The sequence below is a fragment of the Agelaius phoeniceus genome, chromosome 4 (genome assembly GCF_051311805.1).
Source record: "Agelaius phoeniceus isolate bAgePho1 chromosome 4, bAgePho1.hap1, whole genome shotgun sequence".
Classification (NCBI taxonomy): Eukaryota; Metazoa; Chordata; class Aves; order Passeriformes; family Icteridae; genus Agelaius; species Agelaius phoeniceus.
Genome location: NC_135268.1, coordinates 64,823,279 through 64,945,174, shown reverse-complemented (window position 1 = coordinate 64,945,174; position 121,896 = coordinate 64,823,279). Strand labels below are relative to the sequence as shown.

General features: G+C 40.0%; 3 protein-coding genes across 5 annotated transcripts in view; 2 read left to right on the top strand and 1 right to left on the bottom strand.

Annotated features, from left to right (window-relative positions):
* The first annotated feature begins 235 nt into the window (after positions 1-235).
* On the top strand, positions 236-41,362 carry HGFAC (HGF activator). The gene is made up of 15 exons (XM_077176639.1): positions 236-303; positions 2,673-2,727; positions 3,260-3,374; positions 4,536-4,632; positions 9,728-9,801; positions 14,186-14,299; positions 14,940-15,071; positions 16,443-16,553; positions 28,095-28,269; positions 30,580-30,665; positions 31,116-31,356; positions 33,856-33,995; positions 36,106-36,246; positions 37,249-37,397; positions 39,777-41,362. The coding sequence occupies exons 1-15, from the start codon at positions 236-238 to the stop codon at positions 39,945-39,947; spliced, it is 1,869 nt and encodes a 622-aa protein (XP_077032754.1). The 3' UTR covers positions 39,948-41,362.
* Positions 41,363-43,260: 1,898 nt separating this feature from the next.
* Positions 43,261-103,193, top strand: DOK7 (docking protein 7). Of its 3 annotated transcripts, XM_077177765.1 has the most exons (12): positions 43,261-43,720; positions 43,847-43,892; positions 46,036-46,266; positions 50,063-50,263; positions 56,720-56,839; positions 64,445-64,552; positions 66,041-66,915; positions 86,004-86,046; positions 95,238-95,303; positions 96,371-96,442; positions 99,292-99,444; positions 101,438-103,193. In XM_077177765.1, the coding sequence occupies exons 1-12, from the start codon at positions 43,667-43,669 to the stop codon at positions 101,572-101,574; spliced, it is 2,106 nt and encodes a 701-aa protein (XP_077033880.1). In that variant the 5' UTR covers positions 43,261-43,666; the 3' UTR covers positions 101,575-103,193. The 3 variants fall into 3 exon arrangements, with proteins under 3 accessions (XP_077033880.1, XP_077033881.1, XP_054489691.2); XM_077177766.1 differs by lacking the exon at positions 46,036-46,266; XM_054633716.2 differs by having other exon boundaries at positions 43,261-43,892.
* A 9,392-nt stretch (positions 103,194-112,585) lies between these two features.
* The window catches only part of LRPAP1 (LDL receptor related protein associated protein 1), a 10,216-nt gene continuing 905 nt past the window's right edge, over positions 112,586-121,896 (bottom strand). The window contains exons 2-8 of the mRNA XM_054632702.2: positions 117,874-118,018; positions 117,409-117,533; positions 115,972-116,092; positions 115,327-115,485; positions 114,711-114,793; positions 113,634-113,810; positions 112,586-113,311 (exon numbers count right to left, since the gene is read on the bottom strand). Of these exons, the coding sequence (XP_054488677.1) occupies positions 113,246-113,311; positions 113,634-113,810; positions 114,711-114,793; positions 115,327-115,485; positions 115,972-116,092; positions 117,409-117,533; positions 117,874-118,018 (876 nt within the window). The 3' untranslated portion in view covers positions 112,586-113,245. The remainder of the gene's footprint in view (positions 113,312-113,633; positions 113,811-114,710; positions 114,794-115,326; positions 115,486-115,971; positions 116,093-117,408; positions 117,534-117,873; positions 118,019-121,896) is intronic.

Genomic DNA, 121,896 nt, shown 5'->3' with positions numbered 1-121,896 from the left:
CATGATAAACCATCATGTCAAAATTGTGCAGGGATAGCTCTGCTTCACCACTGGGCCCTACTGCCATGGCTTTGTTGGGTCAAAAAATTTTAAAAGAATCATATCCCTTCCATAGCTGTGCTGGTGAAACTTCAAAGGGCAGCACACAACTTAAGCAAGGACTATGGTATTCCTTCTGTTGTTGTGGCTCTGGGGATTTTGGGTGTGAGAAGGTGTGGTCCCTGATTGACAGGACATGGCAAAAGCCTCGAGCACAGACACTGTTGTACCAGACAAACCTGTGGATTTTGGTTGTGGGGCAAGGTGGGGCTGAAATAGACTGCTCTGGTGAAATCTCAGTTTTAGCAATACCCTCTGCATCTGTAGGAGAAATGATTCTGCAGTGCAGCTATCTCAGACAGACACAAAACAGAGATGGCTTTGCTCAGGTGGTGGCAGAAGGGAGCTTTTTAGTACACAAAATGTGTTATCAGAGTAATGTGCATTTCTTTTTTAAACTTTCCCAGTCTGTTGCTGGATGGCTGCTGTTACAAGTCACAGCTGGGCAGGTAACCATCTGTTAATGAGTAATCCTTGGTATTGGCATTGATCTGGTCCATATTTTGCAATGTGATGCCATCTCCTGAGTGGGCTTGCTTGGAGCTCCTTGCTGTTTCTGTACCATGCTTTTAATCAGCTCCTGAAGAGAAAGAAGGGAAACATTCAGCTCTAGTTATAAGCAACATTGGATCAGCTTCTCTGGAGCTGCTCTTCAGTGCTTGCTGATTACAGCAGGGACCATCGCCAAGGGTCAGGCACTTTGTGAACTCTTCACTCCTGGTGGTGTAGGGACAGTCTCTCCCTATGGGGCATTCCCTTTTACTCACAAAGACATTAATGATTAACAATGATAACAGCTCTGCTTACTTAGAAAACTAAAATACCTTAAAGTCAAGTAAATCACAGTCCCTTGTGAAAGCTTGTTCCTGATTCACCCTCCTGCTTCAGCCCAGCCCTGGAAGTTTTCCTCTGCCAGGCAAAACCTTCATGAGAGGAGAGCAAGGATGAAAGTCTGTGCTCCCCTCACTGTTGTCTTGGCTCTGAGTCTGAGCAGTGACTGTGCAAGGATGGTAAGTGATTCTTCTCTTTCTGAGTGATGGATCAGCTGTGGGATACCTGGCAGGACCAGGCTGCCCTGGGGCTGGATGAGTGAAGCCACTGAACAGACCCAGAGAAAGGGAGATCCAAAGGGAACACAACAGGGATGAGCCAGATGAAGGCTGACAGTTTGTGAGGAGTTTATAAGCTCTTTAGACAGTTTATAAGTGCTCATTTGTGGGGGGGACTGTGGGACAGCTGGTGCTACACCTTTCTCTGTTTGAAGCATTTGCTTACATCCATGCCTTGCTATGGAGGAGGAATGGGAAGTGAGGAAGGACCACAAAAATGGAAATCCTTAAAAAACATATCTCAGAAAAGTGTTGACACAAGCAGGTACCTGCAGTAGCATGGAGGGAGAGTGCTCCACTGCCAGACAGTACTGCAGTCTGTAACTGAGCAGGCCAGCTTAGGTGGCTATCTTCTTCTTTTCAGACTTGTTTCCATGCCAAACCCCTTGGTGGTTTGCATTATGTGTCTTGTCTTTTCTGGGGCTATGTCTGCCAAGCACATGAAGCACTGCTGAACAGGCTGTGGTTTGAATTTGCTAGTTTGCTTAAAGCCCACCACAGCCTGGCATCTACCATGGGCTAGCAGGGCAGGTAGTTCACTGCTGCCTTATGGTCAGCGCTGGGGCCTTGAGATCAGCCTTATTTCTCTAGCTGGGTTAAAACTAGCTCAGATATACTTAGATGGTGCTAATCTCAACTATCTCAGTGAATTACAAAAGTATGTCCTCAGATATTGCATGAGGGAGCAGAGAGGAATGCCCATGCTCAAGGTAAAGATCATTCCTGGCTGGAGCCCTTGCTTGGTGGTGGCAGAATCTGTGTAGAGTGCAAAAACTGTTATTTCCTCAGAATTGTTCAAGCCTTCTCTATATATCTTAGCAACAGCTTTTTCTTAACCCTCACTTTTATGTCTCCTGTCCAGTTCTATGTTCATGATATGTGCTTTTTGACTGCTTTTGTGATATTTTTTTTGCTATAGTTCAATTGCCAGCACCTTTGGTGGCAGCAGCACTTTATGTGTATTATTCTCTTTTTATTATTTCCTGTGGCTTAAAATCAGCTCAGCTAGTGCTCTTTGCTTGCTGATTGGCAAACCCAAATACAGTTAGAAGTTGCTTTTGTAACTAATGCCCTGGGGGCATTCAGTTAAATAGCAGGAAAAGGCAAATGTTGGGATATTATTTGTAACTGTGAGCTGGCCCCAGAATGCATGTATTCTTCCTGCTGAGAGAAATAGGAGATGTGTCCCTTGGCAATAGAAAGATAAAATGGAGCAGAGCTTTGGCCTTTGTTGTGTTGTGCTGGGTTTTCCTGGTTTAGCTGGCACTTTCAAGAGTCAACGTGTATCTACCCTCCTTCACCAGCCTGTGCCCCACCAAAAATCAGAAGCAAATAATAAGATTTTCTCAGAAGCATTGGGAGAAACACAAGTTCAGGGCAGCCTGGAAAGTAGCTTTGTACCAGTAGTATGGTTCTCAGAGTGAATTTGTGTCTCCAATCCACATTCTCTTTTTCTCTTTGTAGCACTACAGATCTGGGGCAGGAAGAGGCTCAAGGCATGGGTTCCCTCACGCACAAGGTACCAAGTCAAATGCAGTAGTTTTCATGACAGTAAGAATGGTCTGCCTGTCTGTATCTGTGCTGTGCAAGCTGGTAGGAAGCCTTTCCTTGTTTCAACATGAATAAGGATTATAGAATGGTTATGCCAATATTAATTTCTGTTTAAAGGGGAATTTGAGATTAGCTCAGGAATCTCAGGTAATTTTCCTTCAGGTGCAAGATTAATGGGAAGGTGCTGATGGGATTTGAGTTGTCTGAGCTGGCATGGCTTTATATTATTTCACAAGGTGGTGTGGCTGAAGATGTGCAACAACCTTTAATCAGAGCTGCAGCTGCCCTGTAACTTTCAAGCACATTAACTCTTTGTATGTACGGGTTCAGTTTCTACCCTGGCCCTTGATCTCTCTGTGGGAGGAAGGTTTGAGTTGCATGCAGCTTTCTGGTTTGCATTTGTTCTAGTGGCACCCCAATGATCAGACATCCTGGCTGTGGGAGAGTGTTGCAGTTTCTATTTTTAAAGCTTTTCTTGTCCTGTGCTTTTGTTGTTAAAGATTACATGCATTGGGCCATTGGGCTTTATAGGTTATAACAGTGGCCTTTGGGATGCAATGTATCTTCTGAATGGGGATGTATTCTCACAACTCTCCTGCCTGCTTGTACTGGGAGGTATGAGACAGAGAAAGTTGCCATTTGCAACATTTGCTTAATTAGTTCAGAGAATGAAAATAGGGTTGACAAGGGGATGGCAGAGGCTATTTCATATTGCTAGAGAAGGAGGCAGTTAGGGCAGATGGAGTGACAACAATCCCAACTGATTAAGAAGAGGTTGGACCACAGGGATAAGTTATTTTTTCTGTAATGCCAATAACTGACCTCAGCAGCTCTTTGAGATGATGGGAGTTAACAGACATTGTAAGAGTGTGCAGGAGCCCCAGCCATCATGGGAGGGGTAAGCTCAGGACAAGGAGCAGTCACACATTGTCTCTGAGAAATGAAAATGTGCTGTGCTGCCAGTTGGGTTGAATGCCCCATTTCTCTCTTACGGCACTGGTTGGCTTCCCATTCAGACTTTGGGATTTCAAAACAGATTACTTTTAGTTTAATGGTTAAATAAGCTCTGACAGTTTTTCATTGTCTTTTGTGTCTTCAGGCTCTCTCATTATCAAGACTCATCTTGAAGGATTTTTTCCTGATAGACTCCCACTAGCCTTCCTTAAACTCCCACCACCCTTCCTTAGATTGCCATCACTGATGTGGCAAATATAAAACTTGCCCTTTTTAGATACTGGTCCCATCAGTTTCTCCCCTCTTGTAAGGAATTTGCTTATCCCAAAGGGAAGGTTTTATGATCAAATTTCTCTCTACCCTCAAGCTTTAAAACTTCTTCCTCCTGATTCTTTCTATTTCAGTTTGTACTGTCTGGTTCCTTAATTATTTTAAACAGATATTACAATATGATATAGAGCCTGAAAGGATACAACTTCAGAAATTACTTTAATATGCCATTACAATACTCCATAATTAGAAATTATAATTGCAATTAATGGATATAATTGGCATTTGCTGTACCAGAAGTGGCAGTATATTTTGAACTGAAATGATCTGAGATCTTTGTTCCACTGCAGAGTCCATTAATCTTTGTTGATTCAGTCATTATGTAAGATTTTAAGCTTCTTCTTATGCACTAGACATTGCAGAGACACAGAGTCCAGAGTACAACTGAAAAACTTGCAGATATCTATCTTCATAATTTCATATAATAGTATATAATATAATTCGTGGTTTGGTTTTCAGCTGCATTATGAGTTTTTTATATTTGTGTTTCAGTGTTTACAGAGGATGGACATTTATGCAGATTTCCTTTCCGGTTTGGCGGAAGGTTTTATCACACGTGTTTATCAAATTTATTTTCCAGAAAGAAATGGTGAGTTGACATTGCTCATAAATGAAAACAGCATTCAAATGAAATGTCATCCTTTTAGTGCTTTAATCGTGCTTTTGGAGTCATTAACACGGGCTGGATGTTGTGCCCAAGGTGCAGTTCTGCTGCTGATGGCCGTGGCCCTCGGGTCAGGATGTGCTCAGGGGGAGGGGAGCCCTGGCCCTGGGTGTCCACAGCACAGGAGGCTCAGGAACTGCAGAAATGCCTCCTTGCTGCCCTGCCCATTGGAACTGCAATTTACATGGCTGACAAGAGCTCGTACAGAAAAAGCAGGACTGATAGAATGACCCTGGGAGAACTTCTCTGCTGAGGGAGAAAGGAGACACAGACTCCTCCAGGAGAGGACTCTTGGTTAGGGGGCTGTTGGATTTGTATAGGCTGTACTTGTACTGCAGCAGAGACCATCTGATTTTTGGGGAAAGCTGTTTTCTCCCCACCCCCATCTCTCTAATTTCTATCCAGATTGGCACCAGAACCCCTTTGGGCAGTGCAGTACTAAGAAGTGAGGTATTACTCCTGTTTGTTGGTTAATGATTTATTCTACTACTGTGTTTAAGGCCATTTTGCCTTCTTTTGGGCAAAGGTTACTCTTTTACTTTTGCAGAAAGTATTAGAAGTATTCATGATCCATTTTTGGGGTAGGAGCAGTCAGGGGGGAACCCTACTGAATTAAAGCACTGAATAAAAAAGATAAACTTTGCAGACAAACTCATATGATAGGCATATATTAACTGAAATCAAAGGCAACAAACAGAGAATATGTGGGTACCAGTAATGTGAAAATTATGCCCAGATGAGCCAAGTGAAAAGCAAACACTTGCCTGTTTTCAGGGCAGAGATAGTATTTTAGAGTTTACTTTACTTGCCCAGGCAGGGCAGAACTCTCATTTTTTATACTGGACTGTCTCATTTTTTCATGATCTGTTGGTGCCTTTCTGATGACACATCTGTTTCAAGTGTAAGTGCTGGTGTAATGTAAACAACACAAAACAAACCTGTTTGCACAAATAGACACCCAGCTTCAGGCTAGGAAACCACTTCAGAATTTCCCCAATAACCACTGATAAAACCCAGCTAATAAAAGCCTCCAGGAAACAAGAATTTGAGACTATCTTAACTGAAGAAAGGGAACTGGAATAATTTACCAGTTTGAATCCTGTCTTTGAACTTTAGTCACAAAGAGTTTGACCTTAGTACCCACTTAATTTCATGCAATGCTTAAGAGGGATCCTGTTAATACATGACACTGTGTATTTGTTTTTAGCCAGTTAGGGCACAGAAATGGAAAAACTTGTCAATGGATGTGGTCCAAGGTTAAAGCACACTTTAGAGCTGACCTTGAACAACTTGCTCTCATGCTTCTGACTTTTTAAAAGCCATTTACAAGCAGGGAGACAAGGAAGAGGACAGCTGGAGTTATTTGGATTTGACAGACCATTTCACCCTATGGGTGACCTTCTGACCAGTGTTTGCTCATCACTCATAAGCTAAAAGCAACTTAATGTGTGACTTCAGGCACAGAGATGCCAGGAAAAGAGCCCTGAGTAGCAGTTGGGAAACCTGCTCTGTGCACTTTTTGTGTGACTTGGCACCAGCCCAGGCTGGCCTTACGCTGAATAACTGATCCCAGGGACCTGGAGGGCTCCAGGTGAGGGCAAGGCTCGTGCCCTTCCTGCTCCTGCCTCCTGCAAGCTGCTAGGAAGGGATGATGGGAGGCTGGGTCCAAACTGCTGCTGAATTCTGAACTCCAGGAAACCCAACCAGGAGAGCCCTGACTTATGTGTTAAATTCATGTCCTCAGTCTTCAAGTCACACTTTGGGTCAGGACTACAGGCAGGACTTTACAGTGCGGGCTAAATCCCACTCAAATTTGCTTTAGATTTATGTTTTCTCATACTGCATATGACACAGATACTGTGTTTCAACATAAATCTGTTCCTGACCACAGAAAGCTCTCCCTACTTTGAGAGCAACAAACAAGTTGTATTTTCAATAAATATTTATAAAGATACAGGAAAGAAGACAAAATGATTGCACTATTTAAATAACAGACTTCCTTTAGCAGCATTCTCTATTGCTTTTCCCCTTAATTATAATCTGTTTATAAGATCAATAGATCAGATATTTATCATTTAAATTTCCATTTAGTGGCCTATTACTACATCTTGCGTGATATCTTGCTAAAGATGTAAATTTTCCTTTTGTGCTGAGGAGAAAAAAAAAAGGCTGAAATTGCTACTGAGTTTCATTGGTACCTCCAGACAGACAAAGCAGTGTAGGGACAGACGGAATGGGGGTGCAGTGAACACTGGTGAGAGCAAAAGGGGAGGATGGTCTGAACTGGACCAAGCTGTGGCTGCAGGGAAGCTGCAGCACCCTGTCCTGTGTCCCAGCGTGGGATGGGTTCCTCAGATTCTGCTCCAGGGGAATGGCAGGAGCAGACCTTGCCTGAGATTTTGGCTATAGATGGGAAGGTGTTGACTCATGCCCTGCAGGAGCCTTATCCTGTGCTTGAGTTCTGGAGGGGCAGGGCCCCTGTGCCAGGGTGAGCTGAGGTCTGTGTAGGAAGGACATGATCTTATCTTCCTTGGAAACAAGAAGATAACTTTTGATGTGTTGGCCACAGACTGAAAACAGTGCAGAGGAAGCTTTTTGGCCAGCTGGATTACAGGATGGGGAGTTTGTGACAGCCCTGGGAAGGAGAAGTACCTGTGGGCTGAGCTGGGAGATGGCAGGCATCAGGTTCTGAATTTTCCTGGAGCTGGTAGTGGTTGGTCTGGTGTTGTCAGACCAAGTCTGTCAAGCCATGTTTCATGGTCAGGACAACACCTAAAAAAGTCTCAGGCAACCTCCAAGTCTCCAACACAGTGACAACACCAGGTGTGATGGCAAAGCTCTTTGCTTACACCTGCCTGCCTTGGGCCTGGGGCTTTGCTTGTTCTCCAAACATCCCATTGTTTGGGCTCCCTATGCTCCTGGTGGGAAAAACAGCCTACTTTCCATTGACCCTGCTTGCCAGTTAGGCCTCATCTTTTGTTTGCCCATTCCCATGCTGTTTACCATCTATGGATTTAAAATGTTATTTAAATCAATCCCGTGTAGTGGACTTTTCTGATATAATTAGTTCAGTATCTCTGTCCTTATGTTTTCACTTTCATATTAGCAATTTTATATGACAAGCTGATGTAAAGATATTTGCTATCCCATAAATTTTGAGTGTGGGTGCATTTGCAAATAGCATAAAGATATAAAGCCACTGGGTTGGTTTGGCTGCTGGAGGTAACATTCCAGAAGACTGAAACGTCATCATTTCATTTTTGGTAAGCTCCAATCAGACAAAACATTTTTGAAAGAGAAGGAGGGAGACAAGTGAAATAGCTTTGAGGATGAGCTGAGATTCTCACAGAGAGTGAGATCTGTGGTGGAAAATATAAAAGGATTATGTCACTGTGCAAGGAGCTTGGGACTGAGGAGGCAGCTTGGCATCACAAGGGGGGACCAATCTCACTGTAGTCACTGCAAGGCAATAGGGAAGGACTGGCCAGGGAGAGCATCAAGTGGGAGGACCAGTGGTTTGTGGAGAGCTGGTAGGAGAAGCCTCTATCAGGGTCTCTGACAACAAAAAAACCTTTTAAGATGGAAAATTTTGAGATTCCTCTTTGATTAGAACTTGGCTGCTGCTGGACAGTGACACAAGCACTGCTGAGGACACTTTGAACTCATTTCTCATCTTCATTCTTGTGCATACTAGACCACCCTTTAAAGAAAGCACAATCCACTTCCCACAGAAGGATCTTTGAGGAATTTCCATCAGCTCCCAGCAGTTGCATCAGCCTTAATTCCTGTGAGAGAAGAGCCTCTTTAAGCATGTGCCATGTTAATCTGCACCAGACTACCAAGCACCTCTTTTAGTGCACCTTTTATAATTGAGGTCACCCAACTTAATATACATGGCCTATTCAGATGCTCCATAGGAATTATGCATTTTAAATACCACATAGCATCTAATTAAAAAGGAAAATAGGGCAGTTAAAATGTAGACATGTGCTACAATAAAATTTCAGTCTAGCTTGTGACGTCCTGGGGTGAAAAATTTGATCACACAACTGCTCAAGGAATTATAAAACCAGGCATAATGGAAATAGATCATCAGGCACATTAAATAAACTCCAGTGCCTTCTAATGTCATGTGGCTGATATCTATTATTCTGCATTATAACTGGCTAGGGAGGATGTTTTGGTGGATGGTGCACTGGGACAGGGCATGGACCTTCAAGGTGCAGCCTTAGTTCAGCCATGTGCTCCCTGTGTGTCCTCAGAAAAGCCTCCAAATCTGCTCCTGCAGAAGAGGAATAGCAGCTCTGTGCTGCTTGGGGTGCTCTGAGCCTGAGATAGCAGACTGAGATAAGAGACCACCAGAGAGGGGGTGCAGGACTCTGTCCCCTGCTCTCAAAAAAGGAGAGGTCTTATCTGTGCCTTTGGAAATCACCACCATGTCAGTTATTTCCTCATTTCATCTTGCAAGTTCCAAAATAAGAATGCTTTAAAGGAACTGAGTCTGAAAAGGGTGAAATATGCTTGTCACTGAAAGTCAGAGAGAAGTCCTTTTGTAGACAGTCTCCTGCCTCCACAGATTATTACAGTAACTGTCAGGCATCAAAAATGGTCTGGGTCCTGTTTTGCTTGTTTTGTAATAAGTAAAGAAGACATTATTTGTTTGCTTTGGTTTTGTTTTTTATTTCTGTCTTTCATTTTCTAACCCCAGAAATAGGAAGAATGTTGGGTTTTTCTGAAGGATTCATTGAAAATCCCAGGTCCTGCATTTACATCTTATTTTTAATGTTTTTAATGTGAGACAAGTGGAGCAGAGCAACTTTAACAAAAGGAAGCATATTTTTTCCTCTGCTCTTACAACAATTTGAATGAAACTGATGCTAATTAGAAAAAAAACCAAGCATGAATTTCCCTGTCACCAGAGTGTGAAGGCCCTGTAGTTTCAGTGCAGACATCCAGGGTGTTTAAATGTGAACTAAGGCTATTTAAAGATGCACTAAGCTGCACCTTTGATTCTTTTCAGGTGTTCCACAACACATAACTTTGACCGGGACAGGAAGTGGGGACACTGTGATTTGCTGCCCAGAGACCACTCAGGTAAGGCCCTGGCTGAGCTGCTCCAGGTACCTGATTCCTACTTTGCCACCTGCAGGAAGGAGGGGCAGTGCCTTCAGTGCAACTTTTATTTGAGTATTTATTTTGAAGCAAGCCTCCACATCAGCTGTTTCCATAATCTCTTTGTGACGCTGCACAGCCATAGCATTAGACTGTGAATATCACACAGCCTTTAATTCACTCTCTGCTGACTAACTCAAAGCCATGGAGGGAAATTATGGTAATGCCAGCATGGAAATCTAAACTCCTTCTGGAGCCAAACACAAAGGTGATCATCTTCTCCTCCCTCATGGCTTGGATGTACCTTTTAGCTTTCCCTAAATTACACAGCTGCATTTTCTGTCTGTTTGACCAGTTAATTTCTTTAGAAGGCACAGAAACATTTGACACCCTGTACAACACACAGCCATCACTTCCAGCTTTCCTTTCTTGAGATCTCATGGGAAAGAGCAGTTTTCAAACCCAGACTTCCTTGAGCTTTGGGCTGTGTCAGAGAAGACAAGAGGCCAGACATGTTCATTGCAGGAGTCCTGAGGGATAATGAAAGGATTACTTGGCTGAACAGCTCTGTGGCTTCCTGTGGTCACCACACTCCAGTGTTACAATTACCTCATTGCGAGAGTCTGTCTAAAAGGGGAAGTCAAGGTCTGTGGCAAAGAAGTCACCTTTACATATAAAAGTCACTTAAATTGACACATGGGGTGAAAGTTCACCTGGGAATATGCATCCCTGTCCTCAGCTCTCTCCCAGTGACTGGCTTTTGCTTATCTCTGTATCCCTGGCTCCATGAGGTGGGTGCTGGGGAAACCCATTTTATAAAGAATGTATATGTATGTGTGTGTATATACATATATGTATGTGTGTGTGTATATATATATATATATGTATATATATATATATATAAATTCTAATTTCATACAGACAAGCTTGAAAAATCAGGTGTTGAACTAGTAAAACTTGATGCCCCTGAGGCGTTTTTTGGATCTGTGTCTAGTTCTGTTCATGTTCCTCTTTTTGCTGTCTCACTATTTTCAAATGAGACACATGTAGTCTGCAGGATATGACCAATAGCCTTAGATATTCACTTCCCACTTTCAAATGAAGGGCTTTTTCCACCAAGCCCTTTCAGGAAGTTCTCCACAGTGTCAGGAGTCTCATTGCCAAGCTGATTGCAATCTACCAGAGCACTTGAAAAGCCAAATTAGCTGAATCACGCTGACAGTCTAGAATTAAGCAGTGCACAGCATCACCTTTTTAAATGTAGCTACGTTAAATTATTTTCCAGCCTGGCTTTAAAACAGATTAACAGTAGATCAGAGGCCAGTGACCTAGCCCCAAACTAAGCAGCAATGTATACAAATTTGTAATGCAAGTGTGCCAGACATGAACATAGACTTTATGGGCAGTTCATGCTTACAAGAGTCAGGTTATGAGGGCTGCACTTAGTTATTCATCAGTGGCTTTCCAGAGCTTAAAATACAAATTAAAAAAAAACAAAACAAACAAACTTATATGTGTGAGAAAGGAAAGAGAAAAAAGGATGGGGTAGCTGGAAGAGATCACCACTGGCTGTTGCAAAATAAAAATAACCCCTTTATTTCTGGAAGCATTTAGAATTTGAAAAAAATACATGAAAATTTTTTGGCTGTTATTTTATTTATAAACATAAGTCTACTTAGGTGGTTTTTTTTTAGGAACAGTTTTTTGATTTGGGAAATGTTTAACAGATCATTAACCATAGCTTAAAGTGATCAGGTTTATGATGAGGTTGAAAGGAAAAGCAACATAATGGATGAAGGGAATTTGAAGCAAAAGAAGGAAAGTTTGCCTGCTGTGGAAGAAATAAGCAGTCAAACTGAACACTGCTGACCTCTAAAATGTGTAAAATAATACTTTTTAAAAATATCCACTAAAATATGAAATCTTTTGGTGTTTTTTCTTGAATAATAAGAAAACATTGAATTTCAGGGAGAGAGTATCCTTTGGCCATAAGAGGTTGGTGAGCAGTGTATCCATTGGCATGGAGAAGGAGCTTCTTTAGAGCAAAGGCTGAAGCACAAACTCTCTCCAGGCCAAGAATACCACATGTATGTGATAAGTCAGCTTCAAAATGTTGGAGGTGCTTACAAATCAGTGTTAAGCAAGCACTTTTTTGATTCAGAAAAATACATCTGCCAAATTCAAGGGGGAGTTTTAATCAAGAAGCCTTTATCTCTAGGATGAAGTGAAGCCTGGGTGGGAAGTTTCTGCTGGAGGGAGCTGTTAGTACTGCACACACGTGGGCTGTGCACATGTAGCTTGCATATATGTACAAATGTCCATAAATGTGAAATGCCCCTATAGATGGGACTTCCAGGTTTTGGGCAGTCTGGTAGGACTGCTTCTCTGAACGTCTGGAAATCTTGGACAAGTGGCCAAACCCCCAGGGAGACCCAAACATGGGGGAGAAAATTGCCAGGCAGTATTTTTAAGATCCCTCTGGACTGATATGGAAAGAAATAGAAGAGTGATTTGGGGTGGCAAGAGGAAGAGACATCATCCCAGGAGGAGCTCTGAGGAAGGTGGGTGACAGAAACAAAGTTTTTGTTGGAAAATATGGACAGAAAGGTGAGACAAGGCTGCTGCTCAATCAGCAGAGACTTGGAGAGGTGAAGCTGCAGTCAAGATGAGAGCTAGCAAGCATGGAGTGTTTCATCCATGAGGATGCTTTAGACAGTGCTGAGAAAGTGTGGACTTGGCACTCCCCAGTTAAAGGACAGTTAATAGTGGGCAGGATTCCCCACTGGGAACTGAGATGTGTCCATCTGCTTATGAGCAGAAGTTGTTCCTGGACTCCAGGAAAGAGGTGGAGCAACACAGAACATGCCTGGAAGGTCAGACTGGAGTGGTGGGCGGGATGTAGTGACGAACAGATTGAGAAAGAAATAAATGAGTGGAAGTGCTTTTTCCAGATTTAACAAGGGTACAAAGAAATTTCTTGAACATTTGTTACAGTAGAAGATGGCTTGGAGATCAGGTCATGGTTTGGATGTAGTGGGAATAGGAAATACAGGATTTTCCTTTGAGGAAACATTACAGCACTAGAAGTTTCATAACCTTCAAGAGCAGGAAGAGTAGGAATGTCACTGACTTAACTTGCTTTCCCTTGATGTTATCCTGGATTGAAACTCCCAGTGAATACACCCAGACCTGCTATCTGATAGGAATTACATCACTCTCTTCTGAAGTAAATATTTTGATCCCTGCAGGGGAAGCTCAGATTTACCCTGCTGTAGCAAACTTCAGGATGCAGCCTTTGTGCTCCACCTCAGCCCTGCTCGTGTGTGCCTGTGCATGTTGCATCTCATGCTCAGGACACACTGTCTAGCTGAAGGAGCACCTGGACTGAGTCACCCTGGAGATGGTGTAGCAGAGTTTGACTAGCATTGAAAAGGAAGATTTGAATGCAGACAAGCTGTTGGGCCAACTCTGGAGCAGATGTAATCATGCTGTTGGTTAACTTCAGGGGAGATACGTCCCTTGGCACTGCTTGAAATCAGAAACCAGCAAGACCCTTACTACTTTTACATTGCACATTGCCAAGTAAAGCTTCTATTGCATGAGTTGTCCTGGCACCCAACTCCTCTCCCACCACATTTTCCCATCATTCAGAAAATTCCCCAGTGAATGGAGATATGCTAGACTGGTCCATTTTTCATCTTTCTTGGTGTGATTTCCTTGGATGTTTAAATGGGGATACAAGCATCATCATGTCACCCCAGGACAATGTGCTTTGTGGTTTGCTTTATAATTTTTCCCTTGGTTCCAGCTGTCCATTCGTTTTAGACATAATCCAAAATCCCATGGCAGATCCTTCTGTCCAGGGCTGTCCTCTGTGCAGTTTGAAAGTGATGCATGATCCCGGCAGTGGCAGAGGCTGGGCAGTGCTGCGGCCTTCCTCCCCGCGGCCTTCCTCCCCGCGGCCTTCCTCCCCGCGGCCTTCCTCCCCGCGGCCTTCCTCCCCGCCCAGTGTAAAGGCACAGCTCCATCTTGTGGGCACCTGGCCCGTCTTCTTCCTCACCACAGAGCCAGCTCTGGGGACTCCAGGTGTGCCTGGACCTGTCCCCTTCAGACAACTTAGTCTTGGGGCATGAAGGTTCAGCTCAGAACCACGTGGTTCAGATCTACTACATGGGTTTTAAAAGCTGGATAAATATGTTTCTATATTCCACAAACCCGCTGTCAATTGGTTGGACAAACTTAGTTTTACGTTAGTAGATGGTATTAAACCCACTGAGCACGGAACCAAAATGGTTCATGGAGCCAAAAGGAGAAAGCATGACTTATACCATACTTATTAACAACAATTTCTTAGTGGCTCCTCCAGATCCCTGTGCAGACAACCCCTGCCAAAATGGAGGGACCTGTTCTCTCACTCACAGCCACAGGATGTACCACTGTACCTGTCCTGAGGAATTCACAGGCGAGGACTGTCAGCTGAGTAAGTATCTTCTACCACCAGAGTTACAACATGAAATATGAATAGTAAGTAGAGCTCATTAATGTTTGCTTAATGAAAAGGTGGTGCTGTTGTGATGGGAGAGACCACTGCAGCATGAATGTTTGTGTAGGTGGATTTCTAAATGGTTATGACAGACAATCCATTCCTGACAGGACAACTGAAAATAGCTTGACTGTGCAATTATAAATCCAAGTATGCTCTGAGCATGGGAAACACAAAAAGCCTCTTCCTTTGCTGTTTTTAAGATTTAAATATCCCTTACATGTTTGGGAATTACTAATATTTGGTAGGCAATGCACAGAGACATGAAAAAACAGCACAATTTCAGGTGATGCCTTGTTCCTTATGTACATGCACGTGCTGGGGACAGTGATGCTGTCCTGTTCATAGGGCTTTAGGAGAAAGCCACCTCTGTCTTGAGGTTCCTGGAGCTGCTGCTCTACTGGCTCAGTGCCTCCACACTCTGGAGGCTGGCTAGCTTGAGAAGAACTGTCAACAAACATGGATCTGCTCAACAGGAAAAAAGGGATGAGCAGGGAATGATAATAGAGATTGTGATGCCATTTCTTGCATGAAATAACATCTGAAAGCTTGTGTTGTTTGTAAAACTTCATTTCAGAGAAATGTTTTGACACCAGCCTCTACGAATTCTTTGATGTGGGTGTGAGCTGGTCAAGAGTCCAACAAGGAGCAGTGGAGCAGTGCACGTGTGTGCATGGCCAGATGGAGTGTGGCCGTGTGGAACACAAAAGTAAGGCACTGTTTTGTACCACAGCTGTAACTCTGCATGGAGTGATGATAAAGGACAGTGAGGGTATCAAAGCCTGAGAGGTGTTACACACCCCAGTGCTGCCCTTGAAGCTCACGTACCCTCTCTAAAAGACAGTATTTTAGATTTAGATTTAGATTTCCTTTCCAAGAGTTATAGATATGAACAGTTATACTGACCCAGGAAATCCCTTCAATGTGTCCATCCTTATTTGAGGAAGCAACTATTTTAGGAGGAATTTTAGGGACACACAGTGTTTTCTTAGAGAGGGATGAAACCCCGATCTGCAGCATGTAAGAATATACAACAGATTATATAGGAGAAGTGGTAGAATTCTTTCTCCAAAACTATAACCTGCCTGAGAGGCACACCCTGCACACCAACAATCACTTCATATTGCTGCTTTGCCTCTGTGTTTCTTCCCAAGTCCATCCCACTCTTGAATTACCAGCATGTAAATTTTACCTGCCTCCAAGATCCCATAAGGCCTGCATTGGCTCCAGAGTCCCCATGATTTTTGGCCCATTCCTGGCAGGGGTAATGCTTACATTATGAAGCCTCCTCCTTTTTTAAGGGGGTGCCAGGAGCCCAAGACCCTTGCCAGCCTGCACAGGAAACACACTTTGGGTTGTCACTCATATGAAGAAGCTCCTTTCATTTGGAGGAGAGATGTTGGGAAGCAAACTATGTGCTTCACCTACACATGTGCTCTGGTATGGCTATTCTGCTACTCAGTCTGGCTAACTTCTACCCTGCCCAGATTCACAAGTAAGTCACACTATGAATTAGTTTCATAAAAGCCCTTTGAAATACATAGGTGTTTTTATTCCCACCTTATGTAATTGGAAACTAAAGTATGGAGAGTCAGTGGCTTTCTAGGACATTGAGAGTCCGTGCGAGAGTTGGGAAATTTGATAGGACTTAATACTTCCCAATCACAGATCTTAAATATTTAACTGAGCTCCCTACTAGATATGTTATTGTAAATTCTAATAGAGCTCAGTGGCAAGTCTGGAATTGGCAGAACCCTCTATAGAGGAAGAAATGTTAATACCATCTCCACTAGTAATAATAATCACCACCCCCATTTTACCTATTGTTCACTGATAATATCTTTCAATAGCTGACATTATCCAATAGCAGTGAAAACAATAGACAGACCTTAGTGGGCAGAAATCAGTCGAGTTTCCTTCTCTTTAATTTATCACAAGTGTAGTTCTGACATAAACAAAGAAGAAAAACTTCCCCCAAATGCATATGCACAGAGGAGATGCACTAGAGCAAGTTAAAATGGACTGATTCTCTTGAATAATTTGTACCTTTGGTTTGATCATTGGTTGTGTTTCCTTGTAGGCTGTGCTCATAATCCTTGCATGAATGGTGGAGAGTGCAAGATGGTTGCCTCCACTGGGAAAATAGTATGTGATTGCAAAGAAAATTATGCAGGAAAGTATTGCAATATTGGTAAGTATAACAACCTACAGGCAGACAGAATTAGGAGTTTCATCTGGGTGTAAGGCTGCTGGGTTTGGCTCTGTTGTATTCTGCATTCGAGGACATTTCTTGTAACAACTGAAGAGTCACACAGAACAAAGGTTTAATGTATTTCTCCAGTGTAAAATATAACACATACTTCACCACTGAGACTCTGCTTCTAAAAATATTTTTTCTCGCCCTTTACTTTATAGAAAATCAAACAGAAATTTTAATCCAATTACACATGCCTATAAAATAAGTGCATGCTTCCCTTTTGCAGTATCAGTCACAGGGTTGTACTCTAGAGCTACTGCCTCCCTACACATCCACACATCCCCTATAAAGCAGAGAATAACATCTGACAAAATCTAGCAGCTGTTCTTTGGTAGCACTCAATGACTGTGGGATAGAGAAAATGCTCACCCTTTGGGTTACCATGCACTTTAAGCACATTTAGCCCAGCACAGGTTATACAAAACCCCTTCCTTTCTCTGATGGGTCAGGGCTCAGAAATCTGCTTATTGGTATCTATGTGTAAGTCCTGTCTTGTATTTTAGATGCTACATAGTTTTGATACAACTTTCCTCCAGAAGACTTAACACTTACCCCAGAAGGGGTTAAATCTTGCTTGCATGCTATATCTGCAAATCATGCCAGTGGCTACTTTTTCAATAAATGCATGTTTTAGGCATAAATTTTAATAGACCTTCAGTCAACACCATCCTGTGACCCCATCAATTCCCTTGCTCTGTCTTTCTGGGTGCATAAATCCCATGGCTCATCAAAACTGAGGACATGACTCCCAGTAGCTCTGGTGGGCACTTTCTTAATCCAAATGGGTGGTGGGGTAAAAAAAACCTGTTAAGGAACACTGCAATTTATATCTAGTGTTCTTTTTGTTACTTTGATAGTTAACAAATGGTGTAGGCAACTATTCTAGCTGGGGAAAAAAAATCCATTTGGGAGACCAGCAGTACAGCTGGAATAGCAAATAGCAGGAGTGAGTGGGTAAATTGGACAGTGAATGAGTCGGTCCTGAACTCACCAGGTACCTGATGAATCATGAGAAATGGGTTTGGGACTCTTTTAAGTCCTTCACAAGGAGCACTATTTTAGCTCAGTTGTTCTGTCCTTTAGTTACCCTGGGGAGGTTGTCCCAGGCTTTGGGAATGCTGCTGCAGGGATCTGGCTGAGGGGCTGCACAGCACATGTGTGACCTGGAGCTCAGGCCAGGGCTGCACTCTGCTCATTTTTACATTAAACTGCTTTTCCAATTCCTGTTTTATTATCAGCTTCCCCTGCCCCAAGCAGCAATGGTGCACAGAGACATGCACCCAGCAGGGCCTGATCATAAATACCAGGAAGGCAGTGTTACAGATGTCATACAGGTTTCTGACTAGATTAGGACACGAAATAAGCAGGTGCTCTTTGATTACTTGAAAATAATAAAGCAAACATTTGGTTTGCTAAACAAGTGACTTTGGATGCTTACAATCCATCTGTGTTCAGATGCCTAACACCCCTACACAGAATGGGAACTGAAGGCTTGTGTTTGTGTGTCAGGGCCTTGCAAAAAGTCTTAAAAAAGAAAAAAACTCTTTTTCAAGATGCAGTTATTCTAAATGAATGCAAATAAATGAGTCTTCAGGTCTATAGACCGGTACTATCACCACAGTAGGGCAATGGCATTCTGGTGAAAGTGCTACAGCCTTGTGTTCTCTGAGCACTCAGAAATGATTTTTAAATATTTGTTGGATTAATTTTTTCTTTGACCCTTCAATTTGATGCAGTGAACAGAAATGGCTTTTTCTCTTTGTTTCTGTTTTACTGTCTTGTATAGTTTCCCCTGTCTAACAGGATCTACTTGTGAGGTTACCCTTTAGTTGGAATAGCTGGTGGCTATAAAGCTTGATTCAGAGAAAGTGTTACACTATTTCCTCTCCAAAGTGTACTTTATTCTGAATTATCAGTTAAAGAGGCAACCTTAAAGCCAAGGTGTGATGCAAAAATGTGTTCTTAGATTTTTTCTTAAAGCAGAAATCAATCAATTCAATAAACAGAAAGTCTCCCAGACTGTTATAGAGCTGTAATGAGTTTGAGGGATCCTCTGCCCTTGACTTACACAAAGAATTACCAGCCTTCATCTGTGTCTAATGGAAAACCAGCAAATTTGTCTTAACATTAATAAATGAGGTACCATCCTTCATCCATCAGATCACAAGCTTCAGTACTGCTGTGCCTCAAGCATTGGTACAATAGACTGAGGAGCAAAACCAGCAGGTTTTGAAAGTACTGAAAACAGTTCTCTTGCTTGAGGATTTATTTAGCAGATGCTTGGACCATCATATCTGTCAGACCTTTACCTGTTTTCCATGAATTTGTCTAACTTCTTTAGTATTCCTTTATGCTTTTCCCTTTCACAGCATTCCATGTCAAGAAGTCCCAGAATATAAATAGATGTGATGAAAAGAACTATTTTCAATTGTTAACAAAAAACCCACTGCATGGTAATTTTATTCTTCCCCTTTGAACAGTGAGTAACAGAATAATCATAACTTTTGTGATTTTGAATGTACCTATTTATCTGTCCATTACTTTTTGGACTACAAAAGTAGTGTCCCTGCCAGTTCTCAAAACTCATCTTTGATCTTAAAATTCTCTTGCAAACAATCATCATATATGTATGTGTGTGTATATATGTGTATGTGTATATATTTCTAGGCTATTATCATAAATGACCATATAGCTACTGGAAAATCATGAGCTGACTTAAAAAAGAGAGATGATAAAAGTAACAGAGGAGATATCCATCACAAAGGAGATTGATATACAAAAGACAGTTTTTAATATAGATTTCTATTCTTTGTGGTAATACATTATTTTCTTCTTAAAGAAGAAACTTGCAGTACTAAAGAAAGAACTGCCATTTAAAAAAATGTTCTGAGACAGTTTATATGCATAGGATTTCAGGGAAGTTTAATTAGTTTAATTTTGAAGGAAATTAGATGCATTACCAACAAATCTCTCTCCAAAGAGATGCTGTTTAAAATTGTTCAAGGACTCATGTTTAATTAAGTTCAATTCATAATAACTGTCTTTAAATATGCACCTATTTCCAGAAATAAGGCTTTTGTGCTAAAAAAGTGGCTGCATTCTCTTTGGAAACAGCTCTTGCTGGGACAGCTCTGAATCCAGGCTCTAGGTGAAGATTCAGAATCAATTGTCCAATCATGAGTAGCAGTGGTTGTCTCATTGAACACAGAAATTTATCAAAATGGCCCAAATCCAACCCTTCAGCAGTGGTAAATGTGGGCAAGAAGTGAAACCTGAGAGAGATGTCAGTGGAATATTTTATCTCAAGCTCAGGTTGGCATTGGGAATGAAGAACAAATTTATTTGGTAGATAATTAACTTCATAAATATTTAGCTTCACTGGAGGTGATAATTGATGAAAAACACTTATAAATACGTAATTGTAAAATTACTTTGACATTTTGTTTCTTTGAAATGATAGGAGCCATGGTGGAGATGTTGGATACAGAGGAGGAGTTATCTGGACAGAGGACAGATAATTCATTTTAATATGCATTTATGGAGAAGTTAAAGGGGGTTAAAGGGAAAAGGAAGGAGATGTATAATTTTTTTTTCAGGGGGTTAGTGCCCTTAGGTTTCTGTGGTTGACACCCCACCATTGCATTCACAGTTTTTGCTTTAGGTGAATGGAATGTGAATGGAAATGAATAGATATTTTGCCAGATTTCCATGTAAAAGCACTTAGTTTTTCTTACCACAGCTTTGTTACTGTTGGTTGGATGTCAGTTGTTAGTAAATTTGGGGTACTTATTTGTATTTTAAATTTATTCTTGATGTATTCTTATTTATTCTTTATTTATATTCTGATATGTTAGTGGGGTATATTTATTCTCTTAGTCACCAAGTCTTTTCCTGAAGCATTTGCTCACTGTGGTTGTGGGTTGCACTGGGTTTGAGTACATTGGGAGCACTGCACAGAGGATTAAATATTTTGAGTTTTCTTTGGATTAAGGCTTAGGTAGACATAATGGTTTTGACAATATTTTGGTCATGATGAAATGTGAAGTTGGTGACGGTAATTTTGAAAACTCTGCTTTGTAGTGTTGGGGGTATTTACATCATTAGGCTGTGGATAATGGAATTAGAGGGGTGCCATATCTTTAAAGAAAGCATGGGTTGGAATGCTAATTGTGGAAACCTTCTGGTTATGTAAGGAGATGTGGTGTATGTCAGAAGTAGGCTGAGGATTTTCAGAAAAGGAAGATGATAGAATAGCTGAATGTATAATGACCTACAGGAAAAAAAACCCCAAAACTTCTTGGCCACATCTTTAGGGGTTAAACTGGAGGAGTTTGAGGTAATAGAATTAGCAAAAAATGACAGCAAACCCACCTTTTTAGTGGTTCATTTACTGAAATAGTGTGTTGGCAATTTTCTACTAAAAAAGCTACTTTAGTAAAGGAAATTCAGCTCTGGAGGCTGGCAGGAAAATTTAAAATATTTTTTGTTTTCTGAAGAAGACATAAGATAATGAATTTTAACTTTCTGGTTTATATTTACCCTGAACTAGAATGCTTTTAGTGTTTAATTTTTTACTTTCTAGAAATGCAGGGGGAAACAGGATGAAGTACAGCAACAAGGTCACTTGGCTGACAATGATAAATGGGCATTTAAGTGGTCAGTCAGTCCCCCCCTGAGCTTGGACAAGGGGGTCTGTAAGTAAGACTTGAAAAAGGTTCCTAAGTGAGGCTGAGATGATGCTTGTTGCTTGCATTTGTGAAGCACTGGGCTGAGTAGTGAAACTAGGAGGAAAAGAATAAAGTCATTATTTCTCCACAGTTGTGGGAAAATAGAGGGAACAGCAGATAAAAAAGCAACATCATGTATTAATATGGCTTGAAGAGGTGATTATGTTATTTGCACAGGACAAGTTTTATAAGTCACCATGGAATTTGAATGAGGGGAAGGCATGGGTTAATAATGCAAGGATAATGAAGAGAAAGCCTAGAGCACCACTGCAGAAATAATAATGGTGGGTTGGATTTTTATCAGGCTTTGAATTATCAAAAGAAAATTCTACAATGCTGGGGTTACATGGATAAAAACTATGCCCAGTAGACTGTTGCCTGCAATGATCAGTGGAAGGAGGCACTGGAAGATGAAGAAATGGCTGAGCATGGCATTGTCCACTAAGTGCCCACCTGTGATTCATTGCACTGAGACAGTGCCACTCCAGGGGATGGTGAACAGGAGACCAGAGGCAGCTGTGGCTTTGCAAAACCATTCCATGTCATTTATGGAGGTGGCAGATGTGAGCAATGATAGACAGGCTCTTCTTATCTCCCAGACTTCTTTATAATATGAGCACCATAATAAAGCTTTTGGCTAATATGGAGAAAAACAAAAATGAAGAAGGAAATACAGCTTGCATGGAGGTTATGGATTAGAAATTTATGTTTGACACCTTGGCAAATGTGGCCTAGAGAGGAGAGCTAATGAGCTGTGCTGGTGGCAGCATGGCATACAGCAAGGACTGCCTCTGTAAGGATTGAGAGATAAGGCAGATACCAAAGAAGAGGAAAACATTTCTCCGGTCAGAGAGAGGAGTAGGTTCAAGATCCAGAAATGACTTCTTTATTTTTACATAGATGTGCATTTTCCAGATGCTGGTGGGCACAAGTTTTCTGTGTTTTGCTCTCTATTCCTACAGTGTTGCCTTTTTAGATGACAAGTCTTTGTTATAATCCTAGTATAAATAATATGATTAATATTAGCAGCCTCTAATATGAAGCAGCTGCTTAGTCCTAAGTCTTGTGAGAGTGCCTGACTTGGCAGCAGTGCTGCTGGGTGCTGGTTAATTGAAAGCCATTAGGGTGTTTTTAGTCCTATTTGTGATTTATTTGGGACATGACAGTCCTTTCAGTTCATTATGTTACAGAGTGCACATCTTCTCTTGAATCCAAGGGGACTGACATCTCTTAATTCATGCAGTCTGTTGTCCTGTGTAATTTCAAGAAGGTGGTTGAAAGGAAGATGTGGAAGATGCAGCTCATCCTTGGATTACTGCATTGTTTGTTTCTTCCATCTTCTGCTTTCTCAGCCTACTCTGGATGTTTTGGGGGCTCAAGAGACCCCCATCTCTCATTAAAATCTCTCTACAGAGCAGCTGCTCCTCTGCTGACCATCATTTACTGCTACACTGTCTGTTCCTTCTCCTGCTCAGAGAGTTATTTTGGCTCATTCTCTAAGCACATAAGAACCTGCAGGTATATTCAGAAGAATGAAAGCTTTCACTATGAATTAGGCACTCACACATTCTTCAAAATCCTGTATAGCAGTCTGTGTAACTCTCAAAGTAATTTAGCACTGGTATTGGCTTCTTGTTGCCAGAATTTCTTTTCCCTAGCTCTTGACAGCCTTTTTCCTAAATATATTGCTCCTATTAGCTTTATATACCTACCTATTGGATTGCATTTATGACTCTGTAAATCATAACTATTGTACTAGAACTGAAGATAATAAATAGAAAAATGAAATGGAATAAGATCCACTCCTTCCTCTTATCTAGGATATTACTTTTCTAAACTGTAAGAAAGTACTGGCAGAGTTTATAGATTTCTGGATTTAAACTTTTGTATTTAAGAATTCAGCTTATTCAGAAGGTAGCTTTGTACATTAGCTTTTATAATAGATATAAATCTCTTCAATTTTACCTCAGACGATCTAAACATTGGCAAGTATGAAGGTACAAAGACACTTTAAAGAAGAAACATATTCAAAAATAAGTCTAATTTTAGTAAATGTAATGTGCCATCCTCATGTCAGGATGCAACTTTAAGAGGTTTTGTGCAGGTAAATCACTTTTTTCTTTTTCCCCACAGTCTTAAATCCATCCTTGTTTTACATGTTAATTTTCTGCTAGATTTATTGATTACAAAAAGATGCCAATTTTTCCACTTTTCTGCCTAGCTTTTAGCTCAGACAGATTGGTTGTGTCATAATCAGGCTGCAGTTTCAGCAGGCATTCATTCCTGTGTTAGGTGCTGTCAGTCCAGAGATTTTACTGCTATTCAACAACTAGAAAGTGACACAATTATTTGAATCAGTTATTTGTTATGTATATGTGCAATCTGCTGTTCATGACCCCAAACAGCAATATTGAAATATAGGTAAATATTGTATCAGTATGATTGAATTATATTGAAATATAGATACATAGGTCCCCTTATATTTCACTTGTGGTATGTGTTCATTAATTTTTAAACTTGGAAAGCCACAGTGGGTGCTATTACTGCTCACATTGACAGACTGGCAGGAAAAATGTGAAGCAATTTGCTTCAAGCCAGGAACAGTCCCGTCCTGGTGCTACTGCCACGCAATCCTACCTATGCCTCATGTCATCAGAATTCACATTCTCATCATCAATGAGTGAAAAAAGTGGTCTCTTCAGTGGAGTCTGCTCCTTAGATACTTACAGAGATTTTCAGTGGCATGGGGACACACTGGAAGTCAGATCTTCCTTTGGGAGCAGTACTGGGTGGATGTCTTCCAAAGCTCTCTTCATGGTGTTTGTTTCATTTAGCACAGGAATATTTGCCTCATTGCTCTCAGAACACCTGGCAGGGTGTGTGTGTCTGTGTGTGCTGTGTTTCACACAATTTGATGGAACGAGATGCCGGTAGGAGCAATCTCCACGAGTACCAGAGACTCCTCTCTCTCACACATTTCCTGCCAGCCTGGAGTAGTCATGGTCTGCCTGTACAGCAGGGGAAGTGCAGCTCCCTCAGATCAAAGGCTTTCACACCTTTCATCTCTGAGGGCATCTCACAGCTACCCAGGAAGGGAGATCAGGGAACTTCTGGTGGAATGAAGAAAGGACAAACCCTTCTGCAGGCAGCCCATGAGTCTGAACTCATGCAGAAAGGAAATTTGGCTTATGCCCTGGTAAAGGATGGCTTGAAGGGCAACTCATCCTGCAATGCTCAGGCCATGTAAGCAACAAATTAATGCAGAGGTGTAGAAAATCATTGTTCATTGCTGTTCATCTTGAGGAAACAGCATCAAGCTGAGTCAGGGGAGGTTTAGGTTGGATATGTCCTTTTCCTCTTCCCCCCTCTCTGTTCCTGCCATCAGCTTTACATACAAATAAAATTAATCTAACATTGTACTTCATAAACGCATCACATGTTGGTCAGGGATAAATCAAAGCATTGCTGAAAGAAAGGGTTACTTTAAACCATCCTGTCCCAGAATCAGAACCATTGATGGAAAACCATATTTTTATAAATAGAATGAAACAGCTTATGTGTATCTGGAAAAGAAAATACATTCCAAGCTCAAAAACATCAGGAAAATTGATGGTGAGGTGTTTTGGGGAAAAGAAAAGGTGAAAGATTCATTGTTTTCTGCAGAGAGTTTCAAAACAAACTCCTGAAAATGTTCAGGTATATAACTACAGGACTTGAAACAATATCTGGAGACAAAAAGTCTTGTGAAATGCTTTCAGAAAGTTAGTAATTAGAACTGGTTGGATAACTGCTATTTCAGGCTGCTGTTAATTTTAAGACCCAAACCTGTTTTTTTGGAAAAGGCAGAGATTTGCTGTGACTTGCTTATAAAATACAAAATTTTAACACGTGTAATGTTTTATGTGAGCTATTGAAATACCTTAGATTGAAAAAATAAAACACAACAAGAAATTATTTATAATTTTAAATTTTAGTATTATTTTTTCTGAAAATAAACTAACAGGGGTGATAGTGGCATAGGACTGTAGAGTAACTTGAATCTGCATTTGTATCAAAACTTTCATAATCTGAAAATTTAGGCCATTTCTATTCTTAGCAGTGATTTGTGGTAGTACAGGGAAATGAATGAACAAGAAAACACATATTACATCCTCCATGACTTTCTTCCACATAAGAAAATAAGCATGTTTCAGAGTTGTGAGACATTGTGGAAGCTATGTGGATTTGGGACTGAACAGTTCCCAGTCAGAGCAATCCATTAAGAACTGCTGAAAGCAGACCACCTACACACTATTTCTGACAAAGGGGGAAAAAGAGAGTTTTTCAGTGCTGTAACAGTTCAAAAAAAGAGAATTAGAGGCAAAAGGTCTATATGACTGCAATAATTGCAGAGATATTTTTTAAAACTGTTTTTCCTGAATTATAGGTGATAAAATGTATAAAGCATTGCAGATACTTCTCATGGCCTTAGTGGGTACCATGGTGCTGCTGCCAACCAGTCAGGTAAAGGCTTCTGGAGTGGAGCACAGACCAATGGAAAGCTGCTAATGAATGTTAATTTTTCACCTCAGAAGCCTTTCCACAGGTTGCAAATTAACTCAAGTTATGCCTGTTTCCAAAATACTCCTCATAAAACAAAAAAGAAACAAAAAACTTCATCAGAGATATCCCTGTTCCCCTCAACAAGTGCAAGATGCAATCTAAACTTCTTAGCTACAGAAGGAGAACGTGAGGGATGATATAGAAAGAGGCCAAATTCTTCCAGTTAAAATATGCTGGCAGCTTTAGCAATGACTGGCAGACCTGATGAAACAGAGATCTGTTGGATTTTGAGCCTGACAAGGATAAGCACAAATTGTAAACACCATCTGCAAGACATCCAAACCACAGGTAATGCAGAATATGGCCCTGGGTCTGTGCTGAAATTCAATCCCTTGTTTCATTCTCATAAACGTAGCTACTCTAAATTGTTTCTGAATGCAGTAAATACAGCACAAGTAAACACAGCACCTGCAAAAATGAAAAAACGTAGCATGCAGCATGATTGTGGTATTTTCATGACACTGTTTCAGGCAAACAAAGCAGGGTAACGTGCAACTTGCTCAAAAATTAAATGGCAGGTTTTCCAAGACATGGTTACTCTTTCTAGCAGTACAAATGATAGACAAATTATTTTCTGTGAGGTCCTAGATTATGGTTTTTAAAATATGAGTTTGATATAATGTTATTTTTATAGTAATTGAATAAAGTCAATTTGAATCAGGTTTTGGGTGGGAGAAAAAGTGATCTCAGCATGTCAGAAGTGTCTGCCAGGCCAAGCTAGAAAGTGGATTTAGCTAAGTGTTTGTATACCAACTAATGTTCTTCCACCTAACTTCTTGACCTTCATCTCCCAGATTTATGCCATATGCTTGCTTGTGGTTTTGAGTTCTGTCACTACACTGATGACTTGGCAGGGTAATTAACAGCAGCAGTTCAGCACTGTGGTTCATTATTTCAGTCCTGGTTATGTGCCCTGGTTCATGTGTCACCTTATTCTGTCAAAACAAACAGGTCTTTGGCAATAGCTGTCTGCACTGTGTGGTGTGATGGATCATCCTCAGAGGGTGTTTTTCAACAGTTGGCCAATGATGTTATATCTTTAAGTATGCCTATAAGTTTAGAAGAAGATTCCACCAGTCTTGTGACATGTCAAGGACATGTCACGTTGACATGGCTGGGACAAGAAACCCTCTGAGGCTCGCTCACAATTAATCCTTTTTGTGCATTAGATGGTTTTGTGTTTCCTTTGGGATGCTCTTAGCTGTGTTTTGAGGTGTAGGCTTTCTGTTCAGTGTAGCTATTTGTATACAAATGCATCCCCATATGTTTTTCAGCCATAATGCTGGTATGTGCTGTTGATAGATCTTGGCAGCTGAGTATACAGGTCATGGAATATGTATGTGTCAGACCTAGCTGAAGAAATAGCCCTTATGCAGGTGACAAAGATGTGGGTTTCGAAGAAGAAAATTCAACCTACTAGTTAGAATTTTGCAAAATTGATGTATCTGGAACATGTAGCTACACATTTGTAATATACATGAGTATAGTGTCTGTATATATATATATGGGTACATATGAGGCCATTAAAAGAAGTATTTTCAAAAATCAGTCCCTTGAAGCACTTGCAGAGCAGTGATATGTTATTTTCAGTACTGTTTCTGTTTGAGCTGGTTGCCTTAAGCACCCTATATTTTCAATGGAGATTCATTCAATGTGGAGAGGAGTTTATGGGGTCTACCTCACTTTAAGAAAGTTACCTCAAACAGGCTGCATCGATTTGGCACTAGAAATCTCTGTTTCTCTTAATTAACTAAAAAGGGAGCCTCCAGAGATGAGCTCAGTTGTGTCTAAAATTAGACCAGAGGAATCCCAGCCATATTGCTGACTCTGCTGCAGATTGCTGACTGAAATCTTCCATACACAGTACAAATTTTAGGTCTAATTTTCTGCCATTCTGTCTCTTGATTAGTTACTTGCTCCTGTGTAAAATGAGCTTAACTTACTACTAATTTTAAGCAGAGGTTTTAACTTCTTGGGTTCCTTTTTTCTTTATTAAAAAAAATTCTCGTTCAGTGCATTCAGGTCCTGTTTAAGGAAAAAGGCATTACAAAGTTGGGCTCTCATTTCAAACCTCAGCTGTGAAGTGAGTACTTACCATGCAGTTAGCATTGATTCCTGATTCCTGACCAGTCTCTTCCTCTGCCAGTCCCGAGCCAACGGTGCTACATCGGCAATGGCACAGATTACAGAGGGACAGCCAAGACAACCATCTCTGGACACAGCTGCTTGCCTTGGAATTCTGACCTGCTTTACCAAGAGCTTCATGTTGACAGCATTAGGAAAGCAGTGGAGCTTGGTGTGGGACCCTTTCCTTACTGCAGGTGAGGAAAGTTCTTGTTTGTCCTGCGTTTGTACATCCAGAGATGGACGTGATGTGGAAATGAGAAGGGCCAGGGATCTCAAAGCAGGGTTCCCCTGTCTGAGGAAAGCCAGACTGACCTCAGTAATCAGCCAGCCTGACTGAGTGATTTACAGAAGACAAGATCTGGTAGAAAGGCTCAATCAATACCTGGGTCTGCTGAGAGAAGCTCAGACACAAAATAACATTGGAAATTCCAGGTCCTTTTCTTTTCCCCTAGGTAATGAGGTTTTTTTCCCAAATAAGACCATAATGCAAAACTTTTGATGTTGTTCATTAATGCTTATCCAAAAGGAGAAATCAATGCACTAGCTAAATTGAAATGGCTAAATTTAACATTTTATTCTTTGGTTGTGAAAGACATACCATAAAGAAATATTTTTAAAAGGGACAAGTTATTTGAAAATGAAAAATCAAAGCACTATATTTAAATAAGATTGAAATGGGATGTCAAATTTATTTTTTTGGATTTCTTACAAAGGAAAACTATTGCCAAAGATGTCCCAGTGTTTAAATTTCGATTGCACCAAATATTGATAAACTACATTTTTGCTGAAGTTTTCTATATGCAGTTAAGCTATAATGAAAATAGCTTGTGCTATGTAGGTTTGTGCCTTTTCCTCAGTCACCTTATGTTCTTCCCCCTGTTTCTGAGGTATCCATGAGCTCAATGGATATCCACAAATAAAGGAAATGTTTTTATTTAGAGAGAATATTTCTCATCTTGGAGATGAAAAAATGCTAAACCTGCCAAACTATAGATGATTCTCCATAAATTACTGGTTGATGCCTTTTGTTTGCTTGATTGCTTGATTGAAGATTTTGTTTGTTTGCTTGATTGCTAATTTATGTGTGTGTGTGTGTGTTTTTTTTTTTTTAATGGAACTTAGACCAGTAGTTCAGGAAAATCAGAATCTACTGCACTTCTTAATTTGTTTGGTGATAAAAAGTGTACATGAATGCTGAAAGTAGCCCTTCTCTATCTAACACAAACTAACAATAAACAATTCCTACCCCGTCCTTTAAACCCTCCCACCTTGATTTCCAGGGCTTGCTCCTCATGCAAACATTTCAGTATTTGATTTATGGTGTCCCAGCACAGTGTGGCAATTTACCTGGCACATATTTTGTGCTTTGATGAAACTTGAGCCCTTTGATTTACATCATTTATGCCCAATATTCACTTCCAGATTTGAAATGCAGAGAACAAAATGGTGTAGGAGCTGATGTTTCATGTTCTGTAGAGCTGAGAAAAAAGCTTTTCACTTTTTTGTCAGCTTGTTACAATTTCTGGGGATATCTCTGCTGTACTATATAATCCTGCAGATATCTTCTTCTTCAAATAGTCTAATTTAGAAACATTGTTGGCGGAAGATGACTCAACCTGTGTTGCTTCTTCAGTTCTGAGAATTTGAAAGTGCTCTTATCTTTTTCTGAAGAGCAGTCAGATTGAAAAAGAAAAAATAACCGAAGATAGTGCTTGTGATAAATCCAACTGAAATTAGAATTACTGCTTATCTGGAGCTCTGAACTACCTTGTCTATTCTTCTTAGTCTAATAAGTCTCCCTATATTCTTGGAGGTGTAAACTGGGCAGATTTCTGGTCACTTATAATGCACAGATAAAGACAGGTGTACCAGAGAGAAACCCCAATGGAATCAAACCAAAATCTGTTTAACACCAAGGTAATAAAGGGAAAAATGGTTTCCATTACTCCTTTTTCTTTTCCCAACCTTTCTGAGGAATACAATATTTTCTTGAAATAGTCTTTCATTTCCTCAGACTCTCCAGGGAATGTGAACCTGAGATTTGCAAATTCATTTTTGCTAGCTATTCTTGTTATGGATTCTCTATGATTCTACCTGTGTTGGAATCTCCTCGCCTAAAAAATAACCTAAAACACGAATCTCTCCGATAGGATTTAGTTCTGAAAATAGCTGAGCTGATACCTGTGAAAGCACTTCAGTGTGGGCTGTAGTTAAATGCTGTGAACGTGCTCATGCATCCAAATACTTGTAGGGAAGTTTTACAGGTGTTCATTCAGTCGTGTCAGTATTTCATGTCCTAGAGAACCATAGTCTTGGTTAGTTTTAAGATGAATAATTATATTGAAAAGCTGCTCACCCTTGTAGGTGAGTCCTTTGTCACATGGCTCAAAATCTGAGAGCCCTCAGTGCTCTGCATGGTGCAAGAGGAAAAAGAAAACCTTTGGGAAGCTTGGAACAACACTGTGGTTAATGCTTGTAATTCCCTCTTCCCCTGAATTCACCAGAAATCCAGATGATGATGATAAGCCCTGGTGTTACATCATGAAGGACAGCAGTTTGTCTTGGGAGTATTGTGACATTCCAAACTGTGGTATGTAAAGGCTTTCTTAAAATCCATGCTATGAATGAATGAAGATTTATTGATACTACAACAAGGTTTCACTGTGTCATTTTGAATGCTCTACTGCTCCCAGAAGTGTCGAATATTTTACTGTTTCCAGTAAACAACAGGCTTCTTTTGCATTTTTGGAGTTGTGATACAGTCTGTGATTCTTGTCCTGAAACAGAAGCAGTGTCATACTACTGTTTTGGTCACAACCATCCCAATATCACCAAATTTTCTGCTAGAACATGCAAGGTGCCAGAAATTACTGATACTTTGGTAAAACTTGTCATCACTCTGGGAATTACAGGCCCAGAAAAGGGAGTGGACCTCTGTGAACAATGAGAGGTCTACATCCTGAAGATTTATGAGACATGGTGTTTAATTCTAAAACAGAAAGATTCTGGTAGTCTGAAGCCATATCCCTTTTTATCTTAGCAAGCAGGGAAAGGAGGCCAGTAGTTCCAGCCAAAGTAGATAATTCTGCAAGCACCAAAAGACCATGTGGAAGAAGACATAAAAAAAGAAGTTTTGTGAGACCTAGGATTGTTGGGGGATCTTCATCTCTGCCTGGATCTCACCCCTGGACTGCAGCTATATATATTGGAGAGAGTTTCTGTGGTGGCAGCCTGGTTCAGACATGCTGGGTTGTGTCAGCAGCACACTGCTTTGCTCACAGGTAAGCTCACCCCTTAGTGTGGCAGTGGGTCCTCACAACAAACCTGAACTGAAACAAGAAAGAAGATGAGATTATGAAAGAACAGTGTGTCAAAAGGAATTTCTGGCAATTTGAATACTCTTCATGATCTGAAAAATGGCTTGGACTACTACAATCTCATAAGCCCTTATCTTGTTCCTTAGGGAGTCTCAAAGAGTCTAAACACCCTGACTAAAGGAATAAGGTAGGGTGAAGCAGCACATAGAATGGGGCATTGCATGTGCAAGAACCTGCAGGGGAACAGAAGTATTTCTCTTCTTCTTGGTTACCTTTCTGAATGTTTATGCCTGTTTTGAGATATAACAGAGATGACTGTGCTCTCTGCTGTGTTTTGTTCAGAAAGGCTGAGACAGCCAAGCAATGATTTATTGGAGACGATAAATTACTGTTGGTTGACACAAATAGAGTGGGCTGAGCTTTACAAGAAGCCACATGGAAGAACTTAAACTGTCAAACTTCTGAAGCTGATTTTCTTGAGAGATTTTTTTGTTTTCTCCTGTGGGACACTGGAGAAAATATTGATTATAGGATGCTCTTACTTTATTCTAAATACTTAATTTTCTACAAATGTTCAACACTTTCCCTGATTTCAGTTTGATCACGTTGAAGGGAAAAATATTACATCATTTGATACCCATTGTTCCTTTGCATAGTAAAGAAGCCAAGAGAAACAGAAAACCTTTTGCCAGAATATAGACACTGATAGCTTTTAGAGCTAATAATACCACTGTGAATGCTGTACTGAAGCATTTGGAGCTCAAGCCACAATGCATTTGTTTTTCAAATGTTGTGAAATAGCTACTAACTTTGGCAGCTGTTCAGGACATTTCCACCCACTTCCAGCTGGTCGTTTGGTATGTACAGATTTTCCATAATTACTGCATTGTAATCTGTGCTCTTCTGTTTGTTTAGTACCTCTGGTAGTCACAATTCCAACTGTTTTCCACTAGGCGACAATAGATACCTGTGCAGTTCAATTATTTCTTTTTTCTTTTCTGTAACCCCTCCTGTTTTACTTCTTTTCCTGAATGAACCATCTGTAAGTCCTAGCAGAACCATTCAGTGCTTCTAAAATTATTTTAAATACTGTTCCAGAAAGTGAACTTCCACTGTATACAGGCCCAAAATTTGATTTTCAAGGAGGTTGATTTACTGCTGCAAAAATACTGAGAAAATCATGGCCTTACATATTGATTGAAGAACATTTTATTGCCTTCTTGTATGTCAGTAATACAGAATACCCTTTGCCCTTTCCTTTGTTAATCTTTAGCATAGTTCTTGTAGCAGGGTGGCTTCTATCTCTCTGCATTGTAATTGCCCAGAATCTCCACTGAGTCCATGGCTGCTGGTCACTGCTGTGCACTCAGTACTGGGGGAGGTTCTGTGGTGCTTTTGTACCTGCTGGGCACAGAAATGCAACCAGGGAAACTGCAATGATGCAAACCACTCTGTGTCTGTGCATGACGTGTGACACCAGATATTTCCTTCTCCTGCCCTGGGTAACAAAACACAGGAGTGCTCCAATGTTGAAGAAACTTGCTAACTTAATCCATTGTAGACTTATGCAGTTTGAATTAGTTTTAGAACAAGAGTGAAATGTGAATTCTTTTGCTTTCAAAGCTAGAGACTATATTGCCTTCCTAAACACTTCCTGATTATTCCAAAATGTCCCTTACTTCCCAGTTTCTATACTTGTTCTTATTAATTTACTTTCCTAGGACACTGGATATCAGAGGACTGTGGCCTTCTTAGAGTGAAAAACTGATAGCTGGAAAAGATGGTGTGAATTGCAAATACTGTGTTCTCCTCTGGCTGTGAAGTTTCCCATTAAATCCATGTGCTTTTGGGACTTCACCAGGTTGCTTTTGATTCTGGACAACAGATTTAACATAGATAAGCAAATCTCAGAACTGGTGATATCTTTTCAGTTGAAGCTTCCCGGATGTTCCTGAATTGTCAATGTGCCAGCACCTTTAAATCTTGGCCCATGCCTGTAATTTTTTTCAGTAGACTGTTTTCCTGGAGAAACGAGATATCCACCACTGACTCATCTTTTGATCCTTCCTTTCTTTCTGAGCAGTTTTTGTAATCATTGGCAAAGCCGAGTTTAAGTTGACTCAGTTGAGTTTCTAGAAGAGGTGTTAGCACCCCCAAAGATGCTTGTTAGCCAAGCAGCAGCTGGGCACAGTGCCTGTGCTGGCCTTTTCCTTCTTTCAAGAAGCAGCAGCCTTTAATTAGGCTGATCAGGACCCACAGAGCATGGGTCTCACTGTAACATCTTTTTCCTTGCCCTCTGTATGCAGGAAGCCTGGGGAACAGGTAAAGGCATCATGAGAGGGTAAATAATGGACATGGTGGGAGGCTGAGGTTATAATGGTTCATAGGATACCCAGCCACTGGAAAATCAGCTGCATTTGTCCTGCTAATCACAGAACTGCTTGTCTCTCTTTTGCATTACAGTCCACTAAAATCTACCATTCGAGTAGTTCTGGGTCAACAAATATTTAATAAAACAACTGATGTAACACAGACATTTGAGATAGAGAAATACATCTTGCATCCTCAGTATTCCGTGTTCAATCCTACTGAACATGATATTGGTGAGTATTTGTCTTCAGACAGTTTTATTTTCCATTTACTCAACCTAGTTTCAAGTTTAGATGGTCTGTTAGAAACTGCCTTTAGAGTGGAAAAATCATAGATACTAGGAGAGGTTTTTGAATGCAGAGGATTCTTAGTTCTACCAGAGTTATAACAGCATCTGAAGGCTAGACAAATTCAGATGAAAAATAAATTGCAAATTTTAAATAATTATGATAATTAGCCTTTGGAGCAATTTACCTAGATGTGTGGCAGATTGATCATCACTTCAAGTCTTTGTGAGATTAGGCATTTTTTCAACTGAACCAGAAGCTGTAGGCTTGATGCAGGAATTACTTGGTAAAATTCTATTGTCTGTATTGTATAAAGGATCTGACTAGATGAATGTAATAACCCCATCTGCTCTGAAAACCTGTGGCACTAAGAATCATTTTTTACACTGAGATAGATTTAAAAATCAGCTGTCTTATCAGTCAGAAGTTAAATGCCCTTCTGATTGACCTTATAGTATTAGTCAGAATGACAATGGAGCAGCAACTTATTTCTTATTTTCTGATCTGCTCTTATGAAAGTTGTCACGTCACCCCAGGGCATCAAGCTGTGTGAGCACTTTGTGAGATTATTTAATAGCCTGACATTGGGAATATTTTAGGTCAGGCATGTACTGGCTTTTTTTTGGCTCACAGATGGTGAGTATTTTCTACTCTATAGCAAAAAGCATTCAAGTTCTGTGTTGGTGGGAGCTCTGTCACAGTGTACAAGGAGATAAACTGGATTTGAGACATTACTCTGCTCTCAAATCTCCTGGTGAAAACCCCCCATGATGCTTTGAGACCTCATAGCTTTTTTAATTACTCTGAAATTAGGTAGGCATGCCTCACCAGTGGGATATGTCCAAATCTAGGAGAGCTGAACATGGGGTGCCTAAGACAAGCCCAACTGCAAAACTAAATGAGAAAGCAGAAACTGTGTTGTGGGGGGAAGATGCAGGTGCTTGTTCTGTCCAGACAGTGATTTCTACTGATGCAACAGAAGAGTTTTGTCCTGCTGAAAATACTTTTCTAAAGGAAACAACCATCACATGAGTGTTTGCTAGGAAATTTGAGGGATTCAGAAGCAGACAGAGTTAGTGGGGAAGAGGAGCAAGGCGAGGACGTTTGGGATCAAGGTTTGTGTGGGTTTCTCAGGCTGTGAGATACTGCTTCTATGTTCCACTAAGGCAAAAAAACTAGCTGGTAGAGAAATAAGACCAGTGAGGTCACTTGCTTTCCACACAGCTGTGCTCACAAAGCTCTGAGCTTCCTAAAGGCCTGATGAGAAGATTTAATAGGTGTGTCCACGTTACCTCAGCTCTTTGAGTGGTGTGGCCAAACCAACATGCTGCCCTTGCTCCACTCAGTACAAAGCCCCCTTTGCTGCTTTATAGCCAACTGAAGAGATTTTCTACAGGCAAACCAATTTTTGAAATATTTCAGTGTCAACCTCATGATGCTGCACAGCTATGTATTCACACTGTTTACAAGCCCATAACTGGTTAGTAAAGATTGTGTAGGTTATGTAATATTGTGCAGCTTCAAGAAGCTTGGTTTTGAAATGTCCCAAGGTTTTATTCCTTAATTTTAAAGATCTTGAATTTCGCTGAACTCAGTGATAACAGGACACAAAACACACCAGCTCTTGGAGTAATTAATTTTTTAAATGGAATTGGAATTAGGCCAGTGGCCAGGCTTTCAGAAGCAGTGAGTATTTGCACATCCCACTTATTTCAGCTGAAAGTTGGGGATATGTCACGGTTATTTAACTATAAGGTGGGAGGAGACACATGTATTTTCTATCTTCCCCCTTCTCTACAGAGGCAGTGAAGCAAAATCTGCTCAGTGAGCATAGCATAAAATAAATATTCCCACAAGGGGAGTAGCTGAATGTTTCAGCCTTCAATTTGCTGTGAAATCAGGTGCTGTTGAGATGAGTCTGTCTGTCTTTGATTGAAATATCTTAATTAAGAGAGGCTTAGGGGATAATTAAATTTGTATTTGAGACCCATTACTGCCAATCCCATTAAAGAAAAGGAACAGTCACTTTCTTCCTCCTGCATTTTCTGTTCTGCAGCTTTGATTAAGCTGAAGAAGAACGGCCAACGTTGTGCTGTGAAGTCCCAGTTTGTTCAGCCCATCTGCCTGCCAGAAAGTAACACTGTTTTCCCTGACCAGTTGAAATGTCAGATTTCTGGATGGGGACACAAGCATGAGAGTGAGTAAAATGAGATCTGGTGTTTGCAGAAAAAAATGATGATAATAAAAGCATAATGCTCAGGTATATGTTATACAGCTGAGAGTTTGGTAAAATGTTTTGCAAGGGACTTCTGGTGGGATTCTTTTTACCTACCTTTGGAGTTTGCAACATTTACATCTGAAATAGTCATCCTGAACTTCCTTTATAGGCTTTGAAATTTGGAGTGTGGTTCCTTTGACCAAATGCTTGCACTAATTTCAGGATGGAAGGAGCTATGAGCTAGCTAGGTCTCAGTGGACTGGGAGGGGAGAAAGTAGCTTGTTGGAGTGCCAACACCTGGAATTTTAGTAAAGTGAATCCTTCCCCTGATTTCTCCAGATAGAAATTTTTAACTTCACCATCAAGAAACTTTGAAAATGTTGATAGGAGAAGGCCAGGTAGACTTTGGGCTAAGAAGTGCTTACACCCAGCTTGAGAAAGGTGGAAAAAATCATCCCATCCTTTCAGAGGAGGAATTTCAGGATTATGAGGCTGAACCATGCTGCTTCAATGCTGAGATAGCAAAGAGCTATGTCGGTAGATGAGAAGGACTGAGGAGCTGGCTGCCACATTTTGGTGACAGATAAAGTATGAGCAAAGATCCCAGTCTAAATGTGCAGTCTAAAGATAAAAAGAAGTAATGGAGTCTTTGAAAAAGGGATGATTTATTATCACATCTGGAAACAGGTGAGAACCAGAGTGCTGGGGTACTTTTGCTGAGTCTCTAGAAAAAGAGAGAAGCCAAAATATATCAATGACTGGACATTGCAATACTGTTATTTTATGGAGTCTGACTCGAGGATCAGAAAATGATCACTATAAAAATTATTTTATTTCAAAGGTGTCCATAACATGAATACTACTGAGAGGTGTTAAATGTGTTTATTATGTGTTAAATGTGTTGTGCTTTGTGTTTTCCTGTTATGCTCTTGACATTCTATAAAAATGACTTTCTTTTCCTTTCTGGGAAATTTTTTAAAGATATATCTGGTTATTCAGATGTCCTGCAAGAAACACTGGTTCCACTTATTTCAGAGGAGAAGTGCAGAAGTCCTGAAATTTATGGAACAGAACTCACAGAAAATATGTTCTGTGCTGGCTACTTTGATAGCAAATCTGATGCTTGTCAGGTAATGCTGGGTCATCTCTAGGCAAATGATAGAAATGTATTTTGGTGACAAATGCTGCACTGTTACAATTCTTACTTTTGATTTTATAGTGTTCCTAAAGAAAAGAAATATTCCTAAAGAAAAGAACCTTATATGACTGCTTCCACCTTCATTTTTTTGTTCTTGTTCAATGTCAATTAAGCTCTACAGAAGGGCTCCAGGGTATTACATTCCTCCTACCTTTACATAGGGCAGTAGCTGTGCACTGGAGAGTGTATTGCTCTAGTCCTGGCTGAGCCTGCAGGTGGTGGCAATGGATTTCTGCCCAGCTGGCAGGGATGTGCCAGCAGGAAAACCAGCATGAACCTGAGTGGGGACAAATCCCAGAGCTGCTGCCTCTTGACTGAGGGAAAATAAGGACACCTGGGTAGGAGGTGAGGAGCAGTGGTGAGGCTTGGAGGAAGGAGCTGAGGTTTCTATAGTGGATGTGACTGAATGGTGTAGAATGTCAGTCAATAGGAAACTGTGTTATGTAACCTCAGTCTTTCATGAAATGACCTCATGCTCTCACTACTTTCAGTTATGTCACACCTCGGCTCTGAATAAGGATACAGAATTGTTGTGGTGATAGATGAGACTTCTTAAAATGAAGGATCAGATTATTCCTTACATAAAACTTCAGATTTCATGTACAGCTCGTTTTGAAGGAGGGTTTTGCTCTATTAACATAAATTCGTGAAAAGGCAGCACATAGCTAATGGCTGGTAGTGCAAGTGCAGGCAAGAATATCATGTATACTGTGTGCTGGAAGCCCCATAGGGGTTATAAACATATCCAAAGAAAGGTGGCAAGAGTGACATGGCAGCAGCCAGCAGTGGCTCAAGGCCAGGGCTGAGACTGAGGCTGCAAGGGGTCACACGAGCCAGAGAGATGGAAATGACCCTGCCTGCCCAGCTCCCCTTGCCTTTCCCAGGAAGTGCAAATAAGAGACAGCATTACAGCTGACTCTCTCTCCCTGCCCTGGACAAACAGAAATCGGGAATGAGAAGGAGAAAAGAAAGTGGAGGGAAGGAGAAAGGAGTTGTACAAAGACAAGTGGTCTGGAGAGAATTACAAAGTCTGAGAAACAGCGATTTTGAATCAACAGATGTTGCTGAAGAACAGTGCTCATGACATGAAATCATTACTAGGGAATCAATAATTCATTTTTCCCTATTGTCAGACTTGTAGTGGGGTCTGAGGAGAAATAATGTAGACCTCTGAATGTAACAACAGATGTAGCTGACCTCTGGGTTTTCTTAATGTACACTTAGGATATTAACCTGTAAACCATCTGTTATGTATAAAAAATATTCCAAGACCTAGAAACTTCAAACAGACAATGTGTTTCCCTTGATTATTTTTAAAAGATTTTCTTGGAAACTTTTGTCATTTAATTAGTGCACTGATGCCAAAACTGCAATCAATTAGACTAATTGTGAAAAATATGCAAACAAGCAAGAATTCATCTGATGTCCCTCACTTATCACAGCAATCTTCAGTACAAAGGCAACACAATTTTTCTATGTATTTTGGTCTCAAGGAATTTTTCTTTTGAGATAGGAAAAAAATATTTCTCCTTGGTCCCAAATAACTAGAGTGATGGCTGCTTTCACCAGTACCATTTACTAAGTCACATTTTTAATTTATAACATTTTAATTTCTCTAGAAAGTCAATCTAAGAGTAACAAAAATAATAAAAACCCCTGTCCTGAATGTTTTCAAGGTTTAATATAAGTAGAAATGTTCAAAATTAACCCTTGCTGTAGTTAGTTTGGGCTGCTTTTCAGTTTATGGTTTAATGACAAGATAAATACTCACTAGCAAATTCAAACACACGCAAAACCCCATATGCCACATAAAATTACAGAATCCCACAGTCCCAAAGTGTGGCTGTATGCAACATCTTTCTTCAAAAACTCTCATGTTCTCTGAAAGTTGCAATAAACTGCATTGAGAAACTCTCCAAATGCACCCATGTAACCCCTCCGTGCAGTGCTGATATTGCAACACAGTGCCAAGCCCCAAAGGCTTGTTCACTTCCATTAAAAATTATCTACATCAACCATGCTTTTCAGTAGGTCTCTGAATCTAAAATGTTCATGTTTTTAAACAAAATCTGATATTTTGATGCTTTTGTTAATGCATAGTTTTAAAAATCCACCATTATATTTGAATGTGACTAAAAATGCTTTCTATAATGAAAATTCAGTGAACTGTTGGGGTTTTTTTTTGGTTTTTTTTTGGTTTTTTTTTTAGTTTAAATCTCATGTGCAATAATTCCTATTTTATGACTTTCCCTAACTGATCTTCTGACTGCTTTCTATCAAATTAGATAACCTTTGCTTACTTTTGATGCAGGGAGATTCTGGTGGACCTCTGGCCTGTGAGGAAAATGACATCTCTTACCTCTATGGAATTATCAGCTGGGGAGATGGCTGTGGCAGAGTCAACAAACCTGGAGTATACACAAGAGTGACAAATTATGTCCAGTGGATTAATGAGAAAATAGGCCCCCGAAAAACTAGTTGAATAGTTAAATACACTAACATTTGAAGCAGGGTTCTGGAGTATTTTGGTTTTATTAAAATTTCATATATTTTATTATAAGCTGGAATGAAAACTCTCGTGGTAATTCTTAGCAGTTCCAAGCCAGGCCACCAAAAGCAGCCCTGCTCCATCTGATGTCAGCTGCCTTGATCTATCATTCAAGGGCTTTGGATTGCTCAACACACATGACTGCCTTTATTTGTCTTGATAAAAAAAATCTCAAACATATTGAGACAGTGCACAAAAATCTGTAACTCTCTGTCTGCTTGGTGGATTACCTAAAAAGGGATTTGATCTGTTCTGCAGTTTCTGGTGGAGCTGTCAGCCCCCAAACCAACCTGCAACAGTATTGTCCTTGTATTCTCTGTTGAAGTAAAAAAATAAACAGGAGAATCAAAAATGAAATTCCATCTCCCTGAGAAATGATCTCTTGGAGCTCAGGGCAGCAGACACCAAGAGAACAAGGCAGGTAAAGCTGCTCCTCAGCTAACTGCAACAACAAGTCTGGGGAAAGAAACCAGAGGGTTTAGGTTTTGTTTCAACCAAACACGTAAGCATATTTTTATATAAACATATTTCTGTGTTCCACTGACGTAAAATCAGGAACGTGCCTCAGAGCTCTGCTGAATCTGGGGTGCAATTTTCCAGCAAGGTTAATGCAACACCTCCTGAGAGCTCAAAGTCTTCCTGAAAAATGTTGTTATCTGGAGCAGCTGATTTAGGTTGATACAGCCAGGACCTTCTGCAGACTGTGATCTGCTCCTTGCCCTGAGGATAGCAATGGAAACACTTCACTTTGCTGATAAATCCCTCAACGTTTCTTTAATTTGACAGTGTTTTGAAGATGTCTTAGCTTTTGTACTAACAGTTGTTCAACTATTTAGATAATTCAGAAAGGAGGTTTCTCGTAACAGATTTTTCAACTGGACGGCTGGGGTGCAGCTTGACATTTTCCTTAGGGATTTGGTGATATCATAAACCACAGACTTTACTGTCATGGCCTATGGAATTGTTATGGAACCAACAAAAGCAATTATTACAATATTTACAGATGTTTAGAGGCAGTGGACTCAGTTGTATGAGCAAAAACAGGCAGAAAATGATTCAACAGAAAAAGTCTGACAAAGAATGGAAAATTCTTCTTTTTTTTTTCCCTTTAGCCATCTCAGATGTGTACATTTAGGTGTTGTGAAATGTATTTCTCCCCTGGCAGTGAACATTTATGAACTCTCTTAAGTTTTTCAAGCAAAGTTGTTTTTTAAAGTAACAGAATTTTAAAGTGGTGCCTAGATATTCAGATGTGTTTTTTGTTTGCAGTGTCTCATGGGTTTCTTAGTAGTGGTGAATGTTATTTAGAGTTAAAAGAGATTTTTAAAGGAAAAATAACCAAAACCTGCATCTGTGTAAGTACAAATATACAACAATGCTAATCTAGATAAATGATGTAAACTGTTTAATAAAAACATTTACCCTCTGTTTCTTGAACTTAGTCTGTTATGTATAAAGTAAAGATCTTTGAATCCCTCTGTAGGCTGTTCTGGAGGTTGAGAGCTGGTAGAAAGATGAAATAACACTTTGTGCTGGAAGATATCTGAAAATTTCTCCATAAGGGTCAATTTCAGCTGGTGGTGCTCCCAGTTTAATGCAAGTGTCACACACATTTTCAGTAGGCAGATGTAAGCACCTGGGTATGTTTTTCAGCTACTGATACTGTGACTCCCACGATTAAAGCCTTTAGTTTGTTTTTCTGAGGCACTAAATGCTAGCTTGAAATATTAATGTCCACCTCTGGGATCTTGATTTCAAACCAAGCTGAAGATTTTTGTGTGGCTCTGCCTCCCTGGACATTTCCAGTAGGAGTCTGGCTTGCTTAATGCCCTAAAATTAATATAACCATGTGGCAGGACTAACTGTACCTGCAGCTGAAACAATACTGCATCAGCAGGAAGGAACTATTTGCTCCTCTTTGGAAGGGATTCATCAGGAACAGGTTTCCACTCAAAGATGAAGCCATCCTGAATGTCTGTATCTGTTCTGTGACTTCAGTTTCACTTTGAAATTAACATCTATCCCCATTGTGCACAGTTTTGATCTTGCAGTTTTGTGTTGTGTATATTCTCTTGGTCTTCCCTTGCAGTAAAGAAGGTGGCTGTTTGATAGGAAAGGTCTTAGACTGGTGTTTCTGACAATTAGTGTAGAGTTTTTTTAGCTGTCCTGTTTTCAAAATCTATGCTGCTTGTATCAGTACACAGCAACACCAGTACAAATAATAACACACTTTTTAAAAATATATTGAATGGTCTGGTTTCTGCCCTCAAAGGTTTAAATGACAGATCTCTGGCTGATACTAATTTGAATACTTTGAATGCATTAAAATTAATTTGTGGCTTTCAAAGCAGCCTGTTTATCCACTGTGACTGCATTGGCGGGGTGGAACTAAATAAAAATCAATTTAAGCCTCAGCTGGGAGGTGACTAACCCAGTATTACAAGCACAGAGTAGGGGTGGCAAGGAGATGTCCAGGTTGAGAGATGTCCTGACCTCTCCCACCCTGGCATCAGTCTCACTCCTATGGAGCACTCCAGCATCTGCCCCCTGCCTTTCTGTTGAGCATTACCCCATGGAAACTAATTCTCCATATTTTTCACCCCCTTTAAGTGATTATTGCCCTTGTAAAAATGAAAACCAGACTCAAATGTACTAGTAAAATTTTATCTGATATTTTTCCTAACTCTATATTGAAATTGAATTAGAATGCAAAGCCAGTTGAACAAACACTTCCCTAATTCATTATGAAACACACTTAAAAGATGGTTTTATTAAATTGTATGTTATTCCATGGAAACTGACCGATTTAAAAGGAAGAAATAAATGTAAACATCTAAAAAACCCCTTCTATTATGCTACTGAAAGAAAAATGTGCTGTAGTGCTGTTTAAAAAACGCTGAAGAACTAATTACCATCAAATAAGATGCAGCAGGAGTATTTTTGGAATAATGGACTCTAATTAGTCCATTGCTCGTGAAAATAAATCTGAGGACATCATTAACACATCCTATTCTATTAATTGTAGCTGTTTCTGGTGTGGTGTAAGCGGGTTGTTATCTCGTGACAGTTGTATTGCAAAGAGGGAAAAAAAAAGTGAGAAGAGTATTTTTATCTGGGGTAGTTGGCAGCGTCTTCTGGGAGCCAAGGAGAGCTGTAATTATACTTTTGAAAAGTGAGAATTGGGCATTATAAGGAAGGTGCGGGAAGGGGGCGTCCTGGCCGGCCAGAGGCGAGCCCCGCTCCACACAGCGAGTCCGGTGCGGGCTTTGCGGCCGCCCGGGCGCGGGGCAGCCCCTGCGGGCAGCGGCAAAGTCCGGAGCCGGATCGGGGCGGGGGTCGCGCCCGGAGCGGATCCGCTGCGCTCCGGGGGCCGCGCCTCGCGCTCTGAAACCCTGGGGGGAAAAAAAAAAGTAATAAAAAAATCCAAGTTTCCCCCGCAAGCCAGAAGTAAAACACGTGAACAAAGAGTCATTGGGACGGTCCGCAGACCCCTTTGCCCAGGCGGCCGGTCGGGGGCCGGGCCGGGCCGGGCCGCGCTGGCCGCCCGCCCGCGCGGGGCCCTAATAAAGCTATTTTAGAAGTGACCCCTCGGGCGGCCGGAGCGCGGGGCGGGCGCAGCGAGCCGGTGCAGCTGTCCGGAATCATGACTGAAGATGACGGATTCCGTGGTGGTGGAGGGTCACGTCAAGTTGAGAGACGGAAAAAAGGTCCCCGCTCCCGGCGCCCCTTCGGCCCGCGGGGGTCCCCGACCGCCGCCCCTTGCCCTGAGGGGAGAGAGCCCGCTCTCCCCCGCGCGGCCCCGGCTAACCCTGTCCCTTTGCCTCTCGTTGCAGTGGAAGAGCAGGTGGCTGGTGCTGCGCAAGCCCTCCCCGGTGGCAGGTAAGGGGGGCCCGGCGGTGGGGACGGGGCTCGGGGCCCCGCAGCTTGCCCGGATCCCCGGGGCGAGTGCCCGCAGAGCCCCGGCGGGGCCGTGCCGGAGCTGCGCTGCCCGGGAGCCCCGTCCGGCCTCGGAACGAGCTCCTGCCCTCACTAAAAACAACGGGAAAGTGACTTTGCAAGACACAGACATTGGATTTGGTGCCGGTTCAAAATGCACTTTTTTTTTCTTTTTCTTTTTTTTTTTTCTTTTTTTTTCTTTTTTTTTAATTTTCTCGGCTGAACTTATTTTTTCAGGGTGACTGCTGGCTGTAAAAAAAAAAAAAAACCCACCAAAAAAAACCCCCTGACATTGTAAGCTCGGTAGTTATTTTTTATCAGTGTTTTGACAGAAAATATCACTTCAATTTAAAAATAAAATGACATTTTGAATTAAGGAAGGAGAGAAAAAAAAAGATCGTTTCCATGCTTCTGAAGGGGAAATTGAAAACGTTACACAGAGCTGATGTTTTACTGCTGCAGAGGGAAAAGTAGGCTTCAGGTTTCCCCATCTGTTCCCAAGAGGGAAAACATTTGGGCCCAAAAGTACATCTTTCCAGGGCTAAATGTTGCCCAACTTGGAAAACGTGAATCTGCACTGCTGCAGAATGGATCATGGCAGCCTTTCCTGGCTCTTGCCAGAAAGATTGAAGGCTTGTAAGTAATTCTTTGTTACCTGAGTTGTTACAGTCATATTTTAGTGTTTTAAATACCTGCACCTCATTTAAATCTGTGAAATCTCCCTGTGTGAAAGGGCATCTGTTGGTCATAGAGCTAGTACATAGACCTGTGAACATGGGCCTGAGTTTTTATTGTGAGTGAGCCAGTTTTGAAGGCTGTAGATGGTGGAGCCTGACTGATAATATTCCTCAAAAATACTATTTTTATTCTAGCTAATCTAGCCAGGTTTACTAAAAAAGCCCCTGGTGATCTGCTTTTCTTGGTATGTAAACCACAGCCATTCTTCAGACACACAACTGTATTGCAGAATGTTTGAATACCGTGGTTGCAGCTGTTTTTGCTAACAGGTGCACAAAGACAATTGGGAATCCATGCAAAGCTCTGCATTAGTTAGCAGACAGTTCAGCCTTTCAGTAATTTTTCATCTCTGTGGGTGGAGATTTTGCCAGTCCCTTGCCCAGCTGAGAGCTGCAGGGCACCTTAGTGGGGCTGGGAACACCAGCCCCAGTATTTATAAAATGGTGCATGGGGGTCTTTGTCTTTTGTGGTTTTTAGTTAAGCTTAAGCTGTGGATGTTGCAGCTTTGATATTGACCATTAATTCCATCTGAATTCTGTATGGTAGGAAATGAATGTGGGGGAAGGAGAGCTGCTTTTTGTCATAAATGCAAAAGGTGGGGGAGGTGACTCCCCTTTCCTTTTGGGTTTGCTTGTGGAATGCTTGCTTTCCCCATGGGGCCGTGGCACTTGAACTGGTTTCTTCCATTGCATGGTTACTGTGTAATAAACACCTCTGGGAAGGGGTTAATAACAACTGGTGACACAAGCAAACACTAAAAAATAAATAAATAAAAGAAGGTGTGGCTCATAATGATTTTTAGCAATGGCTGCTGTGTAGCATTTAACTGGGAAACCTGAGCTGACAGGAGCAATCTCGCAGCGCAGTCTGCTTGCCATTTAGCGGTTGGGTAATCTGTGAGCTACTGTAAGAATTTCATTTGTGGTTCAGTATGTTCTAATGAAAATACAGACAACAATAGCCTCTTGGTCTTTAGAGGCTGTAATGTGAACAGCTATCCTAGCATAGTTCCTAATGCTCTGAATTAATGAGTCAGTGCCCACCGGACTCAGGAGAGGATCTGAAATGCCTCTGGACTTTGAATAAAAGAGGGAAGATTTATTACTGATCTCCTTATTTTTGAGCCTGCAGTTTAACTCTTAGAACTCACCTTCAATGTTTGCTTCCTGAAAATGAGGACTATAAACTACCTGGGGGTGGGCTGGGAAAAGAAATCAGAGTTTTACATTGACTTGATCAAGCTGATCCTGTAGTTGTCTAAAGCTCCTTTGTATTGCAGCAGAGTGCTGAGAAATTTGTTATGGTCTGTGCTCTGCATCATCATCTCTGACAGTTTTGCTCCTTTTAGACTGTTTGCTCATGCTGGTGTACAAGGATAAATCTGAACGAGCAAAAGGGCATAAGGAGAGGAGCAGCATGACCTTAGAAGACATCTGTGGCTTGGACCCTGGGCTCTCCTATGAGGGCCTGAATCACACGCTCGCCATCATCTGTCTGTCCCAGGTTGTGATGCTGGGATTTGACAGCAAGGAAACCATGTACGCCTGGGATGTGCGAATACGCTACAGTCTGGGGGAAGGTAACCTTTGTCTTCTCACACTGGTTTGTTGTTTCCCCCCCACAGGATAAAAAAAACCAAAGAACAGTGAAGCTAAAATGCAAATAAAACAGTACAGTTCAGGACAAGACTGTCACTCATTTGAGAGTGGACAAACTGTTTTTCACCCTTAGATGTTAAAGCAGGTATATCCAATAGGTTTTGACTACAGTACCACCCAGCACTGATGGGTAACTATGACAGCTCTTAACTTGGGGTTTTGATTTTTACACTGAGGGTGTGTAGCTTTGAAACAAAGTGATCCAACTTCTGCTTCTGGTCCTACAACTGACTCAAGGATTCTGGCAAAAGGACTCAGGGGGAGCCTGAATTAAAAGGTGCAAAGTCCTGAGTAGAACTTTGCCAGTTCATGCCCAGTTTGCTGAGCTGCCCACTGGGTGATGCATTGATAATTCTCATTGCTGCTAGTGTGCCATTTCAGAAAGAGACTTTTTGCCCCAAGGAGTGTCATCAGACACATTCTTTCCAGCTAACTTCACCTATCTCTTTCCTCCTATTTTATTTTCTTGCTTAGCAGCTCTAAAATGTACTGTGGTGAACAAAGAGTGATAATGTTGGTAATCCATAGTATCTGTCTTATGTTTGTTTAGTCATAACTAGGGAAGGAGGGTAGGTGTGTGGGAGACACACATTAGCAATCTTTATCATTTGTTACATATGCTCTGCCATCTGTTGGGTTTGTGGCTCGTTCCTTTGCAGTACATATGCAGAAAGAAGACGCCCTGGGAATTTTACAGTAAAAATCTGTAGGACTATAAGAAGTGAGATGTGTGGATGTACCTCTCAGGGCTATCAAATATAAAGCCTTGCATAACAGGAAAGGTTAGAGGCGTTGCTGAACAATACAAGCATGAGTAGCTGGAGTGGTTGGTGCACTTTGATGATACAGCTCTACAGTCTTCCAGTACTGGGGTTTTTTTTGTTTGTTTGTTTGTTTGAACTAGGTTTGGGATCTATATATAGCATTGACTTATCCTAAAAGCTGGAGGAGTACTTGAATACAACAGAGTAGATCTGTTTTTTATGATCTTGCACTGATGTAGTGCTGGAGTAATCTCAGTCTGGGTGTGAGGGTTAAGGTTGGGGATGGAGGACATGCAAAAGCAGTGAAGAGTTTTTTTCAAGGAAAGCTGTGAATGAGGTAGGAATAGAGCCTACTGGATTATGACATGTGCAGCCATGGAGTAAAGGTGAAGTGGGAGAGTTTGTGTGTGTGGAAGTGAAGAAATGCAGAAGTAAGAAAACAAGTGTAATTGGTTGAACTGGTAATAATTTTTTAAAGTTAATTTCAAAAAATCTTAGGGGCAGGAGAATAAACCAGCATTGAATTTTTTTTCAGAATTTTGTCTTTCAGTGCATGTTCAGTTAGGAGAACAAAGTCAAAGGGAGTCTAGTTTGAGTATAGAGGAATAGAAAAGAGAGAAGATGTACGGAAGATGGTGATTGGTGTTTTTTCTTAAAGTGTAGTAAGGATGCCTTTGTGTGCCTTGAAAATAAGGTGGCTGGATGATAAAAATAGGCTAGGGAGAGATGACCTCAGAGTCTGGGAAGCAAAAAAAAAAAGTGAAAGGAGCTGACACTGTTCTTGAATGAGGACCACAGAATGGAGGCGTTCACACTGGAGTTCCCAGTGTTTTCTCTCAGTTTTTAGCAGATGAGGTGGATGTGATTCCTGGAATGTGCTTGGGCTCACAACTCATTTTGAGAAGTTAGTGTACTGCAGGTCAGTGCATAGCTGTGAAAAAGAAAAGATGGGCTGAAGAAAGTCATGGATTTAAGTATTACCTTTTGTTCAGGGATGTACTCAGCTCTATGTCTTCACAATTTTTTTATAGAGTTAAGCCAAAGGCTGGGAAGAATTTTGAAAAAAATTCCAATGTATCACGAAGGCAGTGTATGGGAAAAGTTTTATTTTCAAATATGCTTTTCCTTTTACTTTGGCTTTGTTCAGAGTTGGGTATGCTGTATTTTGACAGTGGTCTAGAACTTGGGCTGGAGCTCTTTGTTTTCAGCAGCTGTTGTAACTTGCAACCGATAGTGTGAAGAGTGGGCTTCATTCCTCAATTATGAAGCAGAAAGAGTCTTGATGCTGCTTCTCCCATGGTTTAATTGCCAGCAAAATTCTGGGTAGAGGAGTACAAGTGGCATTAAAGATTGCTTTCTGAGCAGTATTGATCATGATGGTTTTGCTGTCTTTTTGATAGCTGATGTTTAAGCAGATTGCGTAACAACTGCGTGCCCAAAAGGGGACATGGTGTGACTATTGATTTGCTCCCTAGCAGTGCTGCTGGCAGAGCTGTAAGCAGAGCTGTGGTTAGTTAGATCTATCTCTGTCTCCTTGCACATTTCACTCGAATGACTTTGTGGCTAATTCTGCTGGAGCCTCAGGGAACTTAGCAAATGCATGCCATAGATGAGGAGTTGGCTTACAGCTCGGATCGTGACTAAGATTACAGCAAGCAGATAGATGAGAAGCAAGACTCAGACCCAGATGAAATTTGTGATGTTTGAAGTGGCATGGGCAAGAAACAGGGAAGAGTTGATGCAAGAACTGAGAGTACCTGGAAGTTACCCAGTAGATTTCATAGGCAGGGAGCTGTTTGTGTGATCTTTGATGCATAACCAAAAACTAAATCTATGTTGCTTCTTGATAAACACCATCAAAAACCTCCTTCGGGAAATATAAGTCTCGATGCTTCTCTCTACCAAGACAGATGTTGTTTGTTTTTGACAAATTTGTTGTGGGTTTATTGTTTTTATTTTGTTTGTTGGTTGGTTTTTTTTATGTCTAATCACAATATGAAAGAAACTAGAACAGTAGTGGAGGTCAAAACAATTGTTTGAGAATTATATGCTTGCTCACTTAAATTGTTCCCTTTGAAACACTGAGATTTGAGTGATCCCAATAACTTATTATTCAGAATGCAATAGCCTTGGAAGAGAAAATGGAAGACCAGCCTATAAAAACTGCTTTAGGTAAGGATACTGCAATATAGATGAAACTGGAATTGGGATTTGAACCTAGATTTTTTAAACTTGAACGAGATAGGTGTTTCTTTTTCTTTCTCCACTCTTTTAAAATTCAGGATGTGAAATATGAAAAAAATTAACTGACATCTAAAAGTGTTTGTTACTTATAAATCACTTAGTTTCCTAGTTATTTAAAATGTCTTGGCATCTACCATCACCAACTCATGAAATAATCACAAAGGTGGAAAAATGTAATTTTCCTCTTTTTACTGCTAGGGAGGAAGTGAAGCAGTTTATTAAAGGTTGCAGATGAGTCAGTGATAGAGATTTGTTTAGTTCTTTGAGCCTTGGCTTTTGGGTTCTTTGAGCACCATTTTATTTTTACTGTATGCATGTGGGAAAGGAGAGACACAGGTTAGAGGAGGAGACAGAAAGCAACCCATGTAATGATGCAAGGATGGAAGAGGTAAGTGAAGTCTGGGCTGGATGATTGACTAATCTGAGATAGGGATTAGCCTGGAGGATTTAGGATAAATTATTGTAGCATTGCAGCTTTAATCATTTGTAGCATTAGGCCAAGATATGGTGGATTTTTTCCAATCCTAAACTGGCATAATAGAGAATAATGGCCTTACAGCTACTTACATGTGGCTGTCTGGGCTCCACACAGATCTTTATGCCAGAGTTTCATGGTGTGGGTAGGGTTTGCTCCAAGTACCACAGCTGAACAGAATCACTTACATAACACTTGTATATTCTGTAGTAATTTTTTTTCCTTATTTGATAGTTCATAGATTTCAAGTCTTTGTAGCCCCTGGCACAAAACTAGAGAGTGGGCCTGCTACCCTGCATTTCTGCAATGACATCCTTGTCCTGGTGAAAGACCTTCCTCCCAGTGTCATGGGGCAGTGGAAGCTCTCGGATCTGCGGCGCTATGGGGCTGTCCCGAACGGATTCATCTTCGAAGGGGGCACCAGGTGCGGCTTCTGTAAGTACAAATGGGATTGTCCTCCAAATGCTGCTCAATGCCTTTTGCAGAAATTGTAAATGCACTCTCATTCCTAATGGAGACTGCAGAACCAGCTGTGCTACTTTGTCAAACAGGCAGCCTCTTATCAGAGGGCCTGTTCTGAGTAGATTTCTGCAGGCTTCAACCCCGCTGTGCAGGAGAAATGTGACCGAGTGCAGTCCTGGCTAAAAATTGCCCTGTGGCTCTCTAGAAGATGTTCAGTCAAAAGCTGCAACTGAATACAGAGCAAAAATAAGGTAATGGAATTTTATGGCTTGTGTTATGCAAGAGATAAGGTAAAATGGTTTAATGTACAGATTATTAAATTATGATTAATTATTTTGTTGTTTGCTGAGGGGAAGGTTATATGGAGCTTTGAGGTTACAGGCAGCATCAGTGTTCTCATGTTGTAAATGCTAATTTCTAAATCCCATAGAGGACTTTTTACTCCTTAAAGTTAGAACAACTCTCTGGTCCCTTCCCTATTAGCAGCTTTGTAACTATGGGGTGGAGCCATGTGATATTTGCTTATGAAAGCAAGCAGGCTGAAGCTAGTTTCCATAGCCTAGTAGCTAAGATCCACCTTTCTATGGAGATAAATCTCTTGTTCCCATGGCCAGTTTAGGACTTCTCAAATTCTCACTTCAGATAAAATGTAGGCAAGATCTGAAAAGGATGGTTAATAAATGCACAGGTAAAATAACATATAATTAGGGTTTTATTAATAAGGTTCTAATTTCATAAGCAGAGTTTGAAGCCATGCTGAATTGATGGCCTGTGAGCACAGATGGATATGCAGATTGCCAGTTTGGATGTGAAGTTGTTTGACTTGCATACTTTTTTTTGGTAAACAAACTGAAAAATTAGAAGATTTCAGAGTTGATCCAAATCCATATATATTCTTACTGGGACTTGCATACATTGCTCTGCATGTAAATTCTGGTTGCTCTACTTTTATGGAGTGGAAACCCAAATTCCATCTTTCTGACCTGATGGAGGGTGTGGCCTGGTGGGGATTGGTCTCTTCTCCCAGGCAACAAGGGATATGATGAGGAAGTGGCCTCAGGCTGTGCCAGAGGAGGTTTAGGTTGGGCTTTGAGAGGAATTTCTACACAGGAAGGGTTGTCAGGCATTGAAATGAGATCCCTGGAGAGGTGGTGAAATCAGCATCCTTGAAGGTGTTTAAGAAATGACTGGACACGGCACTTAGTTGACATGGTGGTGTCCAGTCAAAGGTTGGACTTGATTATGTCAGAATCTTTTCCAGCCTCCATGATTCTGTGAAATGAGGAACTGTAGGTGATGGAACCTGAATTATCTGTGGTGTTTGTTTTTTTTTTTCTCCCTTAAATTTTTCCTAGTTTCTGGTGAGAAACGGGGTCATCAGTCGCTCCCTTGTGTGCATGCTTTTGAAAATATGAAATTATTATTTTTTAAGGTTACAAGTGAACAGAATAAGAAAAGTGCCTTGGAAAAGGTCCCACTACCTTGTGGACCATTCTTAAGAAATGTGTGTGTTGGTAGCTGAGCCCTTTCAGTTGCCATGAAAGGGTATTTGTCTTTCCCCTGCACGTGTGCATTCAGAGAGAAGAACAGCACAGTCAGTTTGGTACAAAATTGCCTGCCACAACTGGAAACTCTTTACAGGTTCAAGCTGATCTTGTTAAAGGAGTTGTTGCCCTTAACTAAGCAGTCAAACATACCCACAGGCATAACAACATTTAAATATGTGTTTAGTCTAAACGCTTGATTTAATATTGCCACTATAAGAAAAGGCTTTTTCAAAATAGAACCTAGAGAAAAATATAACTCTGGTTATTCTTGACAGAAGTGTGTTGGTAAAGAGAAGGACCATCTTTCTTCAGACAGCTTTTACCTCAGTCCTCTGGAATTCTTGAGGCAAACAAGTAGTGTTCAGGAAAAAAAACTGATATGTTATTACAGAAGTTGTTTTAATTCCTAAACAAAAGCACTCTCCATTACCCTGTCATGTAAGTGTAATATAATATTATGCAGGCTCTATTATTAATGTTACTTTCCTACAGATTAAACCATATCTTTGCTCACATTCATCCTGTGGAGCTCTGAATGCAGAGGATTAGTGAATTTTAGGTTTAAATATCACTGTAATAAATACCTCATTAAAAGGAACCAGTAATCTTGTGGTTTGATTGCCTCTCCATGACAAAAGACATGAAGCCTCAAACTTTTTACTCCTTAAAGTTAGAACAGAGCTTTTTTTGGGTGTATCTGTGGTAAAACTGGGATCTAAAAGGATATGAATTTGTTTTAGTTTTCTGTTTCATGCTTCCTCACAAAATTTTTTATAAAGATAAAACACTTCATTATGTTCTGTTGCTTAGTACAGGTTTAATTCAACTCCAAAGGCTTTGGTACTCAGTCCAGGAAGAGGGAAACCATCTGAGATAATGCTGAGATTTCAAATATTAAATCTAGGTGCATTTTCAAGATTGTTAACACAAGTTTATTCACAAATAGGAAGAAGAACATTTACATTTTGAACTCCTCTTACTCTTAGCATCACAATTGGTACTGCTAGAGATTTAAAAATATTTTTTTCTGCTTCTGAAAGCTGCAAATAAGTTATTTTCTGGGCCAAAATTTTGTTCTCTCTCTAGCTGAAGCTTAGTCACACACTGTTTGCAAAAAAGCTGGTGTCTAGGCCTAGCAGTCAGTGGAGAGGTTTATATGGAGGAACAGGCTGGATAAAAGGAGCTTCTCACTTTCCCAATTCCCAGCTCAATTAGTGTGCACCAGTTAAAATGACCAGTTGCCAGGAGAATCTTCACTTGGAGGTCAGTGTGAAAAAATTCAAGCAGGGTAATAAAAGGGCACATTAACACCATCAGAATTCAGGCTCTCCAAATGTTCAAGTGCTTCAGGATTAGCTGCCACATCCTGGTTTAAAGCTGCCTCATATTTTCTGACAGCATCTCCTTGAAGAAGGGAACTTGTGGGACCCTTAGTGCCCTTTGAAAGAACAAAGGCTAATTGCAGGATAAGCAGGAATATTTCTGTGATCCTTTTGGTGCTTTGATAAAATTTGGTACTTCCTTCCTTCTTTCCTTTCTTGTTTCCCCTTCTGCATTTATTTGAAATTGAGAAGTAGTAGGGGTGGTTAAACTGGGGCAAGATCTGGAATGTTTTGAAAAATCCTGGGTTGCATAGATTGTTATGTCTCTTTATATGCAGATGTTCTTTGCTTTCTCCCACTTAGGCCTACTGCAGGCAACCAACATTATCTCTATTTATGTATTTTTGGTTGTCATGCCCATATCTCAGTTGGCAATAATAGGAATACTCTGTCATTTTCCCCACAGGGAAGAGCAGAAGGAGGCTGCTCAAGGCCAGGGTTGGGGTGTACATGCTGATTGCTGTGGAATGAGCTGCTCTGGTTCCTGCCTGTCCTGCAGCTAAAAAGGCTTCAGGCTCTAGTGTTGTCTGTTAGGAGGATTAATTAATGGGAAAGAACTGACTCTTCCTCCCTCCTTTCACACACACTACAGAGATTGAAGTAATTTTTAGCTATTGTCCATTTTTAAAGTGTGTTTGCCCATGGGTTTGCTTTATTAATATGATCAGTTAAAATCAACATTGGCAAGATTAAGTAGTACTTGGAAGTTTTATGAAATTGGCAACTTATCCTGAATGTTTGAGGGACTGTTCAGTGCTTTACTGCTGATTGCCACAGAGGACTGGCTGAGTGTTTCAGTCTCATGCAAGTGGTTGGAGGCTGCTTTTCCCCAAGTCTCATAGCCCATGGAGAGAGCTGAGTGAGCCCTTCAGTCTGGTGAACAGCTGCATGCTATTACACTGTGCATGCCACACATTCCTTGGCTTCTAAATGCCTGTGCACCAAACCAGTTCCAACACAGGACTGAGATATGTAATTTCCAGTAGTGAATTTGTCAGTTTTCTCAAGAAAGTAGAAAAGAAATGTAATCACTTGCTTTTATGTATGCTTTAGTTAAGCCCTGCCTACTCATTCATCTCACTTGATGTTTTTTGCAAGGACCCTCAGACTTCTTCCTTCCCTTGCAATCTAGTTCTACCTACCAAAACTAGAAAGAAAATGTTTCCTGTGAGAGTCAGCCAGCAATTTAGAATAGAATCTACAAAGAGATTATTGTATTTTTCTGTTGGATTTGTATCCACATGCACATGGACATACACTCTTTGCACTGGTTATATAAAGGTCTTCACATTTGGCTTTGGGATTTCCAAATGCCTGATAGTTATTTGCAGATAAAATCCTTTGAGTTAAGCAGCCAGCTTACACACACACATTTACTTTCTTTGTTTCCATTGAAGTCAAAGTCTTGTAGAGTGTTTAAGTAACTCTTGACAAAGGTGATAAAAGAACAAAATGGTCCAGATGTACTCCTTATGTACAGAAATATTTGAGGAATCTTTTTTTTTTGCCCTGAGTGGCAACAGGGAGGTGTAGGATTCTGCTGAATCCTACGTACCAAGCCACATAGTGTATCACTGTGCTTGAGACCTGAATGTCCTCTGCTATGTTGTGTCTATATCCTGCTTGCTTATGCTGCATGGAGTGCAGTGTCCTGTAGACTCTCTGTGCTCTGTTCAGGGAGGAGAAGTCTGCTCAAAGAAAAAGCTGAATTTCAGATAATTCCTGAATACTTTGCACTCAGGATTTTTTTTTATCCTAATACAATGTTCTCTGACTTTGGCATCTCCTGGGAAGGGGAGATGGGGCAAGACTGCAAGTGAAACCAGCAGAAACCAGTCACCAGCAGAAACCTCCATATCTGTTAGGCTGTGTGATTAGTGTTGCAGTCTCCTAGATGGCCTCTGATCATGAAACCAGGGTGTGTTCATGTTTCTTTGGCTGAAGAATTCTTGATAGGTAAGATCTGAAGAGATGCAAATGTGCTGGAGTGACAAATCAAGTTATGAAGATGCCTCTAACAATGTTGTCTTGAACAGATTTAAGCAGAACTGGGAGAGACTTAGATGTGACATAAATTGGGAATGACAGGAGTGTGGACCAGAATATGTTTTTCCTAGAGAGATTAGTTTACAGCTTGCTGGTTATACCTAATTTACTCAAGTAGGTGTTGTGGGTTGTGATCCACTTTATATTATCCTTTTTGTTTGAATCACACAGCTCTTTGTCAAGCTGTCAAAAGTGTATAAATTTCTTAAGTGAAATATGGGTATCCTGTTGGATATGACAGGGCAAATGTTTGGAAAGTGATGGGGATGCAGTCATTCTAGTCAAGATCAGCTCTGCTTCTTTGAGTAAAATTGAAAAAAAGTACATATGCAACTCAGAATTGGCTAGAGACATGCAGAAGTCAAACATGTCCAAATTAGGGCTTGAGTCACAAGGAAAGTAATGTGCAAAACCCTGTTGCAAGTCTAAGATTTTATATTGGAGTTTGCTAGTATGCTTGGTTCTGCTGAAGTGGCAGCACTTCTTCTAGGTCTATATACTAATTTAATTTCCTTTTTTGTCTGGTATTGAAGTTTTATTTCCCTGAAATTGCTGGTTACTGGGGTGGTCTTTTGTCTGATGTTTTAAGATAATAATTTTTTTTTTCCCTGATGTGCTCATATTTGGACTGACAATATATAAAATGTTCTGTGGAGCCTTTCTAGTCTTTTGTGTTGTTCATGCAGCCATGTGTCATGGAGCTCATAACTTGTTTGTTTATTTAGTGAATCTCATTCTAATTTTGCTTGGGGCTATTCTTAATGAATGGAAAGCAAATATCAGAATAGAGCAAAGGGTAAAGATCTGATGACAACTTGTGGAGTTGTGTTACATTCTGTTAATAATAGATACATAGGACTTAGTCTAGGAAAATTTATACTATAATCCAGCAATATAACCAAATTCTAATTTGTTGGCATAGAATAAGCTACTCTTGCTTAAAAGTGGTTAAAAGTAGAATTAACTTGGTTCATTCTTTTGAAGACACTTTAAGTATCCCTGACACTTCCTGCATAGTTATGTTTGACCTACAAAATTTTAGGGGTAAATAAGAACAAAAGACCTGGACAGCTGTTGAGGGTAAGGTGTCTGTTTTGACATTCAGGGGGGATTGGAGCTAGATGATCCTTAAGGTCCCTTCCAACCCAAGCCATTCTATGAATCTAAGACACTACTTTAACTGTCTGAATGTCATAAAATTAGCATGAATTATTAGACAGCTATTGAATTTATATGTATGTTTGTGGTATAGTGTGTGTGTGCTGACCTGAATTTTTTATTTCTTTTCCCTGAATTTTTTAGTCCTATTCCCAGGAGAATACCTTGTTGACTTATTTTCATGGCTTGCACTTTAAACTCTTTTGATTGCTACATTATATAAATAGCTTCAGCTAAGTATATTTCTAGTGTTTCCAGGTGAAAACCATACATATTTATGTTGTGCTTTCTTGCAGGGGCTGGTGTTTTTTTCCTCTCTTGTGCTGAAGGGGAGCAGATCAGCTTTCTGTTCGACTGCATCGTCCGTGGCATCTCCCCGACCAAAGGCCCCTTTGGTCTGCGTCCAGTGCTCCCAGGTTAATACAGGAAGTCCAGAGTCACCCAGTGAAGTAGGAGCTTGTCATGTCTCACACCCACTGCTGCTGGTGTGAGAGCAGCTTGCAGACACTGAGGGTGTGCAGGGTGCAAAGTGGTTTTCATTCTGAAATGTCACTGTACAGATTTATAAGCTGCATGTACCCAGTTTCCCCCTGCTGCTCTGGTTTATTCATGTTTTTGTTTATATTGCTAACTCCAGCCCTCTCTTATTTAACAGTACTAAAAGATGGCTGTTTGAATTGAAAGGAACCCTAAATTTTAGTTTTAAACTTATACATTTAACTTGGTTCCATGTCTGCATATGGCAAACTAACTTCTGGAGCGTTTAGATTTTATCCAAAACAAATTTCTAAGTCTTGTCAGCCTTAGAAAACTTTGTCAAGCCTCCACATCACATTTAAGTTTTTCAACTTGAGCTTTTTTTCCTGATGTCTGAGGATTAAATTCCTTGTCCTATTTCATGGAAAGGTGTTGCATGTACTGCAATGTTCAAGGAGGAATTTGGATGACATTGTAATAAAGCCTATTTCCTTTTGATTTCAGCAGATGAAGTAAAGTATTGAGTCAGAATGACTCTGTCAAACAGAACAAAAGTGTAGAAATGAGACTGCAGAAAATTGTCTGTGATTTGGTGATGGCATACAGTAGGAATAGGTTGCAAGAATGGTGAAGGATGAGCTGGGATTTGTGGAATACTTGGAGTTTCTGTAAGTGTTAGGCAGTTAATAAGTGTTCAACAGGGTTATATTGCTGTTAAAAGGTTAAGATAATTGCAGGAAGGAAATGTGATGGACAAGATTAGATCTTTTGCTTATTAGATCATTAGATGATGTGAAGCTTGTGAAAATAAATGATGAAAAAATAGTTGTTAAAAATTAGTAAATGCAGTAAACATAAGGCTCAGTTCACATTGTCTTTCTCATGGTTGTGAGGCAGAAGTAAGTTAAATAATCAAGCAGAATAGCAGACAAAAGTCATTCTTGTGTGATGATACATGTTTGCATTCAATTAACTGGAGTGTTTAAAAAAAAGAAGCAAACAGAAAAAAAACCTAATAACAGAAACACAAAAATCAGTGTTTATGCTTAAAGCTTTGCTATTGAACACATTTTTCTGCATATCTAAAACTATGTGTGTATATAAATATATATATATATATAAAAATATATATATATATATATGTATAACTCCTAAGTCTTGTCAAACAAATTTTTGTCAAACAAAAATTTCTGTCTGGAAAAATTAAGTCCACAAACAACTATTCTGTTGTCTTTTCTTTTTCAATTATTATTTTAAATTTTAATTTCAGCACAATCTTTGAGGATTCTTTTTCAGAAGCATATAGGAATAAATATGCTTTCACATGTTAGTTATCACTTCTGGTGTTTGTGGGTTGTTGTGCCACATACCACAATCTCTTCCCTCCTTCAGGAGCTCTGACCTCACTGAGGTGCATGAAGTGGACGTGGAGTGTTCTGGGGAGTATTTGGTGTTTTTTGTAAGAGAAGATCTTTTTCCTGAGGTCTTTCCATTTCTCTTCTGTGCTTGATGTACTTGCCATTAAAATCTCATCCACATGATTTCATCTGATTTCCCTGGACAGGAGAAGTGTTTTGTCAAGAGTTGTGCTCATGTACTTGCAGACTCCTTTGCCTTTATTTATCCAAGCTACCTTGAGCCCTCTAACTTTCATTCCTGTGTATTTTACCCTTTTCCAGTTTGTTGTTTCTCTCTATGTACACGTTCCTTGGAAAAAATATTTGTTTAATGTTCTTTAGTTATTATCCCATGCAGAAGCTTGTACAGATCTGTTTAAGGCACACACAGATGTACAGTTCTGGTGATTCATCCATAAACTAATTTTCCTTATCAAGTATGTTGTTACACAGAATGTACTGTATTGCTTGAAAAGGTCGAGTCTACCAGATGCATACCATGTGTCAGGTATTGAAATTCACTCAACCTTTGAAAGCATCAGCTTGTAAACAGATTAATTATCTGTACACTTCAGGCAACTAGATCAAAACTTCCAAACTGGGGATTCTACCAAGAAACCTCTTGTCTGTGTAATTCATATTTACTGCATTGCAGAATGCTACACAGCTTCAGCTGTACTTTATGTATGCAATATTCTGCTTCTGTGCAATTTAAAAGCTTTTAGAGAAACCTTCTCTTCACAGTTTGCTACTTGAATTTGGCATCTTGCCTTTGCTTGTGCCTTTCCAACTTAAACATGAGATATGCTTGAAGCACTGTGGTATTTTCAAGCAAGGAAAACACACAAGGGGCAGATGCACAGAGAAAGAATGTAATGTGGTAAAAACAGTCACAGTGACAGTGTTGGACACCAACTCCCACAGCACTGATAGAATCTATAGATGTTATGCAATCAATGTAGTCTGTCCTTGTCTCTGTAGGAAGGATGAGTGAATGAAGCCAGTTGCTTCATGTATGAACAGCTCAACAATATGGTTAAAAGGGCTGCTGAAATATTTATGTGTTAGCATGAAATTAATAGGAGATGGTAGAGGTTTGAAGAAGACTGAAAAATGACCAGTTTTCTTACTTGCCATAGTGATTCTTAAACAAATGTAAAATAGCCAGTATCCAAATGGAATTTGTAAACTGGGTGTGCAAGGGGTGTTTGCTCAAGGACAATATTCACATCATCTTTTCAGGACTGTAGTTTTAAAAACAATACCTTATTTCCTTAAAAGCATGATGTTCTTATCATATATATCATGGATATATGACTGCTGTACATATTTTATGGTGTCATCTATAAAATATGCAATGAAAATCCAGTGCAGTGGAATTTATAAACTTGACTTACCCATACAAGTTATCACAATCTGGTCTAATCTCTCAGCAGACCAGCTCTGAGCATCCAGTCAGACTAGAGAACTCCTGAGATCCCCTCCAACCTGAATTATTCTGTGATCTTTTGAAACTGAATTAAATTATATTCTCACAATAAAAAAAAATAATTCTATTATGTGTACACCCAAAATAAATTGGAAGAGGAAAAGAAAATGAGTTGGTTTATGGTTTATTACTTGTTGTACTTATTTTGGGAGTCCATTAATTTTTCAAAATTGTACCACAATAGTCCTTTTGATATCTCCATTAACAAATTGGAGGTTTTGATTTGTTAAAAGTTGCCTGATCAGGTCTCATAACCCCCCCCCCCCCCCCCAAAGAATAGAAGATGGGAATGTGAAGGTCATGTAGATATAGGTACCTGTAGATATTTTTAGGAAGTGTAGTATTTTAAATAAAGGACTCAAATGGGTGATGGCTGTGGAGGGCTTGTTTTCCCCAGCTATTAGCTGGAAGAGAGCTGCTGTAACTGGCTACTAGTGTGATCTCTTTTTTTGTTTTTCCTTGAAGAGATATTTAGAAAACAGTCCAGAGAATTTACATTCTGTCTTGACAGAAGTCTAGATATGTAAACAGATTAATTATCTGTACACTTAGTAATGAATCTCTGATTGCAAGGTTTGTGATCTATACTGAACTGCATGCTTATTATTTGAGAGATGTTTATCAGGTGTGTGTTGAACTCCTTTTTTTCACTAGCAAGATTCATCAGTTGAATGCCAAACCCTGAGCACAGCAAAGGCCCAAGAGCCCGTCAGGGCTATCTTTGATCATTGGGCAGACCAGTACTCTCTATATCTGATTATGTGACAGTCTAGTCCTGCAGTCTGGAAAGACCCCAGGTGTGATGTTGATAGTCTGGATGCTCTTTTTTAATTCTGGAAACTTTATCAGGCTGCTTTGTGACTGAGTGGAGAGTGTACAGTTGCTGCTTGCTGAGGATCCATCTGATGCTCTTGCTTTTTGTTGGAGCTTGGTACACCTTTGGCCATTGCAAGACAGCTCTGTGGCTGCCTTCTGCAGTATTTGTACCAAATGGATCCTCCTCAGATTTTTAGGGCATCTTTTCATTCCTCCAGACACCTTACAAGGTGTGGAGATGTTAGCAAGAAGGTGAGGGTCCAGGCCTGATTTACAAATGTGCCTACAGTTACACAGGAAGAAAGAAAAGAGAGATTTTCAGCCTCTCTTATTTAATTTTGTTTAACAAAGTAATTACCCAGTGTTGCATTTTAAAGGTGCATGTAATCAATTAGGTGGCTGCTGACTGACTGGATACAATACATTTTTTCCTGACAGGTGCTTATTGAACAGCCCTGGAGCTTTGAATTACTATGACACTTTATTCATATGTTACCAAAATATTCTAAATCTCCCACGATGAGCAGCTGATGTGGCTTTAATGAATACCCACCAACGTAATGTAAAAATAAAATCTCCAGCAGAGGCATTTTTAGTCCAGCTAAATTTGATGTAATCCTTCCCCTTTGCCCCAAAGCAGTGTTTAAGAAGATTTCGATGACTGCCTCACACAGAAGATGATTTTCTTCATTGCAAGGGATCCATGTTTGATCGGAAAATGATTAAAAAAATTATTAATTGAAGGACCTGAATGAATCACAGGACAGGATCCATTTGTTAACAGTTTGGGAAAGGAAGGTACTGATTGTTCTTGGAGCTGCTCTCAGATGTTGTGTGGGCAGAAGCTGTTGGAACTTCCTTGGACAGCTGGCTCAGTACCGGTCATGCTGCTTCTGTCCCCCTGGGTTACTAACATGGCAAATTGCCACCCAGTTATTTAGAGGTTGTGTATAGGGCATGCAAAAACTAGAGGATGATGCAAACAAATCCAACTTTGTAGTATTATGGCCAAAAAATGTATTAGAAAAAGGGCTATCACAGCAGCACTCATGGGAGGTCATAGGTTATGAGGACTGGTCCCTAAAATGAGGACTGGTCCCTAAAAAGTGGCTGCCAGTGACTTCAATCCATAGTCAGATCCTGTAGGAAAATGTCCCAATTAGAGCTTGGTCATCTGTAACCAAGAATACTGGTACAAGAGTCTGTTACTTCTGGGGAATAATATTGTGTGTGATTTCCATAGAAGTCTGGCTTATTAGCAGAGAAGATTAAAGGTGAAACGAAGACTTGGTTAAGACTGATAGGTAATTACCTAAAACTTAGACTGTATGTTTGTCAAGTTTTGACGTTTTCAGTAGGTATTGTATTTCCTAGAACTTGCTGAGGAAGGTTTTTCTGCCTAATCTTTCACAAAGCTGGGTGATGAGTGCAGCACATAACTATGAACACAATTTTATACAAACATTTTATCCATAGGCAATCTTTAAGGGGAAGGTTAACCAAAAAATTTCCAGTTCTGTTGGACAGACAGTATTCCTAGAGGTTTCATGTTGTTGGGTGAAACCTGGTGTGTTCTGTAGCTGTGTAGCTGATAGGGAATTTGACTTCTGGAAGCTATTGAACATGTGAAGTGCAAACTTTCTGACTTCAACTTCCCTCCTACCTCATCTTGTATTTTATTATAATTTTACAAGATCAGTTTGATTTTTTTTAATTATATCTTTTGCTGTCTGTAAGAGGGACATAGTTTACTTAAAAAAACTAGTTATTGTGTAGGTGCCCTAGTTATATTCTGAACATCTGTATTTGTCAAGTAGTCATGTTATGAGGAAAGTGAAAGGACCTTTCCTACTGAGAGTTCTTTGGTGTGGGAAGGATTAGTGTCTGTTTGCATCTTTGTTTGACCAATTTGCTGATCTGTTATGACAACTTTCTACTCAAAGTGCTTGTGGAACATCTTTCTTGGACCTTTTCTGGACATAAGGCATTTAACTAGATACAGCAAAGTACTGGAGTAGAGTACCTGAAAAAATAGGCAGCAGCTTGTAACACTGTATGCTACTGAGAAGATCTTTGCATGGACATGTCTGGGTTGTACCACAGGTGCTGGTGGCCAAATGTTGTGTTTTCCTTTGGCAGAGGTCCATATGGAAGCACTGGGGGTTTCATTTGAGTAAGCAGTCACACAGGTTTGAGGTACTCAATGCCTAATATGAGCTGTCTTGCAGTGTAAATAGGAATGGACACCTAACAAAATAATCCACATCAAACAGTCTTATTTTCTGTCTGAGCTGGGACACTCAGGGGTCACAGACCCTGTTTGTCAAGGGCATTGTTGCCTTGTCCCTGTTAGAACACCCTTGGGTTCCAGTGTGTGTTGTTATAGGTGGATTGTGTATATCTTGGTCTTTCTGCTCATCTTACCCAGATTGCAGACTGCCAAAGATGGAAACCTCCTCAACATGGGAAAGTAAAGTTAGAAAGTTCAGCATTGTCATTTCTGTTCCTACCTAGGACAGGTCAGAAAGGGAATATCATTAGAGAGGAGAGATGTGGCAGTTTGTTTCTTGGGGCAGTTGATAATGTAGGGAGCTCCCATGGAGCTTCAGCTGAGCTGGCAGTGCTCCTTCCCCTGATTATGAGCTTGCTTTGACTGCTGTGTTGGCAATATCAAAACCAAGTCTTTTAAAACTAAAAGACCTGGGGTGAAAAGTGAAATTTTTCTTTCATTTTTCCAACTGGTTTTTGTTTTACTAACTCAATCACAACAATGTATAGCCTTTTTCATCCTCTTTTCCTCTCATTAAATGATTCAGTGTTTTTGTGGTTTGCTTCTGCTGCCCATTTGATCAGTTATACAAGAGTGGCAATTGTAAGGAAGCGACTCTGTTTTTGCTGTCATTAATTACTTTCCCTGTGTATTAATAAGAATTACTGAAGTTTCTGTTGGTGAAAAAGTTAGCAGACCTTATCTCTGCAACTGCTGAGCATGACAGACTCATCAGTGCTATTTGAAGGGATCTGTAAGGTTTCTCTGGGATAATGGTTATGACTACTTCCAACATCTGGTTTTATTGTTATGCCTTCTGGAAATAAAATTATTTAGAGGAAACTGGCCTGTTTTACTGATGAGACTTCCACATTCTGCTTTTCTTTGGTCTTCCTGCTTTTTTTTTTTCTTTTTTTGGAATATAATGAGCTGCCTTCAGTGAAATTATCTCAGCTGGAATGGCAAGCTCACTAAAATGTATAGGGAAAATCTGTAACAGTACATTTTAGAAGTTTTCCTAGCTTTTTCTGTATTAAACATGAAGACAGAGAGCCACCAGCTTGCTTATTTTATCTGTGACATCTGAACTCAATGATCGTCTGAACATCCAACTTGAAAGCAAAGTCTTATAGATGATCTGGATTGGAAGATGTCAGTTTAAACCCTCTGATTCTGCCTTTATGATGTAGATTTGTAAATTTCTAGGATGAAAAATTTGGTCTTTCTGAATGTTAAAATTCATAGTGAATCCAATGAATTCAGTACAGATTTGATGTAGGTCAGATTAGATTTCAAGTTCTCTAGACCTGCTGGATGCTACTTATTTCTGTAGCTATCAACTTTGGTGCTGTGCTCTTCAGTGTTCTGTCTACTACAGGCATTGGGTATAATCTCTGAAGAATCTTTTTTAAGTTACTGTGTAGCACATGTCCAGGATATGATTGAAGTCAGATTGTCCCATACATTTTTCCAATCAGCATTTCAAGCATAAGAATGTCTTTTTCTCTTTTTTTTATTTTTTTATTTTCCACGTTACCTTATTTATTTATTTATTTTCTGTTTCTTTTTAAAGATCCAAGTACAAACCCAGCCTATTCAGAAGAAAGATTGGCTCATGAAGCTTTGCAATTAGAAAAGCGTTTGAGCTTGCTGTCCCATACAAGTCGTCAAGGTAGCGGAGGTAAGAAGTATCTTTAATTAAATAAAAATACTATGTTATGTTCCTTCCTGTCCAGGCTTTAAAAGTTGTATGGCCTGTGTTATAAGATGTGGAGCTTACAAGAAAATGACTAGAGAAATGGTCAAGACATTTGATTTGGTATGTTTCTTGTGGGGCAGTTCTCTAACAGCATTGTCCGAAGTCCTTTGATGTAGATTGGAGGTTTTCAACTCAGCAGAGTTTTGAATCAAACACTATTAAACCAGGAAGACCATTTAGGATGCTGAGTCCTACTGAATTTTTGCATGTAAAACTTAAAAAGAACTGTCTGCATCAAATCTTATATTTGCTTAAGTACCTTAGTCAGTGCAGCCTGTGAGGTGGACTCACTTGTATGGTTCACACATCAGGCTTACAGCAGATTTTTACAGTAACACATAGGACTCCTGTGCTTTCCTCTGCTATCTGTACATGCCTTTTCTGGAGTTGTTAGTGTATCAAAGTAGAATTGGTGTCTAGCCCTGAATTTGTAAAAGAGCCTGTGCCCTGAACTGCCATTTGAACTGTTTAATAGCCAAAGTTAGATCATCCAAACATCTGCTTTGCTCTTGACTCTAAAGCCTACAAGCATAAAAATTGTCCTGTGAAGATCCTCAGGAGCTTAATTATGTGCTTATATACATGTCCATGGTGCTTTGGCCTAGACACTGCTGGGTAATGTGACTGAATTCCAGTGAGACTTCCTGAAGTTTTTCTTAATTTGCACATAGCTACTAGACTTAACTGAATGGATAGAAAAAAAAGAGACTGGATAGATAAGAATGCCTGATTTGTTTTTTTTTTAATTCAGTCCTTCTAGTCAGAAATCATGACCCAACTTTGTGTACAGTTTCTGACTTTGGGCTACAAGAAAGTGGTTTTGTATTTGTTTGGGTTTTTATTTGTTTGTGATGTTTGTATTTTGTCCTTGTGCTCTTTCATGCCAATGTTTAATTTTTCCACTAATATTCTGTCTTTGATGGCAGTAATTACCTGCTAAAATGCCTTTCTTGCAACTATTATTGAAGAAAACTATCTTGCAAGATAGACATAAATGAATCACAGAGGATATGTTTGTATATAGATATGTAAACATTTTTATAACAGTATTATTCTTATTTTTATTTGTACAGTGATGTATGACTATATTTTGGTACAGCAGCCCACTTAACTGTATGAAAGTAAAATATGTTTGAAAAGGGGAGAGCTTGGTGCATAAACTTAAAAAATTTAGCCTTGAATGCATGATGTTTCACAGTGTGGTAGGGTTATGGCAAGGTAACATACCATTGCATTTTATTTTTCCCGTGGGGCTGTGAGTTATTGCAGGAATTTCTGGCTTTCTGACGGCAGTTCCACTTACAAAAAGCAGATGGAATCTCTGGGCCCTTCCTGTTTGTACATACTTGCCATGCTTAAGTCTGTTGATTGTGTTTTAAACGTAGGTTGATGTGTTTCCTTCTTTTCCAGGAGATGATAGGAGTATTTCGAGCTCATCTTCAGATACCAGCCACTCGGATGTCAGCGTTGGGAGCAGGCTGACAGTGTGGCCTGAGCAGTCTTCAGCCAGCACCTCTCAGGAGAGCCATGGGCTGGCAGCTGCCAAGGGCATTCACCTGGGAGAGGAGAAGACCCTTCCAGAAGGGGCACGTGGCACCACCAAGCCCCCTCCGAAGCCCCTGCGGTCCAGACAGCTGCAGGAAATCGGACGTCAGAGCTCTTCTGACAGTGGAATAGCTACTGGTAGTCACTCTTCCTACTCTGGGAGCTTCTCTTCCTATGCTGGGAGCTTAGACATTTGCCATGGTGATGAGTTTGGATCATTGCTAAGCTTGCCATTGAACTTTCCTTCAGATCAGAGTCTATGTACTTGCCCTCACGGTGAGTCCCAGAGAGGTGTGGGATCAGAGTATCAGGTTCCCAGCTCTCTCAGACACGTTTATGATATACCCAGGAGTGTGTTACAGGCAGCTTCTAAGGAAGTGCAGCTGAAGAGTGCAGATTCCACACTACCCAAGGACCAGGCCCTGCCAGCTCAAGGTGCCAGTGACCCAAGACTGCTGCTACCACACTTGGAAGCACGGAGGGGAGCTGAGCACAGCCAGCACAGAGGGAGGCCTTCATCCTTACTCACAGAAAGCAGCAAGGACTCAAGTGATGAGACATATGTGGATTTTGTTTCAAGGTGGTCAGACACAAAACCACAAGGACAGGTGTCAGACTCCAAAAGTAGTGAGCTGTCACCACCTGGTGGGGCCTCAGCTGACCCCTGTGACACATGTAGCCCCCACCTTGGGATGACAAGAGCTCTTTTTTCATCTTGTCCAATCTGTGGTGGACTAAAGGTAAATACCTAACACTGAGCGGATGCTAACGAGCCTTAGTTAATAGAGCATGATTAATTTAAAGTTACCTAAGTTGTAGGTCATAAGTAATATTGTTTCCTTTATACTCTGAACAGGTAATAACTTTTTCTGTTGTTTATGCTGAAATGGAGAGGATTAGCACATGGTTTCCTCAAAATCTCTGCCTAGTCAAGGAAACACTCAACAATATAGACCACAATCACTACTTTAAATTGGCCAATTTTGGCTTTGGGTACATGTAAGTGAAAAAGAAAAGTTTTTCAGGCACTGGATTTGTCATATAATGGCTAGGAAGCATGGAAGACACTGACCTGTCTTGCTGTGAGTATTTACAAAAAAAGAAGGGAGGTCAAATAGTATGTGCTGCTCTTAAGGAGATCTGAGTGCAGACTTTAATTTTATTGATGTTTTCCTTTTCTTTGTCACTGTAGTTTGAACATGCCTTGCACAAGAAGCCAGGTTAGACCAGTTTCTCACTGGGGTAATACAAGATAGTCAAGTCAGCATGACAGTCTGGTTCTGTGACTGCCCAATGACAGGTACTCTAGAGCAGGTACACAAAATTTCACTAGCAGCCTACAAACAGGACAGTTTATTTGCAGAAAAATTTATTTTTTATCACCAGTCATGTAAAGACTTAATACCTAAACTGTGGAGATTCACTTGCCTTTCCAAACACATTTGCCAGTATCTAAGACTTTGATATTCTTATAAATTCTTTTTGGACCTGCTATGTTCTTGCCTTTTTATGGCAGTAAGCTTTATACATTAATTATACATTGTATGAAAATGTATCTGATTTTATCCATGCTAGAGAAGATTTTTTTTTGTGAATGTGTTGGCTAAACTTGAAGAAGTTAAAGCTGCTTGTATTAGTGAGCTGTTGAAAGGCTGGGAAGGTTAGAGGGAGTGCTTAATTTAGGGAATGTGTGAAGCAAGGATTCAGCAAGAGAGACTTCTGCATGAGGGATTAAACACTGCCATTAGAAGTGTGTGCATTTCATTAAATATGAGATTACATAAACCACTGCTGTTGAAAGGGCTTGAATGCCTTGTAGGTGATGAAAGAAAAATTAAAAGGTTATAAATTTGAGGGATTGGTTTCTTCTCATGAGGTGTTCCATGCCTTTGCATGGTTGAGTGCCTTCACATGTTTGCAAACTGGAAAGCTCTGTCTGCCTGGGCCACTGCACAGCCCCATCACAGCACCCTGGCTGTTCCTGTGCCATGTGCCTGCAGCACTTGGCAGGTAGGGAGGCACTTGTGGGACAGGTTTTCTAAGGCTGTGCTCAATGGGATCAGTGATCTTCCAAGGCCATCCTTGCCAGCCACCTGCACCACAAGCCCTCAAAGGCCTCCAGCCCCATTCTGGAAGCGTGGCTGCAGGCAGAGGGGTGCACATCTGCTGTTGGCTTCCTGTGACTGCTCCCTGTAGTCAGGGAGAATTTGGGAAAAATGACCAGGACTGATTTCTGGAAGGGCTCTGCTTTGGGGTTAGAAAGCTTAAAAGTGGCTTTGCTATAGGCAAGGAGGAAAGAAATAATTCAGCTACAATTAACTCACATGACCTAAGTGTTTCTGGGTGATCAGAATTGTTGGTTTAGATGTGAATTTTTCAGATCTTACCCTGGCTATGTGGGGAAGATGGGAAGCTGAAAATGAGTGTTCCCTTGGATATCTTCAAAATCATGAAAAGCTAAATTATGTCACTACAACTGCCTGTTGACCCCAATGACATAAATACCCACATCTTTTATTACAAAGTGATGCCAGGTTTAACAGTGTTTCTAGCTGTCCTAATAAGTTGGCAAGAATTTCAGATATTGTCTATACTTAAATTTAGTGATAAACACTGGTGCAACCTTCTTCCTAACTTTTGTTTTAGCATGAGATATGCACATCTGCTTTTTTTTTTATAAACCCATTTATGAGCAGTCACGAAAGAAGTCTCATTAAATGGAATGATTCATGGGTTTGTTTTTACTTTTGAAAGAAAAAATAACCCTTTGATGCACTCTCTTGAACTGTCATGAATGAGTTATTTTAGCAGTATTTAATGGACGCTGTCTTTGGCATTTCTCCTGATGAGTTCAGTGAAAGCACAAATCCATAGGCTGTAACTAAAAAATAATTATTACTCCTTGTACTTTGAACAGAATATATTTAAGCTAGGGCCAGGAAGAGTTGATTTATGGGTTGATGAAAACACCAGGTTTTAATGTTTATTCAAATTCGTGCTCAAAAAGCTTTAGTGTGCTGGTGTTTGGAGTTACTTTGCAATTTTGAGTTAAGCTGTTAATTAAATTGCGTAAATGGCCTTTAAGTGCCTACTATTTAAAGTGACCCGAGTAAAGTCTGCAGCAGTAATTAAGGCTATAAGCATTTGTTTGTTTTGTGCCCTTTGACACAAAAGGCACATGGAAGTTCGGCTTGGGCATGTCTCCTGTGCATGTTGGAGTTCAGCATGTGGAGGGTTGGAGAGAGGTTGCAGGATGAAGATGGGCATGGTGGGGGTCCTGATGGGACTGACTTGTTAACAACCACCTGCTCCCCTAGTGACAAGGATGGTGATGAAAACAGGGAGAGCAGACCTGGGAAAGTGCCAAGGCTCAAACAGAAAACAGGGCAAGGAAGCCTTTCTGTCACTCTGCATGAAAAATAGAACCAGCATGAAAAGAGTTACTAAATATTGCTTCTATTACTTGTCTATTGTATCTCAGACACTGGGGGTTAAGAAGCAAGCATGCAGGGTGATTTGCTTTTTGTTGTATGTAATTGTGCTGTGCTCAAGATGTCCTTTACAGATTTCCAAGGTGTGCTTTTGCTATGTAATTTGACCTAGATGATTTCAGTGCTGTAGATGATTGCAGAGGTGAATTAATTGTCTATTGTAAGTATAATTTAAGCTCAGAATTGATTGTTACAATTTCTGAGTAAGCTGTAGAGATTTATTATTAGACTTTACTTATTATGTTTTTAACTACTTAACTAATACTAATTTGATGAATAGAATTTCATTGTATGCTTGTTGCTCTGTAACTTCCTTTGATGCTATAGTTTGAGAAATGTCAACTTTTTTATAGGGTTTTTTTTTACACCACCATTGTTTGTAAATTTTCTTAGAAGTCTGAAAAATAAAATTATTTTCCAACTGGTTTTGTCCTAGTCCATCTGAAAAGTTCTGGGTTTCGTTTTGCTTTGCTTTTTGTCCCCTGACCTTCTTCTTGCAAGTTGAATTAATATGGAGTGTTTATGGCTGTCTCTTCATGCTACTTAGTGTTATACTTAAATAACTGTTGACAGCTCCAAATGTGCTTATTAGTAGGAATTACATTTATGTATGTCTAGCTCATGCTAAACTCATATTTATGTCAGTGGGAGTTCTTATTTGTGTAGAAATATAGTCATGAGTGCTGCTTTGGTAGTTAACTTGCTATGATAGAGGGGAAAAGAAGTTGTGAGTTTGTGTGTGGCTGTTGTCATCAATCTCTTTTGGTATTCAGCCACCAACTTGAGTTGATGATTTTAAAATACCAAGGCCTCCTTGGGGACAATATGGTCCCAGATTAGGACTAATCTACCCAAATTCTCTGTGAGTCACCACAGTGACTCTGTGCCTCAAACTTGGAATCTCCCAGCATGTCTGGAGTAAGGGGAAATACAGAAATGTGATGGTCTTCATGGACAGAAGGGGTTTTGTCAGGCAGCAGGATCCACAGCACTGAGGGGCTGAGAACCCTTCCCTACTCAATCCAGAGAGGCCTGGCAGCTGCCTTGGGAGCACGTGGATCTCAGGCTAAGTGAGGAGTTGGTTTGGCTCGGTGGTAGGATATTGAACTCTTTCAGTCTGTCCTGTAGAAACTGCTTTATTTTGCATTACAACTCCACAGGAAGGCATGTCCATGCCTTGAGCAGGCTCTTTACTGCTGTGCTTGATGCTGCAGCCCCATGGCCTCCTTTCAGGGCTGGTTAATCACCTGCAGCCTTGTTGAGTGCAGAGTCTCTGTGTTCTAGAGAAACTGTGAATATCTCTGTGTCCCTTGTGCACTGTAGACCAGGGAGAGAGACTAAGCCTAGGGAGGAGCGCAGCTGATGTGACCTCAGGCAGAGAAGGGGCTTCAGCTCTAGAGCATCCTACACTGACTTGCCTGGTACTAATTTCACCAGGATCATGAGCAGCCTGTCACTGGGTTGGGAATATAGCCTTAATCTTCCAAATCCTGAACAAAACCCTTAACCCTAGAGTTAGCTGGTGTTTCTCCTGTCATTGTAGATGCTCCTTTTGAAAGGGGTGAAAGACAAGGCCTGTAAGGTGTTAACTTTCTTAGTGAAATCTGAGAAATGGCAGCTGCATGACTACATGGCCATATCTGTGTAACTGAGAATGTTTTAATTTTTTTTGGCTTTTAATCAAGTACTTTTTCTAATGTAGTACTAAAACAGATACTAAAGAAATCACAATGTACTGTTACCTACAACCTTAATTTAGCTATTTTTTTTCTGTTGGGAGTCATTACTTCTTTCCCCAGGAGACTGAAAACCTTATGTGTTTATCTTGTACTGTGTTTATTTCCATGCTTTCTCTGACAGTGTAGGAACATGATTATTTGTAATTGCACATCTTTTACTTCTCTTTTTTTACAGTACTGATGTGTGGTGCTGTAACATTTTATGTTCCTCCCACCTTTAAAAAAGCTACAAGCTGTCTAAATTCTCAGCTGAGAAGGATGCATTTGTCATCTTCTAGAGCATTGTTGCTGCTTGTATTTCTGCTCTAATCTCAGAGCTCTGGGCAGTTGGGCAACACTGTCAGAACTATAACAGGAGCAGTTTGCACTTCAGAGGAGCCTGGAAGTCAGTTGTCATTATTGACCTGAATGATGTGTTTGTGAGGTTTCTGGATCTGGGTCTTGCTGGCTTTTTGCATGAATTAGAAAACTTGCTGTTGTGCTCTTTTCTTTCAAGCTTTAATTCCAGTTGTTTTTCTGTGAGTCCTGACTGTGATACGTGAACCAGCAGTGATGTGCATCTCCCAGCACGTGTCACCACTAAATGAGGTGCCTGCACTGGACAATGATTTGCCCATCTGGCATTTTACTTACATTACAGTTATTGTAAAAGGCTCTGAAGGCTCTGAAATTTTTACAATAAAGTAGTGTTTTTCTTCAGACTTTTCAGAAATTCAAAAGCCTCTTATAGCCCACTAATGTTCCCACAGTATCTTTCTGAAATTGAGGAGACCCATGATCATTGCTGCTCTTGACAATGAAATGCAGTCATTTCTGGAGCTGGAGAAAAGCACCCAGTGCTGTGCAGATCAAAGATGAGCAGAAGTGTGTTCTCCAGTTGAAGCTGACAGAAAAAAGGGGCCTAAAACAGGTGGATGTAGTGTCAGGCTTAAAGCTACATTTGTTTTGTTTTCCTTACTGTAGCTTTGGCCAGGAGCCCAAGTCTACTGTAGAGATGATCTCCATCCTCTTGATCTCATCTCCCATCCAGGTGTGCTCATGCACTGTGTAGAGATATTGCTTAATGTCAGCTTGCAGGAAAGGAAGAATGTTTTTTTCTTCCCAGTTCCCCAGTTAACTTGTCCAGTATTTAATGCTTCTTGGCAGCTTTCAGGCTTCACTCCCAGTAACCAAGGAGAGACCCAGCTTCCTTTTCCATTGCTGTTGCTGGTAGGAACTCACATAAGTGACCCAGCTCTTCCAAAGGTGGGCATGGAGGAGGTCAAGGGTAAGAATTTGGATTTGAGATGTCACAGGAACACATGAGACATGCCAACCCTCCCAGGGCAGTGCAGATCTGACTTGCTTTGAGCCCTGTAGAGGTTACCTTATCTCTTGTCTAAAAATCTGTACTCGGGTACTCTCCATCTCTCATGAAAGAATCCTCACAAACTTTTGTGCAAAGACTAAGGGTTTTAATCTAAATTTGGAATAATAAGAGTTAGCACATCCTGGGCTCTGGCACTAAGGGGAACAGACAGCCTGTGGTCTGTAATGGGAAAAGGGGTGCCTGCCACAGAAGCACTGGTGAGTGAAATGATAGCAATGTCAAGAGAAGAGAGCATCTTTCCTTAGGTGAGGGCATGCAGACAATGTAGCTCAGCAGAATTCATTCTTCTGTACCAAACAGAAGTGTTGCTGGATTGCTTTTCTGTCAGAGAGCTTTGGAGATCTTGATAAACCCCATTATTGACCTTCTATCCCCATCACAATGAACAAACGAGAAAATTGGCTTCCTCCCCTAAATAAAATCAAGCTGGATAATAGCTTTTATTATTAGTAATAATAAAATGTAATGATGGCTACTTCTTCCTCTGTTAGGAGCAGTAGCTTTTCTGAAGAGAGAGAAAGAAATGCTTTGAAGGAGGAGTCATATGACAATAAAAGCTGGGAAAAAAATTCCCTTTGGAATGTGGGGTTTGTGGGGTTTCTGGTTTTGATCCAGCTGTAAAAGAGACTCTTCAGATTGCTTGGAATGTGGCCAAAATGAGAAAATGGAAGGCTTTTTTTTTCTTTTTTTCTCTTTCTATCTTCCCCTTTCCTGCCCCCCCCCCCCCCCCCCCAAAAAAAAATCCATTTATTTCTGGAAAAATTTAACAGAATCCTACAAAGTGTTAGCTGACACTTTCTATTTTCATTTTCTACAAGGGAGGAAATAAAATTCACCTGCAGGGGATGGAAACTCAGGAAAAGCATAGTTGTAAGGAAAGCATAGATTACATAGAGCTGAACTCAGGGGAAGTGAATAGCTCCAGTAGCAGCCCTGGATTAAGATTCCCAAGTTTGATTCCCATATGGTTTATCTCCTCCTGGAAGATCATAAACAAAGTTACTTTCAAAAAACCTCAATTCCTTGACTTGCATTTCTGAAAAAATGTTTGTAATGTCTGCCAATATTCTATTTTTAAGGTTGTGCATTAAAAAGACTTGCAGGAAATATTTTGTTTTGATTAACAGTCAGTGATATCAAAGTAATTGCATGGCTCAGAAGGAACTGGCGAGTGTCAGTAGGATAGCAATCACTTAGGTGGGATGTCTGGAGGGCTGACAGCAGCTCCCTGGGAGTAGATGAGAGCACTGAAAATAGATGCTCAGTAGGGGTGTGACCTTTCCTACCAACCTTTTTTGACAGAGCCACTTAAAACTGGAAGTATGCAAATTAGAAGGGTGAAATGTGTTCAACAACAATAAACAAGCTTGTCCACAACTCAGGACAAGAGATAAGAGTGGAATTAGTTTTGGTAATTCAAGATTCCCAATATACTTATTACTTCAAGATATCCATGGAAATTCTTTCAGTCTGGCTGATAACACATCAGCAGAATAACAGTGAGTTGTAATTACTTGTAATCAGATTATATCTGAAGGTGTTGGTTGTGTTGTGGTGTAGGCAAATGTTTGTCATATCCAACCTTATTCCAAGTTACAGTACTTTAGTCATAAAGAACAAATAATTTTTCCAGCTATTATGTTTGTGAAATGTAATAACACGGTAACAACATCTTCCTATGGGTAATGCAATTTTGGGATTTGTTAGCATGAAAATGTGTGGCAACAAATCTACTGAATAGAAAATGGTTTATTACCTACTCCATTGAACCTGCTCCATGGTTTCATTGTACTGAAACCAATTTGAGAAATGAATCACTGAAATATATTTATATGTTCAGAACTGAATGAATGCTTCCCATAGGCAAAGAAGGTAGTAAATGTGCATAAGCCATTCTGATAGAAAAATGCCTACTAGTTTTCAGGATGGACTGTTTTTAAAGTTCCTTGAGATTTTATTTATTGCTTTATTATGCAGAGGTCTGAATGCTTTTGCTGAAATGCCAGGGAACTTGCCTAGAGGAGAAAGGAGAGGGAATTCTCTAGAAGCCCATAAGGAAGATGAGAGTGTCAAATTTACCTCTCATGCAACTGTACAGTTCTGACCAAAATGTCCCTCTGAGTTGAGCAGAAGTCTTGTGCAGACTTCAGCTCCTTTCCTTTGACACTCCTGGAAGCAAGGCCACTGAAATCAGTGTAGCTAAAATGTTCACTTCATTAGAGATTGGGGCTGCATGTGAGTTAAAATAAATAAGATGAACCTTTGATATTTAAAACAGGCAGATTTCAAACCCTGTCCCATAGTAGAAGAGTGGAATTGACTGCTCTGGACCTGAGGGAATACAGAAAGAATCCATACTGCAATCTGGTGTTCTTGCTCTGCCTGACTGAGTGTTGAGTGCATCTGACAAACCTGCCCACCATGCTATAAAGCTGCTTGTCTATAGCAGACAGGCTGCTGGCAGGGGTTTGTGATGGCAGAGGGGTGTTTTGGGCACTGTCTCACTTTCTAAAGAGAGGTAGGCAGCTTGAGATTTGGACTGATGCAGGGATTTTGTGGCAGGGTTTTCTTGTGACCAGCTTACCTCACTCTATCTGTGATATCTGTATTTCTTTCTCAGGGCTGTTGTCTGATGGGATGGTGTTTCTACAGGACTTTGGATCTTGAAAATTCTGTCCAAGTGCTAAAGATTATATTAAATGCAATGTTGTCCACATGGCAGTGAGAGAGACAGAAAATTTGTTTGCCTTTTTAGAGAACTGTGGACAGAAAAGGAAGTCATTAATGAGAATTGCTAAAGGAAAAAATCAACCTGCCAGGATGAAGCAGCTGCTCCACAATTTTTGTTTTAAATTGTGGCAAGTCTATCAATAATTTTTATAACTTCAACAAATAGTTGAAAGCTGTTTTCTATTTAATGAAAGACCACAAAGCAGTGGCTCTGCATAAGTTATTTCAAAAGATTTTTTTTGTGTGTGAAATTGAGCTTGAAGAATGGTGTCTTTCAAGAACTGCAGTTATCAGAAAAAAGTTATGAATGTGGGAGCCTTACACTCAGTTGATTCAGAAAATCTGAGACTGAGGACATGGCAGTTGAAGATCAGTTCTCTCTAAGAACAGGATTAGCCAGAGGGCTGAGTGATTTTTTAGCATTCAGAAAGGTGCAAGGTGTCAAGAGCATGCTTGAGGATATGCCTGGACTTCAAGCCAAGTTGCAACAACAGAGGGAGGAAAAAACTATGCTGGTATTATGTTTTCTCAATGTATTCTTTTAAAAAATCCTTATGGAGAGGTATATTGCAAAAAATCTAATTTAGCAAATTTTTTTGGGTGCAATGACTTTTCCCCCCCCGTTTTTCTGTTAGATCAAAAGCCATTTTGCCCAAACAGGGATTAGGTAAAACTGGGCTCTTTCCTAGCAGGGGGTGTGGGAGCAGGTGACTGCAGGGAACTTCTGGAGCAGTATTTTTGGTAGCCACTTAACCCAACTGAGTTCCCATGGCTCTGGCTAAACTTAGCTTTGAAATGTAGGAACTCTGGGTAAGAACCAAGGTGAACACAGTGAGACATCAGTTACTTCACCTGACCAACTGAGTAAGTCTTTTTTAAAGTGTGAAAAAAGCTATTTTTACCAGTTGCACACAAACTTTTCTGTTCCACTCCTAAAAGACACTGCAGAGAGAAGTGCTTCCTTGCATTCTGGCCATCCCTGCTAGTGTAACAACATTTTGTGCCTTGAAAAACTATCTTCAGCCAGTAATTCAACCTGTGAGTGTAGGACAGAAGCGTAGGGAAAAATGTTATGTGGAGCTACTGTTTTTTTTTTTCTGTTCCCTCTGGTTCAGCTCCAGTGAAATTTGATGCATCAATATAACAATGCAAAATTTGTGTATGTGTGTCAAAGTTAGACTGAACTTCCTCGGGTGGGATGAGGATGTTAAGGTCAAAATAAATGTGATTAATATGATAAATGAAAGCCAGGATGTGTGAGTGAATAGCAGTCATATATAGGACTTCTAGGCTGCAGTAAAATGCCTTTACTGCATGCAAGCTCTGCTTGTATGTCCTCCTTGGAGTTATCTTCCATGTCTTTCCCTGCTTTTCTTCCAATAACAGGGTAGATGAAAGAAAGCAGACCTTGGGACTTCCTCTGCAGAAGTTCAATCCCACTCAAGTTCCAAAGTGTAGATGGAAAAGGGGCTCTAAAGCTGACTTTGTGCTCCCAAGTCTTGTCACATGAGGATAAAGGGTTATTTGCAGGATAAAATGCAGCAGCCAGCTGTCAATCAACTAAAATGACTGTTTCAACAGCTGGGAATCAGTGGGACATGAACTCTGGCTGTGTTTCCTCTCCCCTAGCCACATCCTCTGCTGTAGCCTGGATTCTGTGGAATCCTCTGCTAATTCAATGCTGATTGGGAGCAATTCTGGATGTACTAGAAATTTGAGCCTGGAAAATATTAAGGAAATATAAACCTTTTCCAGATCTGGTTTATTAGAAGGACAGAGAAGTGCTAAGTGGGCTATATCAGGGCTGGTAACTGTATACTTGAATCCCCTGTAGCACAAGGAAAACATTTCCAGAGGAAGTTTGCTGATTCATCTCATTCCTGGAGACATGAAGTCAAGCAGAGCACACGTGCTATGGAGATAACTACTATAGGAGACTTTGGAGAAAACTACAGATATAATTGTGCCTGATCATTTATTGCACTGCTCTCTGATACAGAAGAAGCCTGGGAGCAGCCCCCATGGATAGTTAAGTTTCTGTGTCCTTTGAAGCTGTGCAGCTTAATTATAGTTTCATTACTTTTGACAAACCATAATTTCAGTGATGGGCTGAGGATAAAGAAAAACACTTGTCTTAATTTTACTATTTTGAGCTTTTCCTCCCTTATTTGTCCTTCTCCTTCCATCCATTTCTTTGTACTGATGATCACTGATTATCTTGTTAATATTTTTTCTGGGAGAAGTTGACTAACTATAGCTCTAAATGTGAGGTTGAAAAAGGAGGAAAATGAATGTGAAGATCATATTGCAAGGCTTTCATTTTTGTTCTTCATAGGCCCATAATTAAGCCCACTCTAGTTCTCTCATTGTAGATGCACAGGTTATAACAAGGATTCTTTTCTCTGTGTCTTTCTGTGGAATGGGCTGGAAGGAAGGAATCAAGTAACTAGTCTAATGTAAATTGGCATAGCTCCATCAGTTACAAGACAGGCACAAGTGTATTTTTAGTGCCAGCAGAAGATAAGCTCACACTGTGGAACAGCAGTCTTTGGGGAAATAGAGGAAGAAAAAGACTTTTCTTAGGGTTTTCCCCAGGTGAATGTTTCAAAATGGTAATTAAAGCTTAACTTTCTCTATCTGTAAGAGCCTATAGGGGCAGGTTTAATTTGCCTCTAAGATCTGAGATTTCACTTTGCCAACTTTTGAAATGTTTTCGAGTCCTTCTCTATTTACTGTCACTGCAGCTGTAGAGTTGAACTCTTTATTTGCAAAAAGGGATCCCTTTTCTTCATTAATAGCTGGCCTGGATTTTAAATCTTGTTGCAAGCAGAAAATTTGGGTAAAGGTATGCTTCATGCACTTTTGTGTGTAAATTTTCCATAAATTGCTGCTTTGCTAACCACAAGAGCAAGACCACCTGAATCCCTTTGTGAGCACATGTGTCCATAGGTCCATATGTTAATGATGATCCTTCTTGTTTATTTTCAGCCTCTCCAAGCCTCCTGCTCCATAGTACTTTTCTACTGACTGTGACTACCTTGAGATGGGTTAATGCTCTGACTCAGAGCTCTGTGGTTTCTATTGGGCTGTCTGTTCTGAGAAAATGTACAGCAGTACTTCCCCCTGGCCAGGTGTTCACAGGTGTTTCTGCACAACTGAGGTGCTCAGTGGGGGCACAGTCACTCTTGTGAACTTTAAAATGCAAAGGGAGAGAATCATGTGAGGGGTTGCATCCCATCTGTGAGCACCTTGCCTCTCCTGCTTGTGTCATGTGCTGAGCAAGAAGAATGAGCTGAGAAGCACACACTGATTGTTTGCACAGAGTCAGATCTGGTTTTCATACCTGCTTGGGCCCATCTGAGCCTCAGTTTCAGTGTTAGGGGAGTTTTGCTGGAGTCTCCGCCTTATGTGGTTTCCTTGGGTGCAGAATGAATGGAAATTAACAGATCTGTTGTACAAGGAAGCTCAGACTATCAAATGTGGGGAAACTGAGTGTATTCTCAATAACAAATGTTCTTGCAGAAGTGTAATGCTACCCCCTGTTGGAATTTGGGATATATGAAACCAGAATACATGGAATTGAAGCCTTTGATTTTGTGTACATTACTTTGTTTCCATTGCACCTGACAAGACTTAGAAGTACCAGTCTCTCTAAAAAAAGTATTTTTTAAACATAAATAGGAAAGTTTTTTTTTTTCCTTCCAGTTACCACTGAATTAAATTTAAAATATTCTTTCATGGTGAAATACAGCTGCAGGCACAAATGCCTGTCATTTTACTGTCTTTCTATAAGAACACAAATGTATAACCTATTCATGTTGATTTTTATTGTTCACAAGCATCTCTTCATAAAGCCCTTGCAACTTCTAAAAGAGAAATGCAGCCTCTCTCTTTGCATGGCTAAAGCTACAGTGTTTGCTGTGATTCAGGTGCAAGCTGAGGAAGAGCATTTGTGCTCACCTGTCTAAATGGGACTGGCTAAAGCAGTGCTGTGGGTGCCCTGCTGGACATGGAACAGCCTGGAAAAGTGTATTTGGTCTCTTGTGCATTGGCATTGCAGCAGGACTTTCTGTCTCTGCCTCAGGAGAGCTGAGCTGAGCCATGCTCTGGAAAAGGGAATGTAATGTTTCTATGAAAACATCTCTAAAAAGCTGACAACAGTGTTTTGAATTGGAAAATCTGCTGTGTGTCTTAATGCTTAAATTAAAAATTGTTCTTTTCCATAAAACTGCAGAACATCATCTGCTCCTGTAAATCAGGACAGCTCACTTGAGGAGTTGGGGAGAACAATGTAGATGATTCTAATTACCTGGAATAATTAGTTGTCTTTATTTTGGCCCTAAGAATATATGAAATACTGAACTTCAGATTATATTGGGGTATTGGCCTTTGTTCTTAGATCTCACAGTTGGAGAGAAAGCATTTATCATTTCTGAGCTGAGTGTGGTTTATTTTAATGGCAATTCTGTAAGGAGTCATTCATGCCCTGAATGGTAGAATGATTATTATGGGATACCTGGTGAAAGATGAGGCAGTGAAGGCTGAGGTTAATGCATTGCATTATGTACCTAGCATCATTTCACAGGTGTGTTTGTTCAGGGTTCTGTGCTCTGAAATCAGGAGATGCTGTGACCGTTCAGTTTGAGGAATATATCCTGTGTGTTTTTATTTTTCATGAATAATTGTTTTTAGTTCCAGTCTTCTAACTCCTCCAACATTCTGCCTGTGTTTATTGAATACATTGGATTAAAACTGATTTCAGAGGCAATTTGCTATCTCTGGTGTAGCCATTTCCTCTGGCTGGTGGAATTCTTCAGCCTGGTCCTGGCTCCTGCTGTGAAAAGTCCTCCTGTATCATGAACCAGGGGTGAAGTGTTCTCTGACTGTACTTCAGTTTCTTGTGAGGTCTCTTCAGAATCTTGGATGAGCTCATCCCTTCAGCAATATTCATAATTATTAGTGTCCATCTTTCCATCTGAGTTTCTTCTACAGCTCTCCCTAGAGGGTTTGCTACTGCAGCCTCTCTCTCTGCAGATTGTCACTATATTTATCCCTACAAAACCTCTATGAAATAATGAAGGGCTTCTTCTACCTGTATGGAAACCAGTGCTTCTGAATTTTACCCATGGTTAAAGAGGACAGACCCTCAAATTCACAGAAGTATTAAATAGTTTTGTTTGACCTGGAGCCATCATATCAATCTTTGAGAAACTCAAGCCTTATGAAATTAATTAGAAATGGTAAGACAACCCCGAACCCTCAGTTTGACAGAGGTGGCAGAGTGTCTTTATTTTATTTATGTGTTATAACTTGTAGTTTTGGGCATGTCTCTGTAATCACAAGAGAGCTGATATTGCTGTTAGGACAGTTTAGGGGGGTTTGGTGTTTTGTGCCTTTAGACTTTGCTGTTGACCTGGGCTGAGTGTTACTGCTTTGGGCCAGCTGTACATTCTCCTGACTTATATTTTTGTCTAGCAAGTATGCAAGCTTGGCTTGTAGCAATGCCTGGAGACAGACAAAAACAACATTGATGTGTTTACACCAGGTATTTTATATGCCTTGGATGGTATTGCATAGCTGCTTCCTCTGGAATACTTCTGTGCATATTGAGATATGTGTGTGATGTTGAGAGGATGTGGTTTAGGTTGGAAAGTTAAGCTCCTCAGTGTTGAGGAATTGACAGATTTACTGTTGCTCATGCCATCTTGATTGTAGCCACACATGTGTCTCTCTCATGCAGTGAAGGAAACAGATGTCCCATGGAAAAACTGGTATGTGACCATGTAATTGCATTACAGTGCAGTTGTTCAGCACACTCCAGTGTGACTGTCCAGTGTGCAGTAATTCTAGATCTGGTTTTGAAAAGGAAAAGACAAGAGCAAATCATGTGCCTTGCTGCTGTGTCAGTTTCCCTGTGGGCTCATATATTATCCGTAGCAGAACTTGAAATTTGACCCTTCAGTGTTGCAGCTGAGACTCGACCTTGTGAATTTCTGCTGCCTGGCAGGGGGACCCAGCTACTGGCTTTTGTGCTAGGGAACTCAGCCCAGCTTCTCTTTGTGTCCCATGAGTGGACAGCTTCAGAGGATGCTCCAGGCAAGTTGGGTCATTTTGGGAGGTAATGATCACGTTCTGATGCTAATGGTTGTGGTCTGGGTCGTGTGACAAGAGGCTCCTGGCTGCAGGCAGCTGGGAAGCCCAGAGCAAGGAGCAGAAGATGCCTCTCAACAGAAGCATAAAAAAATCACAACTGCAGAGGCCTCTGTAAAAAACATGAGAAGATGGTGAAACAAATATGGACTAGAATTAAACAATACTTTTGGTTGTTTCTCACCTCTTGTTTTTTAAACAAGACCTGTACCTTGTTGATAAGCAGAGCTCATATATATATATATATGTATATGTATATATATATATGTATCATATATGTATTGTATATATATATTATACATATGTATATGTATAATATATATGTATATATATTATATGTACATATAATGTATGTATGTAATATATGTATAATGTATGTATATTATATATGTATATAATAAATATGTATATATTATACATATATATACATATATATATAATGTATATTTTATATATATATAATAGATATAAATGTGTATATATTTTATATATATATATATATATATATATATATATATATATATATATAAATAAAATGTATATTTTATATATAAAATATAGAGCGGTATATTTTATGCAGGGGTATATTTTAAGGGGTATATTTTAATGTGGCACAGCCCACGGCTTGCCAGTGGCACTGAAATTCCCAGCTTCATGCCTCATAAAATAGCTGATGTTTGGGCTTGGCTGAGCAAGTGGAGATGTTTCTAAACTGACTTCAGCAATCCTTCTGTAGTTGGCAGTGGGCTTGTGACAGATGAAGCTGAGTAATCAGGAGTTTGTGGCTGAAATTGGAGCCCTGCACCAATGAAACATGCTATGGGCAGGAGTTTGTTTCATTTGGAGCTGTTAGGAAGGATCATAGAGAAAAAATTTTGTATCCTTTGTTCTGAACCTGATCAACTGCTGGGTGAAAGAGCCCAGCAAGGCAGATGACCTTTAAAGGTTGCTCTATGTGCCTGTTTTTGTTGACCTTTCCTAGGAACTTTGTTTTTCTTGTGGCAGCCTAAGCATTCAAGCTTTAAACTTAATTATGATTTACAATAATAGAATAAATCAGTCTTTAATCCTTACAAGAAAAGTACTAGAACTGTCAGTTTCATTAGGGACTGGTTCCTTTTTGCTGAAATACCTGATCTTTGCAGAACTTTTTCTCTTCCATTTTCTAAAAGCACTTTAAAGTTTTTTTTTTTTTTGTGATGCTGATTTCAAAATCTTAATTTAGGATCTCTCACTGAGCCCTTTGCTCCTTTGTGAAGTTTCTGATGGTTCAAATTTATTGTAATAAACTATATTATGTGAGTGTAATCTGCTGCCTCCCTCTGCACACAAACTATGTGAAGCAGTCAGAGGGTTGTGATGATTTCCCACCAGTTACACACAGCAGGCAGGAGAGGGTTTGTTCATTGTTGGAGAAGTCTGCTCACAGTTCCTGGTTTTCAGGGACTCAGGGATTTTGAGTCATGATTTTCATGGTTTCCTTTTGAAAAACTGGATATTTTGTGTAGCCTTGTTACTACATAATAGCTTTAGCATAAAGGGAGGGAGAGGAGAAAAAACAATCTAGATTATCTCCTCTGCAAAAATGAAGCATTTGACCAATGTTGCAATCAAGCCTTCATTTATGAGTGCATTTTTGGAACGTGCAGAATAAAAATCTCACAAAGTAAATACTTGCTTCTATTACTGTCAAGTACAAAGTCCTGTTTCATAACAAGACAAATCTGGGAGCCTCTCATTTATGTTGAGCTTTTCTTCTTCACGTTTGAGGGCTCGGGTCGGGGCAAAACTTCAGATATGTGCTTTGACTAAAGCAAGAGAGACCTAAAAAGCACAGACAATTTTGTGATGCAAGGAACCTTTAAAGGACACCTAGTTTAACCCCTCTGCAGTGAGGGGGAGCACTTTCCATTAGGTCAGGTTCCTCAGGGCCCCATACAGCCTAATCTTGAATGTTCCCAGTGATGGGACATCCATGACTTCTCTGGGTGACCTGTGCAAGTGTTTCACCACCCAGTCTAAATCCATCCTCTTTCATTTTAAAACCATCACCCTTTTTCCTATCACAACACAATCTGCTAAAAAGTCTGTCCCCATCTTTCTTATACTGTAAGTACTGAAGAGCTGCTCCAGGTCACCCTGGAGCCTTCTCTTTTCCAGGCTGGACAAGCCCAACTCTCTCAGCCGTTCCTCAAAGGAGAGGTGCTCCAGCCCTCCCATCATTTTCTGTCCATGCTCTGGACCTGCTCCAAGAGGTTCATCTTCCCTGTGCTGAGAACTCTGACTCTCAGTAGGCGCAGAATAATGGAGCTATAAAAAGCTGCCAAACTTAGATGATCTGAAAGAAAAGCTTTATTTCTAAAGATACACAGAGGGAATTACATAAGCTGTGGCTGATGGAGGTGTGTCTGAAATGTTGGCACAGTTATCAGGTGACTGGCATTTCATTCCTCTTGCCAGTGATGATGGAGCCCTGCTCAGCATTCAAACCTACAGAGCTTTTTCTTGGAAGTGTATGTTACTCCTTTTTAGGAGGCAAAATAGGAAACAAAAATATTTTGGCTCTGTGAAAATGCTTCGTTAATACTGATCAGTTCTCCATCATAGCCAGTAATGGGAAGAATTAGTTTTAAGACAATTTTTGTTTTGTTTTGTTTTGTTTTTTATTCATCTAACTGGCAAGCTTCTGGCTCCTTTTTATGCCACAGAGGTGATCTTGCAAAGCTGTTCTGGTGCTTTTTGTCACTATGAATCTGGAAAAACTTCTTCTGTAGGCAGGAAACTGCAGTGCAGTATCTTTGCTCCATGCTGTGGAGGTTATATTAGATGATCTGGGATTTTTGGGCTGATCTTGGATCCAAAAACTAAAACTCCCATAAGCAGCACCAGAGCAGGATTAAGTATGTAATCACTGAAAAGTTGTATAGAGATGGGAAAGCCTAGCCTGCTCCTCTTCCTGTGGGACAGTATTTTCAACTGCTGATTTTTTTTTTATGAGAACTGGTGTGATCAATCACATATTTAATGAAATTTAAAGTGAGTGAAAGTTTGAGTATAATAAAATGAAACTTTAAAAGAAAAAAAAGTGAGAGGAAGGCAAAGATATTCCAAATATACACAGAAGGGGGAGAAGAAAATCCCATTTTGATTGTGAAAAGGATTATGTGCCATGATGGTTATTTGTACCCACAGAAAGAAATGCCAGGCTTAAGTTCTATTTATCTCTTTAGGGAAATCAAGCTAATCTATGAATAATGACCCAGCATATCAAACCACTGGGTTCTCCTAGCATCAGTCATTGAACTGTACCCAAGATATTTGGAAGCAGAACATAAAAAATGAATGTCATCTGACAGCAGGCAGATCAGTACCAGAGCTAAAATAGCCCTGGCCATGCAGCCCCTGGTGTGTGACACACAGATCGTGCATATCTGCTTACGGAGGGTGCTGTGCTGCTGGGGTGCCTGGAGCCAGCAGCCACCCCCACTCAGCTCCTGGGCCACAGACAAAAGCTGACGTGTTTATATGAGGATATTTAACTGATATTTATGAGTAATGCTACGAGGCATGCAGGCCTTAGGTAATCATGAGAGTTTTTGTTTGGGTGTCATAGCAGGTGTGACAAAAGCATATGATTTGAGTGAGGTCACTTACCCCTTTTCTGCTTTGGTGTAATCACAGGGTGGGTTGGGATCTGCATTATGCTCTGCATTTGAAAACCATGCACTTACATTTGTACATGATGCCATAATAATTTCAAAAGGTTCTCCTACAGGCAAAAGCATGTTTTGCTGTGTTTTGTAGAATTATAAAAGGTAGTTTTACATCCCTCTATTGTTCTTTCTGCTGAGTTACCTTTGCTGCTGCCACTGTTAGTGAAGCCTCTGCCTTACAGAGGATTGCAGCAGGAGGCCTCAGAGTTGCAGAAATAATAGAATATGATGTACTGAAAAGGGAAATGAAGACATTCTTACAGACTGAAAAAATCACTTAATAACAAAACACTGCTTTTATTTTTCTTTTCTTATCTCAGGCTCATTTCTTTAGCTAATCAAAGCTGATTCTTCTAGTTATTTGTTGTCTTTCCTATAATTTCAATGACACTTTAACTGTGTCCCATATCTGTTGTAATTTCACACATCAAACTTCTGTTGGCATTTTTGCATTTTTGTTAAGTATAATCTAATATTTTCTGAAGTGCTGTGGGGCATTTTTCTCTTTCATAAATGAAATCTTGGCCACATTTCTGATTTCCTCCCCTCCCTTCTACTTTTATATACCTTCTGTATTTTGTCAGGTTTCTACTTCTTGTACAGATTTTTCATTCTAAAATTTTCTGTTTTCTTTAGGGAACAGCAGTATTACAGTCTGGAGTCTTACCAGCTATATCAGGTAGGAGCCATTTACTTATTTACTTTATTTAACAATGATGTTTTAGTCTCAAATTGTGATAAAAGAAACAGAAGATTTATGGAAGCAGAACTAAATAGTATATTGGGAGGTGTGCTGTTTGTGGTTGGTTTTTCTTCTGCAATCCATGACTTGGCAGTTATGAAATACATTGTAATCTGTAATAACCTTGGTTGAAAATATTTATATATTTGTTTCCCCCTTTCTTTTGTTAATCTGAAGAGGTTCAAAGTTGTTAGAGTCTTGAAAAAGCTGTTTAGTGCCTTTTCTACTTACATATTCAAAGAACAACAAGAACTTTTTCTTTTTAGGCTACATTAGTACCAAAGGCAAACATGATTTATATGTTCAGTGTGTATAGCCAGTTTCCTAAATAACAAAATCACAGGAATGAATCTTTACAGAACCAACTGGGAGATACTTCTGTCACATTGGTGAAACTATTGATTGGCCACCAAAATCACCAATGAGAGGACACTGAGTGTCTGGCCTGGAAAGATTATTATTTATGGCTGTCCTTGCAGTGTAAACCTCTCTATCAGTAGAATGTGTTGGTCACCTGAGTTCCCTGTCTAATTCAGCCAAACCGGTCTGGCACCTCTGAGTTATCATTTTACTCCAAAGAAAACATTTCATAAGCATTTTGTTTTGTGTGGTTTCTCTCCATCTTAGACCTTGGAGAGATCTGTGCAAAGAATTTGGTTACTGTCTTAAATGTCTTTCCATTCCTTAAATAGTTTACCAGATCCATTAAATTTCATGGGATTCCCACCTCCAATAGACATGGAGCAGCTCTTTGTGCTTGGGTTTCTTTACTACTTTAGAAAACCTTGGCCAATACATAAAGCAGTGTGACTGGTGGGTCTTTGTGTGAACAAATCCAGTGAGATACTCAGGATCAGGAGGTGTCTCTGGGGAAGGTTAAAAGTAACTCCTTCCTTGGTCTGCCTTAGCAGGAGAAAATCCAGAAGCATTTAGCAGATCTTGTTGCTAGTTATTTCACTCAAGTCAGTGGAATTACTCTTGATTTATAGAGGTGTAAGTAGAAGCCCAAATTGGCTCATTAATTTTATCTTTCCCTCTGGTACTCAAGTTTCTAGTCCTCCACTCAAACCAAGGAAACCAGAACACTTATGATTCAAGTGTGTGTAAATACAGGGAAACTTCTGCTGCATGTGGTGGGCAGAATGTTATTTCTGTATTAATTTCAGCATCAAGTTAATTTTGGATCCAAACAACATCTGAGAAAAATCTTTATCTCCGACTATTCATGCATATGAGGGAGTTAGCTGTTTTGATAAAACCTACCATGAAGCAAATTGGAACTGCAGAAATACACGGCATATTTTTATATCAACAGAAAAAGAAGTTTGAGCAGGTGCATTTTATTGTCTGGTACACTGGAAAAATATAGTTTATGAAAATAACTCTTGCAGGAAAAATATAAATGTTTAAGACAAATGCAGCATCTAAAGCCAGTGAGTGAATTTTTGTTTATGGGGTTTCACCTCTCAAATGTTCTAATATACCAGTACAATTTTATTTTTCAATGCTAAACCTATTTTTCAGAATACAAAAGGAGCTGCAGTTTTCTGTGTCTCATTGCATTTTTATTATCCTTAGATTGTTATTATTATTATTGTTATTATTATTGTTATTGTTATTATGTATTAGGGTGTTTTCTTTTATATGTGTGAAATTTTAAGTATAATTAAACTCAGCATTGCAAAGCTTTCAAAATAATTCTGTAGCATTTGAATATTTAATCTAAGGTATTAAGTGAGGTCCCAGGGTGCTGAGCAGTCATTCACACTGTTCTGTAGCACTGCATTAGAACTTGTCTGTGGTTCTCTATTATTATCCAGAAATAATAATAGAGAGATTGTTATCCATTGTTGAGAATAAAATAGAGGCATGCTAATTTGAGGTAGCTACTTTCAAAACCTGTATTGTGCATATACATGGCAAGATACATCTGCTAGCATAGATGACAATGACCTAACACCCAGATATAACATTTCCTACTGTAACAGTTCACTTACTCACAAATACATTTCTTTTTTATCATATTTTAATTTAAATACACTGTAGAATGCAAACCCATTCATTCCTGAGCTACAGGTGCCCACATCTTCTATGCAATATTTTTGCTCTCGAATGTCTTGGTCCTGTAGCAAGACATGGAATTAAACAGACACAAATAAATTGTTTGTGTATTTGTTAGTTTATTGGTAGGGAATGTGGGCATTCTTTTTCTCCTTTTAGTGACATATGCTGAGCAACAGACTCAGCAACTTTGGGGAATTGTGTTTCATTCTAATGGCAAAGAGAAAAGTGTTCTAAATATGGCAACAATTCTAAGTTGCATTATTAGATGGAAAAAAACAAGTTGGGGTGAATCATTTAATTCAGGTTTAAATAATTTGGTTGCCTTTGTTATAAATACCTTTGTAAATATTGATTAGAAAGAGAGACTGAATTAGATTACTTGAGTTTGTAGGAGGAAAATGTTCCCATTGTTATCATAGCTTTGTACTACAGATAAAGGTAAGGGATTCTTTTGAGTTGTATAATGTGTGAATGTGTGCTCTTAAGTATAATAGACTGCATTTATAGTTATGATGGACCTCAAAATGCCATGACAGGATAGAGGTTCAAAAATATGATTCAGATTTCCTGAGACTGCTGGATTCTGGAGACCCCTCAGTTTGGTACATTTTGTGTGAGCAGTTCTCAGGGGACCTGTGCAGAGGCTCTCATCACTGCTTAAGGAATCCTGCAGCTTGATCTGGTGGTTGCAGTTTCAGAGATATTTATGTAGGGCTTTTTCTCAGGAACTGTTCATGTGCTTTGAGTTAAGGGATTGTGAATAAGATCCACATTCAGTGTTGGGAGGTGAAACAATAGACTGCACATAAATTCCTTCACAGAATGGTGAGCTGAAGAGTTTGCCATTATCTTCACTATCTTTCTGGTACTATAAACCAAAGCACTGCAGGAAAAATAGGACTGAAGCAGTTGTCTAGTGAGTCTCTGCCCTTAGGTTTGGATGTTTTTCTCTGTATGTCTGACAAATGTTTAGTACTGCAGTGAGAATCCTTAATCCACCTCGAATCACCCAAAGTCCTCTGCAATTCTTACATTTACAATGTATTTCCTAGCAGTTTTGCCATTTCTATGGTAATTTAGGCCTCTTCTTTTAATCTTGTTCTCCTTTCTATTCCATTGCGACACCTTAGATAAGGAACCTCCAGCTCTTACTCATAGGGGCGAATGATTTCCTTCAAAATATTTGTATTTTCTCAGTTGAGTAGAAGTCTGTCACAGCAATCTTCTTTTATGAATGATGTTTAAACCATGAGGCTGTTCAGTGTGGAGGGGAAATGTCACTATTTTTGTCCTTGGGGAAATGCCACTATTTCTGTCCTTAGCTGCCAACCCCTTCCAAATGAGCTGAGCAGACTGAATCCCAAGACTCCTATTTAGAGAAGGGAGGCTGGGAGCTGGAATAGCTTGCAGAAGTGCTTAGGGAGGCTGCAGTCCCTGGAGAAGGCATTTCATGCCAGCTCTATGCACCATATTTCAGAAACTTTCATCCTTTCCTAGTTCCCACAGGGGAGCTGCTTGCCTGGGCATTCCCATGGGTCTGGCCCAGCCGTGAGTGTTTCAATGCTCAAATTAAACTTCCCTAGAGGGAGGTCTGACCTCCCTGCACCCCTGTGCCAGGGGCTCTGGCTATGCAAAAGTCAGTAGTTGAGTGGGCAAGTAACAAAAATGCTCCCAGGGAAGCAGTGCACTTCCAGTTTTGCTTTTTTGACTTGTAAATTATCTCTCTTTTCCATTTTCCCCTTATTCCATAGGAGCAGATTCACTGTCATTGCAGCAGACACTCTGCTCTCTGACAGCCTCTTTGCTGGCAATACCAAATCTACACAATGCTTGATGGGAAAGGTTCTGAGGGGATGAATTAAGGAATAAACATAAAACAGTGCTGTGGATTGGAATTCAGCTAAAGTATCACCTGAATGCTGATTATGAACACTGTATCTCTATTAAATTTTTCTTAGGTAGATAGGGACACAAGGCAGGCAGACTAGAAGAAAGAATAAAATTAAGTATATAACAGGTTCTGAAAACAAAGTCAGCTGGCTGACAGCTTAGCTTTTCTGATGGAAAATTAGGTCCTTTTTTGTGGATTTTAAAATATTTTTATTGCATACCTATGCAGCATGATGCTTTTATTTCAAGCTTAGGAGTCAGCTTTTAAGGAATTAATTCAGAGCAATGAGAAAGAAGAATCTGGGCCATACTGTAGTAGTTATTATTGCTGAGGTTGAAAACAATTTACAATTCTCACTTTTTTTAAGGATTTGTGCTGTCAGCTCCTGAGATGTAGGAAGACCAAGTACACTCTGATATTTTTATTGAGCCAGGGAAGGACTCTGTGTTGAACAGTGTCCACCATAGATATGTCATGTCATACCTTATAGGGCTAAACACTGTAAGATAGACAAGCATCATTCCAATAATTAATGAAATCCTGCCATAATGTGGCATGCTCTTTCTTGGTCCTGCTTTATTCTACAGGTCCACTAAAAATAATTCTGCAGAGGAAAAAATATAGGAGCTCAGAAAAAGTAAACTTATTAAAATACATATTGCATTTGCATACTAAATGTTGGCCTTGGTGAGTGTCTGAATTAAGAGAGGCATTTTCCCAGGGGGGAGAGAAAACTGTGGGGAAACCATGTCAGAGAATGATCCCAGTGCTGCTGCTTCACCCTCTGGGCTGAGCAGATCCAGCAGATCCTGTTCTCTGTACTGGGGCTGACAGAAGGTGGTGAGTCCATGCCACAGTAACCCTCTAGTCCTGTCCTTTGATTATTTGTGATTTGCTTCCCCACACCTTCTCTGACACTGAAACCTGGGGAAGTCTTATAGAACACAAAGGTGAGGACCTTATTTGCACATATAGTGCTTATTTCAAATTTAAAAAAAAAAAATTTTTGGTTTTGTGTTTGACCTTCATCCCTGGCCAGTGGAGATCCTGAACTTCACATGTATGAAGATTTTTGAATTAAATGTATGTAAAGCATCTTTGAAGATGTATTTTTCAAAAAAACCCCAGACACTGAATTTCCTGGCACAAGAAAATGGTAATAATTCTAGCTTAACACTTTTGCATTTTTAAGGATAAGAGGCTGGGCTGGAATGGCCCACAGCATGAGAAGATGAATAATTGCTAGAGGTAGTTAGATTCTCTGTTATTTTTTGCACAGATGTTTTTGAGGAGCAATATTTGAACAAGGTGCTTGAATGCATTTCTAATTTTGAGAGATTCTACCACTTTAAAGTTGTCCTTTAGAGAGACAGGAGGCATTTCTGAATATGGAGAAATCAGTAGAGCAAGCAAGCATTTTAAGTATCCCCTTCAGCTTTTATGTCTTGCAGGTAATGCCATTTTTATAACAGAAAATATATGAAATGACTTTGAAAATCGAAAAGAACGAACAGGAAGGTTTTGTAGGGCAAATATACAGGAGCAGGAAGTCTCCTGTTACATTTACATGAAACAACCTCCTGGTGCTCCTGCAGGGTTCCTCCTGCCAATCAGCTGCTTTAGCCTTTGGATGCTCTTTTAGGCAAGGGATCTGTTTTCAGAGGAGGAGATGGGAATGTTGCTTGGGTGAGTGGGTCAAAGTTCTTCATAATAAAGCTAGTTTTAATTCAACAAGAAGCAGGGTTTTATCACAGAATGTGGTGTTTTCTTCTGTTCTGACTCCTTGTCAGGAAATTTAATAGCCCAGACCTGAAGAGTTTGTGTCCCACCCCTCAAAGAGGCTGGGCAGTGAGAAGGGATCACTTGGTAAAGGCAGTGCAGGGCTGTGTGTGTCTCCTCACTGGTCATGCAATGCTAGGTCAGAAGATGTGAAAATGTAAACTGTCTGGGCTCAGTTTATAGTTTATATTCCATCTTCCCTCCTTATTTTTTTTTTCATGGCTCTTTCTTGTAGCACATGTGCTGTAAACTGTCCTTATGTTTGAAGAATGGGCATGAAGTAACAACTATAAAGCTAGAAAACTATAACTATGAAGTAATAACTATAAAGCTAGAAAAATATTTCAAATAGTTGTTGTCTTCACTGAGCTATGTTAAACTTCTGAGTCTAATCAAATGTCAGAATTCAAAATATCCTGCAAATTATTTTCATTTTGCCACATTTTGAATACCTTCTTCCTCTTGCAGATTGAGGAAAGTAGAAGTAACTCTCTTGATGAGATCCTCAGTTTTGAGAAAGACCTGAGTGAGTCAGCCACACAGACCTAGATGACAGGGGAAACTGAATAAAAAAATATTCTTAACAATCCCTTGTAAAATGAGAAGAATAATTGAAGGGAGCGTCTGTCTCCTGCTGGATACTTTTTTTGCTCAGGAATTTATCTTGCTTTTTCCATTCCTGCAAGTGTTAGCCTGGAATTCATGAATAAGAAACAAACCAGTTTATTCAGTAGTTGAGAAGAAGAAGGAAGAAAATATCTAGGTTGATCTCTGTTGACAAGTGTTTACACAATGATGTTCAAAACTTCAAAAAAAAATTCCCTGAGAGATTTGACTATGTAAATATTTGTTAGTTGCCAGATTTAAAAATTAGGAAAATGCAACAGGTCAAATCCTGAAACATTAACGTGGATCTTTTAAATAAGCCCTGAATGGGAAAATTTAAACTTGACCATAAATGGATTGGAATATCTTATTGTTTTAAATCTCTTTTCCTGTCCTGGGTGTTCTTTACAGATCCTAAAAATGTTGGTTAAGAATCCACAATGCCTCTGGAATAATTTCTGCTGAGTTGCAATAAGTTTTTGAGGGAATAAAAACCCCAACCCTACACTAGTTTTCTGATGATGCTGAAATTAGCATAAGGCTCTACTCTTTCTTCAAAGTAAGGGGAGGCTTTTGGCTTCATAAAACATATTCTGATGTTTTCAATGCAGAGAGAGGATGCACTGATATGAAAAAAGGAAGATGAGTTAAAGTGAATATATAAGTAAATCAGCTAACCTGGGGCTGTCCTATTTTTGCATTTATTTTTATCAGCAGTCTTGGTAAAAACAAAATTCTAAATAAGATTTTTAGTTGTTAAGTCCTCACCAGAGTTCTATAATCTGTAAAGGTTCTTCAATCTGACCTCCTTTGTTAAAATACAAAATCACATTTTCAGCATGGCATACTTTAAATTGAATTTTGTAGCCTTGGATTACCCTTGGATGTATATAAAGAGAACAAACTAAAGGCTTTAGTTCAGTTGTGCCCTTTTAAAATGGTTTTTTACTATTTTTTTAATCCATTGTCCTCATTAAGTGAAATAATAAGTGGCTTTTTAGATTTATTTTATAAAAGTAGGATTAATTTTACAAACTTAGAAACCCTTAGACTTAGAATTAAAATTGTGTGTATACTTATACAGGAGGGAAAAAAAAGAACTTGCCTTTTTCTTTAGATTCCCAGGCTGTGCAGCTTTCTTAGATATTTCAGCATATTTATCTTACAGCATTTCTTCATGTTGCATAAGAGCTGTGGTAATTTTTGGACGCTATTTTAAAAACAATTTGCAGAGCAGTGTCTCACCTGCTCAGAGACTATTCATCAGCTTAGAAAAGTGTTAATTTTAAATGTGGGCCCCAGCAGGCTGCAGCACATGGCAGCAGGGGCAGGGTTACTCATCCCCACAGCCTCCCACCCGCTCCCTGCTCAGCTCCATCTCCTGCACACGCAGTTCCCTCACAACTGTTCATGCCAGGACAGAAATGCCACTGAGCTCTGCTGAGGTGGCCACAGTGACACAGCAGAGAGCAGAGGTTCAGGGTGGATGGGGTGAGGTCACCCCACAGCCAGCAGTGGTGAGGATGCTGCTGAGCTTGCTGCCTAAAGAAGGAGCTTGTGTGTGCAGCCAAGCCACACTGCAGGGCTGCCACCCTGCAGCTTTCTCAGTTGATGGCTCTTGTTTCCCCAAATTTCCCCAGTGCAGCTTCCTGCACTGGAAGGGAGGCTGGCTGTGCCATCTGGGGTGTCCATGGCTGGAACACTGGGAGGGCGTTTCACAAGAACCTGGATTCCATCCCCATGGAGCAGATCCCTTGTGTTCCCTTGCCTCTGGCCTGCTGTGTCCATTCTGAACATGGCTGGTGGAGTGCTGAAGTGGGGCAGTTTTCTCATTCACTTACGCAGCAGGCACAGGGCCTGCAAGGCCTCCCTGGCGGTCAGCAGCCTAAGATAGGAAATGCCCAGTCACCATGGCTGGAGCTAAGAGGGCCCTCTCCCACCTCCAGACCCTTGCTTATCTCTCTGTCAGACTATAGGTCACCTCCCTTTTGACCCTTGCTATTGGACAATTCCTAAAACTCCTGTGCCCTGTATAAAGAGCTACTTGTGCCCAGCTTGGCAGAAGAGCTGTCCCTGAGGCCTTTGCAGAAGGCCAATAAAGACAATCCTGAGGAACCTCACACGGCCTTCTCCTCTCTCTCCCTGTGTCTGCCCAAGGCACTGAGCAAGGCAAGAGCTGAAATCACAAAATGAGCTGATAATCACAAAGATCTGATCTCACTAAGAGCTGAGCTTGCTGAGGTAGCTGCGACTGGGAGCTGCCTGGGAGCCCAGGCAGGCTGTGCTGGACAAGGCTGCGCTCTCCAGAGCAGCGAGGTCAGCTGGGGATACCCCAAAACCCAGCCAGAGGTCACATTGCTCTTAGACAGGTTTTGGATCCACTCTGATCGGATTTTAATGAGCACTTTAAACTTTGTTGTTGCTAAAACTATATTATGGATTGCAAAGGCATCTCCCAACTCAGTTCTCATTGCCATTTTACGTCTTAGCTCAAGACAGTTTTCCCTGTGAGGAACGTAGTACTCACCACAAACAGGAGGGACAGCATCCTTAGGTTTTATGGAAGGCATCCTTTCTCTCTAAAGAAAGAAAACAACAAAATTAGATTTTAATGCCCCAAACTCAGGATTAAGCATTTAGCAAAAATTTTTAAAAATTGGCAAAAAGAAGAACAATGACTTGTAATTCTTTGTGTTTTGTTTTATTTTTTTTCTAGATGTTTCAGAAACGTCTACTAAAAATGAAACAGGTATTTAGATTTAATATGAATCTCTGCCTTTGAAAACAGGTGGTGCTTCTGTCATGGCAGCTTCTGGGTCTTTGAAAGTGCATAGAGGGCACAGTCTCCAAGCTGGTAAGTAAAAGTAACTATGAGGTGTGTGTGCATGTAAATTGAAACTAATTTAAACTGAAATTATTTTAAACTTCAGAAAATATTAATGGTAATGCATTATTTGATTCCCTATTGTAAGGCTTACGTATTTCTTTGGGTTTTTTGCTTTGAGGAATTTTTGTCAGAAAGGCATTGACAGATGGGATAAGTTTAGAAGAGGCAGTGACAGATGAGATAACTGACAGAGTATAAGCAGTAATCTTATTCACAGCAGTGAAATGCTGCCATCACTTTAACAAAGGGCACCCACCAAAAAAATTCACCTCAGGTCATGAGAAGTCCTGTACCCTAACAATGATATGCTGGGAAAAAACACCCACCACATTTAAATATACTTCTTTATGATAATGGAGGATAAAAACACTGCCAGCAGATAGATGATGTGTGTTTGTCATTCAAAATTAATTGCAATATGTTCATTCTATGGACGCAGCATTTTTGCTTGCTTGGTTTTAACTGGGGTGGAGTCTGAGATTGTGAAGAAACGTGGGCATCTCTTTTCAGCTTCATGCTCAGGAAAGACCAATGATGTCATGCAGCCTGGCTTCTTTGTAAAGATGGAGATTTGCACTTGGAAAGCAAAGTTGTCTTTGAAAGGGCTAGCTTAAGCATTTTTGGTGGTTTTTCAGAAATCCAGAAGTTATCCATCATGCTGGAGGTGGAATTTTAACAAGAGTCTTCCAGATGCTCCCAAGATCACCCACGCATTGCTCCCTGATTCATGCATGCAAGACAGCTCTGCTCCCACACTGCTGTACAGCAAAATTCACTGCTGTTGACTTCAGTGGCCCTCAGTGTGAATAGTTGTAAAAGTGCCCTAAATTTTATTTCCTTGGTGTTACACTTATAAGGAAATGCTGACATCAACATCACAGAAAAGTCAGCACTAGGAACTGTTTTTGCTTTCTGAGGTTATTCGGTGAGATTTAGTTTAAAAGGTTACAAGTCAAAACCAGAAAAGCATAGGCTTTGATTATATTGCACAAATTCCTAAATCCAAAGCCATTAACAGTGTTCCTGTCTTCTAGGTCCTAAAGGTGGGTATGAGATGCTAGCACTTCCTTCAGAGCCTGGAACACCAACTAGTTCTGAGGAACTTGGTCAGTACAGATTTTAGTGCAGAGATCACTAACACCTCTTGGTTTTTTTTATGTTCCTTTTTTTAAATTTTTTTTTATTGTTGAGATCTCTTCTAAGTGTAATTTTTGAAGTGTTGCCCTTTGAACATGTCAGTTTCACATGCATGCTCACATACACACTTATCTTTGGGATGTAGTTATAGTGCTGGTTTTCTTTCTGTGTAATGTTCATTTCTGAGAATGGTGCCTATATTGGGGAGAAAATATGAATAACTAACACTTCCTGAAAGAAAGGCTGCAGCACCAGTTTCAAATGTAACTTTTTTCTTCCCTCCCCAGTTATAGTATTTTCCTTCCTTTTCCCCTCAGTTGAGGGCCACTAAATTTTCACTTTAGCTCTTCTCCTGTTACTTGCTTGACTATCTTTTTTGATTCCTACAGTTTCCCCTTTTCTCTTCAAGCAATCATGATATTCTAGGAATTCTTTCAGAATGTTCTAGCCATGCATTGTGGTCTGTTCTTCTCTGAAATCCTCTTTTCATAATGTTCTCAAGTACTGGCCTTCGGACCCCTCTTGGAAACATCTTCTTTCTCTGTCCAGCCAGAAGGGACTGTTGCAAGCACTGTCCATGGCTCACTCTGTACACCATGCTTTCATTAGTTGGAACATTTGACTGTGCTTCTTAAATAAACTCCTCTCTTCAAACAAATAAAAGCCAGTTTTCAGTGCCTAATAAGATTTTTTTTTGTTTGGTTGGGTTTTTTAAGGAAAAATGAAAACCAAGTATTCCTATTTTTGCAAAGAAAGCACAGTTTCTATTGAGACAACACTGACTGAACTACAGAAGGCTTTTCCTTTACTTCCATTCCAGTTTGCCCAACTGTTTTGGGTTTTTTGTTTGTTTTTGTTTGGGCTTTTCTGTCTGAGGTTTTTTTTTCCTTTTGTTTTGTTTTTTTCTTCTCCTCCTTCCTCCTTTGAGAAGAATTTTCAACTCTTGCCAGGTTTTGCTTTTTTTTTTCTATGTGTTTCTTTTGCTTTTCTTGCACAAAGCCCTACCAATTCTCCATGTGTAGTTTTTTAGCTCTCAGGAAAATCCCTTGGCTTGTTTGCATCAGGTATGATGCTCAGCTTCCTTAAACCTGTTAACTGTTTAGTTCTACAGGGGATCTTGCTAGTTTTCATGCTAGCTAACTTTGAGGAGGTTTCACTTAACACTTCTGTTACATCATTTTAACAGCATACAGAAAGACTTCAAAAATGATCTTTCCCTTCAGGACTATTCGTGACTCTGTACTCAAGATTGTCACTTGCAACTTCTAACTTTTTGTGATGCAGGTTTTCAATGCTATGATTTTTCTGAGTCCCTTCTTGCTCAACCAGGCCAAATTCCTTTGCAATACTTTGGACACAATAATTGAAAATAATTTTTGAGAATGATATTTGATGAAAATACAAAAATTCCTTCTGCATTCGGTTCTGCATTGATTTTGTCATTTTGTTCTTAACATCTTGCTTTGCAACAGCAACTTGAAGTCTGACTGACAGAGAAATATTTGTATACTTTTTGGATTTTCCTATGTTTTTTAATGAAAATCTGTGAGAAAACTGGCCAAATTTCCAGTCTTTCCAGTATTTGGACTGTACAGTAGACTCCTTTGATTTAAACAGCTTAAGCCTGGGGAGATCCCATTATACTGGAACGTACTCATACTGTTGCCTAACATTGTATAAGCTATTTCTGCTACTCATAATACTTCCAAAAAGATGAAAAAGTTTCCCTCAGTGGTTATTCACTGCTGCTCTTTTCTGGATATAAGAAGTAATTTTTCTCTATGCTCTAAAATGCCTTGATATCCTACTGCCTCTCTGTTCACATCTCAATAGGGTCTGAACAGGCAAAAAAGGAAAAGCAGCATTTTGGATAAAAAAAGACTTGATATGAGTTCTTAGGGATAAGGAAGGTTAAGGAAGGGCTCAAGAGGAGAACTTCATGAAAAAGGAGAACCTCAAAGTGACAGTGTTTTCCCTCTGCACTCCTCTGTCTCAAACTGCCTTCAGAGTAGAAAGTCTTTAAGGCTAAGGACTCCAACTGGACTGAACAGGCAGACAAGATTAAAATAATTGAAAGCAGGGCTAGATGAGGTCTTGAGAATTAAACTAGTAGACAAAAAATTGTTTTTGAGTCAAAATTGTTTTACAGAAACTGTTTACTAGTAGGTGTTGGTCTGTGTCTTTTTTAGAAAGTTCTAGAAAACTCTGTGGGATTTCCTCTAAAGTTCTTGTGATTTTTACTATCTAGAAGGGTTTTCCCACTATTTTTTTCTTGCAGTGAAAGTCCTTTAACATCTTCTTGTCTTCTCCTGGCATTATTCCTATCTTTTTCAGTTCTGCACAGGGAAGCTCTCAATGTTGTCTCCTTAAGATTGCCCTCTCTTTGCTTGAAATGGTTCTTCAGTCCCTGTTTTTGGGATGGGCTTTAAGAGCCTTTACTGATTTTGCTTTCTGTCTTGCAGATGATGTAGTGGTTCACATCTTCCTAGAACAAATTACTTCACATAAAGCTCTGCTAACCTAAGGTAGTGCTGCTGTTAGAAATATCTGCAGAATTTTTGCCTTCTGCCACAATACAGCAAGACCCTGTGGGGTCTGTGTTCTGTCTGTGGTCTGTGGCCTTCTGAACAGATCCTGACTTGATCGGTGTCTCAGGATATTTAAAGTAGAAGCTGCAGTTTTCTCATGTCCCATTTACCACTGAGGAATGTCCTGTTTGGCAAGCAGAGTTATTGCTGCCCAGTGTTTGCTTTCTGTGTGTCTGTATGAACATTGGTCATTGCAAACAGTGCCTGCTGTAACTTGTTATTTATTTCAGAAGGGGCTGTAGGTTATTCAGCTGATGTCCCTACACCAGATCGACCCCACAGTGAGGCAGCCACCTATGTTAATATTCCTGTCAGCCCTACTTCCAAAAAACAGCTTCACTACATGGAACTGGAGCTTCAAGAATCTAGCACAAGCATAAGAGGTAAGGAAGCCTGTGGTACATTTAAACAGCAAAGAATGTGCAGAATGTATAGGGTATGTGCAATCCTGATTTCATACAGGGAGCAGATGAGGGAGCTGGGGGTGTTCAGCCTAGAGAAAAGGAGGCTAGAGGGAGACCTTTATCCTCCTACCTGAAAGGAGGCTGTAGTCAAGTGGGGTCAGCCTCTTCTCCCAGGAAACAGTGACAGGACAGGACACAGCCTGAAGCTGCCCAAGGGGAGGTTCAGGTTGGGCATCAGGAAGAATTTTTTTCACGGACAGGATCAAGCATTGGAACAGGCTTCCCAGGGAAGTGATGGAGTCATCATTCCTGGAACTGTTCAAGAATCAACTTGATGTGGCACTCAGTGCTGTGGCTTAGTTGATGGTGGTGCTTGGTCAAAGCTAGGACTCAATGATTTGGAGGTCTTTTCCAACCTTAATGATTCCATGATCTACCAACAGGCTTCTGCTAACAGAGGAGTTGAACCCTCTTATGTTTCTGAGGCAGTTTTTTTTTAATTGGCATCTCTTCTTGAAAAAGATTTTTGAGTAATGAAGTTCTATAAGATGTTGCATCCTTTTGACAGGTGATTGTATATGCACTCCTTCTAAAGTGAACATTTCAAACTCTGGAGTTTGAAAGACAGTAATTTGCTTGTGTTCTCAAGATTTTCATTGCATATTAGGACTACACTTATCTCATTTTTCTTGGCTTCAGAAACAGGGCTGTGGGTGTACAGGGCTTGCTCCTGAAGACACTGGCTCTGGAGCCATGCAGCAAATGATTCAGAACAGAACACAGTGTTCTTCTATCTGCTCTCCATGTGGGCATGTGAAAGTGCTACAGAGAGAATGCAAATGATTTCATTTTTTATGGTTTTTTTTTTTAATTATTTTGTTTAGATTGGATATTTTACTTCTAAGGCTTAACTTGGGCAATTAGCACATAAACATGCAATACACCTGCTATGTGTTGTCATTGAGAGATGCAGTCCTTGCTACAGCAATCCTTTCATCAGAATCTGGCATTTAATTCCTTGCATTTGAAATTGATAAGTTATCCATCTATACTTCTCAGCTATAAAGATTTTAATTTTCAGTCTTCTAATTTCAGCAATTTTATTAACTTGAAATGCTAGCACTTTTCCAATGCTTTTTGATTTTTAAATGTTTTTATGTTTTTCATTATGTAATTCTAAGCTTCTCCTGGATCTTTATGCAGTTCTCTCTACAACATTGTGTTGAAATGTAAAAGCAATGTTTTCTCTTAAAGACAATGAACCAAGGCATTAAAAATGAAGAGTTAAAGACTATAAATTTTCCTAAATGTCAACTACCCTCCCAATCTCAAATTTTGTAACTATAAAGGTGCCTGTAATGACCACAAATATTTAATTTTTTTCCTATTAAAGTTTTCCCAGCCTCTAGCCTTATAGAAGTATTTTACTGCTTAACTCTTAATACTTAATACTTAAGTATTTTACTTAACTTAGCTTGTCTCCACTATTGCCAAGAAAAATGAGCTGAAGTGTCATTCTGTGTGAGGCTGAAGGTGTTGCTCTGGTAAACATTGACAGGGTGCCTAATCCAGACAAAGAACAGTGCCAGCTGCCACAAGAGTTTTCTGTTCAAAAAGCAGGAGCTGATCTCCTGATTGGTAGCTTGGTGAGGAAGCCTCTCAAAAGTGGGAGAGCCAACTTCAATTTTGTCCTTGACTGGGAGTAATAGGGGTGGAGATTCACACCTGGGGCAGAAATGCAAGTGGTTCATTTGCTTATTTGAGGAAAACTAGACCACTAGAATATGTAGCTAACAGAGCTTTCGAGGTGTTTTGTTTTAGTGGTGGCTATCACCTTACTCCCTTTACACAGCTTTCTCTGAGACTGGACAAAGATATGCCAGAAAATCTATGGAGGGAGTATCACAGCAGCTTTTTTGCTCAGGAATGTGTGAGGGGTGCAGCCTGTTACAGATTCCATGTGGTGTTTCAGGGAGTGGATCGTCCCGGTATGCCCAGATTGACATCGCAGCCACGGAGACGGCGCACAAGGTGGGGACGCAGCACGCGCAGTGCCGCCAGGAGCGCCTGCAGGAGCTGGAGCACAAGAAGAAAGGAGCTCAGCAGTGACCTGGCCAAGAAAGAACTTTGTGCTCACCACAAATCCATACTAATTCATCTTCCAAAAGATTCACGTTTGTTGTAAAAATGCACTCACACAAATCGCTGCCATTGCTCCTTGCAGTTATACCAGATTCATTCCGATGTTTTGATTCCTGATTGGAAAGCTGGTAGCACGAGGGGTGTGTTTGGTCTTTCCTTTTGTTTCAATTTGGTTGTAAAGTCCAGATTTTTTGTCATATGCAATGACAGATGTAAGTTACCTTTCTCTATAATTCTAAAATCATGGAGAACCTGGAACCAATTTCAGTGTTTATTAAATGGTGGCATTTTCTTTGAAAATAAAGAACTTGAATGTGTGTAGGTAAGGGAATGTGAGTGTGTGTGGTAAGTGTACACATATGTTTGCATATGTCTGTATGTAAGCACACATTACTGATAAAATATATGTATATATCTGAGTGTACAAAATATGTAAAACCTCTATTAATATATTAATGGACTCTTACAAAAGCAAGAAAATTCAGTGCCTGCTCTTTTTGCAGGTACAGTTTTGTTCAATTTATGTGCTTATTTATGGACATTCTCAACTATACCTATGGATAATTCAGTTTTATACCTCACCAAGTCCTGCAGCTTTGGCTAAAGTTGCTCAGATGTAAAAGCTGGAGTGTCAGGGATGCACATGTGTCTGCAAACAGACAAGAGCACACAAACAAGTTATTTAATTATGTCTGTAAACCACAGTAATATGAAGGGGCATTTGTGTGTTTCTGTTCTTAAAAAGCCTAGGTCGAACCATGAGTTTGATTTTGTAGTTGCTGGGTACCTGTAATTCTTAGCAATTTTCCTGGAGCTGAACAAATATATCACTTTGAAAATCAGGTCTCAGTTTTCTCCCACAGCATATTTTAAAACCAAGGTATTCAAAAGAAACATTTGCTTTTCAAAATTGGGTCTTTAATGTCACAAAACCTATTCCTAATGTAAAACCAGCATCCACCTTAAATCTAATACTTTATTGAATTATTCTTTGCTGTCCCTAAGTAGCATAAAACCAGCTCTGTGTAAGAGGATTATATCTGCAGAGATGCTACAGCCTTGAGGCACAACAGGATGTTGTCTTGTAGAATAGGTTTACCCATGAATCTGCCATATCTTGCTTTTGTACAGTGAGAGTTTGATTCAAAACTTAATTTCCCATGTTGTCTCTATGTAAATATTTTTTTGTCCTCATATAAAATGTTATTTAAATAAAATGTTATATAAAATGTATAGCAGTGATATAGACTAACAAAGAAATGTACTTAAGAAGGAAAGGAATTTTTTTCTGATAAAATATCAGCTTTGGCTTCCAGAAGTTGCCAGGAGTGACATCTTGGGTATTATGATTTTTTGTTTGTGTCCTCTTAAGATCCAATGTTACAGCCAAATTCTGTTTTCTAGGTATGATTATAATTTTTATTCGTCGGTGGAAGTTTTGTGCCAGTGAGGGTTTTACTAAGTGACTTAAAATGAGAGGTGGGCTGTTGTTTCTGAGGCAGAATTTAGCCTACAAATTTTTTTTAATGTAGCCTCAATAGTAATGTAAAATACCAGAAATCTCTCAAATAAAAAAACCCCAGTGTCTGAGAGTTGACAGTTGCCATTCTTCTCTGTCCTGTGTTCAGATGTATTTTTTCTGTTGATCCACCTAGCATATTTCTGAAGGGAAAAGAGATCTTTCTTATGAAATTCTAAGTTTAAAATATTTTTCTTTGATAAGTGTACAGTGGTGTACAGAAGTGATCACAATGGTGATCTGCTTTTTAAATTTCAGTACAACTGGAATAGCTTAGGCTTCTTGGGGCCAGGTTTATCTGAGCTCTTCAGTCAAGGATCCTCCACTGGAAGACTTGCAAGGTTAAATCTCTTCATATTTAGGATGAGCACAGCTTGACTGATGCATTGAAATGTAGTGTTTTCCATGACAATATATAATAAAACTACAATATTTTTATTGCAAAAATCTGTTTATCAGGAAAATATATTACCCAAGGTCTCTACAAAGGCTGCCTTTCTGAATGTTACTTGCATTAAATCTGGGACTTGTAGCATGGGTAAGGATTTGACACAATAGTAAAGGGCATCAGATTGCTGCTGGCCTCACAGAGGAATCACAATTAAAAAAAAAAATTTCAGGTTGAGCAGTGCTGTGAATCTGTGCCTGCACATGGTTTTCTGTGCACATGTGTTTGTGTATGTCATAGTAATTTCTGTTTCTTTTAAATTATTTTTACTTCACTAGAATAGGACAAATAGATGAGTTTCACTTAGTTTTTAAATTAACTTCATATTGTCATGCACTAAATTATATCAGGAGCTGAAGCAGGAGGCCAAGCCATACTGTTGCATCTGTTAGAAACTGGTTGGTTTTTGTTTTTCAGTAGTACCTGCAGGTTGTACCTCCCTGTCAAGTTACAGGCTTGACATTTCTGTCGAAGGAACTGGAGTTTTCTCATTGGAACAACAGGAGCTCACAGAAATGGAAACCTTTTTTCCTAAATAAATAAAATCATGTGCCTTCAACTTCCACCAGTGAACCAAGGACAATGGAAATCAAACCATAGCCCTATTAGCAGCCTTGAGCTTGTTCACACACCTTGCATAAAAACATGTGCATGAGGGATCTAAAATACAGTTTGTGATTTCTATGGGAGGAGTCCAGATACAGAGCTCTTTACAAAATAAACCAACCAGCCAACCAACCAAAAAACCAACTCTCCCACGCTTTTGGAAATAAATGCAGCTTGTAACTTCTGATGATAAAAAGAAGGATTTGATAATTTTAAATTTAGCACTGTATCAGAGTCAGATCTCCTCCTGTTTCTACCAGGAGCAAAAAGTATTAATTACCAGAAGAACAAGACAATGTGATGTGGCTGGTACTTCTGAAAGGTGCTCTTGAAGGACTTTAATGTGACAGAAGTGCTCTTGGTGATGAGTAAAAGCTCTCATCAAGTGCAGTCTTTGGGCATAGCATTGGTGTGCTGTGTGTACCTCTTTCTTCCTGATAGACCTGCTGCCAAATGTAACTGCTGCTTCAGTGGGGCCAATGGCTTGGTTCATGAGCTGCTGTGGAACAGTTTTACATGCAAATATTTGGGTGATGGAATTTTCTCCAAGGTAACGGGCTGCAGGATGGAGGGCTGGAGTTCGGAGGGATTTAATTCCCAACAATGCAAATAATTGTCTGGGTTTTAATAGCACTCTGGCACCTAGTTGTGGAAAATGCCAGTAGGTGTCTTTAGGCATGTAAATGTTTGTGAAAATCTGCCCTGAGAGTTGTTTTCAGCAAATGGCTTGGAAAAAATCCTCATTTTTCCTCTCTGCTGTAAACAAAACAGTTTTAATTCGTGTAGCTTGGAAAACTATATTTGAATTTGAATGATGAGTGATTGCATTTTTTGTGAGATGCTGAAACATGCAGCCCTTTGTAAGTTTCTCTTCTAGTTTGTCTGGAATAAGACACATACTTGGTACAATAATCACAGGAAGAAGACACAGTATTTTATGTATGTATTTTACTGTTACTTTATTTAACAGTATGAGTTACTGTTAAAATTATGGGGATTGTTTTAAGATGACAATGCTGTTACATTTTTTTGTCACCTTTTCTTTGGGAAGATCCTCAGCTCTCATTTGACCAGTCATACAAACCATGTTCTACAATCTAACTTGAGAGGAAAAGTTAATTTAATCTCATACAGCAATTAGAACAAGCAAAGCAGAGTAAGGCTGGGAGAGTTAAAAGTAATTAAAAGGAATTTTTGTAAGGTGCAGGTCTGCACCAAACACAGTACAAACACAGGGCAAAAGAGGTGAATGTGTGTTCAGCTTTGGTACAGCCTCATCTCGAGTGATGTGTGCAGTGCTTGGCCTCACAATTTAAGAAGCAAGGACGGGTCCCTGAATGTGTCCAGAGAACATCAAAGCTGGTGAAAGGGCTGGGAGTGCTCTGAGGGGAGGCTGAGGGCTCTGGGTTTGTGTTGTTTGGAGCAAAAGAGGCTGAGGGGTGACCTCATTGCTCTCTGCAGCTTCCTAAGGGGAAGCAGAGAAGAAGGTGCTGAGCTCTTCTTGCTGGTATCCAGAGATAGGATGTGCAGGAATGGTTTAGATTGGACTTTGGGAAGCATTTCTTTAGCAAGAGGTTGGTCAAACATTGGAATAGGCTTCCCAGAGAGGTGATTCTTGTCCCAGGCCTGGCTGTGCTTAAGAAGCATTTGGAAAATACCCTTAATAACATGCTTGAACATTTGGTCAGCCCTGAATTGGTCAGGCAGGGGGATTAGTTGGTTGGTACTGCTCCCTCCCAGTTAAAATCTCTTTTCTCTTCTCCTCTTCTCTTCCTCTTCCTCTTTCTCTTCTCTTCTCTTCTCTTCTCTTCTCTTCTCTTCTCTTCTCTTCTCTTCTCTTCTCTTCTCTTCTCTTCTCTTCTCTTCTCTTCTCTTCTCTTCTCTTCTCTTCTCTTCTCTTCTCTCTTCTCTTCTCTTTCCCATCTCATCCCAAAGATGACAGGCTTCACTCTGTAGCCTGTCATCTTTGGGATGTAGCCTCACTCTGAGTGATATCAGTTGGTTATTGATATATCAGCTATCAATTTTCTCTTAAAGGCTGGAATATAAGTGACAGGAAAGTACATGTAATCTTGACCTGGATTCTGATACAAGAAATAGCTTGGTAAGATAGTGAGCAGGTTTAGGAAAGTGCAGCTGACATGTGAACTTTGAATTTAGTAAAAACTTGAGGGTGAGTGAACTTTAAAACTTATATACTTTCAAATGCTCGCCTGCATCAGGGCATGAAGAAATAATTCAAATTTATTATCCCACTGTGTACACAGAGGCGTATGTAACATCACCATTTTACTGAAATAATACGTGTCAACTTATCTGAGGAATATGCAGTAAGGGGGGTGGGATCAGAAAGCAGATTTAGCATGACAGTAATTTTTCTCTACATTATATGGTTGTGAAATCCTTAAAAGGAAAAATAAATAAATAAAAAAGCTCTAGCATCTGCTATTGTATAAGTTAAATTTTACTCATCTGTGGGCTGAGCTGGAAATTTATGGATAGTCCATATACAGAAAATAGAGCTGATTAGATGTTCAGAAAGGAACCTGCTCTTTGGATACTGGAGTTCTGTTATGTAATGAATCCCTCAGATCCATCTTCCCCCGTGCCTCTGCCACATTTGGAGGATGTACCCCATGGCCTGCCTTTGGCTGCTGTGACACTCTGTCCTTTTACTGCCAACAGCCAGCTGTACTGGACACAAATTGGGAAGCACAGGAAAGTGTCTTCCTGGGAATTTGATGAAGTAGGTAGGTGTCAGCAGAGAACCAGAAAGCAGCAGCTGTCCTTAGGCAGCACTGGCAGGAGGGTAGCACCACAAGATGTGTGTGTGTGAAGAGCCAAGTGCTGTGAAACAGAGAGCACTGGAACCTGAAAGGAGAGTGCCCCTAATTCTGTGTTCAGCTGCACCAGTGTCATTTACAGTTGCTGGGGTGTTTGGTAGAGGTGGATCAGGTCTGCTGAAAGCCTAGGACCTGATCTTGGATTTGCTGTCTCTGTGCTTTCTATGGTGAATCACAGAATTATGACAGTAGTGACCAAAAGTGACCAGAAGTGACAGAAGTGACCAGAAGTGATGACTGTGGAATGCCTCTCCTGCAGTGACAGCCCTGGGTGTGCTGCTTTGGAGCTCTGCAGACAGCAAATACAGTGGGAACATTCAGAGCCTCTCATTGCTGTTGCTCTGTCTGGGGAATTGTCAAGGTGCCATTGCAGCCTGCAGCTGGCCACATCTGCAGCGTGGCCTGTGATGGGAGCCCTGTCCCTCTGTCCATCAGCATGGAGCTTGCCCTGAGCACTGCAGGGAGAAACAGAATGACTGGAAATGACTGGAAAACAGAAAACTGGTGGCCAAGCAGCAGCACTGCCCATGTGAAGATGCCAAACTAACTGCACCTTGCTCTGTCTCTGCTCTAAGTGGTCAAAGCTGAACAGGGTGAGATACTCTGTTCCTAGGTTGGAAGGAGCTGATGGAAATTCATGGTTTTTTCATGGTATGCTTGTGGATAAACAGGGTCACTCCTGTTCCTTCTCTAATCCCAGACACATAGTGTGACAGCACTTTGATCTGGAATTCTGACTGTCCTATTTGGCTATATTGGCTGGTTTGGTCTTTCAGAAGTTCTAGTACAGCTGTGTGTACATGTGGCATTAAAATGAGAAGGTAAGCAATTCCTAAGAACACCTCTGGAAAATCATGTTCTCATCCTGAATTAATAATCATGAATAAAAATTTTGTTTTGGAGTTCTGCAAAGAATGAGGGCCAACTTGTGCAAGGCCTGATTTGTGGCAAGGTTTTAGTGACACCAGCAAACTGAGGCTAAGGCAAACATTTTTGAAGACATCTCCATCCCAGATGTAAATGTGAGACCCAGAACTTGGGTCTGAAATGGTGGAAAATGGACTCTTTCCCTGCTGAAGGACCATTTAGTTAATGGTTTTGGTATAGATGTCTTCTTGAATTAGAAACTGAAATTTGAAGTTGGACTAAAGGACCCAATGCCAGGTATTGTAAATTATTGATATTCATATGGGAGTTTCCAGTTCTCAGTGTGTTTATTCTTCAAATAGTGTAGCTCTCTTCTCTCTTTAAAGTGCTTGGAAAATTACAACTGTAGAACATTAAACAGCATTTTATTCTAGTAGGAGGCTTATTTCAAAGTGATTCAACACTCACTTTGCCTATAGAAACTGGCAGTTTTAAATTACAGTAGACCAGTTCTTGAGAGGCAAACTTGGAGACTGAAATGGTTAGTTTTATTAAAATGGACAGCTTTTGTGATAAATTAATGCATCAGTGAAGGAACAAAGTTCACATTAATATCTGTGTACTGTTTCTTATTAAGGAGAGTGCTCTTTTGTTGAGTGGTGGGATAATATAACATTTGAACATTTGGATATGAAAGTGCTTTAAAGGCTATTGGTAAAAGCACTTGGGTTGTAATTGTTGCTGTACCAAATATGGCTCAAGTTGAAATATTTACTGTGGGGGAAAGCTTATGAATTTAGTTTGACTCTACTGGACAGATTTTATGAATACTTCCATTTAATGCCTGTAGATACTAGTAAAAGAATTCCATGCAGTCTTTTTTTGTAGATGAATATCCTGCTTCCCAATAGGCACTAGGTGAATAGACTGAAATACATGTTAACTGTATGATCTATTTGGAAATGTTGGTTCTGGTATTTAGCAGCACTTTGTTAAAGAACACAATGCATCTAGAAAATGCAGCACCCAGCTCTCAGTTACAAAGGTAGGTCTGTTTGTAGCAACAATCTATTCCATTTATTGACCTAAATTACTTTATTCCTTCTATTCTCATTAAATGCTATGGAATGAAAAAATATATTTAAGATATATTTTAGAACTTCCTGTGTAGTACTTACTGGGAAATGCTCAGCCAAGATCAGCTGTTGAGGAAGTTCTGGAAGCTCAGGTGGTTTCTCTGTCTCTTGCTTTTTACCTTAGTCTCCACTAAGCCTGGCTTGAGGGAGACCCACAGGGAGAGCTGGACACACAGAAAGCAGGAGAGCCCAGGCAAGGATCCCCCCAGCTCCTGAGCACAGGGATCCCCACCTGCAGAAACAGATCTGAAAAGGCAGATGCCACTTCACCTGACAAAATGTAAATGATCTCTACTTGGTGAATTTAAATATTCCTGCTATTGCCAGATCTATCATTCATCAGGATCCCATGGGAGGGGAGAGGGGAAATTATTGCAGCAATAAATTTGCTACAGTGCTGTTCCTTATTTGTCTTGGTAGAATGATGCCATCTTAGCTGCTGTACCAACATGTAGGATGTGGTTTTTTTAAGAAAGGCTTGGTTATTTTTGTTGTATTTAATGCCTTATGTATTTATTTCCCTCACCTTTCCACCCCCCTTTCTAACAAATAAAATCTGTCCTACATGAAGTCACTGACATGTTTACTTAAATTGAGGTTCTTTTCAGGGCAGAATTTGACTGACTATAGAATATTAAATGGTCTGATTTTTTCTTCCTAAGAAATGCAGCTCTTTTATCCTTTTTTTTTTGCTCCTGCTTTTCTATTTCAAATTGTTTCTCAGAGTGGTTTAAAAACTTGTTAATTTGAAACATTACAAAAGGATCATCTAGAAGACCTATTAAGGAAGAGACAATTCAACCACTGTATATAAAATTGTTAGTTCTTGCTTTTCAGATTCCTCTTCCATGCAACTGATGAACTCCATTTTTCACCTCTTACAGAGTACAGAACTGTAGGCATATCTCATTTATACCTTTTTTCTTGGCTCTGAATTTTTGTTACTATTTACAGAAACACAGGAGTGGTGACTCAAGTTATTTTTAAATTTTTAATATCTCAAACACTACCCACCCTTGTTATTTTGACCATATGAACAGTTTTTGGAGGACTAAAATGGCAACAATAACTGAATTGTAGATACATTGTAGCATTCATATTCTCTGAAAAAATCCCTTCGCCCAGGATTTTTTCTCCTGGGAAGCTGAGAAGCCTCAGAGAAAAAGAAAACAATTCTTATCTCATTTGCTTCTGTTGTGTTTTTCTCATGTGGAATGTGTTTGGAGATTGTTTACCCACAGGTGATTGTTTCATTGGATTCTGGTGTGAGTTGTTTTTACTCTTTGGCCAACTTGGGCCAAGCTGTGTTGAGACTCTGGAAAGAGTCACGAGTTTTCATTATTATCTTTCTAGCATTCAGCAAGTATCCTTTCTGTATTCTTTAGTATAGTTTAGTATAGTATAATATAATATACTATTTTAAAGTAATAAATTATTCTTCTGAGAACATGGAGTCAGATTCATCATTCCTCCCTGCCACAGGGGTCCCTGCAAATACAATAATACATTGATGCATGTGAGGTGCAGACCATAGAAACTAGAGTGGAATCAGACTTTACACTCCCCTAGCCTGTCCCAAATCTTAAAAAGCAGGGAAAGTCCTGAGGAGCCTCAACAGGAACAGACTATTGCTCCTGCTTTCCCTTATGCTGATGTACTCAGCCACACTGTTCCAAAGGGAAGCTGGGTGCAGAGGCAGCAACAGCCTTTTTACTTTGTTCTCCTCCAGGTTTGTGTGCTCAGACTCATTAACAGCTCTGCTCTGGTGACTGAACTGAGGTGACTCTGCTGACCCCACTCTCCAACCTTTGCCTCTGATGAGCTGTGACTTGTTCCCAGTTTTACATTACTGTCACATGTAAGTATTTTGTCAGCCTCTTGTACTGTGCAGCACTTGCCAAGCACTCTCTCTGCTTGAGCCCACCTGGCCTTTGAGCCCAATTACTGTCCTGATGTGGCAGGCAAAGCCACAGCACAGCCACCGCCTGCTTCAGCCATCGCCTCTTTAAAGCCTCTGCTGCAGCAACTCTGCACTTGTTCAGTAACTGATCTGACCCTGGTTATTCATTCCATGAATACAGCACCTTCTGCTGTTCCAGACTTCCTCAGAAATTCCTGGACAAGCATATTCTAATTCAGGTAAACACTGAGATGAAACCCAGCTTTGTGCTGTGCCCTCCTGTGTGGAGCACACAGCTGCTGTGCCTGCCTTCAGTGCAGGCTGGGATATTTTGCTTTCCTGTGGGCAGCACACCTCCCTCAGCAGCAGGATCTGAACTCTGTGCTCTGGAAAGCTGCTCCATTCCCCACCACCCTGCCAGGACTGCCCAGCAGCAGTGCCTCAGTGCTTTGTGTAGCTCCTCTCCTCTGCATGTATCCAAATTCTTCACCCAGGGGCCATTTTTTTTTGCTGTGGGACCCCCCACACCCAGGCTACAGCCCCCAAACTGACCTGCAGCTCACAGATTTAGTCCTTACCTTACCAAAGGGGACACTGAAGGACACAGTGAAGTCTTTGCTTTCTAACATAACACAGTTTACATTTTTGTTCTGCATTCAGAGGGAATTGATGTAGACAAATGTGTAAGACAATAAGCTACTGCTCTGATACAGAAGCTGAACAACCCTTAAAACCACAGTCTGGAGAAGAAATAAGTGTGTAACATTTGGAAAAAAAAAGCAAAGCATGTTTCTCATAAATGGCTTGTAGCTATTTTTGGATTTAGTTTTTATAGTTTGCCAACCAAAGGTATACCATAAACTACATGAACAGAGCTGTCTCTAAGGAGACTGCTAACATTAGTGGCGGCTTCTTATTGTGATGGACAACAATTCTCTGCAGTATAAATAACTCTTAGCTTAAATTAAATTAAAAAAGTAAAAAAAGAAAAATATCCTAGCTTCAAAGAAAATCTCAAAGTAAGACTGCTCCCACAGTTTTGGTTCAGATCACTTGCACATGAAGATACAGTTTTTAAATAAAGAATCATGTTACTTTTAAGCCATGATGACCCAGGATGAGGGGCCTGTTCTGACTGAATGGGTTTCTCATGGAACAGGCAGGGACAGCAAGGCTTGAGGCCAGCTGCCTGATCCAGCACACCTCAGCACTGCCACCTGTGAGGGACAGAGCTCCCCAGCCAAGCAGCTGTAATGATTCACCCACACTGGACCTTGGCCTTGGCCTCGTTCCTGGAACAGTTTAATTTGAAACTTTCATTTGAGATAAAGGGTCAGCATTGTTATTAGAGACAATTTCAACCCAGGTGTCTGATGTGTGCCAAAGTTCTGACCAGAAAAATCTGGTCTTGAGAGGAGAAGTGATAATAATCTTTATTGGAGATTGCACTGTAATATACACCCAAAGATAAGCTGCTTTAGAAATCTTTCTGCCTATTCAGAACATAGAAACACATCCTTGTGGTGCAAAACTACCCCTCCTCTCTTAAAAACTGATGTGTGAATGAACATTACAGGAATTAGCAACATGCTCAAAAAACAGGTCTGGTTACTTCTCACTTTATGAAAGGGAAGGTGAAAAAAAAAAGCCTCACCAGTATTTGTTTTGATTTTTTAATGACCAACTGTAGCAAAACCAAAGCAACCATGAACAAGATAATTGTACACACACACGTTAGTCAATAACTAAACTGTGCAAATTGACCTCAGTACTTGTTCCCTTGTTACCCTTCCTCCCCCTCTCACATGAAAGATTCATATACAGTGCAGCAGTGCAGCTCTGAGCCACTGCTCAAAGTCAGTAAAAATATTTTTGTAACCTTAAGCTGAAAATGTAATAGGCCAAGGATTGAAATAAAGACTTTTCTGGCCCCTGTTTAACCTTCCTGTACCTCAGTGTTTGCTTTCATTGATCAGAATACCTTACCTGACTGTAAGATTAGTATTTTTTTACTAGCAGGAATCCTTTGAGAGTTTGCATATTTTTTTCCTTTAGACAAAACTGATTATTTCAAAGGCTGCTACTTGATTCAGAAGTAAGATCTTTATGATCCAAGATGTGCAACCTAAATATTTAATCTAATGATTTAATTTTACAGTGAAAATACAAAATTTGTAATTAAGTAGACAGAAAAAAATCTTACAGGACACATCTGTTCAATCCTTACTATTTTAGAAGGACTCCTTGGTAAGCCCTGCTCAAAAAACCACATTAACTGCTTTGTGTTAATAGACTGATCCCATGAAGCAGAATAAATTCTTATAGTTCATTGTGTTGAAGACCTTGAGAGATTCTGCTGGATAAGTCTTGCAAGTGCTTCTTTACCTATCAGGAAAAGAAAACACACAAAACAAATTTCAGGAAGACAATAAATTATCAATGTAGTAAGATATTCAGATTTTGCTATGAGTATTTGTAACTGAGAGAGTATTTGAACAGAGAGAGCAGAGCAGGAAGATTTCAGGCCTTTTTAGGTCTATAAGAACAATTATGTGTATGCTGTACTAAACATGGAGAACAGATGTGTCTTGAGCTCCCCTTCTGGAAGTCATTCAGCTTGCATGAAAAATCAGCACTGGATAATCTGCTTCCCCTCTGCTACTGAGTTAAACTTTCAACGTGTATGTAACACTGCATTTATACAGACCTTATATCCTAGCTCTTTTGTCTTTTCTTGCAGCATGGCATATTTCTCTTTGTTTCTGTTCAGATGATCCTTGTCTCCAGTTTCCTCTACATGCTTCAGTTTCTGGTGTGAAATCTCTAATTGTTTCTGGTAATGATGGTGTTTTTCAATTTTTGCTTCAAAATGTTTCAGCTCCTCCTAAGATAAGAAATACACACAGCTTCAGAGGAGTTGCTTTCCAAGCCTTCCTTTCTCTTGCCAAGACACTCCTAATGATACTTTACTAAGTCAGGCACAGAAAGCTTTTTCAGTTCCCTGCTTCTTAAAAATGTCTGGACAATCCATTACCATCACCACCAGACTGCTGATTTTGAAAGCAGTGCTGAAAACGACCCACTGCAGAGTCCTCAAAAGGAGACTGTGGGTGGCTGTGAGGTGTGACAAGAGGAGAGCAGTGAACACCAAGTAAAAATTTAGGCATAAGAACAGCAGAATGAGGGGAGAGAGACAAATTTCTAAAAAAGCCTCTTTTTAAAATCTGTTAAACAGGCAGAGTCAGATACAAAAAAAAAATTAAATCTTTTCTTTATACAAGTAGACTTGAATAAAAGTGGTATGAACTGCACAGGAATGAATTTCTATATTATTTCATTGAAAAGCAGTCTTTATCACAATAGTTTTGTGTCAGCTCAACACAGCTCCAACATGGGAAGTTAACAGTACAGGAGATGGGCATGAGAGGGAAATTGCTGGGTATAGAGATTACAGTGCTTCCCAAGGACACAATTAACACATTGGGTAAGAGGGGTAAATCTGGTGCCTTGGCAACAAAGAAGCAGGACCTGATCTTTCAAAGATTCAAAATATGCAACAGTTGTTTTGAGAGGATTCAGAATTGTCATTCTGCTGATTATAATAGAACCAGCATGTGATTAGTTACATACATGTCTATGTATTTGAAGTATTAAAAAGGCAGCATGACCTTTTTTATGGTGTCTGGAGGGTAATACAGAAGTGGCTGCAATCAGAGTAACATCAAGTGTTTCTTTATGTGGCAAATTATCTTTCTGCAAGAGAAGTTGCTGGAATTCTACTTACTCGAAAAGATTCAAGTTCTTTCTCAGTGAAATTAGCTGATTTGGCCATGTCCCACAAATCAATCACTCTTGGTTCTTCAAATTCTAAACAAACACACATAACAAAATGAAAATGTGGACACAATGCTTTTAATGCCCAACTTCTATGAAAGATGAAGAGAGGCTTTCTCACATACATATAGTTATTAAATTAAGAACAGAGACATTAAACACTGCATTTCTAATAGATCTATTTAGATGAAAAGGGAGAAGTAAAGATAAAACTAGATACTAGTACTATGTAAAACAAGTAGGTTTTTAAAAGCAAAAAACCCCAAATCCAAGGAGCTGGATAAAGGCACTGCTTGTCCTGCATGCTGTCTCATTTACTTGCCCTCCTGGGACAATATCCCTTCTCATGGGGGCAGGGAAGACAGAATTATCCTCTTAACACACTGACTGCCTCCTTTCATTAGGCTCCCAGTGTTTGGTTCCAAACAGGACTGGTTGGCTCTATCTCTTCAGCCCACTGTGGTACACAACACACTGTGATACTGTGACTATGCCCTTGCCCACTGATTTTAACTTTTTAAAAATGAAATGAATCCCAAAGAAGCACAAACCCCGCTGTATCATACCACTGGTTGTGTCATATCCCTGGTGACTGACTTTACGCAAACGTTCAAAGCCCTGATTGATGCTCCTTAACTTCTCCTTGAGCTCTCTGTGTTTGTTGTGCAAGATTTCCTCTTTCACCAGGTTCTCCTCAGAGGGATTGATAACATTCTTGTGGATATCTGTTGAAGAACAGTAAGTATTACTGATTGTGGGCCAAATTTTGATAGCTCAAAAACTCCAAAAAATCCCCCAAATCTGAGATGAATAAAAAGTGCTAAGTTCTTAGGATTTGAGTGCAAATAAAGCTGGTGAGATAAAACATGTATTTTCTGCAGACTTTAGAATTGCATTTTGCAGCAGTGAATTTATGCCTGCTGCATAATTTCCTGTAAAACTACAATGGCCATCATTGCTAATCTGATGGCATTTTCCCTGCATGAAATGAAGGCAGAATCAGAAAACTGAAATGGCAACAGTTTCATTAGTTGGCAACAATTCTGGCAGCTGATGCAGAACTAAACCCAGGAGGTAGCTGAAAATGCCAGCATCTGCAAGTGGTTCTGACATAAATGTGAGGAGCTTCAAAGAAATTTGGAAGTGATGGAAACAATGGGCAGAGAAAAGAGATGTACTGATCTTGAAACAGCAGAGAAATGTCCAGGCACCTTCTGTTCTGCTCACAGTCTCCAGCAGAATGTTGTATTCACGAATCTTTTCTTTGTGATGCTTAAATTCTCGCCATAGCTTATCCAGCTCCTCATCAGAGAACTTCCCAGAGGTCTTGGCCTGAAAGAAACATGAGCTCATTATCCTTTCCAGGCCAAGTGCTTTAAGTGCCCTCAACTGCCAAAACGTCTTCCCACTTCTCACCACATTTAGAAAATTATTAAGTGCAGCTTTTCTTTAGATCTTTTGTTTTAATTCTCTTAATATTTGTATGTGGTCAGGATTTAGATGTTGATGGATAATCACGTCAGAAGAAGTTTGCTTCAGACTTGCTATGGATTACCCAGTGAAAAGTGTCTGGCATTTCTATTCCATGGGAAACAATTTAATACAGAAATAAGGGCCATGGAGCTCCACAGACAACTGCAAGGGAACCATTTGCATGAGGGATGCAGCCTGATATTAAACACAGTCTTTACTGCTTCTTACTCTACTAGCATGTGAAGATTCTATCACTGCTGTGCACTTGCTCTCTAACTTGCTTCTCTTAAAGAAGCACTGTTCACACAGTTGGGGCACTACCCACAAAGCTGGTGGGATTCTTGCTGCAATGCCTGATCAAAAGTGAGTGTTTTTGAAACCTATTCAGACCCCATTTTTTTTTTGCTTAGGGATTATTTCTCCTATTGCACTTTACTGTTCCCCAAAGCACAGAATAATATGTTCCTTGCCAAAGCTGTATCTAGTTACAGTAACATTTTAAAATCCAGCAAATCTTTTTTTCTGCTTTACTCTCACTGCAGTAGACTCATGGGAGAATTCTTTAGATTTACCTGACTAGTTGCTTCTTAAAATTTGAATTATTTAATTTCTGACAATTATGACTTTGCCAGTTTTAACTGCCTAAATTTGACAGTACATCTTCCACTTTTTATGCATGAATGCAAATCCTGGAAATTTTCAGTTGAATACTAGGTTGAGAAAGCCCTTATTTAAAACCCTTCCCCCACAATACATTTCACTTTAAGCAGTCTACAAAATGGTTCTATTTTAAATATATCTTTTAAAAAATATCAACAAACAACAATAAGAAAACTGGGAAAAACACCATAGATATACTACTACACAGTGTGACAGTCACACTAAGGGAAGCCATGAGTTCAGGGAAATGTGAGGACCCAGGCTCCACCCTTCAGATTAAGGTGGGTGTTTTATTTGCCAAAGACAACCTGTCATTGCTGGATGGTCTGGATGCAGGTGGGCTTCCCTCTGGGCATGAAGATGTGAGCTACAGAGCAAGGCAGCTTGGTCAGTACTCAACAACAGAGTAGTAAAGCCATTAATTTCCACATCTGAGTGCTCTCAGAAGGCACAGCTAAGACTTCAGTGAAGAAATACTGGTTTCCTACACTCCAGCTCCTGGAAATCTTACTTACCTTGCTCCACAGTTTTTCCAACCTTGGATCATCTAGTGTGTCACTTTCTGTGCCATCTTTAATATAATTGGTATCAACTAGCTGAGAGTCCTTCTTTCCATTCATTCCATATTTAGTCATAATGACTGCAAGGGAATAGAAGATACAGAAACATGAGAACCAACTATGGATGTATGGAAGGTGAGAGATGGGCTGCATCTGTCACTTGCAGAGCTGGATTTTGCAGCTCATGGAGGAAAAGCTAACAAACAGTTCAAGACACAGTGGTCCCAGGTTCAATGACCTCTTCTGGAATTATTGGGAGTAAAGGACTCTGTTAGGCTCCTGCAGCTCCCTACTGACCTGCAAAGAGCTTGTTGTGTGCTCAGTGTCCACAATTATTATTCAATAGTTTAAACACAAGTGTCTAACCATGTGTGTGTGTGATGCAAAGTTTAAACTCCTCCTTTCCAAGACAGCCCTTACCATTTAAGTTGCGTCTGAGCTTGGCTTCCTTCTCTCCATCTTCATCCAGCCCTTCAGCCTTCAGTTTTTTCCAGCTCAGCTCATCCTTTTCTTGTATTTTCAGATCACTGTGCAACTCTGCCAGTTTCACAGCAGAGAGATGGAGCTAACAAGAACACAGAAAGGTTTATATTTAGTTATGTGGAGTCCCCTTTTGCTGCAGAGCTACCTCAGGAACCAGTACAGATAGATAACAACCAGCATGGCACAGCAATTCTTCTCAAACAACATGCCATTGCCACCACATGTGCTTTCTTGTGGACCATCTTCCAACCATACAGTTATAGTGAGTTGAAAAACTTTATTGGTTAGTACAGATTTTCAGTCTACCAAGTCACTGAGGATGGCCTTGCAGGTCAAAGAGCCACTTCATTGGCAATTTTTACTATGATCAAAATGAAAAAAAATCTCAAATAATTTCTTAACATGGTTTATGTGCATTAAAACATATAAAACCTAGACATAGTCCTGTCTGACATACTAGAAAATAAAAGGTAAGACATTGAGGCTGAAGATAGGAAAAAAAAATTAGTTTGAATGAATGCTAGGTCAGCTTGAAATTTTGTGAGCTACAGAGAAAACAGGAACAATGACTAATATGTGGTTGGCTAAGCAACACTGCTCTGAGTTGATCCTGAACTTCCAGATTTTAGCCACCATAGTTATTCAGTTTAAAACAAATAAATGTAACAAACCACCTTAATACTTCAGAACCACTTTTTTTTTTGTGTGTGTCTACATGGTCAAAAAACACATGATGAGGTGAGGAGAAGCCCAGAGAAGAGAGGAAATAAAACCCTCAACTACTGCGTGCTCAGCTCCTGGGAGCTCAGATCCAGCTGGAAACCACCTGGGCTTGCCAGTCCTAGCACAAGTTTATCTATTTTAGCATTAAAACCAGCTTACACTTTATAAAAATTATCATTTTCAATGAGGAAGGAGTATGTTTAATAAACACAGACTCAAAACTCAGAATTGTTTTTAAACATCTGAATGATACTGAAAAGATTCAGGCATTCCTTTGTGTGTCAGTAGGTTATTTTAAAGTAATAGGAAAAGTGCAATTACTTTAAGCTAATGCACTTCCTATTGACAAGAATTCAGGAAACTATCCACATTATTGTTTATGTATCCATCATAGGCTGTCCTATTAATTAATCTTGTGACACTGCATACAATTATTTTGATTTTTAAACTATTTTTTTTCCTGCATTTTGCACTTGGCTTACTGAAATTACTAAGATCTAGAGTAGTTAGAATCACAGGTAAATATAATACTTATAGAACACATTAAAACTTCTGATCCCTCTAATACTAAAGCAAAGGAGTGTCCCTGTTGTGACCTTTACCATCTACTTTTGGGGAACTGCTTTACAGAAACAAAGCACTTAGAAGTAACCACTTTCTTTATAGTTCTTAGTATGTGCTGAGTAGAAGAAAAACTTTAATCATGTACTTATTTACTTTTCTGGTGCAGAATGACGTGGACAGCCCAAGTGTCACTGCTGCAGTGGAACCAAGTATCATTTTCCTCAGAAAGAATTGTGCCCTGAAGCTTCAAGACTCAGTGAGAAGTTTGCTACAAATTGTGCAGGGAATGGCCAAACATCTTGGTAGTTATTTAGTTACTCTAATATGAGGCAGCATTCAAGTAGCATGGACATCATATGTAGTTGGGATGAGGAAATATAGGAATAAATAGCCATGCACAATTAGATAAGAAGTAATTTATCTCCTAAGTACTGCAAATATAATAAAATAAAATCTTTCATATGTGACCTTGTCATCAGAAACACACTACAGCATAAAAGATTACACAGTGCAGTTTATGTTAGAGCCCCTCTGCAGTTAGTGCAATCCCATAAACACGTACAGCTTTCCATTTTCTGGAAATTATAGAAAAGAATATCAGAATTTCTAAACATAAAGTTTGGAGACATCATCAATCAAACATATTAAAGTCCTAATAAATACTAAGGAACTACATTAAGCCCACTATTCCTTAAGAGAAAACAAGATTCTATTCAAATTTCTCCTAACTGGAGCAATATTTTTCCAATTCTCATTATAATTTAGTAGGAAACTAAAGTAACTGTCCTTGTAAACATTATAAATCCTTTGAAACTTTTTGGAAGCCCCTTGCCTGTTCCATTAATGCCATACAGAGTGAATACATAAGTTAATTTAAAGTATTCAATTCAAGAACTACTTCCTTTAAGGTTATCCCATGTTGGACCCTGAGTACACCAGGTACAAAATGTCAGTGGTCAGACTCCTCATCACTTTACTAACATCACTCACATGCTGGAATAACTAACTAGAAGCAGAGGTGAAAAGTTAGGTTTAATGATTAAATAACTAAGCAACAAGCTCCTTAAACTCATTCCTTATTCCTCATTCCTTATGCTGCCTGGACATTGACTTCTAAGACAGGTACCTATTCCAATTCTGGGAATGAATGCTGGAAACTTGAACATTACAACAATTACATCATTTGCTGTTGGGCTGGCTGCAATCATTACCTGCAACATCCTTACCTACACTCTTGCCTCCAAGAGGAAAGAGCTCTTTACTACAAATTTATGGAAAGAGATTCTGGAGGAAGATCAAGCACTCTCTCCCACTTACCCTCAGGGAAACAAGAACAAAGTCTGGCTTGCCAGCTCCTGGTCCCACTAAGCAACATTCTGGGGCTTTTTTAAGGACTGCTCCTCCAGCTGTGTGTTGCAATGCTGAATTGTGGTATCTGACTTTTATGTCAAAACGAAGAAGTTCCCTGTTTTCAGTAGTTTCTCTATCACTACCAAAATAAAGGAATGAAGAGTTCTGCATTGATAATGGAAGTATTTCAAAGCAGATGTAACACACAGGCATAGTTTTCCTCTTATTTTATATATTGCCCAGACATACTGAAAAATCACTTTATAGAACACAGGCTGGATGACAGTTGTACTTAACAGTGAAATTCAGATGGTGGCAAATTTAGTTCAAGTAGGTTTTGCATCTCTAAAATCCAGCTCACACATATAGAATTTACTAATTTACTAAGACTTAGTTCCTGACTGACAGAGTTAATCCATTTTATATTTTAGCATCTTAACACAGATGATGTAAAGCACCTCAAATTTTAATTCCAGAAGAGCCAGGTATGAACTTGGGAAAAGACTGTAATTGGAAAGGTGAGAGGTAACTGATACTACTATAATTACAGATTATTTCTAGTCTCAGTGTTGTTTCTTTTTCAGCTGTCAGTTCAACAGCTGGAGTTTCACTAACACACTTTCCTATGCCCCATTCCATCTGTCTCCCATCGAGGAAAGGAGTAATTTTGATACCTTCCTAGAGCACATTGGGAGGCAGCACAATGGCAGGGTTCTAGTTTCTGGCTGAATTTGGGGATGGTCTACCTCCAATTCAATAGCTCAGGCTATTCAGAATACAGAAGATCCAAAATTAATGTTAACTATATTTCATAGCCTGAAAGAACTTAACCTTTGCAGTCATCACCCTAATTTCCATGGTCCACAATATTCAGGGGATATCTGCAGTGCATTCTTCTTCTCCCACTGCAGCTGTTCTTTTTAGTTCTAAGTAAATATTTCCACTGTAATGAAATAACTTGACTGTATTTTCGCTTTAATTAAACATCTTTTGTAGTCCACAGTGAGAGAAACTCAAGTACTGTTTTGACTCACTGTCAAAATTAAGGCTCTCATCTGGGAATGGTGAAACCCATTTGCTGGTCCTCTTGCATTTGTCTACATCACTTGACGTAAATGTAGGAGACACAACCACCAGGGTGGAGATTTCCTCTTCTCCTGCAGTGAATTTCCGCCTTGTGCCGGGCAGGAACCGAGGCCACCGCCTTCAGACAGATGAGAGCATCCCAGTCCTGAACGGCAGGGCTAATGCTTTCAACCAGCGAGCTCTGGAGCCAAGCGCACATCCTACCTGGCACCACAGGGAAATCCCTCTCTCTCCCAC

What these genes read in the sequence shown, in the direction of transcription:
- HGFAC (XM_077176639.1), top strand. Translation starts at nt 236, where the DNA reads ATGGCAAAAGCCTCGAGCACAGACACTGTTGTACCAGACAAACCTGTG. An exon ending in TTATTTTCCAGAAAGAAATG is followed by an intron (nt 4,633 to 9,727) that starts GTGAGTTGACAT and finishes GATTCTTTTCAG; the next exon opens with GTGTTCCACAACACATAACT. An exon ending in TCCTACTGAACATGATATTG is followed by an intron (nt 33,996 to 36,105) that starts GTGAGTATTTGT and finishes TCTGTTCTGCAG; the next exon opens with CTTTGATTAAGCTGAAGAAG.
- DOK7 (XM_054633716.2), top strand. Translation starts at nt 43,667, where the DNA reads ATGACGGATTCCGTGGTGGTGGAGGGTCACGTCAAGTTGAGAGACGGA. An exon ending in TCTGCGTCCAGTGCTCCCAG is followed by an intron (nt 56,840 to 64,444) that starts GTTAATACAGGA and finishes TTCTTTTTAAAG; the next exon opens with ATCCAAGTACAAACCCAGCC. An exon ending in AGTCTTACCAGCTATATCAG is followed by an intron (nt 86,047 to 95,237) that starts GTAGGAGCCATT and finishes CTTTGAAAACAG; the next exon opens with GTGGTGCTTCTGTCATGGCA.